This window comes from Epinephelus moara, chromosome 16 (assembly GCF_006386435.1).
Source record: "Epinephelus moara isolate mb chromosome 16, YSFRI_EMoa_1.0, whole genome shotgun sequence".
In the NCBI taxonomy this organism is placed as follows: Eukaryota; Metazoa; Chordata; class Actinopteri; order Perciformes; family Serranidae; genus Epinephelus; species Epinephelus moara.
This window is the reverse complement of record NC_065521.1, coordinates 18,360,155-18,504,333: the sequence shown is the minus strand read 5'-3', so window position 1 is coordinate 18,504,333 and position 144,179 is coordinate 18,360,155. Positions and strand designations below refer to the sequence as shown.

General features: G+C 40.4%; 5 protein-coding genes across 7 annotated transcripts; 1 reads left to right on the top strand and 4 right to left on the bottom strand.

Annotated features, from left to right (window-relative positions):
- Positions 1-43,430: 43,430 nt before the first annotated feature.
- On the bottom strand, positions 43,431-56,129 carry dalrd3 (DALR anticodon binding domain containing 3). 2 transcript variants are annotated; one of them, XM_050064994.1, is made up of 13 exons: positions 55,798-56,129; positions 50,120-50,427; positions 49,529-49,848; positions 47,811-47,869; positions 47,591-47,692; positions 47,444-47,508; positions 46,992-47,050; positions 46,773-46,855; positions 46,465-46,591; positions 45,887-45,945; positions 45,586-45,702; positions 45,422-45,490; positions 43,431-44,611 (listed from the first exon to the last, which is right to left on the bottom strand). In XM_050064994.1, exons 1-13 carry the CDS (start codon positions 55,897-55,899, stop codon positions 44,492-44,494), a joined length of 1,590 nt encoding a protein of 529 aa, XP_049920951.1. In that variant the 5' UTR covers positions 55,900-56,129; the 3' UTR covers positions 43,431-44,491. The 2 variants fall into 2 exon arrangements, with proteins under 2 accessions (XP_049920951.1, XP_049920950.1); XM_050064993.1 differs by lacking the exon at positions 55,798-56,129 and adding an exon at positions 51,922-53,616.
- On the top strand, positions 52,069-59,809 carry LOC126402756 (uncharacterized). The gene is made up of 4 exons (XM_050064995.1): positions 52,069-52,178; positions 55,154-55,742; positions 57,010-57,054; positions 57,488-59,809. The coding sequence occupies exons 2-4, from the start codon at positions 55,229-55,231 to the stop codon at positions 57,775-57,777; spliced, it is 849 nt and encodes a 282-aa protein (XP_049920952.1). The 5' UTR covers positions 52,069-52,178; positions 55,154-55,228; the 3' UTR covers positions 57,778-59,809.
- Positions 59,810-67,923: 8,114 nt separating this feature from the next.
- On the bottom strand, positions 67,924-82,961 carry impdh2 (IMP (inosine 5'-monophosphate) dehydrogenase 2). The gene is made up of 14 exons (XM_050065513.1): positions 82,468-82,961; positions 80,495-80,543; positions 79,760-79,861; positions 78,875-78,949; positions 78,210-78,416; positions 77,961-78,048; positions 77,640-77,839; positions 77,025-77,115; positions 76,623-76,718; positions 72,275-72,418; positions 71,815-71,959; positions 71,167-71,310; positions 68,535-68,618; positions 67,924-68,323 (listed from the first exon to the last, which is right to left on the bottom strand). The coding sequence occupies exons 1-14, from the start codon at positions 82,563-82,565 to the stop codon at positions 68,302-68,304; spliced, it is 1,545 nt and encodes a 514-aa protein (XP_049921470.1). The 5' UTR covers positions 82,566-82,961; the 3' UTR covers positions 67,924-68,301.
- A 4,109-nt stretch (positions 82,962-87,070) lies between these two features.
- arih2 (ariadne homolog 2 (Drosophila)) lies at positions 87,071-109,233 on the bottom strand. Of its 2 annotated transcripts, none has more exons than XM_050064818.1 (15): positions 109,103-109,233; positions 104,199-104,751; positions 100,688-100,755; positions 100,414-100,486; positions 97,767-97,908; positions 96,554-96,675; positions 95,796-95,905; positions 93,946-94,063; positions 93,675-93,725; positions 93,452-93,473; positions 92,746-92,897; positions 92,059-92,202; positions 91,319-91,387; positions 91,091-91,216; positions 87,071-88,861 (listed from the first exon to the last, which is right to left on the bottom strand). In XM_050064818.1, exons 2-15 carry the CDS (start codon positions 104,463-104,465, stop codon positions 88,790-88,792), a joined length of 1,536 nt encoding a protein of 511 aa, XP_049920775.1. In that variant the 5' UTR covers positions 104,466-104,751; positions 109,103-109,233; the 3' UTR covers positions 87,071-88,789. The 2 variants fall into 2 exon arrangements, with proteins under 2 accessions (XP_049920775.1, XP_049920776.1); XM_050064819.1 differs by having other exon boundaries at positions 104,199-104,731.
- Positions 109,234-111,493: 2,260 nt separating this feature from the next.
- xpc (xeroderma pigmentosum, complementation group C) lies at positions 111,494-124,682 on the bottom strand. Its single transcript, XM_050065659.1, has 14 exons — positions 124,383-124,682; positions 121,253-121,642; positions 121,005-121,101; positions 119,540-119,624; positions 119,259-119,416; positions 118,993-119,113; positions 118,780-118,869; positions 117,460-118,305; positions 117,171-117,331; positions 115,852-115,933; positions 114,605-114,736; positions 114,309-114,478; positions 113,465-113,558; positions 111,494-113,272 (listed from the first exon to the last, which is right to left on the bottom strand). Exons 1-14 carry the CDS (start codon positions 124,492-124,494, stop codon positions 112,949-112,951), a joined length of 2,862 nt encoding a protein of 953 aa, XP_049921616.1. The 5' UTR covers positions 124,495-124,682; the 3' UTR covers positions 111,494-112,948.
- Between the last annotated feature and the right edge of the window lie 19,497 nt (positions 124,683-144,179).

Below are 144,179 nucleotides of genomic sequence, written 5' to 3'. Positions count from 1 at the left end.
TTTGAGCCTAAAGCAGCAGCGTGCATGTGAGTGTGTGATGTGTGTATGTGTGCGCTTGGTCAGTGGGCTGGCCTCCGTGTGCTGAGGGATCAATAACCGGCTGACTCCTCGCGGGAAGTCTCCTCGCTGCCTCGAGCCTCCAGGCAGGGGCCCGCGTGCTTTCTGTCGGTGTGGGTTTCCATGGGAACAGTCTCTGAACGTGTGTGTGCATATGTGTGTGTGTGTGTGTGTGTGTGTGTGTGTGTGTGTGAGGTTGAGGGGGTACACTGAGACTGGTGGATTACTGCTGCTGTGTGTGTGAGAGAAAAAACGAGAGAAGAAAAGGTGAACACAGAGGTTGAGGGAGACGACAAAATAGGAAAGCGAAAAAAGAGGGAACATGAGTACAGAAAATGCATGCACGCGTGCACACACACACAGATGCATGCACATACACAAAGACAGAGACAGATAAACGACATAAAAAAGGACAAGAATACAAAAATGAGAGAGGGTCTTTACAGATAAGGTCCTCTTGTGTCCTCATTGCTTTCCCCCTCCCGCATAACATTCCCCTCTAATTGCCTGCTGCCCTCAGCCTTTTGCCTCTCTGTTGATCCATCCCACAGGGGGAGTGTGTGGAAGGGAGTGTGGATGTGGAGGGGCAGGCCACAGGCTGTCTGTAAACCTGCTCCCCCCTCCTAACACCCCCCCCTCCCCCCCATCAAACCCAGGGAGATCCTGAGCGGCAGGCCAGCAGGTGGCCGTTGGCCTGCTGCTCATCTGTCCGGTTTGAAAGTGATGCAGCATTGATGCATATTCAACACAGGTCGAGGGTGACGAAGGTGGGACAGGGCATGTGTCTGCGTGTGTGTGTGTGTGAGAGAGAGAGGCAGACACATCCTGCCATTCAGACAGTCAGTCAATGACAGAGGAGCCACCCTCCGGGAACCCCCCCTCTCCCCACACACACACACACACACACACACACAGGATGGCATATGGCGGCAGCTGCCCGGCGCGTGTTGAGATTGTGTGATTTTTTTTTTTTTTTTTTAGAAGCAGCGTGGTGCGCGCACAAATAATGAGCCTCGCCTCTCTGCGGGAACGAGCCTCGCACTATGAAAAGATGAAAGAATTATGGGAGAGAAGGAGGTGAAAACCTCCTGTAGAGCTGCTTCTCCTCCTGTGATCCATAACTGTTGATTTAACAGCTGGCTACTCATTTCATCATTAAAGTCTCCGTCCTAAGCTCATCTTCTCTCTCTCTCTGTCTTGTTCACATTCAATTTAAATTTGTTCCCTTTAGGTCATTTAATTCCTATTCAGTCTGAACAGTTTCAGGTGTTTGCCCTGCATGAGGAGATTTAGGCTGCAAAAATCAGAGTCATTACAAAAGGGAATGGCTCTCATCCTTTTCAGATGGCTACATTTTCAAACAAATGTCATGTCCATTAACAAGTTCCTTATACAGCGTAGCCACATCAACATTTAAAAAAAAAAAAATTCAGATTGTTAACAGTGTTGGGGAATGTTACTTTTAAACGGCTGCTTGAGCCTGAAAAATAAATTTTTCACCCGGGAAAAAGTAGTTTGACAAAGTAATCTTGACTCAACATCCACTTACTAGATTTTGTGGTTTTCTACCACATGTCAAGCTTTTCACCAACGCCTGGAGTTTGTTCGAAGTTTGCTACTTAGTCCACTCTGTCCTAAATCAAAACTACCTAAATTACAAATTCTGGTATATTATTTCCATGGCCTGGGGTATTTCAATCAATATTTATGAGCATGAGCTACTCTCTTAAAGCCAGAAACCAAAGAGATAAGTCTCAAACTGATGTCATAGGGTATAAAGCCTGGAGCTGCCCCATAGACCGAATCACAGTGTTCATTTACAATAACTTCCGGGTAGAAAATCCTTGTGTCACATATATTAAAACCAAACGGCACCAACCAGATGTTGCCTCTATTAGTTAGCTTTAAGACACCTAAAAAGGGCCCACCTGAAAAAAATCGATATCAGTTTAAGTGTATGCTATATTTAGAATATTTTCAGCGCTTTTCCATGCCATCAGCCAGCCTTTTCCAATGGGTAGCTGAAGCTGTCATATCAAAGCCACCGAAATCCACTGGCAAAAATTGTCATTTTAAGTAGATGAACACTGAGTTGCTGGTCTACCGCTGCCTCTATTGGTCTGTGTGTGAGGTAAAGCAGAAAATATTCAAATATAGCATACACTTGCACAGATATTGTTTTTAGATGGCCAAAAACCTTTTTTTTTTGGTGCGGCCACAGCAGTGTATTGTTGTTGCTGTGCTGGTAGATTTGGTTTATCAAACATGATAACAAAGCAACACAGTACATAAAACTAGAGCACTCGGACAGCGCAGACCTCCGCCGAGCAGCTCGGATTTCCCACAATTTTATTATTTTATTCATTTCAATTCAACTGATCACCACCAAAATGTTATCATCTGTTCCTTGTCCCATTATCAACCTTTGGAGGAGGTAATAAGCACAGCAGACACGACAGATGGTTGGACCATCATGTTATATCTTTAAACATTACAGTTACAGCTGAAAATGACAAAGGAATCATCAAGTTTACCAGTTTTACTGATTTCCACAATTGTAATCAACTGCCAGTTTTCTACCTGGTAGTTCAGTCTGTAGACAATGAATGAGAGTCTGATTTTGAGGACCTACAGAATTCTTTTCACTTTCATACCTGAAATGACCTCCATTTTATTGTAGTGTTCTCAGTTCTGAAACAGATTAAGTACCCATACATTCAAAAGATTCTCCTGGGTGCTCTTAGCATCATGTAAAACATCTTTCACTATTCAGTCTATGGAGCAGATCCGGACTTTAGACTTGATGACATCACACATTTGAGTTTTAGCACTGTAATTTTTGGATTTAGGAAAGAGTTGTTAATTTTCACTCATATTTTTGGACTGTCTAGACCATAGCATTAAAATGCAGGATTTTTAACTTCTCTTTAACAGTAATAGTGCTCTCCCTAGGCTGCACACACTTTTATAGATTTTCAGTATAATAATGCTCATATTGTTGACATGTTAACACAACCACATGACTTGGTTTTAACAGATAGGACTACTGTTGCTAGGTGACTGATAAAGAACGTAACTCCTCTTGTTCCCTTCTCAAAAATGGCTAAATGTTATTGAGCTTCCTACATTTCATTATCAAGGCCAAGGTACAGAACAAGCCAATAACAATATAAAGTTCATATACAGTCCATGGTTACAACTCAAACTTGGCACAAGTGGGACATTCAGACAGACACGACAACCTTGAAGGTATCACAAGGCTGCACTGACAAGCTCAGTTTAGCTAATTAGCTAACGTTAATGCTAATAAGCTATAGCTTTTCTCTTCTGTTCCCTTATCTCAGTCCCCAAACAACATATCTCCGTGAGTATAACGTAATAATAGTTTAAATACCTGTCATACGTAGCTAGCCATAGACATGTTGCTCGTTGCTTCCGTAGCTTGTCAACAATCCTCGCCGAGCGGTTGTAACCTCGGTAATACGTTTAACCTTATGCCATTTCCATTGATACGTTAGCATCCGCGCTAATCGCTAGCTAGCCAGTTGCTAACTAGCGTAACTGCCAGCTAATGTTAAAAGTAAGCAAATGCATTTGTATCATGTGGCGTTAACGCTAATATTTCGGTTGTATAATGGCTAGTTGTTGTAAGTTAGTTCATGGGCTATGTTAGACTTTTTCAGTGTGCTTTGCGTTTTTTCATTAGCTAGAAGTTTGCAGTACTTTGACTGAGACTACACCTGTGAAACCGCCCACTCCACCCAGCTGCAGCTGACTGATGAAAACAGAGTCCAAAACAAGTTAACAATTCTGTGTAATATCAGTATAAGTAAATACTCAAAAATTTAGTGTCACTTTTATTTATAGTATAGCACGTTTAAAAACAACAGGAGTTGAGCAGGAGTTGCTTTACAGTTGAGGGAGATAGGTTGGGATCTGACTCAACATAAGTTTACATGTTTAAAATGCAGAGGGTGCATAAAGTGAAATAATACATCATGGAATGCAATTAACCAGCATTTACTAGCTAATTTGCCTAATTCCTAGTCATGACACAACTGTATAGGTATCTGTTAACACTAACAAGCAGCAACACAAAATAAGGGCTGACAAAACGGACTGATACGGAAACATGCCTAGTAAGAATATATATTTGCTTTTGCAGCTGACATGCAAAAGTGGAATAAGTCAAAATGGTTTTATTTATTTATTTATTTATTTATTTATTCAACCTATACTTGAAAAAAAAAGCCAAATTTACTGGGGCGGTTCTATTGACAGACCGAAGCCTTAACTCATAATGCAGAGCTGTGTATAACATACATTTAAATGTGTTTGTGTTTACTAAGGTAGGTTTACGGTTGGTTGTAAATGTGCATCTTGCAGTCGCAAAGAATGAATGCAAATATAATATAAATAAAATATTGGATTGGACTCTTGAGTGTATGTGTGGAAACATAAGATTTTATTCTGAATATTGGGCTTATATTTAACAGGTGGTGAGACTGACAACTACAGTGGGATGCTCATGTTGCTCTGTTTCTTCTCGATGTGTAAGTAATGATCTACACTGGAAGTTGATATGCCATACCCAAGCTTGTTGTAATGTTTTGAGTTCTTCTTCCTGCTCATTCCTCATCCAAATTAATTGGATGCAGGTTATATTTGTGCTGCAGCTTTTTATTTTCTATTCCTGTATGTGTGTTGTGCCTTGTGCCTCCTATTGTTTTCTGTGTAGGCGTAGACAAGTGCGATTACATCTTGTGTATACTGTACATCCGCTAATATCACAGCTCAAAATTAACAATATGAGCAAAGCATACAGGATTAAAAAAATGATAATAGGCTTTTCTCCCATTCGCAAACTCTCTGTTTCTGCATTGTTGCTCCATTTAAACCCTTTAGTTTTGTCCCCTCACATTCTCTCTGTGTCTGTTAGATCATTTGACCAGCCCCTTACTCTTTTTTTTTTGTACATTTCCTTTGTTCCCGTGCTCCTATTCTGTCTCTCTATTTCACTCCCTTATTATTACCTCTGGCGTCCAATTGGCCGGCATTGTAGAAGCTACAACCAAAAATGATGTCATTAATTATTTGGGTAGAGATTATGTGATTAAGCTTGTGTGTGTGTGTGTGTGTGTGTGTGTGTGTGTGTGTGTGTGTGTGTGTGTGTGTGTGTGTNGTGTGTGTGTGTGTGTGTGTGTGTGTGTGTATGCGCGCCCTTGTGTGCATGTGAATGCCTTGGTGAGTGTGTATACATGTATTTGTAATGGTGTGCTGTATCTGGTGGCCGCATTATTAGATTCAGATGAGAGCGGTGAGCCTGCATGCATGGGCAATTTGTTCGTTAAATTGTTGACCCACTGCTATTCCGCTGATGCACAGCAAACAAACATGGGAACAACAAACAATCAAACAAACAAATAATGTCCCCCTCTGAATCTCTCCTGCTGCAAAAAGAAAATGAGTAAATAAAATAGATAAAAAGTGAAAATAAATGAAGCTGACATCCAAAAAGATCAAACACTCCCAGCAGAGATCTTTGGGATGAGAGAAGAGCAGGATGTTGAATCACACACACACAAACACACACTTACAGTATTTCCATTGCACACTCTGTTTTATTCAGGTCACAGAGTTTTGTTTATGAAAAGACTGATGAGGAAGAGCAATGAAGGAGGAGCAGCAGTAAAGAAAGTACGGGGAGAGGTGAAATGTTAGAAAAGAGAGAAAGAAAATGAGGTGAAAGACAGATACAGGTGAAGAAATCAACGCAGAGAGAAATTTGGGGTGTGAAGTTCAGCACAGTTGCACATAATAGACCAAATAAACAAATGTGTTTCCGGACACTGTCAGTTAGTGCCAGATTGTGATTCATCATAATGTGTGTCTGTGTGAGGGGAGGGGACTGGGGAGGAGGGCAGAACGGTTTATAGGCCAGCTGTGTGTAGTCTTTTAGTCAGTCAGTGACCTAAATCACTGAATAAAAAGAGAGGGAGAGAATGAGAGCGCGAATGACAAGTGTGTGTGTGAGAGGAGAAAGAGGGGGCTGTAGATACAAGGATGTGGAGGGGACATAAACTAAGAAGGAGTGAGTAAAAGACAGAGAGGAGGAGGGAAAAAAGCACGAGAGACAAAGGTTGAGGAGGAAAAAAGGATGTTGACAGAAGGAAGGAGGGAAGGAAGAGTTGGGAGTGAGCGCAAATAGAGAAGAGTGAGAGCGATGACATGTATTAGGCTGAAATTATGCAGCGCAGACATAAATATCTTGCCTTGTTATTCGTTCTTTGCCTGCTTTACATTTCCAGAGCAAGAGAACTTCCAAACCGCCACGCTGGCTCGCTACACAAACTCACAACCGCTCCCTGCAGCCACAGCTTTCTTTCTCTGTGACTGTTTACTAAACATAGCATCACACCACAACATGCATAATGGAAGAACAAATATCCAAAGCATGCCAAGCTGTAAATCTGACACACAGAGTGGGATAATTAGCTGCATTAGGATAGTGAAGTGCCCGTGACACAAAACGACACATTAAGAATTTATCACCATGTTGCAACTTGCAAATTAAAGAAGAAATTCGTCTTTTTTAATAATTAAGTGGCCAAAATAGTGTTAGGGCTCATTATGCTCAGAGATTTGTACCAGCACACACCATATACTGCTCAGAAAGAGCGAGAGAATCCGTTATCTGTCCCCATGTTGTAAATATTATCATGGTTAAATAATTACATTTGTGATTCAGAGCACATTAAGAGGGATCAGAAACATGGGCAGAATCCATTAGCATCACTTTCAGGCTTCACATCTGCTTGCTGCCCCGCCAGCTTAGGAACACGGCACTGCCGGGGCTTTGGCACCACTGTCCCACACCAATAATTCAGGCACAGCTTGGGAATCTACTCTGGCATTGAAAAAAAAGATGTCAAGTATTTTGTATTGAGTACCTTGGCCACTTTAGGTTTCAAAGGTGTCTGTGAATAGTTTGTAGTTCGTTGCTTCTCGGAGAACAGAGGCTGTGGTCAGCATGGATCCATGTTGGTAACAGTATCAAAAGATATATATCCAAGGAAAGTGGGATTTAACAACATTAGATTTTTTTTATCCTTCTGGTCCCTTTGGTATCTTTGGTTTAAGGGCTCAGTGTGTAGGAGGATTGGCAAGATCATGCAAAAATCCAGTCCTGATTTGTTACATAGCTTGCCCTGAGTGCAACCATTTTTTCCTATGGTGAAGGCATGACCCACCCTACTCTGCCTTACCCCTACTTCTGATTGACTTACCCTGACATTCTTACCCTTACCATTCCCACTCCTCTTGCCTAAAGCTGACCAGCCCAACCAGCAAAGGCAACAAGTAAAGGCCAGTGCGAGGGAAAATAGGGCAAGTCATGCCTTCGCCCTTCTGGAAAAAAAAAATTGGCGCCCGAATAGCTCCTGTGGACCTGTACCGTTGGACACATTTCTACTGTTGCATGGTATATATCATCATGTACCATGATATTTATCATCATATCACCTAATACTGTACAAAAGAAGGTCATAAAGTGAGAAACATGGCTCTTATAGTTCCTAATAATGGTTTAGATGGTTTGTGCTAACACAGTGTTTTCTCTGACGTTGCTCCACAATCTGGGCAGCTGCCAGGTGTGAATGTGTTAAACTGTATAGAAATAACAACGTGCTGCTAAAGAAGGAGAATGCTTGATCAGCAAAACCTTTCCCTGCATATCTAGAGCTCTCAAAAGTTTCCAATTCAAGCCTGATAATCCTTGGCTTTCTTCCAAAGATTTTTTTCTAAAGGGTTTTTCTTGTAGGGGTAATCGTCCAACTCATCCAGCGGTGGTTGGCGATCCCTCAGCTTGACGAGCCTTGTGTTGTGTCATTTCCTTCTTCTATAGTGCAATATGTTCACATATGAGAGGCATTACAGCGTAGAGCTTGTAATGCAGATTCAGGGCTCATGGACATCCACTTTCATAATCCATAACCACTTCTGCTGGGCTTTGCCATATTTCCAGTTGAGTGGTCAGGCAGGGTCTAAATGTTTGGGCATGGTGTTGATGATACAGAGAGCACCAGAGCGAAGACACAGTGAAAAATCTGTATCCTGTTTTCCCTCCAGTTTCTGCTATCGGAGTGGAAAACCTGTTGGAACAGCTTGTGAAGCGTGTAACACGTAAGATCGCATATTATTAAGTCTGCATGGTTTGATTTTTGAATATATAGTCCTGTGGTTCTAGATAAAAATAGTGTTTGAGAGTGTTTAGCAAATTTATGTAATTAAATGGAAATGTATTAATTTAAATCCTGAGCATTCAAAAGACCAACAAAAACTGGTCATGTAATTCAAATGAGACAAAACTGCTGTTTAAAACCTGTCCAGGAGGGCGACAGGTCAAATGATGCAGACTGACCTGATTGGACAAATTTCAATAATTGTTGAGTAAAAAGAGCCAGTGGAGGTCATGACCAGTTTGTGTAATGCGTTGATTGGAATTAGTCCAAAACAGCATGTGAACACAGATGGATTTTTAACCACTCCAACCAAACCAAATTTGAATAATGCTTTTATTGAATGACTTTATTCATATGATTACATAAATGGTAAAAAAAAAAAAAAAAAAAAGTTAGAGTGTTATAATAGAGGGTCTTCAAAATAAATGAAAGCATTAGAAGTTAAATGCTATCAGCTCAGTGGCATCTCCGTATGCAGCAGTGGCCCAACTTGCTTAATAAGCAGATGTTGAGGAAACACTGATTTGGATAACTTGATTGATTAACAATAATTAATAGTAATTATTATTTTAAATAATTAATTATTAATCATTATTTTTAAATTATTTATTATTCTATAAATTATTATATAAATGTTAACATAAATGAAGACAAAATGAACTATTACACTGTTTGTAGTGTGTGTCACTGCACGTGAATGACAATTTAGTTTATTTTTATAACAAAGGAAGCACAGATCAGTGATTTATCTTAAATTACAAATGATGTGCATAGTTTGTAATCTATAATGTGTAACACACACAAAGCTATAGTCTGAACACTCAAGTCAGTTTTATTTGTACAGCCTCTATGATGTTTTAATTTACAGGCCTATAGCCATGGTTACATAATGTGAACGAAAAGGTAAAAAAGTGTTAAAAGAAATACAAAATGAGCTGGTGTGACTGCGGTAGGAGATCAAGCAAGCAAGCATAAGGTTCGAGTTCCACTCCAGTCAGCTTTAAAACTACCCTTTGCTCAAGTTACTGACAACTCAGTGTCTGTGTCTGATAAAAAATGAGAGGGGCAAAATCACAAAGACGACTCAAGGCCACTACAGAACTGGAGAACAAACAGCTGCGAGACAAACATCTCTAGGCAGAGGCCTCTGAGGAAGATGAAAATGGCAACAGGCTAATACTACCGCAGCCAGATGATAAAGACAAACATCAGGAACTGTATCAAGGAACTCAAAGTCAAACTCTTCTGCACCTTCTGAAACAACAAAATAAGCTTTCCCAAAAACTGTCTGACTTAGAGAGTAGGTCTAGGAGAAACAATTAAAGGACTGACGGTATACCAGAGGGCACAGGGGGCACTTCCATGATTGAGTGTGTAAACCTGCAGATTCAAAGAGCTCACAGAGCCCTGTCAACAAAGTCTGGACTGGACCCAATACTCCGCCATGATCTATTGTTGTGAACTTTCTACAATATGAAAAGAAATACTAAATGCAGCAATGGAGGTATTATCCAATATTAGAATTTATTAAATCCAGTGCTACAGTTTCCCAGTGGTCCTAGAAGTTACCTTCAGATTGGGTGATTTTTAGTGCATCTGCAGAAGAAGAAGAAGAAGCAGAAAAAGGGGATGCAGGTTGAGGCAGTAGGTAAATATGTCATGCCTCTGACTTAACTGAAGTTTTTTTGTTTTTACCCTCACTCTGATCCTTCCATAATTTTATCCGTTTCTTAATTATACTGTAGTTTCAGTTGTAATTGTCAGTGTTCTATATGCTGAGTGATTTGGTAAATCCAATATGAGATGTCCAACAATACCGTAAGAAAGAGGGGGAGAGTGTTTGGAAGGCACGTGACATTTTCCATGAAACCCTTTCCAATCTACAACACTGTGAGTATGTGGCAGGCATCACATCCCACCAAGCCAGTGGGACATACAGGACCCCAGATTGGTTGTAAATTAGTTACACATGGTTACAGAGACAGACCTCCATGTTGGACCGAGCCCCAACACTCGACGAGGAAATCTTTACTGCAATTATGCTGATGACAGTGATGCAGTTTGATATTCTGGACAGCTCTGCATATATAAGGAACATCTTAAAAGGCATAATGGCTGTTATACAACAGCAGATCTACCTAACAATGCATGTGCACATACATTCCTTTTAGAAGAGATACGGTTCATGTATCTGGATTTAATAAAAGAACATATGATAGGAGTTTAAAAAAACAGCAGTGGGGACACTTTCTTTGTGTTGAGAATGAAAGCTGCTCTATAAATAAACCTGCTTTGGTTCCCCTGATTAATATTGGTACTGTATGTCCCCTGTGTTAAGATCTGGTTTCTTGTATGTTTTTTGTTTTGTATTTTATACTCCTTTTCCTCCCTTTACAACAAAGAATACCAAAGACATGATATTTGTTCTGTTTGTTTTTCATTTTATTTCTGCACACATAGTCCCACAAAGATAAGGAAAGTGATGTACAGAGTGTTTTGTTTATACCTGTTATATTAGGTGCAGGTCACAGCAAATCTCCTCCCTCTCCCTCTATTTCTCCTGCACACCGCTTTTGGATCCATGCATCATTTCCCTCTGGATTTCATTCAACATTGCTTCACATCCCTCCTACTGCAGCACACACAGTGATAGGAAAGAGAGACACTAAGCAAATCAGGCAACCAAACTAGTAATCAACCTCTAAACCAAATCTGTAATCTGACTCTAAGTACCACTCATCACTGGATCCCGTTCAGTTTCGATCTGTTTCAGTCTGGACTTGAGTCAAGCTGCATTCGTATTCAGATCAGAATAGCTTTGTGTAACTCTGGCTCCAGTTCCTCCATCACCCAGTCTGTCTGTTTGGCATCAGGCGAGTCGATCTGCCGCCAGAGCTCAGATGGAAATCAGACCAAATTGGATCAATATTGAATCCAGGAGGGAGAGCTGTGTCTTATTACAGCATAGTATTGGAAAGTAATGCTCCTGATTACCTGCAATAGGATTACAGTACTGCTCGGAGAAAAGAGGTAACCCCACTTTAACAATAAATTTTATTCACATGGTCAGACAAAAAGCAATAGGTGGTAATCAGACTGTTGTGGATCAGTATTTAATCCAGCTGGATGACTCTGTCTTTTAACTGGACAGCATTAGGAAGTCTCTCATTTTGTGTAATAGGATTACGGGATTAACAGAAATCTGGTTACAAAATATAATATGATACATTTTCTAAAGAAGACTTAAAGTATAGCCACACTAACAGCCCCATGACGCTGTAATACACAGCAGAAAACAAAGTTTTTAGACAGATGAGAAATGAAAAGGCACATCCGCTGATTTTGTTAAATTACCACTCTTGTGGCAAAATAAGTTTGACATAAGGGAGGTACCAGAGGAAAGGTCATGCCACCTACTGTAAAACAAGAGGGTTTATCCTTTGTATGGTGGCCATTTTAGGACATCTGACACTGGTCCCTCCACACAGAGGCAGTAAAATTACTTCACACGCCACAGCTAATAGATTCTTTAATTTAAGACTCTCTGGTTCACCATCTCCTGGTCCATTTATGTGAAGTCATGCATGCATGTTCACTACAGTTAAACTATGCGTGAAAGCTCAGCATAGAGTTACTTGGCCTTCTGTGAGAAATTACAGTGATCACAGCAGTTCCATTTTAATGATTTGACTTTTGTCTGAAAATTCGTTCTAAATGTTGGTTAGACCAGTGCCTGGTTACATAAAACCATTTATGCTAAAGTTGCCTTAAGTTTTCATCTAAGGATGCCTGAAAAAAAAATGAGTTGCATAAAATTACCATAAGGATTTCCCTAGGACGTTGAGGGGGAAAATTGTTTCATCTCTGAGTATTTGCCCTTAGCTACTTAAGTATTCCCATATGTGTTTGCTTAGTAACCACTTCCCTCAGAAAATTTTGCCAGTCTCTTAAAAGTTAACTAATCTGTTTATGAGTCATAAGAAATTGTAAATCATCTTTTAGAAGGAGTGGATGTTTACCGTAAGCTAGCTCAGCTCTTGAATTTCATGGCTTTTGACTTGTAGATCTGAATGACCTGTACCCAGCTGTTTGTAAATTAGATTTTAAGTTTTTTAATTGCTGACAGGTGTAGACGCTAACTTCAAACACCAGATACACATTGGGGACTGTAATGTTAATGGTTGGCAAGCTGTCGAGGTCTGTAAGGACCAATATCATGAGCTTCAATTTTGTAATATTCCCCTTCTTTGCCTTTATGAAGAGCTTCTCTTTATGTGGGGATTTGTGTTTTGTGTATACAGCACATTTTCTGTGACTTCTTGCCACATTGCTAGTGAGTATTTGTTATGGCTAAGTAAAATTGACTTTGGATCATGTGCTTACTTTTCCATATTCTTTGAAGAGAATGATATTCTCATATTCTGTCCAGTTTGTCTTTATTTTTCTTTTGTAATCTATTTGTTGTCCATTTTGGAGAAGCTAGCTAACACTGCAACACTGTTGTCAACTAAAGTTAAAGGATGATGATGTGAATGAAGCGTAGCCATGGTAACTGACGTATTTTGCATAAGGGACAAACTTAAGTTTAAAACATTTGCCCACTTCCAGCCAGGTCTGTGTCACTCCTGTCTGGGGAATGTTTGCAGATAAACAGTGTTAAGGTCCTTCCTGTGCTGCCAGCTCAAGGAACTCCCAGGTTACAGGAGCTTGCAGCACAGGGGGCACCTTTTTTTGCAGATGAACAGTGTTAGGAGCTATACACATGCCATTATTCTTGCGCCCTGAAATTCACTGTTTTCAATGTAGACGCGCAGCAGGCACGCTCAAATGCCAAAGTGACGCTGTTACGGCACGCACACGTTCCCGAGCGTGTATTTTTCAGGGTGAGACGGGTTCATTTTTGGAACGCAGAATCACGCACTGCATGACATGTGACGAGGAACAACCAGTCACAACCAAAAGATATCTTTCCCTTCTTCCATAAATATCAGTCTGTGAAAAATATGGAAAAATTTATCATTTTGGTGCAAGGCTGCCATAGTTTACATCTGTCACACCAACGATATCCCCACACTCTTATAAACAGCACCTGGAAGAAGATCAGTTCTGCACTTTGATACAGTGCTTTTTAAAGCAACACAATGGAGTTTTTGAGCCCTCAAAATATATATCCAGGATCCTTGTGATGGTACATCAACTCACAATAGGTTGGACGACACCTCCGTCATCGCTTGAGAGCGACTGTTTCGCTTGCACTGGCACTATGCAGTTTCGGGGTTCGGGTAGGACCCCAGACACAAACAGGACTACAAAATTTGGCTGCTTTACGGCATATGTCACATCCCCCTCCTCTCTTTAGAGTAGCGTAGCCGAACCGAGGTGAACAAAGTTAGACGTGGTTGTCATGGCTGAATCGACAAAGAAAAGGAAGAAGATGAAGGTGTTGTCCGACAAAGAAAAGAAAACGGGAGAGCGATAAAACAAGAGCTCGAACAAGGATTGATAGTGGCCCGGCTTTCACATGCTGGCGAGAGCTGAAAGAGGAGAAAGGATGCCCGACCGATGGTGACCTGGCGCTGTTACTACTGTCACCCTCTACTGAGGAGACTCACTGTCTGCAGGTTGGCTGCCTCAGGTACATGTTCAGATAAAGTGTTAGTCTACATACAGACAGTTTTCATCTTATTTTGCTTTTAACACTTTGCTGTAAGCACCGTGAGCGTGATGTGCTTGTTTCGACCGCGATCGTAAATCATAATAGTGGTGAATGAGAGACTGCAGACAGAGCAGATTGAAATATGGCTTTCTACATGCTGATCACATGTATTGATAAAGTATTGGCTTGGCTGGCAGAGGTTTTATCTCACTTACTTACAGTAACAAGCGTAGTTGTCGTCAGCTAGAGTAATATTGAAGTTATATTCCCTTAATCTGCACCGCCGCCTCTCTGCTGTTGTCTGACTTCACTCTGTTGAGTTTGTGTGTGTGTGTGTGTGTGTGTGTGTGTGTGTGTGTGTGTGTGTGTGTGTGTGTGTGTGTGCTCGCACCGTGAGGAGTAGGTCAGCCCTGACATGCAGAGAGCAACTCATTTCTGAGTTTCGAAAATGAATAAATAAATAAAGCAATTGGCCTAATCATGTATGTACAAAATGCTATAAGGCTACATTACCTGTTCTGAAGACATGATGATCGCGCATTACACGGCAAGCTGCAGGAAGTTCACCGGTATCATTGGCTTGTCAACAAGTGCACACGCAGAAAGATTTTTGCGACAGTTTTAACAGACAATACTGTTTTTCGTCTGTAGGGGGACCCCGTGAGGTTAAAAAGTGCAATCCTCCATTGTGTTGCTTTAAGATTTTTAAGCAGCCTCAGATGCAAGCTCTTGACAGCTGGCTCAAAAAAGGCACAAAAGTAGCGTCCAGCACCTAAACTCGCGTTTTCCAGGTGATTAAAGATGCGGCATGTGTACGGCCCCTAAATGTGCTCTTTAATACCTTTCACCTGCACACACTTCACCCTGCAGTGACACAGACCTGGTTGAAAATCAGCAAAGTATTTCTTTAAGTTCTAAATGTAAATTTTTCCCTTATACAAAATATTTCCCTAAACTTTTAGGTTCATTTAGGAGCGTGTTTAGACTAAGGTTTTCACAGTAGTTGCTATCATCATGCAGCATATGCAACCTCAGACTTGGTTCAACATTATACAAGTGTACTTTGTCAACCTTGGCTGTACATAGCTCCAGCTATATTGATGCAGTAGCGGTATGCAGCAGTATTTCACTTTCCTCCTGCCTGTGTGCAGTAAAAAGTTAGACTTGAGTGAAAGAGACATCTGTAGAGGCTGCTTCAAATAAAAATCTTGCTGTACTGGGTATTGCGTCACTTCAAATACAGTGTGATTTGTGACGTTCGGAAGTTTCATTGCTCCTATCACTTTTATTTTAATCCCATGTGTCCAGAAACAGAAGGCAAGCTGTTCAGCTGTTCTGACACAAACACAAAATGTAAAAGATCTGATGTTTAAGTTTTTGTGTTACTGATCTGATACGGCTGACAGTTGTCTCGGGCCCAGAGGAAGTGAGTGGGAAGTGTCTTTTACACAGCAGCCAATGACAGGCTGCCATTCAACAAAGTGCTAATAACCCTCTATTAGTCCCACCTGTGCTTTTCTGCTATGGTTAAAACCCAAACTATTGTAAGTGTCAACCTAATATACCTATTATAGTAGACAATTTACATATGTGTTTCAGTCATTCTGCTGACAGTCTAATTGAAGCCAACACCAGCGTACTTTCCATGGGAGGAAATCAACCCTATAGGGATATAGAAGGAATAGACTTATCTTTTAACAGAATCACTGAATCAGTGAACATGGCAAGGCCTTGAGACGTGCATTAGAGCAGAACTGAAGAGAGTACTCAGCAGAACAGAGGGAACATCTCATCTTGTATTCTTTATAGGTTTCTCTAGACTGCAAGGCATCCCAGTGCATTTACATTTCCACATTTACATTTTAGCCCCATTACACCACACAGCCACTTATCATAAGTGCATCAGCAGGAGTTTAGGGAGGATCCAAAGATTATGGCGTTATCTTAAAACCCTTTCAGACAGATGATTGAGGCTCGGATGCAGAAATGAGCTCCCCCTGAAAATATGGATGGGAACTGGCCTCATTTATTCTGCATGCACCACCTTTTATCACATAAAACGTGAGAGTAAAAAGATGCTAACCGCCTCTGATATAGAGCAATAGGAACTCACTTTGCTTGTGACCTTTGTGCAAGAATGAAACTTCCACCTCTGCAGTTCACTGTTCTGTCCGTCTGCTGGTCAGTGGGCCAGAATGGAGTGCTCATGGTCATCAGCCCACTGAGATGTCCACCACTGTTGACTGCCGTGCAGCTGGTTAATCAGCAGCTGGGGCAGTCAGTGAAAGAGCACTGTCTGACCGACTGGTCAGTTTGCAGATCACAGATTTCACTTATTGATTGCTGTTGCTCTTTAACTGATTGAGATTAGCCCCTCCTTTTCTTTCTTTCCTGACAACAAGCTGGAAATCAAGCAAAGCGAATTTCAAGTTTTTATCAGACACATGCTCACTTTGCATTCCCAGAACATTGTTTAATCTGATTCACAGTGGTGTTAAAGAGTTTGACTAGTCTCTTGTTTTTATCTTTCTTCAGGTTTTTGCTTTTGGATTAGAATCTGACTAGTTATTTTCCTCTCACACAGGCACATAACATGTACATGTTGGGCATCAACTGCAGTCTTTGCCTTGTGTTTCAGAAAGGTGATTTGAGGCAGTGTGTGGAGGCGCAGTGCATTTGATCATTTGACCTTTGTTGCTGCTAGGTCTTTGAGATTGGTTTGGTGTGTCAGGACAGCAATAACAATGTGAATAACGGGTACAGAAATCAATAAAGGACAGCTCTCTGCAAACAAAAAAACAAAAGAAAACTGACTGAAGTAGATCCTGGAGAAGCATACCAGCTACTAGGTGTTTACAATTAGCAGTGCTGTTATTGCATTACATTTGTCAGTAACGTAGTAATGCAGTGCCTGACTGTTCTAAATTCACACTCACATTACAGTCACTAATCAAACAATTATGTTGTTACATAGCAGCGGAATCACCAGAGGCCCCATGATGCAATATTACCACGATACTTAAGTCACAATACAGTATTATTGCGATTTTAAACATGTTGCGCTATGCTGAGTACTGCGATAAAATAGGTTGTGATATACTGCTATTTATTACCTTATTTGAACTGCAAATTATGTCCCCAAAGGAAAAATAAATGGCATCTGTTTTATCTAATAAGATTTCAGTTTGTTCATCTCACTTCAGTCATTTTATTATTCTTGTAGACTACCAAAAATTTAATTTGTATTTGCAATGTTAAAAATTTAAATGATAAAAAATCGATACTTGACATCCGTGTAACGATACGGTATTGCCACCTAAAAATATTGCGATGCTATGCTGCGTTATATCAGTTCTTCAACTGTCTCCATAATGGGTGGATAGAAAAAGTAACATCAAACGTGCTGACAACAGCGATGGCGTCCATTGTGCCAGTGGAGAGACTCTTCAGCCTGGGCAGACTGTGCTGACTCAGAGGAGGAACAAGTGGTCTGACAAATGATTTGAGAGACACTTCCTCATGAGGTATAACCGCTGCTTCAGTGGTAAACATGTCAAAAAAGTTGGACTATTCTGCTTTAAAGCTGTGGTTTGGTGAGCGGGTGACTCAGGTGAGCTTGTTTGGCAGTTCATATGCCATTTACAGTAAATATGTTTCCTTCCTTTTAAGCCTGCCATCTGTTGCGGGTTAACACAAAAGTAATGTAATGAGTAGAGTAAAAACCTACTTTCTGCATGTAGTGATTAAGTAAAATAATTCAGTGCTCTTTTTAAAATGAATGAGTAATGTCTAATACATTACTTTTTGATGAAGAAATTAGTGACAAACCATCACAGATACCTTCACAAATATTTTAGGAGTGAAATGATCAAGTATTATATGTTTTTTTTTTTTTACTTTTTCTGAAATCATACAGATCAAACTGAACACCGAAATGACTAATACTGTGGGTTCTATATGGGCCGCATACATGTAGCCAGCTGTCAGCTGTCCTATAAATAACTGCAGAAACTAGGTGGATGTACAGAATCTGTGTGAGTCGTCCTCCTACAGTAAAGAGGTGTGTGACTCAGTGTTTGTTATGAGCAGATGAATATGTGCTTACAGTTGGATTCACACTGAACTTCTCTGTCCTAAGGTGTAAATGAATGTGTATGAACTGTGGCAGGTGTAATCACCCCCCTGCACTCCAGTGCTGAAGAGGAAATTATGTCCCGGTTAAATATTCAACAAAAGGAGATGGGCTGTAATAGTGGCTAATATAAGGAAGGGAATTAAGTGCGTGTGTGTGTGTGTGTGTGTGTGTGTGTGTGTGTGTGTGTGTGTGTGTGTGTGTGTGTGGCCTTAAGACAGGAAGAGAAAATAGGCCACAATTTTATTTTGTGTAATTGATATCAGTGTCTATTAGTGCTGAAACATTTTTGTTGATTAACTGATTTGTCCACTTTCAGAAAATGAATCACTATTTTAATAATAAATTGTCATTTTGAATCATTTATAAAGAAGAAATGAACAGTTGCTTGTTCCCTCTTTTCAGTGGAGGATTTACTGATTAAATGGTAAACGGACTGCACTTTCTAGTCTTACAACCACTCAGAGCTTTTAAGCTAGTCCCATTCACCCATTCATACACACACAGGTGGCTGAGGCTACCATAAAAAGCGACACCTTGTTTGGCAAACACTCACACATCAATGGAACAGCCACCAGGATCAATTTTGGGTTCAGTATCTTGCCCAAGGACATTTCAACATGCAGACTGGAGGAGCTGGGGATCAAACCTCTGATGATCCTGAACAGTGGACAACCTGCTCTACCTCTGAGTCACAGCCATGTGTGTTAATCGATTAATCACCAACTTATTTGATAATCAGTTAATCGGTTTGAGTTATTTAAATCAAAATTCTCTGATTTTAGCTTCTTTTACTTCTCTATGACTCAATATACTTGAGCTGTGGACAAAACAGGACATTTGAGGACATCATCTGGGGCTTTGGGAAACAATGATCAACATTTTTCACCATTTTCTGACATTTCTTACAAACAACTAATTGATTAATAGACAATGAAAAGAACCAATTTTTGCAGCCTTTTTTTATATAATTTCTGGGTTTTGACAAACAGTTTGAAGATTAGGGCAGCATGATATCAGGAAAATGTGCATTGAGATAACATTAGATATTGCAGTAAGAATTTAAGATAAATAAATAGATATGAAAGTGTATTCAGTTCTGTCTTTCTGCTGCTTTCAGTATACTGCTAAAATACAACAAAAGGAAAATCTGGAAAAGAAAGGGAGCTATGTGAGATCGCTGTAGATTGACTACAGTTCAGCCAGAGTTCTCTCCAAGCTGGTCACAAAACTCAAAGAACTGGGATTAAACACCTCACTGTGCATGTGGATCTTCAACAGGCAGACCCTAGGTGGTGAAAGTGGGCAGAAATACCTTTTGCACCCTCATCCTTAACACTGGAGCACCTCAGGGCTATGTTCTGAGTCCTCTGCTGTACTTCTTGTACACACACTGTTTAGCCACTTAAGACTCCAACTCCATCATCAGGTTTGCTGACGACACAGCTGTGGTGAGCCTGATCACAGATAACAATGAAAAAGGTCTACCTGAAAGAAGAAGAGGATCTGACCTGCTGGTATCAGGACAACAGTTTACTACTGAATGTCCGCAAAACTGCGCTGCATACTGACTCAGTGGTGATGAAAACAAGGCAGAGATTGTTTTACTTGAGACACCTGAGGAAATTCTGGGTATCAAATACTGATGATAATGTCACTGCCTGGTACAGAAACAGCACCGAACAGGACCGTAAGGCCCTGCAAAGAGTGATTTGTCCAGTTGAACACACTGCTCCACTCTGCATAAAGGATGTTTATAAAAGACGCTGCAGTCCAGGACAATCATTAAAGATCCCAGCCATGCAGATAACTGCCTTTTCGCCCTGCTGAGATTGGGAAGAAGGTGTCGGATACATCAGGCAGCACTAAGAGGCTCAGGAGGAGCTTCTACCCTCAGGCCACAAGGATACTTAATGATGACCTTGCCTAATCGTTAATGTTAACATTTACTTATTACTACTACTGCAAATTGATGGAACTGACAACTATTACATTTTTACTGAAATCGTATTTTATGATCTCATGTAACAAATAAATTGATTGATTTAAATGGCTTGTTGAATTTTAAAAAATGAAAGGAAATTATTTCAGACATTCTCTCATGAAACAAATTGAACTGAACACAAGAAAAAGAAAAAAAAAAAAAGAAGTGATAATATTTGCAAAAGCCGTTATCTGCCGATGATTTACTCAGAAAATCCCTGAGGGCAATATTGCAGTCTTTTACAACGTATTTATCATGCCGGTTGACACCCCAATGAAAACCGATATATTGTGCAGCCCTATTGAAGATGTCGCCTTGAACTTGGGAACTGAGCAGGCATTAGAGAGAGCAAGTGTGTGAGAGCAGACGGGACTTATTCAAGTCAAGTTCAAGAGGAACTTGACAGTCAAATTGTCAGACAACATTTGGCAAGGCCTTGTCTCCACCCCGCTGACAGAAGGTTGGCCACCGCTGTTCCTAAGTGATGCAACTGAGACTAATCAGACGTGCTTGATATTTGCATTTTGTCACTCTGGCCAATTGTATTTCAGCATTGTCTCTCACAAGTACATGTTGCATGCTGCTACCTGCTGTTGCTGAGTTATCTCTGCCACAGTGTTTATTTTAGTAATGGACCAAATTAAGAGAGTTTCTGATTAGTTTTGCTTTCTTGCTCACTTTGTCTTTCTCTTTTCTAAACAAAATTCCCACCTGTCATTTTAACTATCACACATGTGACTTACTGTATGTATCAGGTGACGGGGGAAATAATGAGACACATGCATGAGCCAAAATAGTTTTGAACAAAACCAATAAACTTAATTTTAAGGTGTGCTGCCCGATGCTCGTCAGGTATTACTTGAAATGGGATGTGGCTTCATCTTCATCATCTGTTGCACTGGGTAAAGTGTGTGTGTGTGTGTGTGTGTGTGTGTGTGTGTGTGTGTGTGTGTGTGCATGCTTGCGTGCGTGCGTGCGTGTCTGTGTCTGTGTGTCTGTGTGTGTGTAAACTTGGTTAGAGCTGTACTGTATCCCACAGTTCAAGGCCAGTTTTAGACGCCTTCCCTTCACACACACTCACACACACATGAGCCCGTACTGTGGAGAGCTTTCAGCTCGATGGGGGTTCATTACACACTCACACGCACCCCTCGACTCCCTGCTGCTCCTTCCCAATCACTAATGCTGGATATGCACTTTGATAGGATTGTGTGTGTGTGTGTGTGTGTGTATGAGATGGCAAAAGAGAAAATGAGTGCATTAGCATATGTGCGTGGCAGCTTGCATGTTTAAAGTGATTGTGTGTGTGTGTGTGTGTGTGTGTGTGTGTGTGTGTGTGTGTGCTGGCAGGGGGCTGGAATGTGCATTTTTAGAGATACAGCGTAATAACAGGACTTGAATAGACAGCTTGATGATGGGTTGGGACACTGACAGACTCTGCAGTATCCCAGTGAACTCAAGCAAAATTAGGCTAAATGCAGTTTTATAGCTTAGGGGGACTTGCACTTTAAGGTTAAACGCTATTTCAAAGTCAATACAGGAAGTCATATCAATGCAAAAGCAGTGAAATGGAAAAAAAACGTTGTATATTCGATAGACATTTTACTACTGTCTCAAACTATACCTCCAACTGCCTTGCCTGCTTTAACTCAGATGTTGATTTCAGTCTTCCCTGAATGCTTTTAACTTTAATGTTTCGATATGCACAACTTCACCAGAGAGCCGCTTGGTGTAGAAAAAACAGGTCTGTGGTTGTATTCAAGTTTCTGCATCCGTATGTGTGAAAAAAAGATCAATTGAAATAAACAAGCAAAAACATTTATAATATAGCTGCTGTCCAGGCTGCAAAACACTGAAGTACAGGCTGTATGTTTCTTTCACTTGGATTAATCTGCTTCCTGCTCTGACTAAACAGAAATGGAAAAGGAGTTTTTGAAGGCTTGTACAATTTTCCAGCCTGAGTTACACAGGAAGAGACAGTGTCTTACTGTGGGAACTAGTCATTAAATCACATCTTACATGAAGCTACCCACCACAGACTGTATTAGCACAGGTAGTAGAGATGTGCACAACGTCTGTGTCAGCCTCTGTGTGTGTGCTGTGAATTTCATTTGAATAATATTTGGGCTGTGTATCTGTTCTCCTTCCATAGTAAAAATGAGATCTAAATAATATAAAATAAGTACTCACTATACTTTGATATGCTGCATATTTCATCAAAATGCCTCACAGCAAGCTATACTTCATATTTGAGCACAGAGGTTCATTCTTGGCCTTGGGGATACAAACTTGGTAAATATTCTAGATGCAAGGTCCACTTACTTGATATGTCTTGGCAACAGACTAGCAGGGTTTCAGCATTCTCTGATGACAGCTCATACTGGGTGTAGATGTTGTGTCCTGAGGACCTTCACAGCTAGAGCAAGTTTTGTGACCCTGAGGTTCACAGAGTGAAACCAAACACAACAATAACAGCTGTCAATTCAATTTCGAGAACACAGTTTTTATTTTAGCACTGAAAAATGTATCTCTTCGCAGAGAAAGTTCACCCTAAAATCAAAAATACATATTTTCCTCTTACCTGTAGTGCTATTTATCAATCCAGATTGTTTTGGTGAGAGTTGCAGAGTGTTGGAGATATCGACCCTCTAAGATGGCATTGGGCTTGTGGTGCTCAAAGCGTCAAAACATACATTCAAAAACCTAACAGCAATGTCTCTTTCCAAAAATCATGACCTGGTTACTAAGATAATCCACAGACCTTGTTGTGAGCAGTTTTATGTAGGAACAATTTTCTTTCTACCGAACTATTTTCACCAACCGTATCACTGCGCAGAAGGTAGTGTACATCTACTCATGGACAGCAGGCTTATCCTAGGGATGTGGCAAGTTGTAAACATTAATGGCGTCCTCCTTGGTTGAGCTGTAACATTAGCTAGCTCAGTGGTGGTAAGTGAGCTTGCAGCAGATGCACACTCCCTTCCTCACACTGATACAGTAACTGAGTGTAGTTCAGCAGCAATAAATAAATTCCTACATGAAATTGCTCACAATAAGGCCTGTGTATTACCTTTTTTTGGCACTTTGAGCACCACAAGCTGAGTGCCATCTAGTTCCATGAAATTAAGAGAAGGCAGACATCTTTACGGTCAATGTCTCCAGCACTTAGCAACTCACACCAAAACAATCTTGAGGGATAGGCCTATATAGCACTATAGGTAAGAGGAAAATATGTATGTTGGATTTGGGGTAAACTGTCCCTTTAAGAAAAGTATAGAAAAAAAATCACATGGTACATAATTGCAGTAAGCATGCATAAATGGGGAGGTGGGTACACTTGTGTGTCTACACCAGTGTCCTAATGATGCTGACATTTCTTTCTCTCTGGCTGTAACAGAACAAAAGCTCCTCACACATCTTATAACGTCAATAGATTACATAAATCCTCTATAATCCAACAGCAGAAATAAGGAAAGCTCACTGGGAGAATGGGGAAGCAGGTTGACCCTGTGACACTCTGCCATGATAAAGGTCAAAGGTTCAATCTCCACAACACTGATTGTTGTGTTCGTCAGCTGCCAAAGTGTCTTCCAGCAGAACACTGCATGCCCATACTGCCCACTCATAGTAATTCAATCTCTATCAGAACATCTGCTAAAAAATCCAACTATACATGTTTGTTTTTGTTTGTTAAAAAGAAGGCTGCATCGAACCAGATCCTCATCTGCTGACTTAGGGACCGAGATGGATAATGGACAGTATGTGTGTATGTGTGTGTGCATGTGGCTACACGCACACTTGGGGGTACGCATATGTGTGTTTCCCTAAGTACACACTGACATACTGAAAGAGGCCCGGATACAGAGAAGAGATATAGAGGCTGAGAGAGGCATTAAGCAGAGATGGAGAGGAAAAGGGGGGAGAGAGAGAGAGGGAGAGAGACGGCAGGGAGACTGGGTCATAGACAGACTGGGTCTGGGTGACAGCTGTTGCATCGAGAGTTTATCAGATTAAATCTGACCATCTCCGCTGTGGGAGGGAGGGACCCAGTTAACTGATGCCCCAAAGACACACACACACACACACACACAAACACACAGACACACACACCTCAGTGGACACAGACTTTATACTTGGAGTTGCTTTGGCCAAATTGTAAGAAAAAAAAGACAACATCAGAAATAGAATAAATGACAAACTTGAAGTTGCAAAAGACAACAATATTCCCTCCCAGTGACTGAATACAGTATTCACTAACCGCCCTTGTCATTAGAGGATAGTTTGGTGTCACCTCCACCCTCCTAGATGAGATCTGTGTACAGCAACACATTACGTGATACAGTATCCGGATATGTCACTTCCATTCAGGGCCATAGTCGGCAGCGTTGAGATGACAATCACCCACATTTTTGTAAATGATAAAGTCTGTTTTCCCTTCTGTCACTGATTGATAAAAAGGAAAACTTTTCAATAATTTCTAAGCCAATTAGTCACGACATGTTACCTTAAATTCTTGAAGAAACTTTGGTTTCCCTACATAACTTTAGTATTAGTGTCTGACTTTGAAGAGAACATAGATAAGTTTCACTTTCAGTTCAATTTGAAATAACTTAAGTGATTTTAGTATGAGGTTTTGGTGAAAATATACGTGTTTGGGAAATACTAAGCCTACGACTGGATTAATGAGACTTGGATTATACTGCATGAGTTGATTAAGAGTTTGTAAATGGATGTTTTGATATAGTTTTGCTGTTGTTAAGCTGATCCCAAATTGATCAGTAAATCAATGTTTGCCGTTTTAGGTAGAGACTAGGGCATTAACGACTTTGATTTTTTTCAGGTCGACTTATCTGTCAATAAAGTCGAAGCTGAGTCGACAAGTCATTTGATGACGTCATCACATTGACACGGTGGAGGAAAGTGAAGTATCTCCACACATGTGATGTGTGTCTGTCAAAGCCTGAACATACTCGGGCGGAACATACGTGGAACGGACTCTGCGGAGGTCCGCGCGGACTCAAAGCGGACGTCCGCCAGCCCTGTGCGCGCAAAGCTCAGATTTTACGACTGCGCGGACTCCGCTCCGCGCACCGGTGACTGCTCGGCATGTATTTTTCACATCGTGGGGATTTTTCACGGATCATTTTTACAGGAAACTGCAACGCGGAAGTGCGCTCGACTATGAAAGCCCGAATGACTGGAGTCTGCTCCGCTTACAGTACGCCCGAGTATGTTCACTAAGTCAAGGATAAAGTATCAGTGTAAGCCAATCAGAGGCAGCGATTGCATTCCGTACACAAGCACACACAGAGAGAGAGGGGGAAAAAACACACGACTTGTCGACTCCTCCCGGGGGTGTCGACTTGTGCCACTGACGTCGACACGTCATCAAATCGACTTTTCTGTTAATGCCCTAGTAGAGGCATACAAGAAAAACTAAGTTTTCTTTAAGAATTCAAGGCAACATGACATGAATAACTGATATACAAATGGCCATTTTGTGGATAAAGTATTCCTTTAATGCAATAATGATTCCCCCAATACCCCTGTAGTATGAAATTTTTTGGATTATCTTATATCAACATTCAGTAATGGGCGGCACGGTGATGTGGTGGTTAGCACTGTCGCCTCACAGCAAGAGGGTTGCCGGTTCGATCCCGGGTGTGGGAGCCCTTCTGTGCGGAGTTTGCATGTTCTCCCCGTGTCAGCGCGGGCACTCCGGCTTCCTCCCACAGTCCAAAGACATGCAGATTGGGGACTAGGTTAATTGATAACTCTAAATTGTCCGTAGGTGTGAATGTGAGCATGAGTCGTTGTCTGTCTCTATGTGTCAGCCCTGCGATAGTCTGGCGACCTGTCCAGGGTGTACCATGCCTCTCGCCCGATGTCAGCTGGGATAGGCTCCAGCCCCCCTGCGACCCTCGAGAGGATGACGCTAGTTAGAAGCTAGAAGTTAGAAGATGAGTGAATGAATGAACATTCAGTAATGGCCGCAAGGAGTTACTGCAGGGTCTGAAAAAAAGCTAATATGAAATTGCCATAAACCTGTATTCTTTCTAGCGTCCAGTTGGATGCGACTCCACTGGTTGCAAAAAGAAGTCTGATTACATAGAAGTCCATGAGAAAATGAGCCTATTTTTCATTCGATGTATTACATCAGTAAGCATTTTTCCAAATGAGTTTATGGTCTCACTTGCTGGTTTCAACAGTATGATGTTCATTTTGTAATTTATGGTTCCATTTAGAGTAAAATTGAAGTTGCTACAATGGTGATGTCCTTGGAATGTCAGTCAGATCCAGTCCTACTCCACAGCTCCACCCTTTCGTCCAAAAATGGTCACCTCTGGCTCCAAAACACCAAGATGGCGATGACCGAAATGCCAAACTTAATGCCTCAAAATGGCAGTCCACAAACCAATGGGTGACATCACAGCGGCTACATCCACTTCTTTTGTACAGTCTATGATTGATGCAATTTTTAGGCCCAAATTTCAGTGGATTTAAAACAGCTATTCACTGATATGTTCCTTATTGGCTCTGATGGCTGACACAGGAGCAAATCTTTATCTCGCCAAACATTTCCTCAAGAGGATGGCAGCTATGGATGAAATCAGACAGGTTATAATCTGGCCGTCTCCCAAAACCCAGTTAACAGCTGCGGAGAGCAGCTGCCTTATAAACATCAGCAGTAAAAAGCCTGACGTATTTATTGTCTTTTGTAAAATTGAAAGGTGATCAGTCTCATTCAGATTTAAATTTCATAACTATATTCAGGAATGTTGCAGATGATTGAGAACTATGTCGGCGCTGTCCATTACTCAAGATACATCCTGTCCCTGTGGCTACATTGAATTTGGGTCAATATTCTGTCACTGTGGGTGTAGAAATTGGTTTTGTGATGGATTTCTTCCTGTATGATTGTCAGTGCAAAGTGGCGTCTATAGATCCCTCCCTCTCGGGTTCTTAGGATCAGATCTTTTACTCAACTCCATTGTAGCTGCAGGAGTAATATTTACTTATTTCTAACAACATTATGTTGTATAAATCAACCAAGCTACAGAAAAGACACAGGATTTTTTTTACATGGATTTTTTTCTGTTAACCCTCATTTACCCTATAATGAATGGATGGCAGGCTATTCTTTTGCCTTTTGATGTCTATGAAAGAACAAAAAATTGCAGTATAATTTCTCCCAAGGGCACAGCATCACTGCCTCTCCTCCACCCAACCCCCACCTCCACCACGAGCCATAGCCTTGGGCAAGCAACCGCAGTTCACAGCAATTAGGTATACCCAGAATCCTAATTTATACAATTTAATTTAATTCAATTCTCAATTTATTCAATTATTGTATAACACAGGCCTTGCTTCTACTACCCACCCTCCCCTCTTCCATCCCTGTCGTGAACAAACCCCCACCAATCTCCTGTCCGTCACTTACACTGCTGCTGCACTTGACAGGCGCATTTGCAACTGTTTTGGAAATTAATTGAAGGGGCACGGTTCACAAAATACTCCACATGTTGAATCCAGCAGAATGCTGAGTCTCTGCTGTTGAGAGATTATTCCACGCTAGCAGCCACAGTGATATCGGCAGCTTGCCTTGAGTCTTGCTCTCATCCTTGTACTAAATCAATTAAAGTGCAGCGCTGTTTCCGCTGAATCTTCCACATGTGCTTGTTCACAGAAATGTTCTAAATGGCTGTCAGAAGATGGTGGAGGTATGTGTGTCATGCAGCCTTGTCCAGTACATCAGTGCGCCAAACAAATCTCCATTAGAACTCTTAATTACATGCAGATTAAAGGGAAACTACACCTTTAAAACATTAACACTGCTTTTGTAGTTCGGATTTATTAGGTGGCATATTCTGACCATACCTAAAGGAGCATCATTGGCTACGTTCAGACTGCAGGCAAATCAGATTTGTTTCTCAAATCAGATCTGTAAGACACTGTCATTTGCAAGTTAGCCAGATTGGATTTTATGTGTCATCACCAACAAACCAACCTGTATAGGCTGCAACGTAGGCATGATAACTATGTCGCTACGCTGCTGATGCGGCTTTCCAATGCGAAATTATGAGAGCTGGAGGGCCATCATAGACGCTGTCATGTCACGGAACTCCTCAGTCTCACCAGACAAACTCCTCCTTGTGCCCTGTAGCAGCATGGATTCTGCTCAGCACTTTCGTCACTCCGGATCTGACGTCATCTTTGCTCGTTGTGTTGTGAGTTAAGCAAAAGACACTTTGAAATCCAGTTTGAGCAGCTAGAGCGTAAGAACTAAGATGTATTTGTAGAAATCCAATTGGAACCACATATCAAACCTTAAAATCGAGTTTAGAGTTTGTGGATTTTGTTTTTGTTTTGGTTTGTTTTTGCTGTCCAGACTAGGGCTGACATGATGACAGATTTTATCTCCATGATTATTGTGGCCAAAAGAGTCCACTACAACAATATTAATGCATAGAATATACATAGATATATTGACTGTTTGGCGGCAGGGTGGTGTAGTGGTTAGCACTGTCGCCTCACAGCAAGAGGGTTCCTGGTCCAGTTCCAGGAGGGAGTCCTTCTGTTCTCCTCATGTCATGGGTTTTCTCAAGGTACTCCGGCTTCCTCCCACAGTCCAAAGACACGCAGGTTAACTGGTGACTCTACATTGGCCGTAGGTGTGAATGGTTGTCTGTCTCTATGTGTCAGCCCTGCGATAGTCTGTCCAGGATGTATCCCGCCTCTCGCCCAGTGTCAGCTGAGATAGGCTCCAACACCCCCACGACCCCCAAGAGGATAAGCAGTTTACAAAGATAGATGGCTGTTGAATTTTTTGGGAGGAAAACAATGATGCTATCAGTCAAATTCACTTTTAACTGTTTATTGTGCGTTTTGTCTCTCTTTGTTAAATGAAATTGCACATGGGAAGGTGTACACAATTGTACAAAAAGAGGAATTACATTGATTGGATCACAAAAAGACAAACAGACGGCATTGAAGGAGATAGATAAAGTAAGAAAGGAAAGAAACTGAAATTATTTAAGAGAGTCTAAAATCAATCTGGATACAGTCTGGATATGCCAAAAAATGATAGGGCTGGCAGTCTGAACAAGGTCATAGAGGTCATCTCAAAAACATGTTTGGCTTATTGTTACTTCACTTGGATGTTTGAGCTTCACTGTGCAGAATGATGTATGTGTAGAGTTGGTCCTAGAAGGCTGTTTTTGTATTCATCTGCTGATGGGGAAAAGTTTCTCTGAGCTCATCTTAAATCTCAGTTGTAACCTGAAACCTTCAGGGCACATTCACTGAGAACAGACTTTTCTGTGGAGTAGAAGACATCTTGTGTCCAGCAGTAACACTTTGAAATGAGAAAATTTGCATTCATAGATTCAGGATTTTTAAATGAGGGAGAAGGAGTGGATGTAATGTTAATCATTTTTAGCAAGATGATTTAACTTTTGTGGGGAAAACCATATCAGACACAAATTAGTATTCAAAGCAGAATATTTTTCAATCATATAATAACAATATGGCACCGAATGTGTATTCATCTGTGGCTGGAAATCATTTTAACCCCAGTTAACATGGCTCAAGATGTTAATCAGGAGTATTACAAGTCATAGGCTACATTTATTATTTAAAGTGGTCTGGTCCAATCAGCAGTTGTTCACCACCTGCCTGACTGCTCCAGCCTTTACAGCATCCTCCTCTCTCTCTCTCTCTCTGAGTTTTCCTGCTGAGTCAATAAGGAGCTCTTTGGCTCATGGAGGATGAAAACCGCTCAAAAAAGAGCTTCTTAGCTTCCACCCTGCCAAGATATGAGCAGCGTGCGGTCTTGAGTAGTGTGTTAAATCTGTTGACATGAATGTGTCAGAGGCCTAGATGAAGCGGACGTCACACCTGGCAGCAGCACCGCTCCTCGCATGGAGAGAGGAGATAAATACACTGCCTGTTGATTGAGATCGGAGGATATGAATTTTTCACAGCCCACCGTACTGTATTGTCATCATTTCTTTTATCTTGTGCTTGTGTGTCTGTGGTTCACAAACACACACAATAACACATATACATACCCATGTAGGCAGGAAAACACGGTCACACTTTCTGGATTACCTGCCACACACAGCTCTGCTGAAAAGACACACAGTTTTTCCCTCACAGATGTCGTTTACACATAGTTTCTGTTAAGGCTGAACAGTATGCAAAAACATATATATATATATATTGCTATTATTTTAACACATGTTGCAATATGAGTTACAATTTTAGTCAGAATAGTAATTTTTGCATTTCATTTTCATTGAAAAAAATATAAAGATTATGATTAGGTGATCTTTGCCGGGGTCCGTTCAAAAGCAAGCATGTTCCCCTATGTCTGGAAAATGGGGCATCACTAGCACCACAATGCATAATCTATGATGTTATGTTGTATCACATTTTACCTTAATTAAAAAATTTCAGCTCCTGTGATGGCCATATTGTGATTTAGATAATATTTGGATTAATTGTTCAGCCATTGTATCTGTATCAGTATAACTTCTCTGATTAAGTAGGTAAGCACAGCACAAATGCCTTTACAGTATATGCATAAGACATATTTCAAAATCAGTCTTTGGGTGTATTATAAATTCCTTTTTTGTGAGTGTCTGGCCACACATGCTTGTTAGCTAATGATAGCTAATTGCTCCCACTCTGCACTGCGCTAATGCACCAGTTACTGCTGATATTGGGACAGCATTGTTGTGGAGGTGCAGTGCCAGCCATTTGGTTCCCACAGTGTTAAAAACATTAGCTCTGTTGTTTTGTTGTTAGCACTGTTTGACTTGTTACCATAGACTGTATATAAAGATGGATGACGCATCTCCACTTATTCCCAGTGTACAAAAATGAAGCCAAATTTCTGCGTCTGTACAGTAGCAATCTCTGCGATATGGAGTTCCCACCCATACAGCTGTCCGACCAATCATGAGTAGCACCACTGATCACAAGCATGCTGACTGACAAACACAGCTGTCAATCATGACGTTGAACCCCTTTTTATAGTAGTAGTTTATTTTGGTTTATTTTATACATGATATGATATATGATTGGTGTTTTAATAATTGAAGGACATGAGAAGAAGTAGGTGATATAACAAGCAGTGACAAACCAAAGCAAGTTCAGCTGACTATAAAGATGTAGGCTGAAGCTTCAGCTTGTTGTTCCTACTTTCTTTCTTTTTACATTAAGAGTTATACAATGCAAATGAAAGAAACAAGCATAAGAAAATACATTGTATATGTCCTAAAGTCCCAAACAAATGTTCATAAACACACACTGGTGTTCATAACTCGCATCAAATAACTAATTAAAACCAGACTCATCCAAAAAAAATGAACACTTGAACATACTGCGTGATAAAAACTACCTTAAATAACAGAAACCATCTTTGGGAAAATTTTATTTGCCCTGTACTTTGATCTCCCATGTTTGGCCCATGTCCCATCTGCTAATATGGAGGAGGCAGAGTTTATGACCTGTGGCGCAGCCAGCCACCAGGGGGCGACTGAGATGTTTTGGCTTCACGTTTTGGGAGCTGTTATGCCTAAATCAGACTATGAATCACAGGTATACTTTGAATGTCTCCTTTTAAAATGATTAAAACTCATGTCCTCAGCGTAAACTTACCATGATTTAAATTATTAAGGAGAGTCCAGTGTTTCAATTTTGAGGAACATGGAACATATAATTGAAAGAAAAAATAAAAATTGATTCGCAGTGTTAGAAAATACCGCTGAAACCAGTCTTACCCTCTTTTACGACTCTATTAGTCATTAACCAGCACCTGTCATCATTATTTTTTTATTTTCATTTCTTAGTAGCAAGTCACTTCTACCAGCTCGTACCTTCTTCTCTCTTTCTCCAACATCTTCCCTGTATATTTGCTCCTCTGTTCAGTGAAGCTTTCCCTCCATCTCTCCATTCTCTCCTCTCGTCTCTCTGTCTTGCTGAACAATTTCATAGTGCTTCTCTTCCTTCCTTTCCCCCATCTCTTTCCACTCTTTTTTTAATCTCTTTTCTGGTCTTCCACCCAGTTACACTTCGTCTCATGCTCTCTCACCCTCTCCTCGTTTTATCTGCTTCTTTCCTGCTAACTCTTCTTTCCCACTCTGTCTTGCACACTTTCTTTCCTCATTTCAATGTTTCCTCTCCATTTCGTGCTGTTATTTAATTCCTCGCTGCTGTCGCCCTCAGTCCATTTCCACCTCATGCGTGTACTCCTTCCTACCTTCTGTTATCCCCCTTTCTCTCACTCCATCAAGCCTTCTCTCCCTCCCTCTTTATTCTCAGGGGCGTCCCTGACCCCATTCATTCATCTCTCTTCAAGACAGTGGATCCACTCAGCGATTACTCTACATGCTCCGCTCTTTCTAACATCCCATCCCTGTGTTTATCAACCACTTTCACATCCACCCCCTGCTTCCCTCCTGTTTTATCCTCTCTCCCTTTCTCTCGCTCTTCTCCCTCTTTTGTCTCGCTCCAACCTATTGCCTGAGGGGAGTGATTGACAACCAAGCGGGGGTCTTGTAAAGGGGAGTCTCTGATTGGTGGTGAGGGAGATGAAAAGGATAAAGCCTCCCGGACCTGCCCTGACTGTACTGCAAAAAAAGATTCCTTGTAATTTATCTTGTGCTCAGTCTGAAGGTGCATTCACATCAAGCGTGTTCAAACTCTGTGAAATCAGCAGTGCTTACTACTGTAGTTTGCTGTGTTTCTACAGCTGAAAATAATGGCATTCAAAAGTAAAATGGCAAAAAGGTAAAGTTATTAACATGAAAGTGGTATTGCTATTTACACAAAAATAGTACAGAAGTAGATGACCCAAAGAGGTCGACAGAAATGCGTGGACAAATCAGGGAAGCCATTCAAAAGTGCACAACAAGATTGAAATGACTTACAAACTGAAAGAATTTCCCAATTACATCGTATCGCATAAAACAGCTTCCCCACTTTTTTAAGTTTTCGGTTGTCCATCTGTCCGTCCGTCTCATTCTCATGAGCACAGTATCTCAAGAAAGCCTTTACAGATTTGCTTCAAATTTGGCACAAATGTCCACTTTGACTCAATGATGAACTGATTAGATTTTAGGGGTCAAATGTCAAGGTCACTGTGACCTTGTGTCCATCTCATTCTCGAGAATGTGATATCTTGAAAAGATGGAGAGAGATTCCCTGAGGGAATTTCCTCAAATTTGGCACAAAAGTCCACTTGTATTCAAGAAGGAACTGATTAGACTTTGATGGTCAAGGTCACTGTGACCTCAGAAAACATGATTTTGACCATAACTCAAGAATTTATGGGCTATTTATGATAAAATTTCACACAAATGTCTAATATTATACAATGATGAACTGATGACGTTCTATTTCCAAAAGGTCAAAGGTCAACTTCATTGTGACATTATAATGTTCTGCAGAAACACTTTTCTGGACATTACCATCTCATAACTCAGGGACAAAGTTATGAGGATGCTCAGATGCTACATTGGTGACACTAATCTTGGTTGCCCATCTTCCAACTCTGCTGATTGTGTAGATCTAATGCACTGTCCGGTTGAAGTTGTGTGTACAACATTCACATTTTAGAATTTGTAGCTTCTTTGCAGCAACATTCATGTTTGAAGCACTGTCTGACATCCTTTTATAACTTAATTTTTTTTTTTTTTTTTTTAAATAACAGGGACAGTACATATTAATTTACTTGCATGTAAATATGTAGGATTGTAGCCATTGGCTAATTTCCATCCTTTGTCCTTGGGCAGGTTGATGTTAATGTACAGTCAATAAAACAGAGATACAATAGCAATAAAAGGTGAAAAATACAATGACATTAAGACAGACAATAAACCATGTCACTCATAACAGACCAGAATAAAGTGACCATAGGAATTTGGATTATCAAGTATTAATTATAATAATTAAGTAGTATCAATTAATCCACCATTCAATATTCTGTGAAAAAAACAGCTAAAGACTGCTGTTGAAGGCTTTATTATAAATGGCAAACCAATGATATAGCTTTTTTCCAGTTTTCTGACCACAAGACACCTGAATGTGAACATGTCATAAAGAAAATAAATGATATATAATATATAAATGCGACACCATAATTATTTTGATAACCATGTTTTCATAATTGTTGGAAGACATAATCGTAATTGAAGATAAAATTCGATTCATCACCCAGCCCTAGTGTCAGTTATTTTGGTGTATTCCCAACATAGAGAAAACTACAACCGTGGCTGTTAGAAAAGTCGTCCATACTCTTTGAAGACAGCTGTGATGTGGTTAATTAGTACTGATGACATAACAAATGATAGGAAACAACCCTAAAACCAAAGTGTTTGTGGGACTGAAGAGACAGATGTTGACATCTGGCAGAAAGCAGTTTGGAAAGCTGAGAACAACAAAATGAGCTCAGGATCTGATCCACTGATGCTCATATTCAGCTACTTCTTCATGTGTCCTTAAAATCTTAAATTCCTCACCAAAGTTTTTACCAAACTTGTAAAATGATGATAATTTTAACTGTTTTGACAAAAAAAAAGGAGTGAGACAGTATGTTCATATATGTATATGTATGTTAATGATCTTAATTCCTTATAACATGTACTTACACTGCATTTAAAACATCATCTGACCACACTGACAGGAAGAAAATGATGAAAGAATACAGCTGATTCAATGACTACTGTACATCACCTTCTACAGAGGGCTTTTTTTTTGCAGTGTGTCTGGCTGGCTGGGTTCAGGACTTGGGTGTCAGCTGATTGAAAAACCTGTCCAAGCATCGCCATCATGTGGTGAACCTGTTGTACTGCGGTGAGATTACATCATTGCTCTGCATGCCGTCTAGTCAGTTGTGTTTCAGCTGTGTGTAATGTCCCGAGTTGCAGTATTGTAGGAGATTTCAAACCCAGAGACGACACACACAAGAACAGAGCGCACATGCCAATATAAGGCATGCATGTACATAATACACCCAAAGATAGATTTTAGAACATATATTATGCATACAAAGGCATTTATGCTGTGCTTAAATACTTTATTTGTAAAAAAGATAAAAGCAACAGCACTGAGAAAATTTGCAGTGCAGCCATGTTTGTTAATGCAAAATTCAAACTGAAAAAAACCTCTGAGCGAATACAACTCGTGTAAATATGCAGAGACACTGAGCGAAATCTCCGGAAACAGCTGCGCCGATGCTCTTGTTAAGCACACAACAGACCCAGGAGCAGATGATTCCCCAAATGAGAAAATCTAACAGTGACCTCTTTATCACCTGACTCATGCATCTGCACCGACACACACGTACAGACACACAGACACAGACACAGACACAGACACACACACAGACACACACACACACACACACACACACACACACACACACACTAACAGAGCACCCCTGAACATAGTTCCTTCTAGTCTAGTGCTTTAAAGTAGAAACAGACAACCTTTTAACTTTTCCCCCAATCATCTCCAAGTGGTATTATTGTTGGCGCCACAGTTTCTACTGCGAATAGTAACTTAAAAGAACTAATATTGAATCCCGGTGGTACCTGGGGATAGTTACCAATAGCTTCCGGGGAAAACAAGCATTATCCTCTTCCTGTTTTGGTTGCATAATAGTTGATGCACTTCCTCTGTGCATTTTCGCTGTGGATTGTACCTAGTTGAATTGCTCGCTTGCGCTTCAGCTCATTAGCTTTGTCTTGTCTTTGTCTTTTGTCTTTGTCTAGCTACTGTCATTTTCTAGTGTGAGATCAGCACTGCACATGTGCAACTCTAAACACAGATAAGAAGGAAGCGAGATTGGTCATTCCTTAGCTACTTCCTTCATCCTGATTGGGCAAGTGAGTTGTTAGATTTACTCGCCTGACATGACATTTCACTTGCCCTGTGCAGTTGGGCAGTCCTTATTGTTCAGCCCTGCGACTATCAAGGACACAAGAGTCTGACTGATGACCTCCTGACTAATGAAAGATAGAATTGTTGATTTGGAGAATGAACCTTAATGTTACTTTTTTAAAATCTAGTATGCACATTTTAAACCCATTTTAAAGCCAACACAATCTTATTTTGTCCATCTTTGTAAAGCATTTTGTAGATGCGTCATGTAAGAGAAAGGAATATTAGGTGAATGTCAAAATGCATGTAAATTTAAAAGTAATACGTGTATGTGTGTGTGTGTGTGTGTGTATGTGTGTGTGTGTGTCTGAATTTATGAACTACGTTGTCTATAACAGGGACAGATACAGCTGACTGCAGCTCATTACTGCAGGTCAGGACAGGTTGTTGGAAGAAGGAAACACATCATTAAACTGCTCTGTGGGCTCCCCACATTTATTGGCCGTCATTTAGGGCTGTAAATGCCAGGAGTTTACCAGCTTTTTCAGATCAGAGCAGTTATTTCATTATTTCAACAACAACAGTTGACTTGTTATCCTGTTTCAATGCATATTTTTCTAATCTTAGATCTTGTGCTATGTGTGCTGTGTTGACAGGGAGATGTATTGTGACTGCACAGACCTGCACCGTCTCTCACTCTTCTGACTTTCCTGGAAGAAACGCTGGAAGAAGAAGCTGACAGTGAGAACAGGTGGAGGGTATGTATATGTGCCTGGGCAAACACCATAAATCAAGTGAATAAGTTTCCCTCCTTTTCAAAGACACAAAGTTGTGTCTGCACACATACTGATAACAGGACGACACCAAATATTAACATGCAGAAAGTTACAAAGTACTGTAATGCAATTTTAGGGACAGGAACTCTAATTTAGTATTTAACTGAGTATGTGAGTAAACAAATAAGGCAATTTAGGTAATTAATGCTGAGGTCTAAGTTTGTAAAAAATGTGCCTATGATTTTGCACTAACATAACTGTTACTTTACAAACTTTACCACTAACAACATCATTATCTATCAGGCTCATTCATAGCCATTTTAGGAAAGACACCACTACAGCGTAATTATCCTCAACATTAATTATTTAAAGTTGCTTGTAATGATTGTTTTAATGGATAATCAAAATTTTAATTCCTCCATTGTTAAGTTGAGCTAATTGGGAATCAGCCGTCCAGCAGGATTACTGTAGACATGAACCAATAATTCTCAGTTACCATCTTTTTTTCCATGAAAATTTAGAGGTGTCAGTAATTAGCCGCATGGTCTTCTATCTAGGCTACATGTTAATTTCTCCTACTGACCTGAACCATGATGAAACTCTCCACTAATGCTGTTAAGGTAATCAACTGATTTGCCTGTGCTGCTCAGTTAATTAAAGCAGAACCAATTATTCCGGTTATTACTTTATAATACAACTATGGTGATTATAAACGTGTGCCTCCAGCTCTTTGTTTCAGTCTAACACCATGCAAATAAGCTAAAATGTTATCAACAAAATCAACCAGTGGGTGTAATCTGTAATCATTTATTGATCTCACATGTGTAAGCAGCTTATGCTGAAAAGGGTTGTGGGTAAGACGCACAGCTGTGTCATATAGGATTAGACAGATATATTGATTTGCAGATATATGACTGATATTAATTATCTTGCTTTAAAGGAATACTTCACCCACAAACTGACCGTTTTGCGTTGAGTCCAAAAAAGGCAAAAATTCTGAATGAGTTGAAGTAAACAGGGTCTGCGTTGCAAACTCTCACACAACTTGTGCAGTATAATCCAAGTCTCATTTATCTAGTCGTATGTTTAGCACTTCCCAAACGCTTGCATTTTCACTGAAACCTTACTATATAAAACACTCGCCTTCGAGTAGCACGCCCTGAGCGTGAATGATCATGCACATGCGTATGAGCTCAGCTTGATGAGAGATCAATTACATGTGTGTGCCTAGGTGCACTTCTCAGCTGTGCATGTGACAGTTTGTACTGACTGTTTTAAATAATAATGTTTTAGCTAAATTGCATGTGTTTGAGAAGTACTGAGCATACGACTGGATAAATGAGACTTGAATTATACTGCATGAGTTTCATGACAGTTTGTAAACTGATGTTTTGATATGCAGTAGTTTTGCTGTTGTTAAATGTGGTCCCCAATTACTTCAGTTCATGAAGAATGTTTGCCTTTTTTGGATTCTTTGTTCACCGTGGAGGCATATGGTCAAAACAAAATTTTCATCCCAAATTCAACAAAACATGCTGTGATTTACTGGTGTACAGATGGTCATTTGTATTTTTTGAAGGAGCTGCTACAAACAATCATTTTATTTCTCTGGGTTTTAATATCTGAGGGACACTGACGAGAATAACATTTTTTGGGACACACACATTCAGAAAATATTAAGTGATGTCAAAGATATGTATACTGACTATCAGCAGTGACCTCAAGAAACTGAACTTTATGGGTTCAGTTCTAGTGTGTGCATAGAGATGGGGACTTGAGTCGCAAATATGATGACTTGAGACTTGCTTGACTAACGTTGACTCGACTTGACTTTGACTTTGTATTCATGACTTGAGACTTGACTTTGACTTGAGACAGATGACTTGAAAGGACTTGGCTTTAATTCAATATGAAAAGCATGCTAAGCACCTCTGGACGTCACTTCTGTTTATGTTCAACGATGTTATCAAACACAACGGAGCTAGCTCGCCCCTTCCCCCCTCGTCCTCCGTGACTCTGTCATGAACGAGCGATAGCTGCTAGTCACCCTGGATTTACACACCTGTTCGAGGGATAGTGCACCCAACATGAAAATTCACCCATTATCTACTCACCCTCATGCCGATGGAGGATCAGGTAAAGTTTTAGAGTCCTCACAACACTTGCGGAGATCCAAGGGGAGAGGAGGTAGCAACACAACTCCACCTAATGGAGGCTTATGGCGCCCCAGATTCAAACGTCCAAAAACACATAATTGAAACCACAAAATATCTCCATACTGCTTGGTCCGTAGTGATCCAAGTGTCCTGAAGCCCCGACATAAAAAGTTGTTTGGAAAAACGTCATTTGAACTCTGTTTTTAGCCTCATTGTAGCCTGTAGCTCTAACTGCCTCTCTGGGCACCGCGTTCACGTGTGTGCACTTGTGCGAGACATGGGCACCGCCTTCATGTGTGTGTGCTTGCTTTCGCTGGTCTCGCGCTGGCTGGTTGGTGCAGCCTGGACCCAAATGTTTGTGTTGCCATTTGAGGAGCCTGGGCTGCCTACAGAGACTGGACTTTTTCACAGCATATTCAGAGGACATGTAGCTAGCGGATCGTGAGGAGATGTTTGCTGTATGTGACATATGACTTGACTTGTGACTTGTTTGACCAGAGCAATGACTCCGCTTGACTTGCTTGACTTATAGCAGGGACTTGACTTGACTTGCTTGATTCTCACCACAACTAACTTGGGACTTGCTTGGGACTTGAAGGTAAAGACTTGAGACTTGCTTGTGACTTGCACATGTGTGACTTTCCCCCATGTCTGGTGCATATGTATAATTTGTCCCACATATAATGGGCACAGAACATTAGCTGGGAGCAGTGTCTTTGTTTCGTTCTCACTGACTGAACGCAGAGAGAAAAATAAGGGAACAAGCTGGAGGAAAGAAAATATTGGGAAATCAGGAAGACAGAAAAAGAACATAAAAACAAACCTAATAGGTAGAAGGACTTACATAAGGTAGAAAACTGAGAGAGGAAAGAAAACACTCAGTACGGATGGCTTCATAAATACAGTATAGATTGTGTTTCATAATCTGCATATGTATGTCATTGCATCTAAAATCTGTAGGGACTTCCAATTTGAATGCAGCAGAACCAACTGTTTAGATACTGGTTTACTTAAGGAGGAAAGAAGAGTTGCATTACAATATGCGTAATATACAGCACACAGGTCAATGTAATCACAGTAGAGATACAGGAGGAGATAGAGGAAAAAAAGCAGCAAGGAGATTCAGCATACATGTACATTTATAAAGCCGTCAGAGGGCCTCATTTATAAAATATCAAAACTTCCTCTCACTTTATCCGCGTACACTGCAGCATAACCATTTCATTAGAGCAAATTAAATCACCACAGTCCACAGGATTCATGGAAAAAAAATCAGCCTGCAATAAATCCGAGCAGAAATGTGAAGTAGCCCACTGAATTCGAAACTAAACTCTGATTTTCAAGAAGCAAATGTTTGGCTTTTAATCAGCCATTAATCAGCGCCTTCCTTTTATAAATGAGGTCCAAAAGAGGGAGGTGATTATCATCAGAAGGAAAAGAAGTAGTTTGCAAGTTAGGTATCCAAGCAAGAGGAAGGGAAGGAAACAGAAAGAAGGGGCAAAGACAAATAGCACGTCACATTAACAGGGTCAAATCTGCGGTGATGGATCACTATGAACAGCATGTACTGTATATCCATACAGTGTGGGGGTTATTGTTGGATCTGTGCGGCCTAAGGGCATTATGCTGCTGTGGAGCATGAGGCAGGTTATCTATAGAATAACAGTATCAGTATGTACATCTTTCAGAGACAAACACACAGCAGGAGAATCTGTCATGGTTATTTGAATTCTGCAGACAGGAAAGACACAGAAACTGTAGGTGGACAGATGTGTGTAGGAGAGAGTTTGACAGTGTTACATTCAGATAGACGAATATACATGTAAGACTCAGAGGCATATGTTGAAATTTTTTAGGGAAGGAAGGGAATGTCATGTGAAGTTGAGCGTGAATGTTGCCAGCTTGTGCAAGGTTGTTACGCTGATTTTTGTTAGGTTTTATTATCAGAATTTAAAGGAATACTTCACCACCCACATGACTATGTGTATATCAGTTACTCATCCCCTTGTTATGTTGATTTTATGAAGAAAACTTTTTGCTAGCACCCCTCGACGGTGAACAAAGAATCACAAAATGGAGAAAAGTTCTGGATAAAACAGCTGAACTACATCAAAACACTCACACAGCTCCTGCAGTATAAGCCAAGTCTTTTTTATCTAGTCGTATTCTCAGTACTTCACATTCATTTTTGCGAACACCTTACTATCTAAAACAATTCAACAAATCCACTTGTTTTTTGATTCTTCGTTCACTGTGGAAGAATGCGAGACACACAAAGTTTTCAACACAGGGTGTGTAATTGATTTACAAATTATCATTTTGTGGTTGAAGTTTTCCTTTAATTTTGTTTTTTTTTACTATCGAAAACAGAAAAGAAGGAGAAAGGAGAAAAGAAACTGATGACATTGGTCACAAGGCCATGTTGGATGATTAATCAGTTCTTTCTTTAAAAGCATTATTTTCTCCAATTTTTAAAAGCATTTGTGTCATCTTGTAGCTACTGGGTTGTCAAATGAAACCTTTTTATGTTAAGATTTTCATCATTTCTATGAAGGAAATGGAAAGTACTTGAACCTCCAAAACCAGTGGCACTAAAATTAGGCCAGGCAAACTTAAAGGGATAGTGCACCCAAAAATGAAAATTCAGCCATTATCTACTAACCCATATGCCGAGGGAGGCTCAGGTGAAGTTTTAGAGTCCTCACAACACTTGTGGAGATCCAAAGGGAGAGGAGGTAGCAACACAACTCCAGCTAATGGAGGCTTATGGCGCCCCAGATTCAAACGTCCAAAAACACATAATTGAAACCACAAAATATCTCCATGCTGCTCGTCCGTAGTGATCCAAGTGTCCTGAAGCCCCGACATAAAAAGTTGTTTGGAAAAACGTCATTTGAACTCTGTTTTTAGCCTTGGGCGAGACCGTGAGACATGGGCTAGCTCCGTTGTGTTTGATAACATTGTTGAACGTAAACAGAAGTGACGCCCAGAGGTGCTTAGCGTGCCTTTCATATTGAATTAAAGCCAAGTCCTTTCAAGTCATCTGTCTCAAGTCAAAATCAAGTCTCAAGTCATGAATACAAAGTCAAAGTCAAGTCGAGTCTTTTATCAACATTAGTCAAGCAAGTCTCAAGTCATCATATTTGCGACTCGAGTCTTACTTGAGTCAAGTCATGTGACTGAGTCAAGTCATGTGACTCGAGTCCCCCATCTCTGACCGTATGTCAGATTGACATGAAACTCGACACACATGGTCAGGTGAAGGGGTTCTACAAAAGTGCAAGTGTTGTGAGGACTCTAAAACTTCTCCTGAGCCTCCCTCGGCATATGGGTGAGCAGATAATGGCTGAGTTTTCATTTTTGGGTGCACTATCCCTTTAAGCTGTGAATGTGAGTATATAATACAGTGCAGGATAAGAGGATATCAGGGCTCTCAGCAGAGAGATGGGAGTTGGGGTGGCAAAGAGGGGGAGAAAAGAACGGGAGATGGGAGAGGAAGGCCAGAGATGTTGAGGCCTGAGGGATGAAAACATTGCAGTGGGAGAAACACGCCACATCTATCTATCTATCTATCTATCTATCTATCTATCTATCTATCTATCTATCTATCTATATTACAGCTGTTTGCAGATACAGTGAGACAGTGAACAGTATAAGGTAGGACAAGAATCTGCATCTCTCCTGCTTTAATACTGTGGTAATTACTGTACAGCTGTAGTTAACAAGACAGTCACTGTAAATTAATCAGCATATTGTAAACAAAGTCTGTAAAAAAAAAAAAATCCATAGACTTTCAGGGACAAGCAACATTTGCAGGGGGTCAAACAACGTTTCATGCAGTGAAAAGTGAGTAAGATATTTGATACTTGTGTACATTAGCTGTTCTGTTTTAACATGAGATCTTCACTTAAAAAAAGAAAAACACCAACTTACAAAATAATGTGCAGCATAAAGTCAAAACAAGCTATGGCACGTTTGAACAGACAGTAGGTAACTGAAATGGCAACACATTTCACATTTCAAGGATCGATTTTAGGTCATTACCAAAATTTATAAATAACATTTTTGGCATAAAACTCTGCACATATATTATTCTTCATGCCATTTCATGCATTTCCTAACATTATGGCACGATGCCCTAAATGCTGCTTATGTTCTGTTTTTGTCAATAACTTATGAACACCGGTTATATCTGGTACATGTGGTCTGATACTGAACATCTGTGATTTGTCAAGCAGGATAAGTGTGATTGGAGGGCTCTGAATAATCATATGATCACAGCAATTAAGACTCATATGCAGAATATATATTCTGTACAGATCTCTTTTTTTAACTAACAATAAATATTTGTGTGGCATTGATAAATACAAGGTGGCTAACATACATGATGGGGGCTTACAACAGCTGAACAAGGCTTGTTAAAAGTTTTTTCTTCAGGCAGTGACTAAGACACACGTGTTTCAAAGAGGAGACAGTTAGTGACTATGTGTGTGTGTGTGTGTGTGTGTGTGTGTGTGTGTGTGTGGGGGGGGGTCACTACNGGGGGTGGGGGGGGGGGGTCACTACAGTTTAGATGGGTGTCTTAACAACTAGTGGGATTTTGGCACCAAATCGGAGAAACGTTTGTGGTCACAGGGCACATAAATGTCCTGTATGGTCACATGATTAGAGCAGAATTTAAAAATTCAAAGTAGGGCTCCAACAGGAAAAAGCATCTCATCTTTGCTAACTGAAACACTGTAGATTTGGCCTATTTGGCTGTTGAAATTCAGATGCCTGGTATACTTATAAAAGGGAAAAATTTAGATTTAGCAACAAATTCAAACTTAAAGAAACAGTTTGACATCTTGGGAATAATTTGCTTATTTGCTTTCTTACAGAGAGTGGAGGATAAGATTGATACCACTTTCTCGTATGTACAGTAAATATGAGCAGCTGAAACTCAAAAGCACCATGACAACATGATGTCAGTGTTCTTTAATTGGCTTGTTTAATACGTACAAAGACCAAAGTGTAAAACAACACAATGTTTTAAGGGATCATGTGTCAGACATTTCTCGACTGGGACCATTATCTTACTGCTGTCTCCAGGCAACTAACCCCACTCACAAAATAGTCCGACACGTAATGATTTTTACACTCTTTGCAGTAGCTACATATTTACTGTAAAGACGTCAGAGAGGACTAAAACTTCTCCTGTAACTGTCAGTAACAGGCAAATAAGCTTACTTCCTGAAACATCAAACTATTTCTTCAACTAACAAACAGCTCAACATTTCCAGGAAAATCTACCCGACCAGATCGAGCTGAGCTCAGTATGCAGAGTTTAGGGTTTACTGACGTCGCATTACGTTATTTATGTGTGATGACGTCCTTTGACTATTTTAACAATTACAGTAAGGCCAGCTACACTGACAGTGGGCACAGACTGTGCTGTAACATTGCCACAAACAGGGAAAGGTGACTGTGTGTTGTAGTTGAATACATTGTCATTACTAAACGTGAAGCTACAATTGAACAACATCGGTGAGAGTGTGTTTCTGTGAGATTGATGGGACAATAGGGCCGACAGTGATCACAGGATGAGTGAATTATTTCGAGGCTATAGTTGCCTGATGGGGGGAAGGTTAAGTATGTCCAGAGCGCTGTGGTAAAGCTCTCTCAACGCTCTCAACAGATGCAGACGACAAAACATCTGGTTGAAGAGATGAGGCAGCGGCTCCTGGAGAGAAAGACAGAAAGAGAAAGAGCAAATGTTAAGGGGGAACTGAAGTCAGGAGAAAAAGAAGAAAGTTGATGTCGGCACAAAAGGGAGCTTTAATGAGAAAGACATAGTAAAAACATAAATATTGCTAACCTAATACTGAACTGTTTTTTGTGAGATATATTTCCTTTTTTCTTCTACTGAGGTTTTTGAATGAAGCTTTGAAAGGCTATCATGATATTTTTTGACGTCATCTGCTGAGAAAAAACTAAAATCTTCTGACAAAATCCTCAATTTGAATAAAGTGATTTCTTGATTAAACTAATTTATTTATTTAGTTTTAGTCAGTTTTATTTTTTTATTTTTAATAAATCAAGTAGACTGCTGCTCAGCTGAGTTTAAAAAAACTTTTTTACACAATTGAGGAAGTTTTATCGACTTTTAGCTTTTCTAATGATATTCAAATGCATGTTAAAATATGTTCATGGAAACACAGCTAAAGAGGGGAAGAGAAGGTGGAAGTTCTACACACAGTATAATACTTATAATATTAGTCTGGACTAATCTTTATCTGAACTATTCAGTACAGCCCTACACAGTATTCACATTCTGCCAGTAACAAGAAGTCACCAGGGCAATGAGCTATTTTACTAATCTCCATATGAGGTACAACAGGAAGGGAACACACACACAAAGACTCTCTGTAGGAGTCAACATCTTTTGTGCTAGTTCCTTTTCATTAAACAAATGAATACATTTACACATACAAGCAAAGGACCTACTTTATTTATGAGCATATATGAATATATACAGTAAATAGATGCTCACCCCCAGCACATGGACTCTGTTGTAGTACGAGCTGAAGTCTTTACTGAGAGACACGAGAAATTTACAGATCTGAGGAACACAAACACGTACATGAGTTAGATAAACATCTCAACAGCTGAATTTAGTATCTTTGATTAGTAATCAGTTAATCTTGATCCCCTGACCTGTTCAGTCTTAATATTGACTCTGGCTCCTCCCCCTTCACAATCTAATGCCTGTCCTGATTGGTCCAGCAGCTCGGAGAACGGGATGAGGTAATTGAACAGGAGGAGCCACTCGCCCTGTCAGTCAAAACACAGGGACAACACGATAGGATTAACACTGAAATGTTCCTGTGAGGACTTATGAAGTAGATGTTTTTTTTTAAGGTTTTTTTACTGGAAAGAAAGGAAAATAAAAACAAAGGACAATTAAAGAAATAAAATTAGTGACAACAGAATAGCACATAAGAGAATAACATGGTACCTCTTCTTTCAGAGCAGAGAAGTCGAGCTGGGAGCCTTCAGGGATTTCTGGGTACAGACCTGCAGGTAAACAGTCAGAAAAAAAAACTATATGAACAATACTATACAATCCTACTCATACTCATTTGAGACATTAGTGTTATTTCATGAACCTCTAAGACCACTGCTGAAAAGACACCACTGACTTTTTTCCTGTATTTTACACTGTTTATCAACAGAAAATCTTTCATCGTCACTTGTTTACACTGATTATAGAGTTCAGCTTCATCACATTCAGTTGTCTGTATTGACTTTTTAAATTGTGCTTAATGTGACACTTTTACACGAGAGCAATTAAATCAGGCTGTGAGTTTTCAGAGCGTATCATCAAACAACTGCTGAACTTTTATGACTCCTGCATTTGCTGTCCCAGCGTCTTTTAAATTGAGTTATAGATTTTCTTTTATTAAGTTTGTCTTTGTCTTCCATTCTGAGGTTAAGGGAATACTGCCAGGCCGCAGCGGTCTGAGTTATTGGTTGTTTGTAGTATTGTTGATCGGAGAAATGAAACATGAGTCTCTCGCAGAGCACAGCTCTCACCCTTCTCCACTCCTCTCTCGTAGCTGTCGAACAGAGTGTGCAGCCTGGCACAGTTATACATCACAAACACTCCTCCTCTGGGCCCTTTGGTGGACACGCCCCCTTCCCTCTGGACGTCCAGTGTCACCTAAACAGACAGCTGTCAGTCATTCTGACTCGACTAATTACATCAAAGAGCACACTGTCATCAGTTTTTGCGACAAGTTTATCAAGTCATATACAGGCGATATTAAGTAAGCAATGTGGGACACATCCACACATAGCACATCACACTCAAGTACCAACACACAGCTGTAATGATGACTCACCGGACTGGTGTGGACCGTTGACAGCAGCTCAAATCTTACAGTGGCAGAGGTCATGACCCTGATGATGTCATCCCACGTCTGACCTACAAGAGGACAAGGAAGAGGAGGCTGTATTTCACTCCAATTAACTCACCTTATCTATTTTTCATGCTAATTAGTATCATTAAGGTCAAGTAAGAGCATATAATTTGTAATGAGCGTGCACATAAATACACACACCTTCTACTTGATCTCCATACTTCATCTCTGAGGCCTCCTTCATCTGACCTCTTCTCAGCCTGGAGGAGAGGAGGAAGGAAGAAACAATAGGAGCCTCATTTACACAGACAGCTGGGCTAAAAATATACAGTGATAACACAGTGATGAAGAAAAGCCCCATCAACGCCCACAAGTGTTCTTTTGATTTAGTTTAATTAGAGCTGCAAATTTACAGTGCAAACAAGATCCTAGTGAGAGTGTCTTTCATGATAATAAACATCTGTCTGGTGGAGAGCTGGGCAGGGCGAGTGGAGGTGGAGAAGAGAAGGGGAAGGGAGGAGAGACTGGAGATGACAGAGAACAGAGGACAGATAGAGAACCTAAAGACAAGGACAGAAATGTTGAGAACAGACAAGACAGGACAAGAGAAGGGAAGAGACACAACAGGAGACACAGAAAGTGATGTGTCTTACTGCAGATACTGTGCAGCGGTGAGGTGAGAGCCAGGAGTCTTCACGGGCCCACACACCAGATGTCTCTGCAGACACACAGAGCAGAGCAGGTAAATATAGGAACATAATGCAATACATGATTGTGTGAGTGTTTGTGTGCGTGGTTACCTGTGTGTGTGTCACTCCACTGGCTCTCCACAGCACTGCTATCTGCTGCTGGCGGAACTCATCCTGACAGGAAGTCACATGTAACGCTGTTGCCATGGCTACCTATGAAAGAGACAGCAAGGATATACGAATCAATGGTCTGTTTGTCTGTAATTTTTCATGAGAAAAACGGAAATCATCAGTGTGTGTATGACTGCTGCATAGCGTGTGTGTGTCTTACTGTGCAGTCAGCAGTGGCTAGGTCCAGTTGTGCCAGGTGGGAAACACTGTCTCTGTGTACTGAAACAGATACGGCAACAATGTCTTACCAATACATATACAGAACCAACTATATGTTGTTACCAGCTGCGACAATGCCACAAAAGTTGGCATTGTTTTTACCTTGTGAGTCTGTTAGTGTCATTAGGGCAAAATGTTGTCCTGCTTCTGGTGTCTATTGTTGCAGGAACTACCAGAGAAGTCATTTTGAGTCTGTGAATGTCTGTGGACAGATTTTGTCACTGCAGTAATGTTGCTGTGCAAGATGCTGTCGCGAAACATCACAGGTGTGTCGTTGAGATCAAAATGAAGGCTGAAGATGGTTGTAGTCTGAGCAAGGGGGCTGGAAGTAGGGGGTAGGAAGTACGGAAGGGGCCATTTGCCCTTCTAGTTTATGCCCATGGCCAACATTTGCCTTAAGATGCAGATTGCTGTATCACAGATGGAGTGATCCTTTCACGGGATGGTCTCTAGTCATATTAATCCCTTCTCTTAAAGGTGTGGTGAAACATGCAATATTGCCAATGTATATAAGGAACAGTTCAGCATTTTAGGATCTACACTTGTTGACTTTTGGCCTGAGGTTTTACCACTAGTAGCGCTATGGAGCAGTTTTACATTGGTCACACACACGAGGCATGAAGACACAGATGTTCCACTGATCAATGGGTGGGGGTAATACTCTGAGATACACAGCAACGCACCAACAAAGCAAAATAAGACTGGGTCCACTCTATTTCAGAGCACAGGTGCAGCACCTAACACTTAGGCAAGGTCCGGTAAAACTTTAAATGGAGTGTAATACGTCAGCCAGTGGCAGCAACCACGTAATCGTCAGCTGACAAAATGAACAACAATGTCAGCATACAGGCCAAAAGCCATGGCAGCTTTTATAGTTGACAGATAATTGCCTGCATGGACAATAATGCTCACAGTTTGAGTTAATGTAAGACCAAATTACTTATCACTTCTCTGTTTTATCAATCTCCCTTGCATTTGTACAGGCCATTCAGCCATGGTGACATAAACACTGCTCTTGCTGCTGAAATTTAGCAGCAGATCTGGTGTATCTGCTTGCTATGATAACTGTCAAATGATGTGAAGACACTGCTCGCTAGTTAACATGGATATAAACAATGCAGGGTTCACACTTTTAAGAAAAATCGCCTTTACGAATGTCTTATGAGGAAGGAAATGCTTGACACCTTTTGGTTAATTACACTGAATGTTAACATCACTTTTGTATATTTACAAGGAAACTCCCCTATGCACCTTTGAGCCAGGAGACAGTTAGCTTAGCTTAGCATAAAGACTGGAAGCAGGGGCAAACAGCTCGCCTGGCTTTGCCCAAAAGTTTTAAAAAAATCTGCCTATGAGCACTTTAAAGCTTATTAATTAATACAGTGAATCTTGTTTGTTCAATCCGTATACAAATAGAAAAGAAAAAAGAGGGTTTACAGGGTGTTCAGTGCTGTAACTCTTTCTTGATCAGTGACTTCCTAGAGAGTCTTTTCTGGTTGCCTGGCAACCTCACGGCAACCTCACTGGCCTGGCCTAGAAACAATTACAGCACTTAACTCTCTGTAAAACCATTTTTTCTGTATTTCTTTGACTAACCAGTAAACTGTTTCTGTAAAGACGTGTTGCTGTTGTGTTTCTCAAAACTCCTTGAGGCCTCACCTGTGCAGGTACCAAGGCTGGGGTCGTATCCCAGCAGCCCCTCCTCCTGGAACACTCGTTTCAGGTTGACCCTGAGCGCTCCCTCGTTTTCCCCCTCCTCTGCCTTCCTCCCTCCTCCTCCTCCTCCTCCGCTTGTTCTCCTGCCTCTTTCCATTTCGCTCTCTCTGTACGGGGAGTTCTCCAGCGCCTCCTGAATCTTCTCCTCCCGCTCCTCGTTGGTCCAGTTAGCTGGAGCTGTCGGCCAGTCAATGCCAAGAGCTCGGAGGAAGGTGATGATGTCGCTGTCTTCGGGAAGTGTGGGGCAATAGGACACTGTGAATCTGAGACAAGTAAGGAGATTGGTACTGATCACAGCAGCAGTTTTAATCTATGGCTACAATTAATTATTTTTGTAAGCAACATATCTGCCAATTACTTTTTGAATTCACTGCTTGCTCATTTAGTCTTTGATTAATATTTTAGGCAAGTGATTCTGACTCACTGTTATAAAGAGGTGAAATATAAAGCACAGAAACTGGTTCTTTAGGATGAGGATAAGTTATGAAGGAGATGTGCATGTTTTGGAAATTCAGCATTAACCCACAGACTCACCCTTGTCTTCTCAACAGCGCTCCCATGTGATCAGCCAACAGCACAGTCCTCAGCTGGCCCAGAGTCAGTGTATCAGGAGTGGGTGTGTTGGGTTTAGGGTGCAGTGCCGGGCAGTTGAGCACCACACAGCCTTGCCTCTGACTCGAGGGCTTCAGGTACTCTGTGGCTCCATCTGCCAGGACAGCCTTGAAGGCTGCAGCTCGGTCCACCCTCACCCTCAACCCCTCACCCATGACTTCCCCACCAGCCACAGGGAGAACCCCACTGCCACAGAGGGACAGCACTCTGGACATCACTGCTGGAGGGACCTAGGTGGACAAAGACAGTGATTACATTACAGTCTCATATACATGCACGCCACAACAAAAGTACATGTGAGTATGGCAAGTAGCAGCAAGGTGATATTGTAGGATATCTCATTTTAAAAAACAATATAGTGAAATTGGCATTTTGAGATTATTTTCTACTAGTATGTCATTTAATATTCAATACTACTCAATACTCAAATCGCAATATGGCCAGGTGCAATATCCAAATTGAACGAGCTACATGTGTCACAACATATCAATATAAATGGAGCATTGTGGTGTCACGGAGATGCCCCACCCTACAAATCATTTTCCAGAAATAAGGGAACATGCTTGAACATGCTGTTAGTGAAAATGAAATGCAAAAATTACCATTCCTACTTAAAATTGTGACTCGTATCACAATCACAATATCTGCCAAAATAATCACAATGTTTCTTTTTTTTTTGCATATGGTGCAGCCCCTGTTTTTATTAGCTCTTACTTAAATAAATATATATCTATATCTATCTATATATATATATGTATATATCTATGTGTGTGTGTGTGTGTGTGTGTGTGTGAAAAACTTTTCCACATGCATTTAGGCTTCTAATCTTACAAAACTGCATATCACAGTCAGTGGGAAAATATCAGATGTTACTATCTGCTTCAAAAACCCACATCAGTGCATCTATAAAACCATCATACGTGCTTATCATGGAGTATACAACATGCAAAAATATGAGCATCCTCTACACTGATGCATGCACACGCCCACAGGCGCAACGTGCCAGAGGCGTGGGTTCAAACATGCATTTGTCAAAATACAGTACACTCGGGCACAATCTAGATAACGTCATGTTTTCTGTGTGAGAGGCTGCCGTAAACAGGCTATAGGGGAAGCCTTGTTTCAGTTGCAGCACAGATAGCTTCGCGTTGCAGCTGTGCGCGTCTGTCTGACCCATCTGCAAGTCATGGGTTAATAATTAGTGCCGCAGGCTGTTAATGTCTGGTCGATCGTGATGGGGCAAAGTCAGCGGCCACTGATAAATTCAGGGGGTCTAGCTAGCTCGGATTCACTCAGATGTGTGAAATTATTTGTGGGTTTCACTCAGCGTTCCCCTTGTTTATCAGACAGCTGTGAGGGTCAGCTGAGCGTTATAAAGGAGATAGTTCCGGTCCCAGTTCTTATTGGCCGAGTCACGTTCCAAACCGTTGAAACACCTTCCGTCCATTTAAATATTACTGCGCCTAACTAAATCACTCGCACCACAGCAGCAAACACCTTTAGTAACTGTCGGGGAACTATATTGCTGAGTGGAAGGATAAAATAGGAGAGTAAGAAGTGAACGTGTTAACCAGCTGTGTTTAATGAGACAGTACAGCCTGTCTTTACAAATGGCTTTTCGGTGCCTCCAGCGTTAACAGAAACGATAAGACAGAAAATGCGACGAAATAAGCAACAAACCCGTTAAAATACCGTCAAACCCAACAGGTATCAGTCAAACCAACCTGTCCATCCGCATACAGCGTGTTGAGCATCGTGGTCGGCGATAAGAAGTCCCTGTTACGCAGGTTTTTAGCGCTGCTCTCCTTGAACCAAAGCTTCTCCGGCTCTGGGAAGATCCTGTCGCCGTTTTCCCGCCTGGAATCGTGGACATTTTCACGCTTCCCCCGCAGTGCGGAGCTCAGCGCCCGGACGGTCGGGGTGATCCGGAGGGGCGAAGACTCCTCGATGTGCTCCATCACCAGCACCACAACACAAACAGGTGAGCTTGCTACCAGGCTAATACATCCACACCCTGTTCATATCTTCTGCTCGAACACTGTCTTCACTAGTCGGTGCTGATGCAGACTAAGCTAAGCTTCAACACTGCCGAGTTACATGCCAGTGTCCGGCTGTACGGTTAATCACTGATCGATGTCAGATATTGGCTGTAAGGGAGGACTGCATTGGCTGTTTTTTTTTCCTATGCGGAACCAGTGAAGTGCAGTCTGTGTTTCTTCCGAGGTGAATTTCCGTGTTGGACCAGTGGAAGTTGCCTTGTAGCGACATCCAGTTTGTGGCAGAGTAACTGCAGCTTTAACTGCACTGTATGGGCAAAAGTACGTGGACATAAACTCGAGACCTGCTGTCTCTGTATTGACTTTGAGGCAGTAGTATTTGATGATTTTAAACATTCATGTTGACAACCTGTAGGGCAGCGACGCTACAGAACTGTGTTGTACTCTGAATAACTATAGTCTTAACATTTCTATGGTTGCGGTGACTGATGTTGCTCTTTCTGATCATTCCTGTGTTTCCACTGAGATGACTATCGCTGAAAACACCAGTGAATTATTCATTCAGCCTTTCTCTTCCACCCTTCCCCCACTTGGGTTTTTCAGTCTATGATTTTTGTCAATAATTCCAGTCCTAAAATTACAAATATTATTGATGCCATTGTGTGGTCTCAGGTAAGAAAACACCCACCATTGAGAAATGACATGCACATAAAAAAGTGTTAAAAAACTGAATGCAATGCAATTAGCAAAAAATAGGTTCGTTATGACATAATTAAGAAAGACTTAGCATTTGTCCCAGTCATTCTTCTCTGACATTATTGCCAAAAACAATGAAAATCCATATGTCATATTTGCTACTGTTAACAGGATGACAACCCCCCTCTGTTTCAGTAGCCCCTGCACTGTTATCCACTAAATAATACATCAAATTTGCCTCCCTTTTTACTGGCACAATTCAGAAAATAAGACAAACTGTCATGTCCTCCATATCAGGTATCAGCCTCACTGAAATGGGAGAAAAATCCCTGAATAGTGGAGGCTGTTATAGTAGCATATTGATACCCATTGCTTTGGAATATGAGATATTCGGCATATGGATGTGTAATGTCTCATACTTATGGCCATGTGATGTATGGTACACATATGTAAATTGTGAGCCATGCTATACGTAGTATCACTACGTACCTTCCACTTCAAATAGTTAAAGCTGTTTGAATAGCTGTTTATATGGCTGAAACCAGAGTTATTGAACAGAAAGAATGTAACATTTAGTTTTTTAGTTTAGTTTTTTTTCCACCCATGGTAATAAACTGAATATGTTTAGTTGAAACAGGGCTCCCCGTGCATGTTCCAAAAGCATGCAGCCGAATCACGTGCCTCTCAGCTCAAGGACAGAAACCTTCCAAGGGAGAACAAAGGACTGGAGCACACTGATCAATTTACAGCCTTTGATAGAGTCCTTTTACTCTAAAAACACTGTGGTGCTGAAACGTTCGTCTGTTTGCACTGTTAAAGGCTGCAAATTGATCTGTGTGCTCCAGTCCTGTCTACTCCCTCAGTAAACTGAATGCATATGGGCTTTGGAGTGTTTGCACAAAACATGCATGTGTAAATATGTCAACATGGGCTTAAGAAAACTGTTAAGTCCACATTCTGTCAAAAATGTATTTTGGTTATTGTAACTTCCTGTGAATGTTTGAGCTTCACTGTGCAGAGCAGGCATGTGCAGAGTTTGGCACTTACAAAGCTGTTTTTAAATTAAAATGCTGAAGGGGAAAGTATCTCTATGTTCACCTTTAATCTCAGTGTGAGAATTACTCTGTTATATCACAACTAGTGTGGGAGCCAATCAAGTCCAATTTACATCTCACACAAGTGTCGAGTGAAGAAAAAATAAAAAAATCTCCAGGTCACACACACTGAATGGACTTTTAATCAAAGTATCCAGCAGTTAATTTGTATGAACTTAAAATTGTTCATTATTCTGTAATGCGTGGTAAATGCTTTAATACCAAAATAACTACTTGTAATAATTAATATGGCAAAACCTTTAAATGTACTGTATTATCATGTTAAAGATTTACTTTAAAAGAACACCAGTGTTAACAAGAACAGAATATTATCATGGATTAATTGACATACTTTTTTTTTAAGCTACTGAGTGAGTGATCTCCAATAAACTATCTTTGAGTACGCCTAGTTTTGAATATGTTTATGTTAGAAGAATGAGTCAATATTCCTATGAAAATATGTAATGTTGAATCGTTCTTAGTAAAGTTAAAAAATATATATCACAAATAAATACTCAAAATATTTAAAATTACCAATTTCTCATAGCCAAAGAAGTACAGTTTGAAATTCTTAATACATATTGTGCAGCAGCAGAAACGCAAAGAATTGAACATATTTTTTTAGTCATTTTACACTCCAATTTTGGCAAAATATTTATGTGGGGCTTAGTACTAAAATAAAAAATATCACACCATTTGACACATACCAAATTCTAATTTAGATAACCTCCCCAAAGAAATATCTGATCAATATCAGTCATAGTTATAGGTAAATATCACATTCATTCAGGTAATGGACAAATCAGAAACCCTCATTAACTTGGTTCATACATTAAATAAGTCTTTTTTTTTTCTTTAAAATATTAACATACACAAATGACAAAAAGTCTATCAAGCTATGTCACAATTTCTGGTAATTTGACCAAGATGGAAGGATTGTTTATTGTCACCTTGTACAAGTATTATTCTTTATATTTACTTTTTATATATGATTTTTTAAATTATTTATTGTAACTGTAGTCTTGCCGTTTTGAATCGGTTGATATTGTTGGAAGAATGCGAGATTATATTTTCCTACCAGCAACTGTATTGCACTGTTTACTTGTTCAAAATAAAGTTTTAAAAAATAGGCTTAAAAAAATCTTAATGCACGTCTTCTTCCGGCGCAGAAATGTGACGTAAAGGGCGCAAATATACAAGGGAGGTGTTTGTACTAAGTTGAGACGCTTGAGCAAAAAGAGACGATGCACAACTGGCAGGAGAACGAGATCAAAGAACTGCTGACGATCCGGGGCTCGGAGGCGATCCGTAACCAGATCACGGGCACGGTGAAGGACTCAGTAGTTTACAACCGGGTGACCAAACTGCTGGCGGAGCGGGGGGTGTACAGGTCACACATGCAGGTGATCAGCAAACTGAAGGCGCTCAAGAAGCAGTACAGCAAGTACCACCAGCAGAAGATCCGCAGCGGCAGCGACCGCGTCGACTGGCCCTTTTATGACCTGTGCCACCGGGTGTTCGGGTACGTACCCGTGGTGAGCCCGGTGAAACGGCACAGGAGTCCCACACCTCCACGTGCGACCACACCGCCGCCTCCGCTGCCGCCGCCGGTCATCAGCGACGAGCATCATGAGGTTGTAGTCGGGCTGTGGGACGATGTGGATGACAAGGAGCTTGACAAGCACCTGGGTCCAGTGGAGCCAGACGACGAGGAGGAGCAGTACAGCCCGTCGGACCAGCTACAAGCCATCAACGCCAGTAAGCATATATGTGTTTCTATTATTACTTTGTAAAGAACAAATACCTGATTTACCTGCAGTGTACTAGTGTCCTGACATCCCAGACAACAACAAGGTCCGGGATTGGATCCCTTAGGAATGAGAGGAGAGGGATTGGTGCAAAAAGAGGGAGGCATGTCAAATGTTTTTTCAGCACAGGGGAGGGACTTGGGTTTTTAATTTTGGCTTAGGGGAGGAGCATACAACTTTAAATGGCTGTGTTTTGTAAAAATTTTAATACCAAATGTTTTTAAGAAAGCATGGCAGGTATTTTTTTTTTTTTAAACAATTGCCTAAAGTACACAATTTATCAAAGTCTGAAACTGTAAAAACAGAAATCATTATTGGATTTTCAAATTTCCGACAGTCCTTGAACACGTCAGAAAACATAACCAAATCTGAGTTTAAACTATTTATATTTCATCAAAATCACTTTATTCTCATTTAAAATTTGGCTGAAAATAAATCCAAACCAGCCTGCATGCACAACAAGAGTGGAGAAACCGAGGCGTTTTTTCAACTCCAGGATTTCATCTTCAACTGAGTGTCAACCCCCCCCCCCCCCCCCAAAAAAAACCCATCCTCCTCCTCTGATAAAGAACAGTGTCTTATTAAACCCATTTGAAGTAACAAAAGTTATATGTAACTAAGTACATATCAAATACTGACATTCAAAGAGCTAAATAGTTTTACAAGGTTATTTAGTGATAGTGACATGTTTGGCATTTACATAGATTTTTGTGAAAGAGATTTGTCAAGACAGTGAGATTATTGAACCCAGGTGTAACATCCCCACCAGAGGTCTAGGGGGAGGGGGGAGTAACACGGTGAAATGACACAACACTGTCAAAGCCTTCTGGCCCACTGGCACTACTCCTCCATTCATTTATATCCTCGCTGATGAGGACTGATGGGGATCAGCTGCACGCTTAAGAAAAAGAGGGGAAAACGCAAAACAAAGGGCAGGCCCAAAACACACAGGCACGTAACAAAGTAGTCAAACCAGCTGTCAAAACTGCAAATGCTTCCATATTTTGTTGCAATAGTGTGCAGTTAGTGTTAAATGTGTTTAGCAGATTTAATCATAAAACAATTTGCCATTAGCTATTTGTCATCCTAAGGTAAAAATTGAAGTGGCTGCTTTTACCTGGTTTTAATTACAGTGCTGTCAGTGGTCAAGCAGACAGACAGCAGCACGTTAGCCCACTCATATATTTAACTTACTGTCTCCATTCTTGCTGTTACAGACCATCAAAGTGAGCGTCCTTGGAGCAGACCCAGAGACCAGTCAGGTGGGTGAATATGAAAATACTGTTACTGATGTCACATCGTAACATTTCTGTCACAACTTGGAAAAATGTATTTATGTTTGAATTACATTTTTACAGCCCTTAACCCTCTTGTTGCTGCTCAAAACTGCAAGCATGCAAACGTATCTAATATGGGTTTAAATACATATTACATATTGTGCACATATTATACCCATGTTCTAATCTAATGACAGTGAAGGTGATGTTATTGCTGATGTTTGTCTCAACTCCAACACATTGGATTTGAAAGAAAAAAATGACAAACGTTTTATGTAAACAGCCTCACAGCTAAAAGTCAGAACTTAAACCTCATAGTCATTATTTTATTTTAAGTCTAGTGTGTTGAAGCACAGAGACGGAACAATAAAAATCTGTCGCCTCTCTGTAACTGACTGGCTCTCTTTTTGTTTCCTAGAGTACACAGTTCCACCAAAGAGAAAGAAAAGGACAGTGATGGACCAAGTCTCTTCGTTAGTGTCAGCAACAGTCACCCAGCTCAGAGAGATGGACGCTTCCATGCAGGCGCAGGAGGACGCCCGGCTACAGAGGCTGATGGACCACGAGAGGGAAATGCAGAACAGTTTAATGAGCCAGCTGGTGGCCATGCATGAAAGGATCAGCCGAGAAAACCACGAGAGACACGTTGAACTCGTGGACAGGATACTTTCTAGGTTCCCTTCACCATCAGCACCCTCAGGTCACTGACTGACACTTTCTGTGTGAGTGAAGACAGCATACACCGGGGTTATTTAGGTGTAGTCTCTCTCCTCCACCAGCTGACTTGTGCCTAAGCCCACATTACTTTAATTTTTCAACAATGTAAGGAAAACTGAGATCATCTTGCCTTTTACTTGGACTCTGCTAACCTGTATCTGATCCAAGTCTAAAAAACACAGGACACTGCAGGCCTTCATGCTCTGCTCTGATTCACTGCTCATATGACTTTGTTTATATCTTCTTAGTCAACCCTGGAGAAACACCATTGTAAACTGGCAATGGTGCCAAAAACACTGTGCAAAGGCACAATAAAAAAACACAAAATTGAAAGGAACATTGAAGCTGCATCATTATAATGCACCGCACCACTGTCATTAAACTTGTAAAAATAAGTTGCTAAAGGAATACTTCACCCACAAAATGATTATTTGTTTATCAATTACTCACCATGTTACATTGAACGCTTTAAGAAAACTTCTTGCATGCCTCCACAATGAACAAAGGATCCAGAAAGAGAGAAAAGTCTTGGAAGAATTGGAGCAAATGTGTTGTAAATAGTCAGGTTTGGAAAGCACCAAGCATACGATTTGATAAGTGAGACTTGGATTATACTGCATGAGTTGTGTGAGAGTTTGTAATCGGTTGTGCCGATATAGTTTTGCAGTTGTTAAACGTGGCCCCATTTTACTCCAATTCATCAAAAATGTTCTCAGTTTTTGGATTCTTTGTTCACTAAAGGCATGCCAGAATACAGTTTAATTCAGATTCAGCCCAACATGGGGTGAGTAGTTTTGATGTACATAATCATTGTGTGGGTGAATTATTCCTTTAAATGCATTTCATATTGCAATATTGCCACACAATATACAAAACCTTTGTAACCATAAACTCCAAACAATGAATTCCATTGACATTGGCTAGCTAGACTTTGAATTGGTGGATTCTTTTACCGTATATGTATAATCATGTAGAGCTGATCATTTAAAGACATAATTACATTTCTGACTCTGTTGACTCAAAACATGCTTGAAAATCTCTGAACGTGTGAATCAGAATATCAGATGTGTCATCTGAGTTTGGAGAATTAACACTTGCAGTGTGAACTTTGCCTTCAGTTTCCATGAAAGACGACGAATGACCACAAAATGTGTTGTGGTGTCTGACATGGATCTATGTACTGTATCTCGCATTTGCTTTAATTGGGGATCATTATGCTGTTACAGCTATTCTAATGTGTGACTTCAGTAAATGATAGGTTACTGGTAACATTGTTGAAATTTGGTATTTAGAGAAAGTGTAGCTGTGTCAAACACTGATGTAAATGTCATGTTTCAGTCGTGTCTCCCAGCAGGAGAGGAAACCAGAGTTAAGCTATAATGATGCACACCACTAACGCTGTAGTAGAAGAGAAGCCGGTCCTCAGTGGTTCATCTGTTTGTAGCGCAGTCATAAATATGTGTGGTGGTGGGTAATGTTAGAAAAATAAACACAGTAACTGACAGTTTAGGATTTTGAGATTTATCAGAAATATCTATTGAGAAATACGGGCAGAAAAAAGTACATTGCACAAACTGAGAATCCAAAATGATTGTAAGCACTCAAGTTTCTGCTCTGGGTGTCATTCTTGTCTGACACGAAATTCCCGGTTGCGTTTACTGTTGTCAGCAATCCGGGAGAAAACGTGTCATTGAAGAAAAGCACCGTCACCGTGTATCAGCAATCTAAACATCAGTCAGCAGCACACCCCAGTGAATCCTGTTCAGAATGGAAACACAGCATTAAACATACTGGTGTTAGTTTCACTTTCCCTCTTTATTTGAGAGAAACAAAACTGTCGTCCCACCTTGACTCAACCATATGACTCAGAAGAGTATAAGCTCAATTGGCTTTGTTATTTGTTTGTGGCTCAGTCAGCTGGGATGTGTATTTTTATTGTAGATACTTTTATACTGTTCTATACTGTTACAAGTGTTTTAAATTTGTTTTTGCTTTTAAAGAACAATAAAGTTTTCAACTGAAATGATGTGAATCTGTGTTCAAACAGAGGCCGACTCAAGAAATGCTGAGTAATACGATGACTGAATGTGACGCTGTAGTATCTTCTTGTTGATGGAGAAGCGCTCAACGTCCACCCGTCTGCTCAGGATGTCCTGTGCATTGTGGGATGGAAACGGACCCCATAACCAGCTGGAGCTCAGAATCACAGCTGCATTATGGGTTCCGTTACAATCCCACCCACAAAAACGAGCTTCAGGTCCGGCCTCGGCTCTGCTCAGGTTGAGATGGCTAAAAGAGAAAAAGAAGATTGTTAACAGGGATAACAGGCACATTTACATCTCATAAGTCGGACTAATCAACCAAAGGTTTATGGGTTGATCTGCAAGTCCTGAAAGATTTTGAAACCATCTCACAATCAGTTCTGTTAGTCGCAGCTTGCAGCATGCATTTGAACCATTCAGATAATCACTGGTACAAAGTTGTGTCCTACCTGGTGTTTTGCTCATGTAGAAAACGCAACTTCAGACTTATTTTGAAACTGAACACTCAGTCAAAATGTTGTAATGATGGTCCACGAAGGGACAGTTCACTAGAGGTACATATAAACCTCATTTTTTGGGAGTAGAGTGATGCTTTCTATCCAATTTTATACAGCAGCAAAAACTCCTAAACATCCTGCAATTGTTTCCGGCTACTCACCATAAACCATAGTTAAAATAAATTCATAAATAAATGCTCCTCTCCTCCTACATTTTAATGTAAGCTTTGTTTCCAAGGCAAGCAGCAGAAAGTTCAGTTGAATGATTCAAACACATCAGCTTCTTCTGGCTCGCATTGTTCTGTCCTCTGGTTATTCAGTGCTGACAAAACCTCAATTTAAACAAACAATAATGAATCACAGTCTAACTAAACCACGGCTCTGTTAGCTGAGGTTTAATTACATTTGAAGTGAATGGAAAATATTTCTCCTTGGCTTATATGTATTTAATGTGTATGTGTAATGTATGTATATACACAAGAAACATTAGCTTATAATCTGAGCAGTATATATACATAATGCTCAGCTAATAAGCTAATCTTTCATGTGTTCCTTAAGTCTAGTTCATAAACTATTTATGCAACGTTTTAGCTGTTTAATCTTCATTTTTACTCTGCTTTCAAACAGCTGCAGAAACAACCATAGTGATATCCAAGTAAACTTGGTTGTGGTGTAACATAAAACAAGAAAACCATTGAAACTCATCCATCCGCTTGACTGTAACTTAGTGCTTTTAAAACTCACTCTTGAGTTTATCAACAAAATCACAATGTAAGCAGAGCGAAACACTTTCTGAACGGCCTACAGCTGCTTCTTTACAATGGCTTACAGGAAGAAAAGATGCTATAATTAAAGTTGAAACAGTGTTGTAAAAGTATTAAAGAAATTACTGTATATAATGGCAAATAATTTGTTCTAAATTTAAGCACATTAACAAAAAATATGGGCATCTGCAGTATAAATCCTTTTAAGTTTCTAATTAATTATTAAGAGACTAATTTTGTATTTGCTGTAAAAATGTAGGCAAAATTAGATACTTAACCTTACAGATTTTTGGCCTAGAGTTATTAAAGTGTGTTCTGTGTTTTAAGTAAACCATAAATACAGCCGCTGTAAATATGATTTCGATGCTTACTGGTCCGACCGTATTTGAAACGTTTGTATTTAAACATTTAATTTTTGAGTAGAGATTAGATTAGTATTCAGAAATACTGGCCCATTTTAAGCATTGAAAAGTCCGACACTGGTCTTGTTAAAATGGAAAATTGAAACTTGTTCTACTTTAACACTCTGCAAGATGCAAGAAAAAAAAATCATGGAGAAAATTTGAGAAAACTTAATTTTTTAAGATTTTGACGATTTCCTCAACTGAGACGTGTCACCTTTTGAGATACCGACACTAAACTTTATCAAGTTTCCTCCAAGACTGTTTGTTAAATATTGTTGCAGGGAATGATGCCTATCTCTTACAGTATCAAATATATAAATAGCTCTTTGTCTTTTTGTAATGGCGTACCGGCTTGAAAAACCAGTTGTGTATCATCTCTTGAGCAACAGAGAGAAAAAGGAGAGCAAGCGAGAAGGGACACGAGAGGTCAGACTGACGAGGAAGAGCTGATTGAAAGATAAAGGGAAGGAGAGAGCTGAAAAAAAATAAGGAAGACATTGTAGGACTTTCCCCGTGGAGCTTAAAAAAAAAAAAAAAAAAAGCTTTTAGACTCTGATTTTAAAGCTGCATTCATTTCTCATGTCCTCAAAAGCCTTAGAAACCCTGAAAATGAGAACTAAACCTTGAAAGAAAAGAGGCAGTTGGTGGAGAAAAAAAGAGGACTCAGTTAAACTTTCAGTTTGTCACCTGTACTTCAACCACTGATAAGAAAGCTTGAAGGCTTTGTCCAACAAAGAGTCAAATGACAGGACAAACACAAGCAGTTTTACAAGCAGTAAAACAAGAATTTATGAGAAGAATATGAGGACAAAGTTTAAGAAGTCAAATGAGGAGAGAGGGAGAGGTGGAATGAGGACTTGGCACCTAAAGCCAACAGAGTGAAAGCAAAGTGAAAGCAGAGAAAGACAGGCCGGTACAAATCAGTCACATGATTATACAGCTTGAAGAGTAGTGTCGAAAAGTTCTGCAGCTCACCAGTGTCTCAGAGCAGTGTGTTCTCCTCTGCTGTCCCGTCTGCCAACAGCTCCGAGACCCAAACTTCCTCTTTAAATACTCGAGAGATAGATTTCACTTTCACTTCTCCTGATCAGACAAACTCCTCCTTTCCTTACTTTATCCACTCCCTCCCCCGTCCCCTCTCCCTGCTGGAGAGACACAACTACTATCATGTCTTTTCTTTTTTTCCTAAATGCTCATTTTTGTTAGGTGGTTTACACCTTTACAGTTTTAATGTTATATTTTGCAGGGATTGACAATTTTTATCAATGCTTGAGTGATAAAAACTTAAATTTGGCAACAAATCTGTGTAACAAATGGTTTATTTATTTATTTATTTATTTATTAAAAGGATCCCCATTAGCTGCCACCTAAGTGACGAGCTAGTCTTCCTGGGGTCCAAAACAGATAAAACAATAACATATATAACATTATGAAACCCAAAAATACATAATGGATCATGGGAATGGCCATCATATACCTCCATCTTAATGTTCTGAGCTGTATCTCAATTAAATCTTCAGGCCTCCAGCTTTCATATGAACTACGCCACTTCTATGTGACATATTCTGTTGACCTGCTATATCCCCCTAAAGATCACCTGTCCTCCCTAAAAAACATGACAAAAATGGGCCTTTGTTAGGGAGAGGTGGTGTGGAAGAGTTTAAGCAGTCGGTTTTTAAGTCACGTTAGATTTCATTTCTTGTCTTGAAATGCTTCCGGATTTTTTTATGAAATGTTTACTGATTATGTTTAATTTGGATTCCAAGTTTCAGAGATTTCATATATTATGAGTTACTCAAACATTTGTATGTTATTGTTTTAATATCTAAAGGACAGACAAGTGAAGTAAAATCAGTGCATTATGTGAGTTAGTCCCTGTTTGTATAAATGTATTTGTTTGTTTTAGACAGTGTTTACAGTGTGTGCTACTTCACTGATTTATTCAGGTCTTTTTTAGCCTTTTTCCACTGCCCTAGTTAACATCAAGATTTAAATCTATTGACATGTTTTAAAGGGCCGGTTTATCCACACGTCAAATGAAGTGGTATCTAGCCATGCAGAGGGTTTTGGTTTTTCCTTTAAATTTTATTTAATTCAACAGCAGTGTGTCTTTTCAGAGACAAACCCTCCTGTGAAGAGTTTTCACTGGAAATACTTTTATATTTACTCTATGAAAAGAGTTGACTGTGTTCAGTGAATCATCGAGATTATCAAGGCCGTTTTTGTGGAAAGAGATGGTGTTAAATTTTTCTACATGTCATTTTTCACAGCTGTGAAGCACCACAGACTGAAGTCACGAGGCAGTGTCTCAAAGCATGGACAAAAACACCCAAATCTGTCTGCACGGCTGGATACCACCAGAGGCAAGTGAGAAAATGTTTTATTGTAATCTGGATAAACCAGCCTGTACACTTTTTTATTTGCTATGCTTGTAGTTTGCCCTGTTTTTCATTTTTTGCCCCAAATTCCCACCACACAATTGAGAGAATGCCGTAGTTATCTCCAGAAAATCAGGTTCTTGTATTCACGTAGTTATGATTTAATTAGTGTATATTGTTTTTAAGTCTCGCACGTAAGCCTGTGGTTACTTTATTTTCCAGGATTGTCCTGAAAAGTACTTTTTGTCTACCCAAAATTTTTACTATGTACAGGCAATCTCATCTTTAGATGCTTTTTTAAAATTTCCTTGCTATTTTTAATTGTTCAGTACAGTTAAAGTAAAGTGTACCTTTATATGTTGCATACAAAAAACAACATTATCCACAAAAATCCATTTTAAAAATGTACGAGTATTCTCATCACATTATACTTTAAGCATAAAAATTTACTTTTTAAATTTTGTTATGGATGCATAAATGCATTTGGTATTGTTAGAGCTGGCAAAGTTGAAGCTAATTCCTACTACTTTACATACTGCTGAGTAGTTTAACTTATAATATTTAATCACTTATTAGTTTATATTTTGTTTTAATATAGATCTGCAAAGTAATTTAAGATTTTATGCCAATGTAGTGAGCTTAAGAAGTACAATATTCCCCTCTGAAATGTAGTGGAGCAGAAGTCTAAAATAGCAATAAATGAAATGACTTGAGTAAGGTAGAAATACCTCAAAATCTTATTTATTTTCTCCCACTCATTATAGAAGTAGTACTGACATTCATACTAGTCATGATCATAGTGACAGCAGTAAGAGTAGGGGTATTGGAGCTGATTTGCATGTCAAAATTTATCATATTGGGTATAAAAAGAACTAAATGTGGAGTAGAAGTGAGTTTTTGGCTCATTAGAACCTGCTTAACATTGAAATATATTAATTCAGGGGTGCTGGTGGCTTAGTGGTAGAGCAGGCGCCCCATGTACAAGGCTGTTGCCGCAGGGGCCCGGGTACAACCCCAGCCTGTGGCTTTTTGCTGCATGTCACTCCCTCTCTCTCTCCCCCTTCACACATGTTTGTCCTATCCATTAAAGGCTAAAAAGCCCCAAAAAAATCTTAAAATTTAAAAAAAAAAAAATTAATTCAAATGATACTGAAAGAAGTTATTTGCGACCTAGACATTTTAAATAAACTTACCTAGGTAAACGTATAATTTGTAGTAACAGAATTCTATGAATCATTGTTTTGTTTCACATGTAAAACCCTGATCTTTCCGTTGTCCTAATCGAAGCCTGTAAACTGACTCCCTGTGTGTGTTTTTGATTAGGGTGTGACATGATGGATGATGTGAGACAGGTGTGACCAGCGGAGTGTGACGGAGGAGTCCCATCAGTCCGTCTGGGTTTCAGCCTGGAAAGTCCGGTAGATTTGGCGCAGCACCTGATCCTCCCTGGAGACCTGCAGCAGGCAGGAGGAAGGTTAGGTAGGTGGAGAGGAGGTGGCTGCTTGTTCTCTGATGGAGGAAACCCTTTGTCCTTGAATGTCCTTCAGTAATCAGCAGTTTAGCAGAAATGCAGCATCGTTATCTGATTGCATAGACTGGCAACAAACTGAGCTTCTCTATGGTGAAAATTGAAATAAATGCCATGTTGCAGGCTTGTAGTCATGATACGAGTATAAATGTAGTTTCTGTGTTAACCTTAAGTTTGTAAGGAAACTCCTTTTTTAACATCTCACCACAGTTTTGTTGTTCCAGACACAAACTGTTTACAATCGCTTGCCTTGCATGAAATGCTTTGAATATTTACACACAATTTGATGACAGTTTATTTTACAGGACTCGTAGTTTCCCATTGTTAGTAATTTCTGGTACAACCAAGACAATCTGTTAGTCAGTGTGCAGAAGGTCAGCTGAACATGTAAATGCAAAAATGTAAACTTTGTCTACAGTCAGGCATATAAGTTTGGAATAATTAAGGTAGAATTTAATTTGTTTTTTCATTTTTCATGTCATTTATCAAATGTTTCAAAATATTTCCCCAATAATTAGCAGTGGTGAAATGTAACTTAGTACATTTACTCATCTATATAAGTACACTTTTAACATACTTGTACTTTGAGTATTTCTGTTTTTCTTAATATTTCAACTTTACTATATTTCAGAGGGAAATATTGTATTTTTTACAGTTATAGTTACTACACTTTAAGGGTCATTTCATGCCAACGCATCCAGCGTTAAGAGCTTTTCCTATTTTTTTGTTATAGATTTTCTTAAAAAAAACAACAAAAAAAAAACTTCAATTAAACTGATGACACTTTGCAAAGTCATATAGCTCTACTTCAGCTTTGGCCCTTGGAGCTATATTTCATAGTTTTTGACTGTATCCAAAGCCTTGCCGATTGCTTATTTTTCATTGGATTTGTTTGAAATTTGTACTGAACATCCAAAAACCCCAGAGGAAAATTTGCAAAATGGATTCATGTAAATAGTTTTTGCTGACTGTTTTACAGTAATCAAATAAGAAAAAAAAATCACCCACGGAATCTTTAATTTAAAAAGATTAAGATTTCTACTAGTTTCCTTGCAACCAAATTTTGATTTGTTGTTGTAAGTTAAGTAATAGTAAAGGTTCTTTGTTCAAGTAAAAAAAGTTTTATTTGATGACTGTAAAACATTCAGCAACAACTAAATGATTATGTTACAATTTGACCTTACAGGTCCTTCAATGTTCAGGACAAATTTCCACCCAATTCAATGAATAATGAGCACTAGGTGAGGCTTAGAATACATTTGTAGAAATTAAGGAATTGGCTCAGACCAAACTTAACAAATTCATGACTAAAAATATATTTTGAGTAGCGCTATAGGTAAAAATGTATATAAGTTCCCTCATAATTTTGTTTTCAATAAAATCCATGACATGAACTTGGAGGTTCTCAGTGAGTTGATATGAAATAAAACATGTTATGCTGATGTAAGTGATGCAGCGCTGTACTATTAAACTACCCGGTAGTATCTCAAATGCTTCCACAATGATGAACTACAACATTAAAATGCTCTAACATATATTAATAAATAATAATACAGACTGACGTAAAGCTTTAAAATGAGATATTCTGTATGAGTACTTTTACTTGTTATACTTTAAGTACATTTTGCTTTTTTACTGAAGTAATATTTTGAATTCAGGACTTTCACCTGTAATGGAGTATTTTTAGGCTCCCATATTTCTACTTATGTTTAAGTAAAGCATCTCACTTCTTCCACCACTGATAATTGTACCAAAATGTAGCTTTCCCCCCAGGGAAACTAGAAAATTATGGGGCCAAAAAATAAACAAATTTACTTGGAAGCATGTCTTTATAGTATTTTTAAGTTTTACCCAATTCTGTCTTTAGTTGTTTTATTGTTTGTTTTGTATACTTATTGGTTTACAACTTAAGCCAGTGCTACATTTTTAGGTCTTTACTAAAAAGTAAAATTTGATAATGTTTAATTGTCAGATTAAATAGATGGCAGTCACATCTCCTTACAAACTGCAAATTAATTAACAAGCTCTTCTCCCCTGGTTTCCTTCATCAGATGAACAGAAACTAGATCTCTTGGTTGTCGGTGACCGTTGGTGATTAGAGACAAGCTGCAGCACGTCCTCTACGCTTCTTCCTCTGAAGAAACCCTGAGAAGCCAGCGATTGATTCAGATGATAACTACTCTGCATTATCATCAACCCTGTAGAATTTTTATCTGTAATAGTAAATCCTATTTAAATGTGCTAGATATGAACACAAATCTTTTAAAATATTCTTCTCTACGGGGCATCAGTGGCTTAGTGGATAGAGCAGGCGCCGCATGTACAAGGCTGTTGCTACAGTGGCCCGGGTTTGAGTCCAGCCTGTGGCCCTTTGCTGCATGTCATCCCCTCTCTCTCTCCCCCCCTTTCACACTTGCCTGTCCTGTCAATTAAAGGCAAAATGCCTAGAAAAATACCTTTAAAAAATATATATATATATATTCTGCTCTATTCCAAATGACCCAAACAGACAACAGCAGCTTGTGGAAAAACACGAGTTTTATTACTGGACAACTTTGTTGCCTTAAAATGGACACACCAGACATTTAATTTGAATCACAACATGAAAGGCATTGGAGGAGTCAATCACACGTGCACTGATTGATAAATGCTCAGTTCCCCTCCTTCACACAGAAAGACAAAGACAATGCATAGATGACACTGGCAGGAAGACTGATGGATCCTTGGAAGAATACAGTGTGTGTGAGAGCTCATCTTTAAAGACTAGTTTCTATGAGAACTTCAGCAGGTGTTTGTGTTGAGTATGGATGTAAGAGGGTCCGGCAAGTAGTGTTTTTGCATATTGTGTCTGTTGGAAAGAATCTTCATCTGCAGGCTCAACGGCAAAACGGCTGGCTTCTTCTCAAAACAGACGTTTCTCATAACTGTGGGAGAAAGAAGAGCTGGTCAGTGAGGGAAAACATCGCACATCTACCCATGATGCTCCCTGAGGTTTCCTGCCAAGACAGACTGGAGGCACTAATCAGGACGTTTAACTAAAAGTTTGTACAGTGATGTGAAACTAAAACTTTTTAAGATGATAGAATATGAAACTGAACAAAACAAAGTTCTATCTGCATAGCTTTGTGTGTGTACCTGTGCAGGCTGTGGACTCCACCCTCCATCTGAGCTGATGTTGTTCTCCTTTCAAATTTCAGATCCCCAGAGTACATCATGGCTCTGCCAGGAGGAAAGAAGAGCAACACACAGCCACAGGGGTAAGAATATAGTGTGACAAACACTGAGCAAGTACCAAGGCTAAAGAGGGGTCCCAAATCCAAACTACGTGCTAATTCTGTTCAGCATGTATTTCATACTAATTGTCAGAGTATACTGTTTAGCTGTTAGTATACAAAAACATTGTTGTTTAGTTAATCTTTAATAAACTGTAGGGGAAGCACTCAGTCAGGATGTGTACATGAAATGATAAGACTTCCAGTATGGTAACTGGTATTATATCCACATTACTATGACTTTCTTATGGCATACTATGATTTCCTTTATCCTGTTATTAGTAACAACTATACTTAAAAAATACTGTGGCACACTATACAGTGACCTTTTCTGCTACATCATTTGACACTTTTAAGGCATACTCTTTTATATTACACTTAATGACAGTTTTGGCATACTGTACTATTAGTTTTAAATGACATGTATTGTTATGGTGCGTTCCAGGCAGGCTTTTGAACTCAGTTCAAGTCACGACTTCAAGTCATGAGTTACGACTTTGTAGCATTCCAGGAAAGTTACGGCAAACTGCCAGTTACTTCCTGTTTAACGTTGAACATGGCGAACCGTTTGTTTGTGCTGTTTCCCGATTATTTCTATCGCCAAAGGTGCCTGCTCCTTGCTCATTTGAGTGAAACGGAGGAGGAGAAACAGCGCATAAGGTCACACATGCTACTATACTTTTTATTTTACGTTATCTGTGTGTTTGGAAACGTATTTTATATTGATTATTCTTGCACTGGAAACCAGCTGTTAGAGCGGCTGCCAATAATGCGTTAAGATTAGGGCTATTTTATGTCTATTTCTCACCATGTATCACCTGCATCAACACCGCATTACCATAAGGTAATTGGTTTAGAGGGCTGTGTGACGTCAGAAAGCATAACTGGGAGTACATCAATCTGGTATGAGTTCACGGGTGGGAAGTTACGGGTTTGACTGCCGTTCAGTGCACTTTCACGGGTTACAGGTTGTGAAAACACGAGTTACGGGTTGCCTGGAACGCACCATTACATACTACACTATGACTTTCATGACACTGCCATGTTTTATGACATTTTCTGTATTTTTTAAAATACTTTTTGCCATACTATAATGATAATGTGTACAGCTGTTGACCTTCTGACATTTTTATGGCATGCTATCCTATATTTTTTGTGACATACTATACTGTAACTTCTTTTACTATCTTCATGACATACTGCACTGTGAATTTATGACTACACTATACTGTGACTTTTGACACTCTATGGCATGCTATTACCTTTTTGACACTTTGATGGCATACTATACTATGACCTAATGCCATTTTTTTATGACACTTTCCATTATATACTCTTATTTTTGTACAACATTTTTATGATATTTTAATGGCATACTACTACTACTACTATTCCATGGTATACTATACTATGAATTTGTTATGAGATTATTATTGACAACTACACTAGAACATTTTTGTGGCACATTATGCTGCAAACTTGTCTGCTACAGTTTTTTTTGACACTTTTAAGGCATACTCTAACTTTTTTGTATTACACTTAATATGACATGGCATACTGTACTAAACTATTACGTTTTTTTAATGACATACTGTAGATTTTTAAAATTATTTTTTGACATACTGCATAATGACTTATGACATTTTGTAACATACAATATGACTTGACAGTCTTTATGGCATGTTACTATTTTATGGCATACTATACTATGACTTATGACAAACCATACAATAACAATGACAATAATGGACACTTTTGACATACTATTACTTTTGTATGATATTTTAATGGCATACTCTATAATCACTTTTTTCATAATATTTCTTATGACACTTGGGGCATATTATACTGTAACCTGTGGCATTTTTATGACACTCTATTGTGAATTTTTAATGTAATTTATTTTGACACTGTTTCATGACATTTTTTGTGGCATACTATGACTTCCGTCATCACATTATTCATGACAACTATACTATAAATTTTTTGTGGCACACAGCATACTATAACTCATTTTGTATTACATTTGTCAAGATTTTTGGCATACTGTACTATACTATTACTGTTTTTAATGACATTTATCATAACTTTATTAGTGGCATACTGTACTATGACTTTTGACTTTTTTTTGACATACTATATTTTTTAATAGCATACTGACGTGACTTTCTTTTATTAAATTAATTTTTAATGACATACCTTAGTTTGACTTTTTTTTTTAAACACAGGTTTCTCAAAGTTTAATGACTGAGTGCCATTTCAGGGGCAGTGTATGTTTGAGGGCTACATGGGAAAAGTGCACACAAACAAAATATCTTTTCCATCTCACTTCCACAATCAACTGCAGAACTGTCCACTCTCTCTGATTTGGAAGTCTTGCATCACAGAGAAAAATCCCCTTACGTTTTACTACTCTGTGCACACACATTTCTGTCCCATGAGGGTTCAGTAAGAGGCAGTTTTATATCATCAGCTGTCTGCCTGCGTGTTTTTACCTGAGCTGTGTGAGGCTTTTGGCTCCGATGTCCTGACAGGAGTGCTGAATGCCAGCCAGCAGGTAGGGAATAAACTTGTGGATGGAGCCTTTGTCCTGCACCGCTCCAGAAACACCTTGAGCAACTTTAATCTTGTCGCTCTCACTGTGAAGGGGAGAGGAGGCAGAAAAAGTGAGTGATATGAAGGTGTAAGTGGTGCACTCTCATGAGGTTTCCCGTCTCTCACATTTAAAGTACAACCTGTGTACTGCCACCTTGTGACACAAGAGCTTTTGAGTGTGCTGTGATATTTACTTTCAAATCAAAATAAAGATTTAACATAAGTATCACTGGGTAAAATGTCTGTCCCTCTGTCTTCCAGCAGGCTTGTCATTGTTCATTACAAGAAAGTAATGTCTTCCGCTCTGAAAACCACTGAAAATCACGAGGAAGAAGTGTTGTCTTTGGGAAAAACGTTTGTGGTGAGACGAGGTTATACTATGTGGAAGGGAACCGCGTGCTTTCATGTTTTCCTCTTTTGGGGTAAGAGTAGACCATTGCTTTATTATGGTCTAAGCTGCACATACACAATCTAGACTGTTACCCAACTATAAACTCTGATCAGCTTGAACAATGCAGACCATGAGCCCAGTTTTAGGTTTTCTGTACCTGAAGTATCTGCTCTGAGAGCCCAGGTTTTTGTCCATGGCATCCAGGGAGCCCATGCCGCGGTATTTTTTCAACCTGATGCCATCAGAGAAGAAATATTCACCAGGAGCTTCACTGGTAGCAGCCAGCAGAGAGCCCATCATCACTGGGCACAGAGAGGGAGAGGTTGGTAAGCTGAGGTTCAGTTAGAAGACTGGAAATCAATGTTGACTATTAAAAGCTAAAATATAGTTAAGTGGGGAAAAGGCTTTTGCTCATTTTCCCATCTTAAATCATTTCACACGGAGGGCAGTAAACAACATAATCTGAAAATCTACTGTTCAAATTATAATCCTCTGTGTAACATGGATTAGTAAAAACATGACAGATGACCACTGTAGAAAAAAAACAGCAAATTCTTATTAACGATGTCCTCTAAATATGTCAGTTGTAAACTCTTGCACTCTGACTCGTTCCCTACCTGTGGATGCTCCCAGTGCCAAGGCTTTGGCAATGTGTCCGACAGTCTGGATGCCGCCATCAGCAATGACTGGCACGCCAAAACGCCTGGCGTACTCTGATACTTTGTAGACAGCTGTGGCCTGGGGTCTGCCGCACGCCAGCACTGTGGGGGGAAGAAGAGAGATGGAGGAGGATTAAATGATGTGAGAAAATGTGTACAGCTGTTGAATTTAGACATCTTAAAAACATGTTTCTGGTCTCATGACTGCGGGCTAGTCCTGTACTACATACTGACCCCTTGATCTACCACAGAACACATAACCGAAGTTTGCAAACTGCTAACTCAGCTCACCACAGAAAGCTTTACAGAGTCACATGGGAAATTAGTCAAATTTTTACCAGACAGTTATTATTTCATGTCACCATTTTATATTTACAGGAACATCGCTGCAACATAAATACAGATGAGCTTTGTAACCATGTATCAGCTGGCTCATAATCTGAGAATCAAAAACTTCTCAATTAAGCTCAGAGACTTTAACTGAGTTTTGACAGGCATGCTTAGTGGAAACTCCCAGTGATGTTAAAAAAAAATCTCACACACTGTGAATGAGCAGACAGACTGGGAACGTGTCTCTTTCTATTGTCATGTTAGTCAAAGACAAGTTAGAATGAGGAAGTTAAACTTGTCACATCAGCAGACAAATCCCACACACACCGCACTGACATACTCAACCCATCTCATAATATATCCTGTCTCTTTTCAACTGAAGACCACTCATCAACTTTAATTATATCTCTAACATGTCAACCACTATTAGTAAGTAAGAGACACTAATGTTCAAATTTACAACACGCCACTAAAGAGAAACATCCCAATTCCTTTTTTTAACCAGGAGGATTGTTTTACTTCCTGTGAACTCAGGGCTGCACGGTACTTACCAAACTACTTGTCCCAATTATCTTGCTATGTATTAATGGCCATGATCTTAAACAGGAAACATTGCAAAGGCCTCTTTGTACAAGATATCAGCATTTTTTAAAGTTGTAATCACCCTTAGGTGCTGATGGTTGTGAGGTTTATTACGGTTTATATTTTTTTGTACTGTTCACACAATAGCCAGGCAAACTCAGCAATGTAAATCCACACTCAGACAATAACAATGAACACTACTATATAGCGAGGTATTACAGAATGCAAATACTTTGAATGGCTACTGCTATGAAAATGCCAACTATAAATACAATCAAAAATGTTAAGGTTGATTTCATGAAAGGAAAGAACTGTAACTTACAGCACTACAGCAGCTGAAGGGTCTTGGTCAGTCATCCTGGCTTCTAAATTCTAATTAAAACACTGCTGTTGAGGTGAAACAGCTGCTACATCTTCTTTCATTAGGTATGTGTCATGATATACAGTCAGTGTATGTGATTATTATCTGTGCAGCCCCACATGTTCAAACCAAGAGATATAACCCTGTTTTTACCAACCTGTACATCTCATTTCAGACAACGTGACAGAGGTAAAATACAAAGACACACACGACACAGAAATAGAAACACCTCATCTTTTCACAGCCTCGATGCTGATGCGTCTTCTCATACAGCCATGCTACAGTTCAAAAGAATGTCACTTTGGGTGCAACAATCCCAGATGACAGCCGTGGCAAACTCTGAATATACTATGTTGACGATTAGAAAGTGAGTCACTGAAATAAGTATACACACAAACAGCTGAACAAAGACACATTCATCAAGGCAGCTTTATCCTTGATCGTGACAATTTATCATGAAACAGAGGTGCCAGCTGAAATTTAACCTGCCTGCTCCCACCCACCTCAGCAGGTTCACCACCTCTGCTCATCAGGGACACCCAGTGGCTGCCAGCGACACTAAAAAGCCACTCGTTGCAATGCCATGTGTTAGAAATGAGTGTTAGAAATCGATGTGAGCTGTGGTCTACAACTGACACAATGATGGGAGGGCCAATATAACACAATCCTGTCACAGAAGCAGCACACATAAGGTCTGGCCTTAGGGGATAGTTTGGACCTTTTCAAGTGGGGTTGTATGAGGTACTTATCAGGAGTCAGTGCATTACACACAGTAGATGTCAGTCGTGCCCCTCGTTTGGAGAAGCAGGCTGGAGTGCGACAAGAGAGCTAAGCAATGTACTGCTGTGGAGGGATCGGTAATAAAATGTATTTTAGCCACCTAAAAATAAATAAAGAAAATAAGATAAAACCAGTATCAGTCTAAGTGTACGCTATATTTAGAATATTTTTACTTCTTTACCTTTCCATAAGACAGTGATTTCCGACGAGGAAGCCTCTCTTCAAAGCCAGACTCCACTCAGACAAAGTGATTTTACTTCACTGAGGACAGGAGCTGCTGGTCTACCACTGCCTCAGTTAGTTACTTTGTGTTATTGTATGACTTTGGTGAATCCGAACTAACACTTTTAAACCCCAAAGTCACACTACAACACAAAATAACTGACTGAGCCAGCAGTAAACCAGCAGTTCCTGTGTTAAATGAGACGAAGTAACTGTTTTTGTCAATGGAGTCTGGTGGCTTTGACAGGAGCATAGGGAACTGAAGCCGTTAGCGGCGTCCCCATCGGAACAAGCTGTCTGAAGGAAAGAAACGGTGAAAATATCAATATAGCACACTTAAACTGTTATAGATTTTTTTTAAGGTGGCTAAAATGTTTTGCTGCTTCCCTTGTCCACAGCATTACATTGCTGAGCTTCAGTATTGGTACTCCTGCCTGCTTCTCCAAACTGGAGGCATGTTGACAGACTTCCACTGTATGTAATACACTGACTATGGATAAGTACCTCATACAAACCCCACTTAAAAAATCCAAACTGTGCCTATAAACCAGCTACCACCTGACCAATTGTATCCACAAGCAACCCAAGGACACAAATGGATGGTGTCTCATTCTGATGACATCGTTAAGACCAGAGACTGAAAGGTCAGTGAAGTGAGCGGAGGAAGAGCAACATTCACTCAGGACAGATTAGTGAGGACACAGCAATGAGCAAAAACCCCAAAACCTCAAACACCCAAGGCCAGCTCTCAAAACAACAACTACCTCTACTACTTTCACTGATGCAAAGCTGTTAACCAATCAGTGCAGCAGGCTGTGAGGGGGGGCAGGCACACTGTGATAGTGAAGCCAATAGGAGCCCAGTGCAGGCCGAAAGGAAACTTACTGGAGTATCCTGTAACAGTGGTTGGGGTTTTGGGGCTGTGGAGCCTTATTGCTGGTGGTACACTGGGGGGAGCTGGACAAGGACACACACAGTCACACAAACACACACCACAGAAACACCAGGGTAGGAGGCAGCAGAGAGAATTAAAGAGGGACAGAGCAGAGCAAGAAGAGAAGGAGGCAGGTAGGAAGACAAGAAGATGAAGATGACAGACAAAAGTGGAAAAAACCATAAGCAAAAGAAAATGAACAAGAACAAATAGTGCTAATGATTTTAGAGGAGTCTTGGGACAAGATGTGAAGACAAGACAGAGACAACAAGAAGCACAAACAGAACTACACAAGACAAATCACAGCTAAATGTATCTCCATGACAACTTGAAATTTAAAATCCAAACTTTGTTGTAACAATCCAAACTGCACAATTTAACAAACTACTTTCCAGATGGTCACACAACACTGAACACTAAACCCCGACCAATCATAGGTGATGTTTCCTTAATAATCTGCATGACTTGCAAAGGAGATCAGGTAGGAAGCACCAGAGACAGCCTCTTGGGATCAGAAATGTCAACACCTGAAGTACAGAGCATGTCAAAGACTATAAGAAAGACAAGAAAATAATTGTGGCATGCTTGTTTTCCCATCTGTGACTCCCGAGGAGTCTTAGACTCACAATCAGTTGTAAAGTCAATTCAATTTAGTCTATAAAGCCCAATATCACAGATCACAATTTGCCTCAGGGGAATTTACTCTGTCATGGACCCTCACAGCTGATAAGGAAAAACCTCAGGACGTGTAACAGATGTGTGTACAGAGTAGACCAACATCATGAAATTACAATAGACAATCCATACGACAAAATGATACATAGAATGTGCCACTAGCAAGCTGATATCATGTTGTTATCAAGCACACCGGCCGGACATGTATTATCCTGCTTTCTATTGCCAAACCAAAGTCAATCAAATTCTTCAACAAAAACACAAACTGCACATAAACTACACACTAAGATTTTCCTTCCCCCCTTTGATTGGCAGATTCAGTAACCACATTAGAGGCTCCTGAATGGCTGATGGCTGCTTTGTGGATGGGAGTAGTCAGCTAGGTTGTTGGTGTTTGTTGAGTTCTCATGTCAGTCACTCACCTTCCTGTGTGATGCAGATGGAGCCGCTGCCCATCCCCACTCTCAGCCCGTCCACTCCTGCATCTATCAGGTTCTTGGCCTGAGCTGCAGTCACCACTGGAGCAAAGAGGGGGAGACAGAGAGGCCGTTAGAGTTGGACAATGTTCTCTCAATGTATGCATCTTTAACTGTGAGCAGTAGGTAAGCTGTTAATTTTAGATAAGAGATTTTTAGATTCATCAATACACAGCCCAGTTAGGCTACTGATATTTCAGAGACACACTGGTTTTGAACTGCGCATGGGAGGAAGAAACATTTAAGAGTCTGTCCATTCTTGATTAATAACTCTGTCACGTGTAATTACATGTATAAATGAGATAATTGAAAATACATTTTCATGCTAGTAAAGAAAAGCTTATTTACCATTGCCTCCGATGACCTGTAGGCTTGGATACTTTTCTTTGATATATTTGATCATGTTGACTTGGAAGATTGAGTTGCCCTGAGACGAGTCCTGGAGGTAAGAAAGGAAAACATGACATTGTTATTTACAGAGCATCATTACCGCAAGTTTGTACACTTAACCGCTTTTAGACAACCTAAAACCTCAAATGTAGAGAATCCAGAACAAAGTAACTGCACTTTGACTTTGCTTCCACAGTTAAGAGATCAAGGTTTTCATCTCATGTGGATCTTCATCAAAAAGCCTCTAGCTAACACACTCAAAGTAAGTTCATAGATTTTGATATCTTGTCTTGCACCACAGTGAGTGTGCACACCACTGGTGCCAAGCTAAAGTAAACCCAGTTAACCCATTACAAATCTGTGAGAGAGCTGACTTTCAGTCTGTTCTCCACCAGCAGTCCCAGTCCCTCAGTAGTAAAGCTCCCTAATCTGCACCACAAAGTCAGACATTGATCCCAGCAGGAAAGTGCAAACCAGTTTGAGCCCAGTCTCCTCACTCAGACTTAATCCACCCTGGTTTACATGGGAAACAGAGGTCTCCACCTCTAAAACCTGCACTAAAGTCCTCCTTACCAGTACAATTACATCCACCCCACTCTGCACCAGCAGGTCCAGACGGTACTTGTCGTCGTTGTGGGTGCCGATGGCAGCGCCACACAGCAGCTGTTTGCGCGAGTCTTTGGAGGCCAGAGGGAAGTCTCTGTTCTTCTTCAAGTCTGTGCGGGCGATGATGGACACCAGGTTGCCCTCTTCATTTACTATGGGCAGCTTTCCTGCAGCGGGAATCCGAGAGGTTAAACATGTGCAGACATTCACACCTGGTCTGTTTTTTAACTGAAATGAAAACATAAAAATCAAGCGAGTCATGAATAATAAATTTAAAATCCTCTTCACCTTTCTTACTCCTCTGGAGAATTTCATTGGCTTCTTTAAGTGTCACTCCAGCAGGTGCGACCACTAGATCCTCTCGCTTCGTCATCACCTGTCAAGACGGCAACACGCACAGAACATGAAAAAGAAAGCCTATGGCCTATTAATATGTATCATATAATCTCGATTCATCAGTTCCCAAAACTTTTGCGCCCAACCCCACAGTGCTTTTGGTTTCTGATGGCTAGTGACTTGTGTCTAAGCTCCACCCACCTCGCTCAGTGGCAGGTTGTGGTCCTCCTCCTTCAGGAAGTCAATGTCTCTGGACGAGATAATGCCCACCAGCTTGCCGCCCATTTTGCCGTTGTCTGTGATGGGGATTCCACAGAAGCCGTGGCGAGCCTTGGCCTGGAAGACGTCCCGAACACGCTCGTTGGGGCTCATCACCACAGGGTCTGTGATGAAGCCCTGCTCATAACGCTGGAGGGAGGAGGGAAATGACGGGTGAGGAAGAATAAGGAGCAGCAGGAGAGGGATGGTGCAGAACAAAAAGAAATATAAACAGGAAGTGGATTTAAGGGTGAGTATGGGAAAGAAAGGGAGGGTAACAGCAGGGGAAAGGGTTTAACGGATTCGATAGGGAGGGTTGGATGAACAAATGTGAGCGTTTCACTGCCTACACTCTAGAAGACAGGAGCAATGGAGGGAAGGAAATAGCATGCTTTTACATCTCTCGAACTGAGAGCAGTAAATAAAAACAGAGAAAGACAGAGAGAAGCTGACGTGAGATGACAAAAGATACGCATAAAAACAATGATGGAAAAGAAAATGATCATGTGACAGAAAAAACTTCAATGATCAGATAAACAAAATGAAAGAAAGAGGGTTGAAGAAGTGTAAAGAGAAAGTAAAAAAATACAGATGGTCATCATCACTACCTTGACTTTGCGAACTTCATTAGCCTGGAACTCTGGGGTGCAGTTGTGGTGGATGAAGCCGATGCCACCTGTTAGCTGGGAGGAAACAATACATCAGGTGAGTGTGGGCATCACAGTGTGCTAATGAATGAATTTAAACTATCTAATGATACAGAGAAAAACATGTGTTTATGTTGTGGATGTATTGGCAAGAAACTGGCAAAACTCCTAAATAAAGGTTAAATAGAATAAATAAAAAGGCGAAATATAAGGGCTATTTAATCTAATTTAAAGAACTTAAACTGTCAGTGCTAGCTGTGTGCCCCTGATAACTGCCTGCTTCATAAGTTTGTGTTTACACTAGCAACATGTTGGGTGCATTCGGAAGTAGTCACTCAAAGTGCCAAAGTACACTCTGGCACAAAGTGGAGCATTCATACATTTGGAGTGCTATTGGAAGGTACCGTTTGGTTATCTAGAGCACCACACTTTTGGAATAGTAGAGCGTTCCCTGGGCACTCAGTCTGGGGAGACGGCACAGCAGAGCGCCAAGTGGAATGAGCGGGGGATTAACTTAACTGTGTGTTAAGTCATGAAGAAAGAAAAAGCTCTTTTTCTTCAAACATCAGCGCTCTCATTTTAGTGTAGAGTGTCAGATTAGATTTACAAACACACCCCTTGTTACACTGGAGTGGAAGAGTCAAATGGATTACAACATGGAAGAATCCGGCAGTCGAGGGTTTAGACACAACATAAAATGAACCCCTGCCATCAATCTTTGCATGTAAACTTAAAGTAAAAATCCAAAGTGTTTTTGAGAATCAATGTACCATCACAAAACATAATGTCATGATACATAAGTGTATCAATATTTTTTTACGTCTGTAGTTTATGTGTCATACTTACTGCCATAGCGATGGCCATGTTGGCCTCTGAGACAGTGTCCATAGGAGAGGAGACGAAGGGTGTTTTCATGGTGATTTGTTTGGTGAGCGCTGAGGTCAGGTCCTGGACAAAAAACATCAGGAGGATATTGAGAACATTAAAAATTGCTCCTCAATAACGTTACCATTATGAAAATTGTTACAGCACATAAATTAAAGTCAACCACCTCAAAGAATTGAAATCTTTTATGATGTTTCCTTTGAAATACGAAGTTATCCATGTAACAGGCAGAAGACATTTTAGCATGTCACATTAGAAGAAGCACAAGTGTAAATAATACAATAAAATGATGGCCGAATTCTATGTAGTTGCTTTGGCTTTGACATTGGTTTTGGTCCTGATGAAGTATTCTCACTGTTTATCGCTTGTGTAGTTGCTCTACTGTTACACTACATACTAGAATTTATTATCCCATAAATGTCAGCTACACTTACACAGTGCTGCTTTAAAAATGAGAATGCCAGGATCAACTATTAATCCTGGGAGGCCATAATTTACTGCTCTGGCTTATGGAAGCATTGTGAGCTGAATTTAGGGAATATCTGTGACGGGAGGCACACATCCGATAATCCTCCCTCTTGCCTCATCTGCTCCCGTCCCCACCATCATCCCACATTCAGATTAGGTTAACACCACAACAGCAGCGTTAATCAGATTTCATGTGTTGGTAAATATTTGTCCATCATCACGACTTACCACTTGGTCTGCTGTGAAGTCAATGTAGCCTGGGAGAATCAGGAAGTCACTGAAGAGGAGACAAGTGAGATGAGGTTAGAGCAATTCCATCCTAACAGCTTTAAACCTGCCTCAGCCAGTCAAACATGAAGACATGAAAGATTTAATTCATAATCTGGAAGTTCACTTTCCAAAACTAAAACCTTAAGTAACTCTAATCCATTACTGATTGATCTTCACTGTACAGTTAGGAGATCTAAGGTTTTTAAATAATGTGATGAGTAAACATGCGCCTGACAAAACACATGTGATGCAACACATATTTTCTAGTTCAGAAATAGAAGAAATGTGGCTTAAACTACTCCACACACCACACAACATGAAAAGGTGTCATGTTACAGGTATTGGTGTGAAATGTTTCTGGAGAAAGAACTTCTTAAATGCAAGGCATGTCGACCCATGTGGCGTATGAGTGGCAGTGACGCCCATGTGACTATGACACCAAAAAGACAGGCAGCGTGTTCAAGCATGTGGCAAGAGTAACTGTCAGCCATTTAACCATTACTTCTTTAATACACTGCCAATAGCATTCACACCAATCAATTAAATCAGGGGTTCAGTGGGTCAGAGGGTCATCAGTACACATGTGCTTTGATACTATTGTTACTGCATCTTTGCTTTGCAAGAGCAATGAGTAACCTGCTTACCTCTCATTTCATAGCATTTGAATACTTTTTGGATATTGGTTAGACTAAATGCATACATTTTAAGCCATTATGTGAAAGGGTTGCAAGTAATGATTATTTTTATTGTCAATAAATCTCAAATATTTCTCATTTATCCATGAATTGCTTCAAAATCTGGCAAGTCAAGACATCAGTTTGTACAACAGATAAATATGTAAATATATCGCTGACATAGATATAATATGAGATTTTGGACAAGAAAAAGTGCCTGTATCTAGTCAGTGCACGCCACTACTGTTTATGCTTTGTTGTGAAGGACTACAGAGTAGATGCTTTCACTATGGCCAAAGGGCCACACAGTCCAGCATGACAACACAGGACTGCGTAAGCCAGGACCTAAATTTGGGACCAGTGTGTATACAGAAGGAATGCGTGCCTCTTTCATTTCCAAGAGGCTGTTATCCAGAATGCACAAGTGTTTTCATGTTTTTAAAACATGTATCTTACTTAACAGCAATCCTTTAGAGCTGGTAGTGTGTAATAAAGGTGGAAACAATGACCTGTCTACAGGGACAGTTTAAAGCAGTCATAAACTTCATTGATGGCCAAAATACAAATGTATTTGTGTGCTGCCTGCTGTGATATAAGCTCAGGAGCACTACTTGTACATACTATGTCCATATAATCAAACTACAGTGAATTTCCCATGCAGCTTTAGTTTTCTGTTGATAAGCTGCCAAATAAAAGCTCATGTTCCATGTTATTAATGTAAGATAATCAAATTTAAGACAGCTATGAGCTCTGGTGACTTTCAGTGTAAATGAGTGATTACTGTGGACGTTCAAAGAGACACTCCACTACCTAAAATTCAGTTAACTTATCTCGAGGAGCACTAACTTGCCCAACCTGTATAAACAGTTACACAATGTCATCTGTGTCTCTGGCAGGTTTATCTTGTCTTCCAGTCATAAAAAAAAATAATACGGGTTGCATTGTGGGAAATGCTCCGTTAATAAGCATCCACTGTTTTTGGAGCTTGACTCATATAGGGGACTGTAAGAAGTATATGTTTATTTTAGCAAATAATTAATTCACTAACTTGCCCAACCTGTGACTGGCTGTCCCCAAAAGATGGCTGACTTTGGCAGCACCTGCTCCATTTCAGAAACATTATGCCTCAGTAAGTTAAGGGGCTAGTTGACTGTTAGCACACAGAGCTAGCATTACATGACAGCAGTACAGGTTGGTGGAGAGTGTAGTCGTGCCTGGCCTGGTTAGCCCGGGGCAGAGGAGTGGGAGTGTCTTTACTTGTATGTGAGCCCGTCTCCTCCGTTGAACAGCTGCTGTCCAGACAGCCCATCCTCGGGGACGTAACCGGTCTGCCCGCTGATCAGGTAGTCCGCCATGACGTCCGAATAAACCCTCACCAGTCCTTCAGTGTACTAGCGATAATAAATTAACTTAGTAACAAGCTGCTAATGCAACGAGTGGGTGTACACACACACACACACACACACACACCACACACACAGGCCCGGGAACACAGACCGAGAACTTTCTTCGTTCACCCCGTGTGTTGGCGCTCCTTCACGGTCAGCTCGCGCTCCGACCGTTGTCCTGCTCCGCGCGCCGGAAACAGTAATGTCGCCTGACTGACTGTTAATGATTAGACACTAAACAGAAAGCGTCGGTATGAAAGCTTGTGTGTCTTTTCTTGGGCCTCTCTGTCAGCCAGGACCAAGCGTTCATGTTCTTTCAACCGTTCCCTCAGACACGTTTGTTATTCCCGTCTGACAACGTTTCCGATACTGACGTCACATCCGGCCGACCCGCCCCCCTCACCTTTGATGATTTTATTTGATCATTTACAGAAAATAACTGCTATCATTATGTTTATGGAAAGTGAATTGTAATTTTACAGTCGTCTCTTAAGAGGAGTCAACTCAGTGGAACATACAGAACTCAATGTCCCTGCATGCTTTGCGTCATAGCAGCCTAATTAGATCTATTACTCAAGTTAATACAGCTTACTGTTCCTGTAGTAACATAATGATAATGATAATGATAATGATACTACTACTACTATAATAATAATAATAACAACAATAATAATAATTACTATTATTATTGTTATTATTATCATTATAAAGTGCTTTACAATAAAAACAATTAAAGCTAGTATAAAATAGTATAAAAAGTAAAAATAAATAGCATCCATTAAGAAATAACTAAATGATAAAAGTGAGTTTTAAGTTGAGATTTCAAAGAAGTTACTGAGTAATTTTGTCAGTGATCTTGACAGGAAGAAAGTTTGGTCCTTGCCAAAAAGTTTATTCTAAAAATTCAGGGAAAAGAAATTTCATTTAAATTGATCCTATAGATTTTATTCAATGAAACATTTCTTTAAAAAAGTTGAAACATAAAACAGTGTAAATTGCATTTTTTTTTTTTTTTTTTTATCACATCCTGATATTTTGGTCTTATAATTTTACAAATGTGCTGTAGAAAGGTATTGCTAAATTTTTTACTTGACAACATTCTCTCAGATTTTTGTATTTACTACAGAAATATCATATGTGGGTGATATGATTACTGTGACAAAGATATTAATGCAATTTTCTTAATAATCTTATTTTACTTCTTGCCAAATTTTACATCACAAATGTAAATTTACAAATATAAAACCTTAAAACCTGTATTTATTAAGGAAATAGAACAATACTTGAGTCAATGATTTTTTCTGCACCGTCTTTAAAATCTTTAACTGAACTTTTTGTCACAAGTCCTTTGCATTTTTATTTCTACTTTAATTAATGTTAGATTTGTTTTGCTTTCATTGTCTTCCTGTGTTGTTACTGTTTTTAGCTTTGTTTTTATCAAAACTTCATTTGTATGTTCCTCTGTTCATGTTCCGTTTCTGCTCAAATTGTATGTTAAAAGTTTGAAATAAAGATTTTGGAGGGGAAAAAAACTCAAGTTAAAGTAGCAATACCAAAGTGCAAAAACAGGTAACAAGTAAAAGACCTGCATTCAAAATTGTATATACTTAGACAAGTATTAGCATCAAAAGTATACATTTAATATTTCAAAATATATTACATCAAAAGTAAAGTCACTCATAATGCAGAATGGCTAATTTTAGAATACAGTATATTATATTATATTATATTATATTATATTATATTATGGTTTAAAATTATTAACGTTTTACTGTAGCTGGTAAAGGATAAGAAAATTTTAACTACTTTATGTACTATTGAGTAGTTTATTCTAATATAATACATCATAATTTATTAGCTGATTGTATTTAAATGTAATTAATAGTCTGAATCTGCAGAGTAACTAAAGCTTTTAAATCAATGTAGTGGAATAGAAAGAACAATATTTCCCACTGAAATGTCGTGGAGTAGAAGTACAAAGAAGCATAAAATGGGATTACTCATGTGAAGTACAAGTACTCAAAGTTGTGCTTCAGTACAGTACTTCAATGTATGTACTTAATTACTTCCCACCACTGTTAAAAATAAACAAGTGTATCATAGATCCCTCTGCTGTGTTATCAACATAAATAATAACTGACCTAATGAGATAATTTAAATAGCTGTGGCCAAACATGTATTGCATCTAAAAATAATAGCAGCTAAAAATACATTGTATCTCCAAAAACTATATCAGACTGTATTCTGGGCTGTCTTTGGAAAGAGGTTGGTGGATTTCAGGTCAGAAATGCAAAATGTGCCCCCCTCTATCTAAACAAATCGTATTTGACAGTGGCTCCCAAACTACAGCCCGTGGATCTGTTTTTCTAATAGGAAGTGCCTCCCTGTCCTGCTTTGGAGTAAACACTTGAGGGTGCAGTGCTCCTCACACTCCATGTTACTGTGTCAAGGTGAAACTGGGTCACACGCATAAGGCCTGGCACAGCGGTGGCTGATTTAATACCACCTTGGCACGCAGTTACACATAACTATATTAGGCTGCAGCAGACACCCTTGGCCCTGCGAGATTCAGTGGGTGCCAATCTGAGAATGTCAGAGGTGGCCTGAGTTTCTGCAGCATGTGTCAACTCCACAGTGACTGTAGAGAAAAATAATCATTATAATGAATATGTAGACTGACTTTACCCTGCTGAGTGGTACACTGAGTACTTATGTTAGACAGCTGGGGCTTCATTACAGCAAATATCCTGACTGCTTGTCCTGTCTTAACTGCAATTTCAAAGATAAGCAATCCCTTAACGTATGGCTGTCTCATTTCTTCAGTGGGCACTCGTCCCATGATGCCTGTATCTATGTTTAGAATCTACATGACATACTGTATGTATGTTTGATCAGACTGTACCAGTGACTCATTTACATGGACAAACCACACAGCTATCATGGACAAAAAAAGGCGAGTGTTCAGTTTTAGCTATGAGGAGTCGGAGGCACTAATCTTATCAGTGAAGTAGGGGAAACTCCACCTTTTCAGGAAGTTTTTCTCTCAGTGATTTGAATGAATTATTAATTTGAATGATCATGTATTGAAATTTAAAGCACCATCACGTGGTTTCAGTATCCGTTAAATCATTATATTTTCATGGTTTTCCCCATCTGCACTGTCACTTCCATACAGACCTATTAACAGAGTTGCTGCAATTTTTTTGGCAGTTTTGCATTTATTTTGAATTTAGAAGTCTTTGCCATCTTAACTCAATATTCCTCACTTGGGAAAATCTTTAAGTTAGGGACAGTTCTGTAACACCAAAAATTCCAAATGTCATCCTAAACTGACATAAAATAGGGTTTCGGACTATTTAGGAAGATTCTATAATGAGACCTTAACTCAGGAGCTGATTAGAGGGCGTCAACATTGTTAAATTTCATGACTTGGTTAAGTCCCAGCTGGTCAACTCTATATGGCAGCTTTGGTCCTACAAGGGTCAGGGCTGATTTAAAACAGCAGAGGGCATGTTGAGCCATCTGTAACCCATGAAAGGCCTTTATTTTATATATTTGGAAAGAAATGTCAATATTAACACCAGCAACAAACATGTTCTCTATCACAATATAGTCATAGCATTTAGTTTATGACTAAAAAGGCATGTTTAAGTGTGCAGTACCACTTTAGTAATCATAATAAATTCTTCCTAATCAAAATATAGTAAGAGTGTACCCTCATACCAACATTATGCTACAGTAATGATTTAGGGGGTTAAACATTAAATCAGTTAAATGAAGTTCATTATGACCAATGACTCTGCCACTGTCTACAAAAACAAGGTGGTATTTATACATCTCGGCTGCTTTTCTTTAATCTCCAAAAGTAGGTCTCCAGGTGGTTTTGCTGTTGGAAAATGTTCCTAAAATTCTGGAGCTGAAACTCTTCATGTGTCATATGAACCTCCTGTTAAGGTACACACGATGCAGGATTTTCCTAGAAGAAACGCTGAACCATCACTTATGACCCACTATAAGTGTGTGGAGATGTATTTTTCTGCAGAGACTCTGCCTGTTTTTCCTTATCTTTCTTATTTTCTGTGTTCAGGATGTTTACGGGCATGTATCCCCCTAGCGCTCAGGTGAGGTCAGGCTTGACAAACCAGTAGCAACCAGATGCCAGAGCGTAAGCGGCAGGTATCCAAGAGACACACCGCTGACAAAATGCAAATACAGATGAGGGTGAATCAGGGGTTGGTTTTTACTTTCACTTTCACTGGAGAGCATGTTTAAAAACTGACAACTCTGCATAGTATACCTTTTAGAGAATACGAAATATTGCCCTGCAGGAAACGTTAACTCCTCATATTCTATACTTCATTTTTGGAAGATATCCCTGTATATGAACTTGACTCTCACAAAGTGAAATTAAGTTCAAAGACTTCAACCTTGTTTGTGCATGTGCGTGTAGAATAAACACACGAGAGACGGGCTCCGGTTTTAAAAACTCTCTCAGTAACTCTATTTCTGTATTAATGTACAACCGTTGAAAATTACAACAATTTTTTTTTTTTGTATTTTTGTATTTTTTCCCCATTTTTTTTTTAAACGATCTATCTATCAACAGCCATTTTCCAGAAGAAAAGTGAACAATGTGAGCAGGAAGAAAAGAGAAAATAAAGAGCAAAATAAAGTGAAGGGATGAATGTAAAGAAAGCGCAGAGAGCACGAGATGGAGGGGAAGGAGACAACTTAACTGTTAATGTTTAGTTTCTGCAGCGGAGTGTTTGAGCGTGAGTGTGTCAATGTGTGCATGGTATGTGCATGCAAATGCTATGTGGATGTCGCTGGGTGCTGTAGTGTGTGGAAATGGCCGCGATTACACTTGCTGCTTCAAAACAACTTCACCTGATCAGCAGAGGTACAAATATTTTTATGGAAATCTGGCTCACACTGGTTTGGATCTACACTAACTGAACACAATCACGCAACATCAGTGTGAGAATGTAAAGATACACAAGTGGGTTATTCAGTGGTTTCACTTCGACTATAATGACTAGCAACTATCTGCTGGCAGTAGTGACTGCAGTGGGTCAGGTTGGCTACTAAAATAAAGAGTCGAGGTGTGTTTATTGTGAAACTGGCAACAAAATCTAAAAAAGCTGTCATTTAAACACACATTCATCTTATTCTTTAGTACTTTGTTTACACGAACATGCATCATACGTAGGAAAATACTGTATTTTGTTTATTTCAAGGGGTATGTGGGACTGTGATGTCACCATTTCTCCACAGTAAACACACCATATACATGTTTATGGCAGAAAAATACATAGAAAAAAGCACCTTCACAATAAAAGGGCTCCCTAATCTGCTATTGAGAGTACTTGATGAGCCTGTCGAGTTGCACCCGTCCTGACTGATATTAAAGTTTGTTCAAAACAAAGCCAGCAAAGTGACATGTTTCCTCTAGAAGTAACACACTCCACTCACTGACATTAAACCTTTCTTATCTACACGTCAATCAACCTTTTGCAGCTTGGAAGAAGCAACTACGAATCAACTTTTCCTGTGTTCAGGCTGATCCGGTGAGTACTACAGGTACAATTGCCAGCAAGTGTCATTATAGTCAATGTGAAACCACTGAAATCCACAATCAGCACAGTCTCCTTAAAGAAAATGTTTTCAATCTCCCACATCTTCCTTGTCTGCTGAACAAAAGCTTCTCCATCATTTGACCTTTTCTCTTAAATGATAATTCCAGCATCACAGAAATAACTTTTCAAAACAACAGCTCCTTTTAACAGGATGTTGCTTTTAGCTGCTCGTGTCAGTGTCTCAACGCTCACAGTGGAATAAAAGCGCACCCACTGTTTTCAGACACATGACAAGACCTCAGAATTTGACCTGATCAGATCTAAACAGCTGCGTCAAGTGTAACCACAGTGAATGTGATGCTCTGAGCCAAAACATGTAAATGAGGTGAGGATGAGAGGAGGAAGGGGAGATACAATCGTGCCATTCTGTGACCCTGCAGCATTATGGGAGTGAGAGGAGGGGAGAGACAGAAAGAAAGAAGCGATGAGCGAGCGTCAAAAGGAGGGGTCAGTATGACTGCACTGAGGGGTGGTCATGGAAGGAAGCAAAGGTGGGAGGCAAGGAGGAAGGAAGGAAGGAGGGAGATGCTGGTGCTTTGCAGTCGCGATGGAGCTTCAGGTGTCGTGGAAATCCTTCAGCAGCGTGCGTCGCCTCTGCTCAGCAATGTGCATCTGATTCTCCAGATCCTGTAAAAACAAACAAACAATACACAGGAAGTCATTAGTGTTAAAGACACTTCCAAAAGAAAATGTGGACAAAGTGAAAAGTCAACTGTAATCCCTCGCCCCTGCATCGTTCAGAGCCACGCAGACAGCAGCGCTTACAGCTAGGTGCTGATCTCAGCACGCTAACATGCTCACAATCGGCCTCATTTACTAATATGAGTGCAGAAACATTCTTACTCTGCCCATAAAATTTGTGCACATGCAAAATGATTGTTGGTTTCATGACACATGTGCACCGGATGATTTTGATCTCACCACCGTGCCTATGTTGATGACTCAGTATCATTCTAAATTGAGAGGCGCGTGGCTGCTATCTGCAGTCAGCATGTTGCCATGCCCCCATTTCTCTATATAAGGAAATACATACACCCAGAGGTGTATCATGGAGAAAGCACTGAAGTTGAAGCGGTCTGACACACCAGTGTCAGACACACCAGTGTCAGACCGCTATGAGCGTCAGTGAAGTTCTCCACATTTCTCTTTTATATACCCTGCATGCATGTTAATGGGCGACCAGTTGACTAGTTGCCTACAAATGAACATATGCACAAATTCTATAAAATAAAAACTGGCACACTCCTTCATAGTACAATTTTCAAATTAAAAATTGATGAGGATGAAAGGGTGTCAATTTCATAGTTATTTACTACATTTGACCAATGCATTAGAAAATAAACAGTTGTAAATATTATCTGTTAGAGCCTTTTTAAATAATTACTGTTTAATACGTTGCATTTAGGTTTATGGTGTGTGTTTGCATTTTCTATGACAGCCAGGCCTTTAACATCTGTGCGTATGAACGGTCTGAGGCAGCTCTGATTTCGTTCCCTGAGAAGGAAAATATTAATGAATTCCAGATTTCCACTAAAACGTTCGTACCCACAGTGTAAGCACAGAGTTGTGTGTACACACTGTCTGTGAATGTGGCCCAATGACAATGTTAAAATAATGATTTTTTTTTTTGATTTTTTTTTAAGATAATTTTTTTTGGGGCTTTTGCCTTTAATGTATAGGACAGAGTGAAATGGGATATGAGGGAGGGCGGGGGGGGGGGGGGGTGACACGCAGCAAATGGTTGCAAGCCGGAGTCGAACCTGCGACCGCTGCAGCGAGGCATCGCCTCTGTACATGGGGCGCCGGCACTATCCACTACGCTACCGACGCCCCTAAAATACTGATGTTTAGCTGGTAATAGACTAATTGTGTTCACAATCTTAGTTTAGTGTGTTAGCTTGCTAATATGTGCTAATTAGCACTAAACACAAAGTACAGCTAAGGCTGATGGGAACGTCAGTTTTGCAGGTGTTAATTCGTAATCCAAAGTATTGGACAAACTAGAAAAGTGCACTCAGTAGAGCAGAGATCTCCACCAAGCAGCCTCTGGAGCTGATCCTGGCCCCTCTAGACAATACACGTGGCACAGCTTCAACTGATGGAATTGTCACATACAGTAAAGATGGTGATAAAGATAACAGGAGGTTTTTTTTGCCATTGTGTATTGTGCTTAACTCTAGTGGATCATAATATATCAAAAATGAAATTAATCTGCAAATGTTCTGGTTCAAATGTGACCAAACTTTTCTATGGATGTTAGTTTTTGAGCCATAAAAAGGCGAAAATGTGGCCTGCAACAGACGGTAAGGCTTCTTGTTTTTAGCAGATCAGATTGCGAGAAAATGCCTTCTGCTCTATGCTTCTACGGTATGGCTCTGTTGATGATGTGCCACCTTTACTGGCTAAATAAAGAAAACTTTGAAGATTTTTAACCAGCTTTGTATCATAAAAAGTGTAGGTAGGATATGTAAATGATGTACAGTAACATTCCCTCCATCCTGCCAACGCTCCTCCTTATTTGCTAGCAAAAATCTATCAGATGACACTCAACTCTAGTGCTGCTCTACAGACTGTATTTCCTTATGTTTGTATGCCTGCTGCCACCACAGACACAAAGAGTAAAGAAGCAAATCATTTTGGGCCAGCAGGTCCAGTAGTTTGCAAGATTAGCTGCGGACAGACAGATAAACTAACACATGCACACACACGACTAACGCCTGATCCCCTCCTGAATTAAACCTGACGAGATAATTAACTGTTTGACCTGACAATGGTGCTACATGAAGAGTCAGAGCTTCACCACAGAACTAACAAATTATTATCAAATATCATAACAATCCATTCAACAGCTCTTACCCCTCTGTCACTGGCGCTGAGCTCCCCCTCACCTCCCACGACTCCCCTCTCGTAGGTGTCGGCCCGCTCTACCTTCCACGACAGGTTTTCTATTTCTGCTTCCAGCTGGGCCTGCTGGTACTCAAACTGCAGAGGACAGACAAAAAGAGACAGTTAACACCCTCAATATAGTTACATATTATTTTACAATGTGTGCTCTGCAATAATGGACAGCGTGGAGTTTCTCACCAGTTTCTTGCGTGGGCCGGACTCCATGTAATAGGCATAAGGGTACGTGTACTGCAGTGTGTAACGACACTGGAAACAAAAAGACGAGACACAAAGTTTGGAAAATGTTCACTTAAAGTTAGACTGTGTTAAAATAAAGAAAGGCACCTTAGACAATTACTGACATGTCCTTCCATTGATTTTACTTCATCACTGCTACAGATCTACTAAAGTCTAAATGTAATATACAAAACCTCAGAGGAATGTGTCACATTTTAAGTCATGACGTGCATATGACAGAACAGCCTTTTGAAATTATCCAATCAGGAAAGAGAAAGTGAATCAGGTCACTTGTCCTTTTTTTCCAGAACAGTTTGCAACATGACAGAGGCGTGACAACACTGATAAACAAAGGTTTTCATATCAGTGATCCAAATTTCTTGATTAAGTGCTGATGAATGAGTAACATTTGTAACACTCTCTTATGAGTGTGAGCTGCATGTCTGCACACTGCTTTGCGCACTCTGTGTTAGCAGCTAAAAGTTAGCCATCAGGCTCACTGCTCTCTGTCTTTATACTCTGAAATATTAACTAACTTGTCAGGTAACTTCAACACTGTCTTTATAATTCAATTATATGCACAGTTTCATGAATAAATCCAAAACAAAAACTCCATCTCCTACTCTCATTCTGCTTTTACCCTCTTCCTCACATTATATAATCTAGAACACACACACAGTGGCAGTTCAGTGTGTGAGTACCTTAGCCAGTAGCTTTGCAGCGTTATGCAGGTACTGCCAGTCGATCCAGGTTCCCAGGTTGTTCATCACTCTCTCCTGGATCTTCTCCTGGATCCTCTGGTATGTCTGAGCCTCCAACTGCAGAGACTTGTTGTGATTCTCCCACTGGTGGGGTAAACATTTAAATAAATAAATGAACAATAAAAAAGAATGAAATACTGAACAAATATTTCTCCTGCAGGTCTAGAGCTATGCTTGATTTAAACTTGTCTGTTTAATAAAATGTTCTCCTTACATGCCTCGGACAGTGTGTTGTGATACTACTGTGCCCAGAATGGCCGGACACAAATGTCACTAACATTTTTTTACACAAACAGTGCAGGACAAAATCTGTTATGTGTTAATCTCCCTCAAGTCTGAAAAATGAAATAATCTTTCATCTGGTTTAAGTTTTTTTGTAAAGCAGGGTTTTAAAACTTAGAATTCCACCCACAGATTTCCCCACCAGTCTCAGCATTTGGGTAAAAACAACAACAAAAGCAAAACTGTACAGGTAGAAAAGGTGTTTGTTTTTGTCTGAGGAAATGAACACATCTGCAACGTTTTTTACCCTCTATTCTTATCCAGGAAAGTGTTTTATGAAGCATTTTGCTCTTAATTAAGATTTGTTTTTCGAGCAAGATATACATGAGAATCTAAAAACCTCACCCTCTCAAAGTAGAAGAGGTATTTCTTGAGGGCCTCTCTGGCCTGAGCCTGCTGGCTCTGGTTGACTATATCAGGGTTTTCTTTGTAGCGGCTGCACTCGTAGTATTCACTGCCGTGAGTCTTCCAGTCACCAAGACACATCCAGCAGAAGTCTTTCAGGAGACAAAAAACACACATTTATGGACCCCCCACTACATATACATGCATTATACAGTATGTAGAGAAAGTGAAACATGTAGGGTGAGCTCAGTTAGTCAGTCTACAGCCAGTCTAAACTGTCTGATATTGGCTGTGGTTAGCATATTTTTCCTTTTCACCAGACAACCAACCACCATTCAGTTGACTAATAAGGAAGAAGCTGGTAAATGGGGCACATTGGTTTAACAGTGATCACAAAATGAAAAGCATCTCATTGACTGAGAATTTTAGGCTTTTTGAATATATATTTGGGTACTTAACTATGTTAAGAATATTGGTCATTAACATTAGCCAATAGCTACAATAAAAAAATATACCAACTTTTTTCGAACCCTGTGTCTACTGTCACTTAGAATTTCTTAAAAACTTAGTCCAACTCGTCTCATAATTATAGCTACTCTCTATGGATGCATTGTGCCACTAGGTGGATGCAAAGGGCCTCTCAGAAAAGTGAGTTCATGCTTTACTGGATCATACTGAAGGTGTGAAATTTAGACAAGATACTTACCGTGTTTGCACTTGGAGCATTGCTGAAATAAACACAGGCACAGGAGGAAATGAAATTAGTGAACCAAAAACCAGACACAACAACCCCCACCAGCATAAGTTATGTTTTGAGAGACTTAAACAAGTGTCAATCTATTAAAGACGAGGACTTCAGCTCTCGGGTCGGATTATATTTTTAGCATTTCCTGTGTTCTGGGAAAGGGTGATGTTCATCTATGACTCACCATGTGATTGCACCCTCCATTTTTCTCAATGCAGATATTGCACTTAGGACACTAGAGGAGAAAAACACATACAAACATGATCAAACTGGGGCAGTACAGATAAAATGTAATGGGAATCTTTATGTCTTCAAACACTGTCTCCATCCTGATTATCTGCGTTCATGTGTACAAAACTACAGTGTGTGTGGAAATATGTTGACACACCAGTGCTTGTGTATGTGCATGGCTGTATGAACGAGGGTGTGTGTGTTCACGTATAGATCCATCATACATCTTTAGTGTGTGCACTGATGTAGTTGGCCGTCTCCGAATCATCTGCACATTTGGTCAGCCATTTCCGGATCGTTGCACAGTCTGTAGGTGCGTGGTACATCTGACGGCATTTAAAACTACAACAGAGGAACAGAGACAGAAAATACAGCCATAAGGACAAATTCTGAAATCATATAATATGTTTAGTTTATTTGTTTCACACACACACAAAAAATAAATCAAAAGAGATAATAAACATAAAGCACATTGAGGGTGTGGTAGCAACCTGTAATGGTTTATTTAAAAACCACACACCAAGGACATATAAAAGGTAAAACGTAAACATGGAAGATGACCAGTACATTTTAAATATTACAGTTAAAGAAATTCACATAAAATAAGTGTAGAAGTATACTTAAAAAAGGGATAATATACAGAGAAATAGGAAACAGTGCAATATTTACAGTATGAACAATACCACAATGGTTACAACAAAGGTCATTTATAGAGCTTAAATAAATATGGGAACTTTGTGTGCAAGAGTCGTTTAATTTCTTTAAACACGCTATCAGCTGTGTGGCCATTTGTAAACCAACCTGACTCTTCATTCAACTTTTATTAATTTGTTCTGATCTTAAGCTTGGATAGTATCTTCCTCTTACTGGCTCTTTGTCCAACATGTAACTTATTTTTGGACTGGATCAGAAGGACATTACAACCTGACAGTATGATTTTCAATACTGTCAAAATACAGATGCTGTTCTTTCTATTAAACTCATATGGAGATGCTGTATCGAGGATGTATTATATGTTGTATATAGCACGCGCCACCAGAGGTCAGTCTCTACTAGCAGAACAGGCAGCTGAGCTGGGAAATATGATGACTGCTAGTGGTTGGGATGACTTTACAGGACTGTAAACAATTAGCCAGCTACGGCACAGTGAGACTGTGTGGAAAAACAGCATATTTTCACATTTAACTCTGAGAATTAAAGGTTTATTTGGACCAAAACAGAGTTGATGATTGTTGGAACAGTGGAGAGACTAACCAAGATGGTTTTGGTGTGTTTTATTTTGTTTCTGCCAAGTTTGAGTGAAGTGTATTTTATGATAAGTTTAAGGTCTAGTGTGTAGGAGTTAGTAGTATCCAGTGGTGAGCTTGCAGATTCCAACGAAATGAAACTTTTTCAGGGTGCCAAGTCTGTAGGAAAACTACCAGGGCCATCACGAAAATGCAAATGGTCGTATCCAGAGTCAGTGTTTGATTTGTCTGTTCTGGGCTACTGTAGAACAACATGGCAGAGTCCGTGGAAGAGGACCCTTTCAGTATGTAGATATAAAGGGCTCATTTTAAGGTAATGACAACACAACAATTCTTGGTTTCAGGTGATTATACACTAATAAAAACGTAGTTATGGATATTATATTCCATTTCTGCCTCAATCCTACACATTGGACCTTTAACAAGGTGATTAAGCTAGTCTCAATTTAGTGAAAGAGAAAAACATAAATTCAGAAGTTATACAGCTGTTTTCTTCTGTGTAATATGGAAAATAGGTGTAAGAATATTAACTTTCTTGACACTGTGTGAGCTCCTTTGGTTTATTTAATGGACTAAAAAAGTTAAGAGAGCGTGGGGAACACAGCTTAGGGGGGCAGGCTTGCACACAAATACCTTCATATATCATTTACCCTGGAAAATGTCAGGAAGGCATGACGGTATAAAAAAAATAGATGCCAGCCAAACCTAACTGTAACTGCTGTATACCATAGTCAAGCATCAGTAAAACTGGTAATACTGTAGTTTTTGTGAAATTCTTAAAGTTAAAGATGAATTCAGTGTGCTCTTTTTGTGTGTGGGCATCCTACCAGAAGACTTCACTGCAGCGGCTACACTGCACCCTGCGCGCCCGGGGCTCCTGCACCTTGATGACAATGGGACAGTCTGCACCTGGACACAACTGCAACTGGAAGTGACTCTGTGGGATGATGAGAGAGAGACGAAGGTTAAGTAAAATAAAGTATGCCATAAAATTAATTGATGCATCATGATAATGATCATTATAATTGTCAATCCCTGAATGCTGGTTGCTAAAAGTTGCTTTGGATCAAGTTTTTGCAGTGAAGAGGGTTTTTAAATGGTCAATTCAACCCTATCTGTGGATTATCCAGAGTACCAGGGGCACTAATTCTAAAAAGAGGTGTGTTTAAATTAAATTTTCCCCATATTATTAGGACCACAATCGAGTTCCATTCATATCAATTTTAGGCAGAAATCTCAAACAAAACCTGGGTAAAAAAACAAAATGTTTTCCCTCGAACTTTGGGTGAATGATTCTCCAAGATAGCACAAATGTCTAATTTGAGACATCATCATGTTCTTGAATAGATGTGGATGGAAAACCAGCTGGTGAGGCAGACACTCGAGTGATAAAGCAGCGAGGACTATTCAGATTTCATGCTGTGTGAAAGAGATTCCAAAATTCACTTGTTGGGGGAAAAAACACACACACACACACACACACACAGGGGCTTACTGAGTTTTTCTTTCCTTCTCACTCCCTTTTCACATGCCTCTGATTTCTGGCTGTACATTCAGCATCTGAGCAAACAGATTCAGCACACACCTCAACGTAGTCTCTGAAGAGGTAGCGTCTGTATTTGTCCTTCAGCTCCTCTCCGGGCAGCAGCGGCAGGACAAAGTCTTCTGGCATCTGAAGGGAACAGTCCTGAGCCATACACGAGATACCTGAACGCGCGCGCACACACACACACACACACACACAAACCCTTTACTAAGATTCACGGACAGGGTATAGTGAGAGCAGCAATGTGTACACAAACTGCCCTACAATGGCTGCAACTGTTGTTTGTGGGGGTTTTTTTTTACCAATAAACGACATCCATCATTTTCACTTGTTTACTCCAGTGGTGTTTGATTTAGGCGGGCTGGTTTCTAGTGTTACAGTGACCCAGAAACTGGATCAGGGTCGTCTTTCATCACTGACGTGTCCTTCATACAGTTGATGGAAGAACACTTACCAGGCTCAGAAGCACTTGGTTACGTGGACCGACATTATCAGAGAGCCTCGTAGAAAGTAGCACAGGGACGCACGAATACGCTTGCACACATACAAAGGCACTTGTGTTCCCACACACTCAAAACTAGAGGACAGGGAGTCTGGATAACTGTATGCACTTTACCACACACATACAGTATACTGTACAAACTGATCTGTGTACACACCCACACTTCCATCTGCTCTCCTGCTGACATAAGCACACTTTCAAATAAACAAACACACACACACACACACACACACACACACACTAATAATCATATGTAGGAGGATGCCTGCCAGGTACATTTTACACCAGATGGGAGTCATCAAAACCTCATTTTACACCTCCCTTATCTTCAAAGTCAGAAGTCACTCTTGGATTTTACACACACAAACACGTACACAACTATGGACGACCTGGGCACAAACATCCAGCCGGAATCTATGGTGTTTTTCTGTCATTAAAAAACAGTATCATTAAGCGACTGATAAAGCTTGCCTCGTTAAACTAAATACCAGACTGCAAACCCTGGTGGTCTGTCAGGAAAGCATGGGCTGAAATAAAACTTCCGTAAGGATCAGAGGCTGAAACTCTGAACTCTGAACACCAGCACATAAATACAAGAACAGACATACAGATACATGAACAGACACTTGGGAACTCACAGCAAACAAAGTGTGACTCACCCACTCTAATACCAGCTTTGATGACTACACAGACACACAAACACACACACAGACACAGACACAGACACAGACACACACACACTCTGCTCACCCACTCCCATGCCATCTTTGACCAGGACAGTGCAGTGCTGCTCCCAGCATGCTTTGCAGAAGGAGTGCTGGCAGGGCAGGGCCAGCAGGGATTCTCTCCGTACGACCTGTAGACACACACCACACTGGAGGGACTGAGGGGCCTGGAACACATAAACACAAGAGTCATGAATACACCATCAAACAGAAACTACAAGCTAGTACAAGAGCTTCTTACAACAACAACAACAACAACAACAACAAAAAAATCAACTAGCTAAACCACAGATTTGTCTGATAAAACATATCAAGCAACTGATCTGAGTTTCACTGTTGTCATAAGTAGTAACTAGTGCAGCGAGTATTCAGATTAATCTACCTTTTTGATAAATCAATTGATTGCTTAGGTTGTAAAAAATAACATAATGCTATATTCCCATCTCATGTTACTGCAGTGATGCCTTAAAATTACAACTTTTTGTCTGTCTACACTGAAATTCTTCAGCTCTGTTGATAAACTGAGAACAGCAGCAAATCTTTAAGGGTAAGTTTACTATTTTTCCAACTTAGACCCGGTTTTCCTTTGTTTTTGTGTCTAAAGCCCAGTTCAGACCAAAGATTTACGATGAGACGAAACTGTTTTAAACGTTGCAACAGTGTAAACTGGCCAGTCTGAGCTCGACTCAAGCCGTCTGATGGTGTCACCTGCAACTCAGCTGGTCAAATCACCAGCGGCTGGTCAAAGAATGTAAAGCATGTCACCTTTTTCAACATCCAATACAGTCAATCTGAATCTGTTTTCTGTTTTTCGCCGCTTCATCACCACTACGAATGCAGCTGTAGCCAGTATCTCACCATCACTATGCTCATTCATATTTTAAGAAGCCACAAATTATATTCAGCCACAAAATCAGCCTGAAAAGCTGCAAATCAGAACAGAAGTACAGAGAGTTGTTGCATAGAGATGATACACCATCTCATCTAGTCGCACTGGCGTGAACCGGCAGATTTTTAGAATGTTGCCGAATGGCGCGTTGCAAGTAGATGTCTGTTTCAACTCTTGTTGCTAATCTTTGGTCCAAACTGGGTATTAATGACTGATGGGAACAACAACTTTTGAAATTGGTCCAGTATCAAGCAACACCTCTTCAGACACAGCAGTGAAACAGGCTATAATGTAATGTTCAGGGATGTTCACATGTCAATTTATGTCCACTAAAAGTTCTTGTTCTTGTCACTGACAGGCTCATATTGTTATCATCAGTGTCTGCCAACAGTATGGAAAGATGTCACTACAGATAAGACCTATTTGTCACACCAGCCGTCTTGGTCTTTCCACTGTTCCATCACTTTGATTTGGTTAAAATAAACCCTTACTTCACTCAGTTAGATGTGAAAATATGCTGGCTCTGTACAGGCTGAAGTTACTGTCTATTTGAAGCCTGGTCTGTCTGATGTTTCTGATAAAACAAAAAGGACCTTACTCCTTAATAAAAAGGTCTATCTCTGTAAGGATCCTTTACATGTTGCCAGACACTGATAATAACAATCTGAGCCTGTCAGGGGCAAAACAAACACTTTTAGTGGATGTAAATTGATGTTTTGCAGCTGCTAGCTGCAGCAGCCTGGCTTACTACTGGACCAATTTCAAAGGTTTTGGTTCCTGTTAGTGACTTATAAAACATGGGAAATCAAAATCCAAGTTCCCCTTTAAATGGCTATTTTTCTGTCAATCACCTAATTACTTGACTGGTTTTTTTCCCCACTACTAGTGGATTATCTGATGCATCGCAACCAGATAGAAATTTGTCCTTAAAGTTACTTTGCTCTGAATGTGGGATTCCAGGCTCAAACCACCTATGTACCCACAGTGAACAATGTTGTCAAGGTTTTTATTTATTTATTATGACTTTCACACAGTGTTTATTAAAGCATGTATAAGGCCTAAAAGGTTTTTACTCAAAGTAGTGTTCACACAAAGGAAGGACGAATGCCAAAAGAACCAGCCTAGTGACAAATAAACTGTTTTATAGTAATTCTTAAGCCTGATTTATGGTCCTGCGTTAAATCAACGACGTGCCGACGTCGTTGCCATGACGCCGTCGTGAACCCTTCGAACTTCTCCGTCACTCCATTTCGTCGTGGTGCAATTCACCGCCAGAGCGGTAGGGGGCTGCGTTCCTTTCCTGAATGGTTATCGTCGTCTCTAGTTGATTCTTTGTTTAGCTTCCGGCTTTTCCGGTCACAGTGAACAATGCCGACAGAGAGAGAGAGAATCTTGCTGGAGTTGGAGTTGTTGGATGTCGAAGAAATTATGTTAATACTGCAACATCTACATCGCAAAAGAAGATGTTTAAAGATGGCGGGGATGGCGCAATCTGGAAATACGGAACCGGAAATGCGTTGCTACCAAGCAAACCAATCACAGCCCTCTCGGTCTGCGCTGGGTCTGCGTCGCCTCGACATGTATTTACATTTTTTGGGAGGTGCACGTCAGGCTACACCGGGGGCTACGGCGAGCCTCCTGCGTAGCCACGTACCCTACGACGTAGGTACGTCGTTGATTTAATGCAGGACCATAAATCAGGCTTTAGTACGCTCACAAGATGTGAATGACATATTAAATCTGAATAAAAAGGTATGAACGAAGCATGTGGCCTGTTACTCACAGTGACTGATCTGCAGGTGCCGCTGGGCTGGACCAGAGCGTCCGCTAACAGCAGAGACGAGTTGGACTTATATCTGTGGGGAACATGGACAGAACCAGGGTCATACAAGGACGATAGACATAAAATATAAAACTGCAAGAGAATGAGACAGTAATGAAAAAAATGGGGGGAAAAAGGCAGACAGAGAGCCTAAATTAAAGAAAGAGAGACGGTTGATGACAAATAAGGACTGCAAGAGAAAAAGACAGGAGCAGGGAAGCAGCAGGAGACATACCTGTCCAATATCTGTGAAACCTGCCAGTGAAGATGCACCAGGATCAGTTTTGCTACCGCAGGTAAAACCTGAGGGAAAAAACAGAGAGGAGACAGATCGCTTAAATTTTGCTTCAGTGACACATGAGTGACTCGGCTGTCTTGAAAGTCAGCTAATCTGAAATGATACACAGCTCTCATATCCCCAGTTTGCCTGTTCGTAGTGAATAATATGCTGACTCTACTTCCTTCATGAGAGGGAAATGCTTCACGACTCTGAACCTGCTGTAAACACTGAAAGCACAAGGTTCCTGTTCACTACAGAAGAAACTTGTCAACAATACAATCATGACAAAATGTATCAGTGATAATTGATATAGCTGAGTAAAATGTTTGTTTGTTAAATCCAGCTTCTAATGTGTACACATTTGATTTGCTTTGGTTTTGTACTGTTGTAAACTGAATACCTTCTGCTTTATTGATCTCTGGCAAGACATTATAAGCTATTTCAAGACATCACTTTTTGTGATATTACTATATAGACTACAAGATTCTGCAATCAATGAAACACACAAAAGGTAGCTTTGTCTATAGGCTAGTACAAACTGTACAACACAAAAAGCTGCGCTGACTCCATTAACACCTCTCTGTCTTGATAAATTATCAGCCAGAGGAACTGAAATGTAGTTCAGGCACTAATGTCCCTGCTGATGACTTGATATATTCTGTCACAGCACAGTCAGTATTAGACAATGCAAGACGATAACTCTATAAAGATGATATCACCTAGCACTAAAGGCCAGACATCTAAGGCTCATATTAGTCAACAATTCAATGACTAGGAAGTTCTCCCTTTTTTTTACCTACAGCCATCAAGAAACACACAGCTGCTCCTCTGGGAGCTGCTCAGTCCTGCTAACCTCAGACTGTAGTTGTGCTGTGCAGCTCCCAGGTGTGATTATGTATAATTGTGTACAAGTGTGAAGTAGGGTGCTCCAGCATGCAGACTCAGCAAAGTTACCCTGAATAGACCTACTCATTGGCCTTTTAACAGCAGACATTTTGGCTTGTCATAGCAGGAAAAGCACAGGTGTTACTGATAACAGTAATGATGGCTCAGCTCTGTTCATGTGTCCCATGACAGTGACAGTGAGTCTGCGTGCACAATAATACAGCACCATGAAACAAGAGCAGCTACATGGAATTCAGCCACCATTAATTTTAATATTTACACCTGTGCTTTTCCTTCTGTGATAAGTCAAAATGTCCTCTGTGGAAGGGGCCTATTGTGAGGCATGAAAGGCCATGTTCAACATGATATAACCTCACCGTTAGTCAGCCTCCTTCTGTCTTGCTGTAAAAATGCATCAATATTAATGTGTGCACTCAGAACAATGTAAACTGTCTGACAGAGATTACAATTTGCCTGTTGTGAGGCTGGGATTTTTAAATAGAAACATAACCTCAACTAACAAAGTGCAGCTATGAACTAAATAGTTTGATGAAGTGTTATTTTTGGTTTTAGACTTGCAAATCCAACAAATGCATTAGCAACTCAGGTAGTAACTATCAGGACTCCGTACATCTCCATAAGTAGTCTGGTTTTACTTTGGAAACTCACTTGACAACCAACACTAAACGCTGGGACATCCTTTTTTAAGATACTTAATTTATTGTACAACCTAGCAACAGTCTTGCTTACACACCGACTGAAAGACACTGAACACCACTGTCTGAAAAATGACCAACATATGACTAAACCTGAAAACTTTCCCTCTTGCTTTATTGTTTCATCTGTGCTCAAGTGTCATTTGCGTTTTGGAAATACACTCAAATCAAAATGTCTTAAAGGTGTCATTCTACTGTCGACTAGATGTAAGCTTTCCCACAACAACAGCATATGCCCTCACAAACCCAATTGAGTAAAATATGTACACAAAATATAAATGTTATTAAGTCAACATCTGTCACCTTCAAATTCTTCTGCGATCACTTATTCAAATTCTAATTTTGCAAGCCTGAAAGAGTAATTTAATTAAAGGTCTCAGTGCAGAAATTACTATTTTATTACCATTCGTGAGCTTTAATGAAATCACTATTTAATGCTTGTGCAATCCTCTTATGACAGAAGCACAAAAATATGTCAATTAGAACAAGTGAAATGTGCATTTATTTCTAATCATGAACAGTATGAGCATAGTTTAACCTGCTGGGACCAATCCAGGCTTCCTGCACATTTCAAATTTCCATAATTTTCCAGACTTCTCCATAGAGTTTTCGCAGTTAACATGCCAATTACATTCAGACTATGTATGCTATTATGTTGTCAAATAACTGCCAGAAGATTGAAGCCTGGTACTGTACTATTAGCACAAAACCCAGACAAGCTCATCCCCTAAAATACTAAACAATTAATATTATTGTTCCCTACATATTTTTAGTCTCTTTAATAAATAAGAACTAAAAATGAGTTGAAAAAAGTAAGCATCGTTTTCATAGTGTCTCTGCAGCCTTGTTTATTCACCGTGTCCATGGAAACAACAATGAATGCAGTCATAAAGGTATGTTTTCCTATGCAGAGAAGGTTCTGTCTGTTTACTGTTCTGATAAATATATCACTGCACAACTCATAAATGTTCAGCCAAGCTTAATATTTGGTTATGGTGGCTTGGTTGAGATGGTATGTACACTGTATATACAATTCAAAGATACTGCTGCATTTTCTTTCAAGCTAATTTGGTTGCGTCTATCTGCATTTGGTTCAGTTATAAGGCACTTGGGGCTGTTTTGCAGGCTGTGATGTACAGGCTCGGGGTTGCTCTGCGTAGGAGTGTGCGTTCAGTCACATGCCATACTTCGTTTCTTTCTTTTGACGCCATCAGGCCTGCTCTGGCCTGCACTCTTTCACATGGTGGTAAACATTTTGGCGGCACTGGCTGACTGCTAAAAACGCCATGAAAAACACTCTGCTAGTATGATGGATTTATTTTTAGAAATTCTCAATTTTGTATTTAAGACAACAAAATAGGGCAGTAGTCTGAAAACATAATTGTCTTATCATATTCTTTTGTATTTTCCGTGCTTATCAAGATGTGGAAATTACTAAGATCATATTCCATACTTTTTCACACTGCATAAGAACCCTGCCAATCAGCGTAACCAGACTCTGTCCGTTCCACTTTGCATGATTTTCTGAGGGAAAAATTACATCAGCATGGCTCTTATTACTGTTTTGTGCAATACACCGCCAAAAGCCTTATTTTGTTTTGTGAACTGCTGGTCATATAAAGTGTACGGTGACCTGTAAGGCCAAAGTTTGAAAGCCAGGTCTGTCTGAAAGGTTACAAACAAAATATGACGGTGACCTTTACCAATCTATCCGACTTTACAGACACATCTTATTAGCACACTGTTCTTGCCAAGAACTACTCTCAGATCCTGTTTTTGCAAATTCCGCGATGAAAACATTTAATTTCATTCTCACGATTATGACAAAGGAGTATCACACAACCCAGCCACAGACACAAGCTCACCTTCAGCGCAGCAGCCACAGTGTTAACCTCCTCTGTCAGCACCCTCTGACTCTCTTTGTACGTCAGACAGGTGAACAGGTACTCCTCTGGGTCGAAGGAGTCAGCGCCCTGTTGCTCCACGTCGCTGGCCACGCCCTCATAGTAGCCTGCGATGTCGCCCTGATCCTCCTCTTCTCCTCCATCATCCTCATCTTCCTCTTCTTCAGAGTTCACCCCGAAGTCTTCCTCGTTGCTGTCCGACGCCTGGCTGTTCATGTCCACAGACATCCAGTCGATTGAATCAACCACCCGGACAGGTAGACGGTCCGCCTACCTGTCGGATCCAAGCGGTCCAATTGGCTAAAATGGCTCGTTTGAAGCTCCACCACCCTGTTTCTCCCTGCGGCCCCTTTCCACCTACTCGTGTCACTGCTCAGAGACACACTGCCTTCCTGTCTGTCTGAGGCGCGTGCTCAGCGCTCTCAGCAGCAGCGGAAGAAGCAGAAGAAGTCACACTCCCCGTCACTCATTTGGAAATCTGGTTACAGGGTGATCTGAGGAGGAAAAAAACAGACTGAAGAGGAGGAAAGGAAGGAATAAATACGAAAACAAGGAACAGAGAGAGAGAGGAAGAGGAATAATGAACGTAAAAGAGGGGAGAAAAAGAAAAAACATACATACTGTCAGTGATCAAAGTTGCTGAATATTCTTAATTTTTTTATAAATTGCATGTAACTGGGTTATGTCTTAAGGGACTGATAAAATGTTCTCTGCCCTTTCTTTGCTAAATTTATTTTCTATATCCAAACTTGCAACACATTGGTAATCTAAATGGTTAGTTTGTCACCTGAAAAAAAAATGTAATAAAGTGACACAACAGCTCGTGGCCTGGCTCAAAATCTCCACCTGAAATAAAAGATAATGTCCGCACACCAGAAGCTGCTCCTTGAAAATTTATTCACATGTTACGTTTCGGGCTCCTGCCCTTCATCAGACAAGTCAAAATCTCCACCTCCCACCTAGCAAATTCTTGCTAATGTAGCATACATCTGGGCATTTCTTGCATGCACAAAATCCATATACTATGCAGCTGGAACACACTACATACTCAGTTTGATGTCATACTTAATATGAATAGTACGTGAATATGCGATTCCAAAAACAGTGTCTGTCTGTCATTTTGTTTTCCCAGTAACCAATCACCTCCACAATTGTCTGAGAACCTAAGAGAGTGCACTGTCGAGTGTAAACTCTTGAAATCTAACGGGCACATTTATTAGTGTAGCGTATATAGAGGTGACCACCGAGTGGTTGTTACACCACTGAGTGGCATGCTGGATACAGCTCGCTCTCCATTGCTCATAGCACATTAAAGAACAGATAAAGGAAGACAGACAAGGGATATGACATTGTAGCAAACACTTTGACTCTTGGAATTAACACTTTTTTCTCGGGAATAACCGGATCCCAAATAACTAGCTGTCAGCAAATGTGATTGATACACGAACGCAGCTAGGGCACGCAACTATGTCCGGGACCATGGACTTTAAAGATGGGTGACATGACAGCTCCCCTGAAATGGAGCCAAAACATCTCAATTGCCCCCTGGTGGCTGGTTGCAGATTGCATCCAGCAGATGGAAAATGGGCCAAACGGAAAAAATCAAGTACAGGTCAAACGTATTTTTCCCGAAGATGATTTCTGTCAGTTTGGGTAGCTGTTTTACAATTATGTATCGATAAATGTTCATTTTTCTATTACATTCGGTTTTAACTAGTTATTTGGTGCTGTAAAAAGGGGGTGTTATGTCATGATTGACAGCTGTGTGTGTTGATCAGTGTACTTGCTACTGAGTCAGGCCAATGGCACTGATATGGGCGGATGTATGGGCTGGAACGATGCCATCGGCGGCAGCGTCCGTATCTGGGATATTCTGGCTTCATTTTTGTACAGTGGAAGAAGTGCAGATGTGTCGCCCATCTTTATACACAGTCTATGCTCCGGACCCAAAGAAGTGCAGCGTCAAGTGTGAAGTTGTTTGGATGACCAATTCTCAAGACAGCCGCAAACAGCAACAGCTGAGGCCGAGCTATTGGCCTGTTCAGGACAGGCATGTTTTGAAGGGGCACTGCGCTAGTATCGTACATTATTAATCTATTAAAATCCCATCTCTATGCAATTAACAGTCTTGAATGCTAGGAATACTGTAGACTGTGTCCGACTCTACTAAACACATTTGGGAGAACTCTTTGGGAGACGCCTTAATAAAACACTTTGACTGAAAGGTAGTTGAGTAACTGGTGAATTTTTATATTAATTTGTCCACGTGGCATATAGATGAAAATGTTAATGACTAAAAAAAAAAAAACAGAAGCTGGGTGGCAATCAAGTATGTGCTAGTGTTGACTCTGGATTATACAAAAAGCTACAAACACATTAGGTAGTGACTTGAGTCCAGAATGTCCCTTATTTTCCACAAGTAATATGTCTACTGATGGTAGAAACCACCAGTGGAGGGTGTCAACATTTGTTTCCTGTTCTGCCCACAAATTACACACCCTTTCAGGAAAAAATAAATCAACCACGCAATAGATTCTGTAGTAGTTTTGCAATAGATATTATGCAAATCCTGTCACAAATTTTTAATGTATCTCTTCTTAAACATAATTTCTTTGCATAACATATTCTGCTGCAGGGCTACACAAGCTGCCAGACAGCTGTTGCTAAACTTTTGGCTGGGCCTGCTTCACCTGCCTTTTCTACTTAGCAGCTGACCTTTTATCACAGATTATGTCATATAAAATTCAGCTTTATTGGCCAAGTATTTGTACACATGTAAGGAATTTGATTATGGTTTTAAGTTACTCTTGTTGTACTTTGATGCAGTTCCAAGCACAGTTTATAGAAAGACAGAAATAGATGTACAAAGTTGGAATGTACTGCAATGAAAATGGCTCCTAAATTTTGTTTACTTGCTAGACATTGGGGCCTATTGACAAACTCTTAATCGTCTTTGCAGGCTAGAATACAAGCCGGCCATGATCTAAAGACCATGGGATGTGACTGGATTAGGTCCAAGGTCCCTCCCAGCATGCACAGTCGATCACATCACAGCTACACCAACCCTTTTCACCATTTGACTCGCCACTCTTCTATGCTATGAAAATTTAAAATCCTCCTCCCTACTTCCTACCAAATGATGCACTTTTTCTGTAGTTATCGCTTTCAGAATGAGAATCCAATTTCTGTGACTACTTCTGCTCCCCCGTGTCTGCTTCTAGCTTCAGACTGAACTTCACAAAGATAGGATTTTAAAATCAGCTCTTGCTCATATATTCTGTAATTTTGGATCTAACTTCACTGTAGATCTGATACACCTGTGTGGGATGCAAGGCATGGGTTAAAGCTTAAAACATGATTTGGAGGATTAGCTGAACATGCTTTAGCCTTGGGGGTGAGGAAAACAAACTGTAACCGTAGTAAACTTGGTGACAAAGAGGAAAGTAAGATTGGACACGTAACAGAACAGGAGAGCCTGCCTTAGCAAAAACCAAAACAACTGCAAGCACACAACAGCAAAGCCATAATGCATGACCGGACTCATAAAATAAATGTCGGCATGGGGTAGGCAAACACACCTGGACATGTCCTTAGTTTACAAATGTAATCACTTTGGGGGTTGTTTTATTGATCCCCAAAATGTGAGAAGGGATTTTTTTTCAGCACACATACACACTTCAAAAAGACTTGAGAATGTCAAATTAAAATGACCACGGCACTTAACATCATCCTCACAACTAGACCTGGGATGTTACATACCTAAAGCAGATTGTGTGGTATTTAGTATCTTGCTTTACCTTTGACAGAGCAATCAAATTCATCTGAAAGTAAAGCTGCATTGTGGAAAGTAGATTCCTAGCATTGCTGTGCAACACTAGGTGTCATGCAAAACTGCATGCCCTTGTTAGATCCATTTTATCACCACTGTTTTTTCTGAATGCGGATGGGTACATTGTGTTTCCTCATTACCAAAACGTGTCTTCGCACCATGCAACATGGGTTAAAGAATCCAATAACTTTGAACGTCAAAAACACAGAGGATGATACAAACTTTGACAAAACACTGGCCCTAAGGAGGCTTAATACGACATGAGATTTGTATCCACCGTGGTCGACAGACACCGGCTCAAACCCGTTTGCTGGCACCGGGGATCAAATGTGACTTCGCAAATATCCACCTGGATAAAAAACAAGGTTAGACGGGGAAAGCCAGCCAGCCAGCCAGCCGGCCCCGGTGCCAGCCCAGCGACAGACGAATGCTCGCATTCCGCCCGGTCCAGGCTAAAAATAGGCAGCCAACTGGGTGACACACATCTTGCTAGGCTAATGTATCACAGCGACTCAGCACAGGTTTGACAACACGTCTTGGGGGATGGGACGTAAGAGCTTGTGAAAGAGATTAAGCAACGTAAAAAACGTCTTGGTTGTAGCTGGACATCGACTTTACGGCCCGACTTCAGTCTAGAAATAAAATAACGGCAGTGAAGTCCATGCACAGAGCGACTAGCCAATTTACCGTTAGCTACATTAGCTTCGTGGCTAGCGTGCTAGCAGTTATATCCAGTAACGAAGTAACGGCATGCCAAACCCACGAGTTTAACGAATTAAATTACTGGGTGCTTTTAGAGCAGACTAGCAAATGCCTTTAAGAAAAAGTTAATTTTGTACTCAAAGGAGAATTTACAACATAAAAGCTGGCACGGTTAGCCACCCTCTTATCGTTGTCTCCCGCTGTGCCGCCGCCTCTCACACACTCTAGTCCGCGGATTGAGATGTAAACAAGGCCCTCTGGAGTTCGGGAGGAAACAGACACATTTATAAAACTGCTGCGTTAATTCCCGCTGGTTAAAGTCTGTGTGATTTACCTCTCAGGGAAGCGTCGGCTGTGCCCGCGTTGACAACCAACAGTGGTTTTTGTGTGGGGAAATCCACAGAGCGATTTACACTGTTCGCCTGGCTGGTAGGCGGAAGATAGACGGTTACAGAGGTACTTATCAATGACGTCACTTCCGCGTTTCTCATGCCAGCCTCCTCTCTCTTATAGGACATGAAGCAGTTTGACTCAGTGCATTACCGCTGTCCATTAATACTTTATCACTTACAAGGATGGAGCAACATCTTTTAACTTCTTACAAACAGACATCCATATACTGCACGAGTTTCAGGGGTTATTTTCAGAGGTGGGACCAAGTCATTGTTTTGCAAGTAACAAGTCATAAGTCTTCGCACCCAGGTCTCCAGTCAAGAGTGACAAGTGACAAGTCAAGTCCAACCTCTTAAACTTTGAATACTGAGTCCTAAACAAGTCATAATGCACTTTTCACCAAATGTAATGTCATTTTGACGACATAGTAATAATACATTTACAAATATCATGAATACTTCTTAAAATTTGTATGTGCTGAAACACGTTTGTAGGGGAACAAGTGTGATTGAGCCCTTTTATAAAAAGAAGTGCTGACATTGCTCTTACATATAATATAGCACCATTAACCCATACTACTATAAAATTACTATGATGTTAAAATTGGCCTCAAGTTAGTGTTCTTTATGAAACTTAAAATCTCAAACAAAGCCAGAAGTTGTTGCGTCTCCATCTGCAAATTTTAAGCCCCTTGTCTTGCTTACTGCAATTGTTTTTTTTAATGAACACCAATAGTTTTTGTACAGACACAAAATTATCTTTGATATCATTTTTTCCGAGTGCTACTCAGCAACATGACATTGGTTCTTCATATTTTTCTCTTGCAACTTCAGTGTATTCTGTCAGGGAATGAAGTGTCCACTTGCTGGGAATGAATAGCGTTAATGTTGGTTGTTCAGGACATAAAAGGAAACTAATTGATTCATGGCGCACTTTTTAAATAACATACTTTTAATCTCTGGGCTTGGAGGAAGATATCGGCTATTTTCAAGTCAAAAGGCTCAAGTCCAAGTGAAGTCACGAGTCACTGGTGTTAAAGCACAAGTCGAGTTGTAAGTCTTATTTGATTTTGTGAAGTCTGAAGTCATCAAATTTGTGACTCAAGTCTGACTTGAGTCCAAATCATGTGACTCAAGTTCCCACCTTTGGTTATTTTAATGTGAAGTAAACCTTACAACCAGAATTTAGCTTGAATTAGTTGCAGGTTAGGTAGTTAGTTCCCAGTGTACCAGTCCCAGTGTGCACACATCTACATCACAAAAACCAGAAAGAAAAGTGTTTGCAAACCCTCTGTTTCGTCATGCAACCCACACCCTATTGTCTTTCATCATTGCATGAGGGTTGCAAAAAAATCCCTTCAGCATACACATTTGTTTTGCTGTCTGTGCTTTGGAGATTTTAAGCTCTGTGATATAGTAGTTATTTGTTAAAGTACAGCAGTTGCAGAGTAGTTTAGCCAGGAGCAGGTGGTCTGTGGCACAGTTGAACCATGAGGTGTGTTCAGGGCTCTCTGGTAACATCACAGTCACATCACCATGATGTAATTAAATATCAATACACAAATCATCCTAATTAATCAAATTAAACTGACTACATTACTATGTTTGATATTCAAACCCTATCATAGCACCATCATTCCACATATCGGTGATGTATATGTACATTTATTCTAATGTATAGCAACGTGCCTTTCTCATACACTGTTACATTATTACCTCACATTTGGGTTAGTGTAAATCATAGCAATTTAATTCTGATAGCAACGTTAACAGTGTTATACTTATTTTGAAGTTTAGACATTGTCATATTAAAAACTGCACAGGTCTAAACTGCTCCTGTTACTTCCTTTGCCTATATGTGGCACAGTTTGGACTGAAACTGCAGGTACTACAGCTCTGCAAATGGATGGAAACATTACTCTCAAGTGTTTTAGATCTGAAGGTATAGGACCGGTGGCTTTATAAACAATGCATTACCCTCTGTGCTCCTCAGCAGCGCCTGAGAGAAGCACAGGGTCAGGCCCTTGGGGTTATTGCATTGGTAATTGGTCTTAGATTGCTGAGGACGACGATACATCAGAATCCAGTGCAGCGGACGTTTGGTGTTTACGCACACAAGATGTCATTCACAACAGTTCAGTCATTACAGACGCAAATTTACACACTCATTTCACCACAAAATATTCATTAGCTCACACTGGGATTTTCATGACACACTGAGGAATTGTGCAAATTTCTTGAAAGATATTCAAACTTTTAAACATAATCATTGTGAGGTTAAACCATGTTTTAAAAACTGTATAATAAATGTAACAAAAGCAAAGACAGATGACAAAATATATTTTATAAAAAGACTACAGCATTCAATTTGGTGGTTTTGCTTTTTACTGTTATTTCAACATTTCTTAGAAAAATACTTTTTTATACAAAAACGGTTTATTATTTGAAATACATCCATGATCTGAGGTGTACAAACACATTTAGAGACACAAGGTGTGAAACAGTGAGCAAAGTGTGAAAGAGCTGAGCAAGAGGCTGAATGTGAGGGCTGATACAGAATACAGCAGAAACAAGTGAACTTTTGGGGATGCAGCAGCCTAACAAGGAAACAGACAAAAAGAGGAAGTACAGTATTTGTGAGAATGAAGATAGAGAGCATGTGAGCAAAGAAATCATTTAACAACTTCTTAATTACTGTGATTTTCATGCTTAATCCTCAAAAAAAGAGTCACTGCTCCATATGTGCTTCTGCCTATCTGTGTCAGAACATTTACATCAACTCAAAAGTGCACAGTAGCAGAGTTTCACGGCTGTTTGTGCTCACTCCTGAAAACGTGACAACTGGGAGATACAAGGGTTTTCACTTAACAGCAACAGTACAAGTTCCTGTTTTCATTGTGTCAGGTTACATAGTGTACAGTCCAGCCAGCGACAATGGCTGTGGTCCAGTTCGTCACATGGTGGCAGGGTTGGGGAAACACGCTTGTATGGACTAAGATGAAGTGAAACAGTAGCCGGTAGTGGTGCCACTACAAGCCAGAGAAAATATAATTATTGGCCTGTATTGTTTGTAGTGTTGTTGGTACATGGACTATTGTGTTTACTTGACACACAAGCCATCAATTCAAGTTGGCAAAAGCTGTAAATGCAGTTTTGTGTGCTGAACTGAGAGGGAAATCATGCCCAGCAGGCTCAAACCAGCACTGTGCTGATTGAGTTTTGGAGCAGACCCACTGAATACTTGGAAGAGAGCTGAGTGTACCACAGCAGTGCATCGTTACACACTGGTATAATAAGGACACTCCCCTGTTTTCACATTCATGTTGAGTTGTCGCCAAGGGAACCTGATAACAATTTTCGGCACGCGTGTCAGCTTGCTGGATTTGATATTCACCACCTTGTGCATTTTTTCCCTCTGGCATGTACTGCATTTATACTGAGCTCTCATATAAAAAGCTAACATTACAGTGCATGAGCTAATGGGAGTGTGCACAGTGATGGTGGAGACAGCAGGTTTAATGCATGTATTATCACCGCTGGGAGAAACAGATCGATCTGCAGATCTGTTTACTACTAAACATTCCTCTCCTTCCTCTTCTTGACCAGACTTGCAAAAATTGATTCCAAATTTTTTTCTCCTGTGGCACACTTTATGCTGCTTTCAAGGTATGCGAACAGCTGCCAAATTATATTATTATTAATCAGGAGTCAGTCAGTCAAATTCTTTTTGAGAGCAGAGTGTAATCAATCTTACTTTAACTTAACTTGGGGGTTTTGGATCTCCTGCATCACACTTTCTCAAAAGGGAACATATGTTTCTCTTGTCCTCTCTTTTCACGTTTTGTCGTCGTCTTCTTCTTCAGTCCACTGATGCGCCCTCCATCCTCCTCTGCTTGTCTGTTCTGGGGCCAGGACATGGCCAAAGTCTCAGCTGCCGTCTTATCTGAAGAACTTTCGCCCTCAACCATCTCCTCATCTGATGAAAACCCGCCGGTCTCCTCTCCATGAGCGAGTCCATGGTTCTTCTTTCCATAACGCTGCTTAAGTCTTTCTTTGATCAGGAGCCCCTTCACCAGCAGAGTCCAGTTGGAGAGCGCTTTCTTTTCTTTTTTCTAGGAAGTGTAACAGAAGAAAAGATGATGTGTTTGGGTGCTGAACAGGTTTTAAATGACTGGTTTTACATTAACTTGACAGTGAGCTGGTTCTTAATAACTAAATGTGTCACCTTAACTGCAAATCATCACAACTGCATGCCCATAGAAAGTTATTAGCTTCTACACAGTCAGTCAGTCTTAAACACACACCTCTCTCTCCCTCTGTTTCTGGAGCTCTTGTTCTTCCACCCAGGCTGCTCTGAGAATTTCCTCATGCTCCTCACACACAATGTAACCATCAGTCCTGAAACACACACACATAAAATATTGATTTTGTCCTTGACATTTAACACATTTTCATAAAAACTACATTTATTTCATATAATTTAATGTGACAAATAAATGTATTGAATTTAGGCCTTTGTTCTCTATTAACACCCTATGAGCAGATTTCACAATGTGCAGACTATGGGCTGTTGACTGATTTCATTTTGTTACTTGACTGATCTTATTTTAAATATTCAAATCATACTTTCCAAACGTTTACAATGGTGTAATTTTACCTGAGAGAACAAAGAGAAAGAATGAAAAAGTAGAAACTTTACTGAGCATGCAACAAGAGCAAAAAAATAATGAATGTGATGGAACTGTGCAGCGATTTTTACAAGATGTGTGAATCAAAACACACTAACGACATCAACAACTTGCTCGTTGAGAACAATACAGCTTAGAAAGCAACTGATCTAAGCTAAGAATGTGAGAGTTAATTAAACACTTGACATAAACATTTTGGCAATGATCATGATTCAGGTGTTTTCTTAGGATGTTTAATATGAAATAATGTTGTAAATAATATTCTGTGTTCTTAGAAAAATACCCTACATTAGAAAGAAGCAACTGTTAAAATCACTGGCAATAAAAAAAAAAAATCAGATTCAATACAGTGCTTTTCTTGAACCCTGAGACTATGATGGGACTGAAATCACTGACATCCTCCTGTACTGATCACATCCCCCTTCTTCCTTGTGTTTTATGATGTTATATGTTATCTTACACAGCATGCGAGTATCCTCCATGGAAGTCAAACCCTGTGACCGCAGGGGCGGCGTCCAGGCTCAGCTTCCTGGCCACGCGGTTAAGGTTGGACAGCCTGAGGTGAACACAGCCCACCGGTAACATACAGGGCTTAAACAGGTAGACGTTACCATAGTCGTTTCGGGGAACCTGAAGAGAACAGGCACAATAGATTTGTAAATAACACTGCACACATTTGACTGAACATTGTCTTTAGAAATGAATGGTTGTGTATTTAATATATGTGTATATATGACAACATTTGACAACGGTTACCTTCCCATCCACAGCTATGGGCGGCTGATACTCTTCAGTCTGCCACTCTCCAAACAGAGCCAGGTCTTTCTCATCCTTCTGCTCAGATGCCATCCTCGCTTTACGGGAACGGTTTGAGAAGCCCTTCACCATCTGAGAGAGAGTGAGACAGTGACATGGTTACATACACTGCCTTATTACCTACTCAGTTCAATCATACAGCGACCAAACAAAGCAATTAGAGTCCTACCAAAGATTTAATGAGTCACCACAGACAGGTTAGTCTACCAAAAGTCAACTAAAGGCACAAAACCATGTCTCCATCAGTGTACATAAAAATGTATGTAAACAGATGATTATCTATGTTTTTTGCTTCTGCTGTTCACATTAGCATTGTGTCTGACCAGTTTGCACTGGCTGAAATATAAAAATGCAGACTCACTCATTTATGGCTCTCACTGCCAACAACCTTGTCACTACCATTATTTTATTGATCCAATGAAGACAAACTTAGATTTACCCTAACGGCATCATTGCTCCCAAAAGTATTCAACACATGTGCACGTATACAGCTCCGAGTTTGGCTGGAAATTATGTTGAAATAAATTTTCACAGTCACTGAAAAGAAAACAGTTTTGCAAAGTCGCAAATTTAACTTTGGTAATTGTGTTTAGGATGCATTTATTCATAAACAAGTCATGTATTCCAGTTTGAGATACAGAGGCAATACTACCTGTGCACTGCTATAAAGTACATCTCAGTGAAATCTGCATAAATCTGCACTAACTACTGTCTATGCTGCAGAAAAACAAGAATGCTTCCACTCAAAACTGAATAATATGCTACACAGCGAGGTAAAACTTTGCTCTTTTGAACCGTCAATGCATTTTTTGGCGACAAAACACATGGGTGACTGCATGTAATTTTCACAGTTTAACTAGACCTCATCCACTTTAATGTTAGGAGGGAATATATCGTGAAAGAATGATGGTTAACTCTGTTAAAACCGTGTGTTTAATGGTTGTTTAAACATCAGTGCAGTGTTGATTTACATTTAAATGAATAAATCGAGACCAAAGTTTCATTCTGCCCCTCATTCCTTTTTTCTCTTATTTGGTAACATCAGTCATGGATCGTGCAAACAAAGACCGCTGGACTTTTTTGCGTGAGTGGGATTAAGTTTGAGAGGAACTGAAATAACACAGAAACTGAAAGAAGGGAAGTGATGGATAGATGAGAAAATAAAGAAAAGAAACAAATATATTCACCTTATACGGCTCCTCTCCTATTCTGACAGTCCGTGCCTCTTTCAGCCAGGTGTCTCTGGAGTGCAGGGTGTGCACACAATCCCTACAGAGAAGGACAATGTAAACAAAATAAGAATAATGAGAAATTGTTTGTTTTTTAGACTAAAATTCACCTGAAGAATTTGACGTTTGATAAGCCCAATGCAGACTCAATGTTTTTTGCTTGTATTTGTAAGTAAGTATTAACAGTGCCTAACAAACAGTCAACAGCAGTCCTTATTTACTATTAGCACATCACTATTAACATGTCAACACCACAGCTTCAAGCACACGACATATTAACCAATCAAATAGCACCACCGGGTGGACACTGATGCTCACAGCCACCATTAATTCAGACATGCAGGCCATCATTAGCAGTGTCCCAACTTAGGTAATCGTCCAATGCACTGTGACCTGGACAACATCACCTGAGGATGTACAGGTGCAACAGCAACAATTAGTGTTGTTATTTACATGATATGACACATGATATAATGCTGCCATCATGCAGCATGCATTTGTCTTTGGAGAATGGGCTTTGGCTATAGCTTATGTGTTATGTCTTTTTTTTTGAGTCTGGTAAGTTAACGTTTGGGAGAGGCTACTCGTTTCATATGTAGGTTGGCAATGAGCAAGTTGCCAACGTAGCAAGTTGCTTGTTTTGTCTTTTTGGTCCTTTCTCTGTAAAGCATTGCACCTGTGAAAGTGCATATTCATTTACACATAGGCTATTAAGTCTTTAAAAGGCTGATTTTAATTTGTTCATTGAAAGAAAAAGGAATACCCCAAAAGATATACCGCAGCTGTGACACATTGCTTACTGTTGCCATGGTGGGTGTTTTTTTGGCACCTCCTGTTCAGAATACATAATGAAGGTGTGTCCTTCAGACTGAAACTGTAATTCTCCCACAATGAGAGGGTCTAACTTCACGGACACCTAAACTCAAGCTGCACTCAGGTGCTTCTTCTGGACTCCTAAAGTAAAATATTTTCAAGTTCATGACCGGGACTATGGTGTATATACTGGTTGTAAACTGGGACATAGTTTACAGTGCGATTAATGACGTTGCAGTTTAACGGCCTTTTTCTTTCCAGTTAAAGTAGTAGCTTACCCACTGACAGATGACCACGTGTGTGCAAATACCCAGCAAATAAACAGCAGTCATAAAATTTACAGACCGTACAGGACTTGCGTGAACACCCCGTTAAACAACTGATGTCTCATGAGCTCCTGGGGCCTGTAGAGTAACATCTGCTGTCCCTTAATTCAAACCAAGTAAGACTGTTTCACCACTGACCTGGAGTACACCGCCTCTCCCCTGCAGTATCCCAGTATAGTGGCTGTCTGAGGGTAGATGGCTTCATATTTAAGCAGGTGTCTCTTTAAGGCGTACAGTGGGTGGTTCTTATACTCTGTTATTGAGATCGGCAAGGGTTTGCTCAGCAGCTTCTTCTGGAGCTGGATGGCCAACACACAAAGAAGATGGGTGGTATCAATAAATATAAAAGAGTGTTAAATCAGATGTACGTGCATAGAGTAAATCACTGGATCTGTCTGGTCTGAATGTCTGTGTGTCTCTGTCTCACCTCCTTGTCCTCCCTTCTGTCCCTCTCATCCTCGGGCCCCAGTAACGGCTCAAGCGTTTCCTCCCACCAATCCTCGTCCACCCGCCTCTTCCTGGTCGATGTCAACCAGGTGGGGTCGTACTTTCTCCCCAGGTCCTTCACAAAGCTGTCACCATCCACTGACACCACGTACGTCACTGGAGCTGTTGCATTCTTGGAGCAGAGATGAGGCATCCCAACACCGTGCTCCACATCTACGCAAACCCAGGATGAAGTTTTCTCCAGATACACCTCCAACCACTCGTCCGCCCCAGGCCCCTCCTTCTTTTTCCCACCCCGCTTTGTTGTGTTACTTGTTGTTACTTCTTCCTCATCATCTTCCTCTTGCTCTTCGCCCTCCTCGTCTTTCAACTGTTTCTTCCCTCCACCGCTCCTCCTCTTCGAAGCTGCAGTGTTCTTGCTCGTCCCTTTCCCCTTCTTCCCCTTGGTGGATTTAGCCCCTCCCTCTGAATCCTCACTGTCCTCCTCGCTTGTCGCCTGAAACTCCTCATCACTAAGCCCCTCCTCCTCCTGTTCCCCTTCGCTGTTACTTTCTTCCTTGTAGCTGACTTTTGAGGCGATGCTGCGACGTTTAGAGTTCTTCGGTCTCTGTCCTCCTGATGTCAAAGCCTTTTCCTCCTCCTCATCCTCCTCCTTTATCTCTTTCTTCTTTGCTTTCTTTCCTCCTCGGTCGCCCTTTACCTTCCCCTCTCCAGCTGGTCTTTTGGTGCCAGAGGAGACCTTCGGCTTAGAGGAGGTGGTCTTTGAGGTTTCTTGGCTTGTACTGCTCTTTTTCGGGGCACCAGGAGATGTTTTAGCCCCTTTACCCTGAATAAAGGACAAATATAGTTAGATTTTGTGTATAGGAACATAAAGTATCTAAAAACTGATTACCAGGTAATTCAGTGTAATCACTCTAATGAACAGACACATGCAGAGGCAAAACTATGTTTAAAGGAATACTTTACCCACAAAATACCCATTTTTATATCAATCAGTCACGTCATTTCGACTTGAATTCATGGATAACACTTGCAAACCTCTGGTGACCAAAGAATCCAAAAATTTCAAATATTGTTGATTAATTTAAGTAAATGGGGACCGTGCGTAGTAGAGTAACACACCAGTCAGTTAATCAGGTGGTGTCACCTATGAATTTCAGCTGTTGACCACCATACTGATACCTTGAGCACAGAGGCTGAGAACAGAATTCTCTCTACATTAAAATGAAGTCACTGACTGAGAGCGGCTGCTGCAATTACGTCAGTTTCCTCTAAAGTGCTCAATAACAGATCGACGTACCTTGGCTGATGGGGGTTTGAGAGGAATCGGCTGCAAAGAAAGAACCAATCTGCAAAAGAGCATCAGAGACCTCAGGACCAACAGGAACAGCTACAGGAAACACAAAACACACAGGAACATGATTATTTATCCAGTCTGTTGTGTCTTTGTTTGTTCACTCAGAGGCTGAATTTTACTTCAATAACTAGACTAGTCTTGTGCCAAAATACCAACATGAGTCATCTCCTGGTGGTTTCTAGCCGACAGACTGGCGAGCCGTCTCTCCAGCAGAGCCCGGGGATCCGGACGCTCCTCACAGGGAAGACTGGGGTTGAGGGTGAACGTTGCTTTAAACCTGAGAAGGAAGTGAGAGGAAGAGGAGAAAATGGAAATAGAAGAGACAATGGTGATTACACAAAGGTAACAGATAAGGTGATGGTGATGACTGTGGACTCTAGCTTCAGGTACCAAAATACATTTCATATTTCACAAGCACACACCATTTGAGCAGTCCAGAGAGGTAGTTTTGGTCAATGCGTTCCTTGGCGACCATGCCGTAGTGGGAGGGCAGCAGCGAAAGAGTGATGGCCAGCAGGTCGGGTTCACTGCACAGACGGCTGCGGAACATCCCACTGGCTATCAGGCACATCAGGTGGACCTGAGAGACCAATCACAGGTTTGCAATGACCAAAATCCCACTGTGGTGGCTTCAAATCAGACATAGGATTAGCAAACAGTGATAAGAAGAATATAATGAAGAAGAGAATATGTGTATTTTCACCTTATGTGTATCTATCAGTACATCCTTCTTGTATCGGTTCATCATCCGCCTCAGATACGTCTCAAACTCTGCCTGCCTCTTTTTTCTGGCCAGTGAGAAATTATGAAAATATTATAGTAAAACAGAAACATGTTTCTCCATAGTGTACACTCACACAATTCTAAAATAATTCTGTATATACAAAGTTGCACCCTTCCGCAATTGGAAACGCATAGTGTACGACTGTAATCAGACTTGAAAATTTGCAATGGTTTTCTTAAATATTCCATGAAGATGGTGGGTCTGCAGGTTTGAAATAGACAAAATTAGGACTTAAAGGAGCAGTGTAGGACTTAGTGGCATCTAACTCAATACCACTCCCCTCCCCACTCCCTCTCTGAGTGTGTAGAAGAGCCTACAGTGGACGTCAGGTGCATTCACACAACCAAATTCAAGCTGCCACTTCATCATAAAAATGTGACAGGCCCTCTCTAGAGCCGGTGTTTGGTTTGTCCGTTCTGGGCTACTGTAGAAACACTGCAGTGCAACATGGCGGACTTTGTGTAAGAAGCTCTGCTCCCAGTGTACAGGGTTCCCACATGTTTTCATGGACAACATTTTTTAACTTTACCATGATTTTTCTTGTCCTGTGTGCTCAGAGTTTTACCAAAGTTAGCTGGAAAACATAGAGGGAGAGACGGGACATGGGGAGAAAAATGAAGAAACGCACGTGATGGTAAACAAAATGTCACACATCGACGCATATTAGAGCTACATAATGTCAACAGCTTCAGAAAATAAAATTCAATTCAATTCAATTCAATTAAATTTTATTCATAAATCCCAATATCACAAATCACAATTTGCCTCAGAGGGCTTTACAACATACAACATCCCTCTGTCCTTGGACCCTCACAGTGGATAAGGAAAAACTTTTTTGGATAAGGAAGCTTTTCCAGGCCTAGCAACTGTAATTGTGAAATTCCTCCACCTTTCCAGGTTTTCCATGACCATGGGAACCCTGAATGTACATATAAAGGGCTCACTCTAAGCCAATAAATACAGGAATCTTAGTTTCAGTTGAATCAACACTGATGAAAAAGTAACTAAGAATATTTTTCTGCCAACAGAGCCCTTTAAATTCTACAAATTGGAACTTTAGCGAAGTACGAAAAGAATCAGTTTCACGTGGAGTAAGCCCACAAGCAGCACTCTCAAGAATGCAAAAACCAGTCACAGAAAAGAAAACATTCTTCAGGCACTCTAAGGCAGAACTCGAAGAAAAGGAATCTTAGGAGCCCTTAGGAGACTGAATAAAGGCTTAAAAATACTCATTCTACCTGAAGAATGTTTCCTTTGCAAGACTCAAGATGTTTTCTAATGTATTTAAAATGAGGTGGATTTTACTGAACCTAAAACAGATCACAGCTCAATAACGACACTGTATCTAACCTTTTAATACATGACGACACAAATGTCCACGTACCTTTTCCTGACCTCTGGAGTCTCGATCTCGATCTCAACTGGCTGAGAGGGCAGGACGGGTTCTGGTGGTTCAACTGGACCCAGCGGCTCAGAAAGCTCTGATCGACACAACACACTCAAATCATTTTGTCACTTCCGTCTCCCACTTTGATCCCAACATGCTGTAACACTTGTGACAAAATATTTTCCAACTTGCTCACATTTGCTCACACACAAGCCAACACTGTTTTCTGCTAATCCCTCACTCACCTTCCACTTCCTCCCAGTCATCCTCGTCGTCCTCACTGTCCTCCTCCTCCTCCCCTTCTTCCTTCTTTGTTTGCTTGGCTTTCACCATAACCACACGTGCTGGTGATGTCACCATATCAAAGTCATCTTCACTGCCCTCCTCCTCCTCTACTTCCTTCTCTGTTTTCTTGGCGTTCAACATAACCACGCGTGCTGGTGATGTCACCATGTCAAAGTCATCTTCACTGTCCTCCTCCGTCACTGGCGACTGGAAGTACTTACTGGTTTTGACAGCGGTGGTAGGTGTGGATGGGGTGGAAGAGACGTTCCCTGCTGCTCGTTTCGTGGAGGAACGTGGTTTGGGTTTGACCTTCCTCTTGACGTTCTCCTCTTCCTCCATGATGCCATTACCTGGAAGGACAGACAGACAGAAATATGTTTCAAGCTAAGTGGGTTGAGTGATGATGAACACTGAGGAGGTCTTCTTCTTCTCACTCTTTGTAATGCCTAACAGAAGTACGATCACTCTAAATAAACAAGATCACCATCAGAGACTATCACGCCTCTGTCAGCCTCCACACTGCTTTATATATATTGCGAGCCACAGGATATTATTTCAAAGGAAATTTGTTAAACAAAAAGTGAAGTGGTGCTGTGTTTATCTCATTGGAGCCACAGGAAAAGATTGTTTTCTGCAAGATTAAACGCTAAATATGTGTAAACAGCACAGTGGTGGTGGTGGAGGATGTGGTCCTCCTCACAGCAGGAAGCAGAGAGGCTTCTGGGAATTATAGTCGCAGTCGATAAATCACAATTTGTCATAAAACATGAAAGACATAGAAAGGCATCAAACACACACTTCCAATCATCTCAAACAGTCTCATTTGTTTATGATAAATAAGGCTTGACATCAATAATAACTAACCACAAAGAAACATTCAAGATAACAAAATTATGTGTATGCATGCAGAAGGTATGCATATACTGTATATGGTGCATGCTTTACACGTACACACACACACACACACATTGAGGAAAGAAATGGTCGCCTGGTTCCACACTTACAAAAACATGTTGCATGTTTTGATGAAGTGGAGCACAGATGTGTATCTGGGCCAGCAGATCCACTCGAGTAACCATCCATGTCACCCGTGCATGCACCTGCACTCTGGGTGCTCATTAAGTGTCTTTTTTTTTTTTTTTTTTTTTTTTTTGGGTGGCGTCAATAATAAAACAACCATGTGTGTGAACACAAATCAAATAATATTCAAAATGTATGTATTTTTAACCACTGAAGACCCTGTCATTATGAGAGCACTTACAAGGACAGACACAACATATTGAGGCCTAAATAGGATGAATTCCCTCCAAATAAACTGAACCGCCCTCAAAGGCTGGGCAGTAATTCAGTATCGGCTGTCAACTTTCAGTGAAATCATACTGCGATGAAATATGTGTTATGTATGTTGTCATTTCACAAAATGTTCTTGTCCCAAATCCCACTGAATAACTGTTTCCAAAAAAATGTAATTAAAGGGGAACTACTCCCATTTTTTTTTTTATTCATAGATGTTTTTCCTACGATCTATGACAGTTTAAAAAAAATAGGTAGGAATGGTGGAAGATATTTTAGATGACACTGAGAGCACCCAGTTGAACGTTCTGAATATATGGGTACATTTCCTGTTTGAGAACTAAGAACACTACAATAGAATAAAGCTCATTTAAAAACAAGCATTCTATTGGTCCACGAAATCAGGCTCCCACTCATCGTCTATGGAGAAGCTCCAGACTTTATACCCTATGACATCACAGGTTTGAGACTTCTCTGGTTTCTGGCTTTGAGAGAGAGTAGCTCATGTCCACAAATATTGACTGAACTTTCCTAGGCCACCAAAATAATATATTGGAATTTTTTATCTAAGTGGTGTTCTCCTTTAAAACCAACAAAATTAGATACTAGAGGGGTTTTTCCACATGCATGAAGGGTTCTGTCCGATGTATGATTTTGTTTATTGTGCAATCATGTTTTCATCATCTTCATTTTAACTTTTAAAGACACAGAGACAATGTTACACGCCTTCATCTCTTCACGCTTGGATCACTGCAGCAGAGTCTTTTCTTGCCTGAATCAAAAATCTATTGATCGACTCCAGACTGAACAGAATGCCGCTGCCAGGCTTTTAACCAAAACCAAGATACGTGATCATATCACTCCAGTTTTAGACTCTCTACACTGGCTCCCAGTATGTTTTAGAATAGATTTTAAGACTTTATTTTTAAGGATCTTTATGGTCTCTCTCCCAGCTATCTCCGACCTCTTAGTGCCGTGCATGCAAAGGCGTGCTTTATGGTCCCAGGGCAGAGGTCTTTTGTCTGTTCCTGAGGCCTGGCTGAAAACTAAACGGGACAGAGGAGTGTTTGCTGTCAGGGCCTCGAGGCTCTGGAACAATCTGCCCGAGGAAATCAGGTCGATGGAGTCAATGATCTGTTTTAAGTCCCTTCTTAAAACTTTTTTTTAGAGAGCCTTTCCTGATTTTACTTGAGGTTTAAGCTCATTTAAACTGTCCTTTACTTCCTCAGTTTTTATATTCCAACGTGTTTATCAGTTCCTTTAAAAGTTGTTATTTTCATGTCTTGTCTTGTGATTGTTGACAAGTTAAGCATTTCATAACTCTGTTTAAAGATTATTATTATCACAAACTGTTTTATGTTTTTCTCACATTTTACTGCATGTATTTCTCACGCCATTCTATATATTAGAAAAGTATCTAAGTTTAGTACTGCTGTCACTCATTGATCTGTATCACTGAACTTACATCATTAACAATAATTTCATGTATGCATTTTAATTCTAGTATGCAATAACAATCAGATATAATTCATAACCTTATAACCATATAAAACAGGATGCTATCAGCAGGATACATGAGTATACACCTCAAATATGAACTTTATTTGTTGTTACAGATGTTGTTAGACTGTTAGAATGAGCAAATCACACTAGATAAACACTGGTCAGCAACCTAGATGTGGTTTTCCCATTCATTTCTGGATGCAAACGTCACACATCCTAGCAGCAAACAGGCAGGATGTAAATATATCTGTATACATCAGATGGTAGTTATGCATCAGTCCTAACTTTTCATACCTGCATCTTTCTTCTTCGCTCTCGCTTTTGCTCCGTTGCTCTTTGCCTTCAGCACCTGCTTCAGTTTCTTTGTATCGGCCTCTGTCTCTGCACTCTCTCTCCGCTTTGCCATCCTCTCTTTCTGTCTTTTCTCACACTTTTCTGAGTAAAAATCACTCTCTCCTTAAATTTTAGATGTTTTCGGGAAAAACTAGACGGGCGGAAGTCCCTCAGTTCTCCACATGGTGTTGGTTCAGGGCAGGGAAACAGTAGTTATCCAACATTTCACTCTGCAGCTTTCATAACACAAGAAGCTGAACTCCGGTTGCATTTGGAGGCAGGACGCTGACGTCACGTCCGCTTCTTCTTCTTCGCCGCTAATTTTGTACCTGAAACCAAGCGGCCCAACTCACCTTCTTCTCGTTAGTTTTCCTTACATTTTCAGGCTGAAACCAACATTTATTCACACCTCTGCTGCTATGTTAACTGAAGGGCAGCTTTATATATAAATTGTGTATTCTTTAAGCGATGTAATACCACATTATGGACACTGAGGGGCGATGTTGTGCTGCAGGCTATAAGAGGTTTAACTACAACAAGTCACAGGTGAGATGTTCATGAGAGGCCATTGTCATTGTTCCAGCTCCTCATTCTCCTGATAATTAAGTGTCATCTTGAGCTCTGACAGTTTTTTTGCAGTGACATATTAATAACTACATTCATGGGGTTTCATAAAAGAGACACTCATCGTGCCAGGTGGCAACAATAGGGTCTGTTTATTTTTAGATTTGAGGCACTTAGCCAGAGGCAAACATAATGAGTTCATGTAGAATAAATCCAGCCTGTAGAGCCACAATATTAGAGACAGCTGGCCCGAGAGAGACAAACCAGACTTTCAAAAGATGTGTTATGTACGATGTAATATAAACTTTGCATAAAACAATGCAAAACTACCAGTAAAGTTATGTACCAAGCTCGAGGTCAGAGTCACAGCACCATGACGGGTTTATTCTAACTAAGGTGTCAGAATATAATCTATGAGGACTTCAGTACCAATGGTGGACTGTAACTATGTACATTTACTAGTATTGTATAATTTTGAGGTACTTGTGAGCAAACTGCTTGAGTATTTCCATTTTATGCTACTTTATACTCTTATTCCTCTAATTTTCAGAGGCACATATTATATATTTACTCCACTACATTTATTTTAAAGCTTTAGTATTAAAGGAAAATATAAATCAACTAATAAATTATGATATACTATTAGAGTTTAAACTACCCACAAGTATTTAAAATAGCTCCACATTTGCTACAACAGTAAAGTGATGAACACATAAATATATCAATAACTATAATTCAATAATATATACATTATTCTGAAATGAGCCATTCTGTATAATGAGTACTTTTACTTTTTGTTGGCCTACTTTAACTTCATTTTAATGCAAATATTTTGTACTTCACATAAGAGAAATTCTGAATGTAGGTCTTTTACTTGTAACACAGTATTTTTTCTGGGTAGTGTTGCTACTTAGGATCTTAGCACTTCTTCTTCTACCACTTTTCAGCACTGACATGATCTTCTAATTTCTAAATCTTTGATTTGTGTCATTTTCCCTTGTAATATGAATGCTGACTTTGTTTGTTTGTTGTCAGTGTTCTGAGAAGATTGTGCTGAAATAAAGCAATTCACAGACGACTGACAAAAGAAGATTCCCTGTGGATTCTTGTGCACATTATTTAGTATGTTGGTGAATGGCTTCTGCATTGTACACAGACACACGACACCATGACCCACTCTAGATAACTATTAAGCAAAATCACCAGGCTTAGTAGCCACTTCTAAAAATAAGTAGCCACAGGCAGAGGAGTCACATTAAGTTTACACCTGTACAATGTCAGGTCATTTGAAGCAGAAGCAGATGTGACGGGTTTATCTTTCTATCTATTTCTGTCCTATTTTAATTATACATAAATGTGTGGTATAAGTGCAATGTTTCACATATGGGTAAACAACATCCTGTTTTGTTTTCATGTTTTCCTGAAAAATGTCTCCTCTGACACTGTGACAAGCATATAAATACATTTTATTGCTATGGCGACAAGCCTGTTCACTGATGTGATTCTGCTCTGTTATGTCGGTATTATATTGTATTATCATATTGTTTTATTTTTGTATGGAACCAGAGCATCACAATGTGTCAGGCTCACCTTAATAACAAAAAGAGTCACATCTCATTTGCGTTTGTTTCCTCACAACTGTCAGGACGACCCCTGACTCACTCATTCACTGGCTCCAGACAGGAGAATGTGGCTACAGTCGTCTCTGTGTGCCAGCCATATCCTGAGAGTTTCACTGCCTTCCACCCAGTGCATGCTGGGATACTCTCCTGATCCCACTGGGACCATGAATAAGAATTAAGTGGCTAAAAGTCCATGACTGAATGAATTCTTTATCTTGTTATTCTGCGATGAGTCTGCTACGAGTTCTGCCTCTTCATTCGGAATCAGTTCGGTTCATTTCAGTTCAATTTAATTTTCATTCTGCTCTGTTGTGATCCGTATCGATCGTGTTGGGACTCTGCAGCAGATGTGTGTGTTTCACTTCAGAGAGCCGTCTGTCAGCTGATACAGTCAGACAGCTTCAGACTGACTCGCTGCAGTAGAGGGCCCTATGGGATCATTTCTGTCCTGAGTGTTTGTAAAGCATGCAACATACATATGCATACCTACTGCATGCATACGCATAAATGAATGCATGTTTATGTGTGCTGTGCATGCGCCTCCATATTTCCGTGTGACAGGCTTTCACTTCACGGTCTCCTGGATGTGTGCATGCATTTATTGCCTTCTGTGAGCATGTAGGCTCTTGAGAGTGTGCTTATGTACGTGTGTGTGTGTGTGTGTGTGTGTGTGTGTGTGTGTGTGTGTGTGGTAACAGGGCTTGAGTCCATTGTGCTGTACTCCCAGCGCGGTGCATGGCTTCCATCCCTATATGAACCATCAGTACAGTCAGATAGGAATAAAAAGCCATACAGCGCACTGGGCATTTGGAAGACTGGATTTTGAGAGCAAGGACACACACACACACACACACACACACAAACACACATGCACGCACGCACAGAGTCAGATGATAGATGGAAAACATTCAAATAAAACCCCTGCAAACCTGGATAACAGCAGGCAAAGGACACTGACACAGAGAGAAAGGACAGAGAGCTGAAAGAAGACGACACTGGTTCCTGTATACTGGGTATACTGGGAACACCGTATCATACTGGACCACAGAGTGATCAAAAGACTGATCATGAGACAGACTGTGTGTGAGTCAGCGGGAGAACGTGTGAAGCCTCATCAAGGTTACCACCCAGTGTTGAGGTGTGGCAACAGGTGTGACATCCATTTTTTATCCCCTCAGCGTTGTCTCCAAGGCAGCTGGAGTGTGCAGCTCTTGGCTCGTGAGTATCAGACAGGACTACCCTGGTATTTGATGTACAAGAATTTGTCCTAAGAACTTGAAGACTCGTGATTTGTTAACCTTCACACACACACATGTTTTTGATGATGTAGCCACAGACAATACCTTTTAGGATAGCACAGATGTGTCCTTTTTGATTCCTATATATGCAGTCATTATATTCATTATACTCTATCTTATTGTCCCAAACACAGGTACATCACTTCCCCATCCTTCAGCTTTCCCAAGGGCACAAATAACACACTTTGTTAGCGCAGTAGAACACGTGTTGCAATCTCTAATCCACATACCTGTTCCCCTCATGGATGTTAAACCTTGAAAAGAATGCAAGAAACAGAAACACCAATCCAGGTACCTACACACTAACAGGGGAAAACAGCCATATTCAAACATTTTTACAAAGAGTGTCCAAAAATCCATTCATATATGTTCATCTGAAATACATTTTGAGACACAGTTTCCTCCTTGGCACCATATATCCGTAAGTATTAGAAATACAGTAAAAATCTACAAATTGATTTTGTTCATTTTGAAATATGATGCACTCGGCACATACTCTAAACTTTATGTCATGTTTTGTTAATAAAATTGATTCAAATATGATTTTCTTCTTGTGAATTAGAATCAAAGTCTTTTAATGTCTTGACACAGCCGTGACTTTTCTTTTCCTGCGAAAAGATCACATCTGCGCCACAAAGATTTAAAATCAAATAAGGCATTTGTATCAGTGTAGATCCAACTATTCAAATCATCCACTCTGTAGGAGGAGGGGTCAACTCTTCCACCAATGAGCTCTGTGGCACCTGTTGTCCTCTTGGATAGGAACCACATGCTGTTAACTCAACCAGATTAACTCTTTTCTTTGTTAAATCAAACTAATTACAAAACCAATTTTAATTAAGAAAAACCCTTGTGAGATAAAGCGATGATTTCTCATATTTCACAGAATAACCAACTTGTTTTCCTTTAATCAAGAGTCACATGTTTGCAGTGGACAACCTCCTCATTCTGCTTCCTGAAATAATCTTGAAATCATGAAACATAAGTAGATTTTAAGACTGATTAGAAACTCAGTAAGAGGGACAGCAGTTTAGGTTATGTTTTGTGCTACATATTTGTGAAATATATAGGTTAAAATAATCCCTCTCCTGTGCCTGAAATATATCCTGTTGTGTCCTGTATTCATCCTGGGCCTCATAAGCTCCAGGACTGACTTAGAAAAGGATTGAGTACTTGGCAAGTGACTGCATTAAAACAAGAATAAACCCCTCAACAAAATCCCTACAAGTCTAGAGTAGGTATATTATTGTTGTTTTCTACAGAAATAAAGCCTGAGAAACCATTCCTGTCGCGCCTTAAGAGGCTTCACAACTTCAAGGAGCGGATATGAAATAAATCCAATTACCGAGCTGTCAATCAAGACGCTAATTAGTACGACTCCGGCAGACTAAGTGGCATCAAAGCTGGAAACTCAAAATAGAGGCGACGAGAGAGAGACAAGAGAAAAAAAATCACACAAAACGGGCAAATTTCGTGGCTGAAAACACAACTACCGCAAATAAACCTCACGCTTCCTCACACAACCTCTAGACGGGCTGCTGCTATTTCTGGATCGCCACAGACGAGCAACAGCAGCTATAAAAAAAAAAATATGAAGAAGAAGAAGAAGAAGAAGCGAGCATCCATGCATCCGAGGCGGGACACCACGGGTCCTTCCTCCTCTGCACCCCTCTCTGCTCCCTGCTCCGCCGGTTGATCCGAGCAAACAGGGTCCGGCTTCAAACAGGTGGGCTCCAGGCTTCAGTGCTGATCGCTTCTGCACGAGGCCTGAACAATTGTCCAGAATAGTAGTTTGTCCCCCTGCTCAGTCCTCTTGTCCAAAGAGAGAAGGGGGTCGGTGGTGATGCTGCCGCTGCCACCGGTGGATATGTGGAGTTTGATCGCCCCTTTACGCATCTGTGCGTATTTCCATTCAGCGGCAGAGGCAAACAGACAGAGCGAGGGAGAGAGAGTGAGAGGAGGGAGGGAGGTGTGGTGGAAAAGGAGGGGAGGAGGTGGAGGAAGAGGAGGGGGGTGAGGTAACAAAAGCCCCTGAGTGAGGAGGAGCCAACGAAAAAGAGGGATGAGAGAAAAGGGAGAGGNGTGTATGTGTGTGTGGGTGTGTGTGTGTGTGTGTAGACAGACAGAGGGTGTGAGGGAGGGGAGGCTTATGTCGCCTCAGTGACGCGCAGTGTTAATAAAAGCCGGGCAGAGGGGCTGAATAAGGCTCTTTTCTGTCTCATTCAAATACCGCCAGAAAGCACTTTCATTCTGCTGATAAAGTAGAGAGAGAGAGAGAGAGAGAGAGTGTGTACGGTGGCACGGTGGAGCGAGGGAATGTGTGACTGTGTGTGTGTATGTGTGTGTGTGTGTCCATCTGCATCTCCATGTGTTTGCCCTCGCTCTCTCTCCCCCTGTCTCTTTCACTGGCATTTACACTGCGAGCAGCCAGACAAACAGACGGCTGGGTGTGCAGCCTGACCGACTGGCCGATAAACATCAGCCCCAAAGTCAGACAAGAAAGTGGAGGTAGTAGAGAAAAGACAAGCCAAAGCGTGTCATAAAAGGTAAAAGATGAGGGGAGAGACAGGTGGACAAGTCAGGGAGGAGAAAGGGGGAGACAGAGCTGTAAAAAGATGGAGAATAACAGTCACTGGCATCCTCTTTTTCAGGGAGAGAGGAGGGCAAACAAAGGGGATGCCGGCCAGAATGCCTACAGACAAGACAGAGACGCACAGAGAGACAGGAGATGAGGAGGAAAACAAAATGAGGTGAATAGGACAAGAAAAAGAGAGAATGAGAGAGAGAATTTGGGCGAAACACTTCACAGGGATTAAGTGGAAATACTTGCTCTCGATCTCCCCTTCTTCCTCCACCTCCTCCTCCTCTTCTTCCTCCTCCTCCTCCTCCTGTTCTCAGGGGCTCGGCTGGAGTTGCATTCCAACGCGTCGCTCTCAATCCCCGTTACTCCCGGCAACACAGTTCCTTGATCTGGTCCCACGTCATGCCGGGCAGAGGAGGAGGAGGAGGAGGTGGAGGAGGGAGGGAGGGAGGCAGGAGGAGGAGGTGAAGGTGGGAGCCTCGGGGGGGAAGAGTGGAAGACAGGATTGATGGTAAAATGGTTGAGAAGCAAGAGGGGGGGTGTGAGAGGGAGGTTAGAGAGGGAGAGAAGACGAGGAGAGGAAGGGAAGGGTATAGAGGACAGTGGAAGCAGAGGAAGGAAACACTAGGGGAGAGGTGAGAGGAGGCGAAGGAGGTGGCGAGAGGGGAGGATGGAGGGGTGAGAAAAAGAAGGAGCAATTATGTGTGGGAGGAAGAAGTAGTAGGAGGCGGAGGAGAGGCAAAAGACAGACAGAAAATGAAGTATCGGAGGAGCGTTGAAGTCATAACACCCCCAACTGCTTCCCCCAAGTCCTCAGTCAAGATTATAATAAAATTAAAAAGTAAAATCACTGTTAAGGATCATTTGCTTCTCTCGAGGCCATTAAAGTCAGATGGGTTTGTTCTGAACTGCCTGCTTTAATAAAGTTCAATAAACTAGAGTTAAATAGAGTGAAAGAGAGAGATGGATATGATAATAAAGACTGGGAGGTGACACAGCACACATGGCTGAGGTCGCATTCGGAAAGTTGTGGCATTTGTTTTAAAATGCTTGCAATACCAGACAGGTGGGACGTCGGCCAATGAAACACCAAACAGAATGTTTCAATGATTCAAGGCAGGTCACAGTAGATCTTCCTTGGCACAGAATAAAATACATCCATCATCTGATGTTCATGACAACGTGGGTGAAATCAGTTTTTTAAACAGTTGACTATTGATGAATTCAAAGAGTTAGTCATGTATTTAATCAAGCACCATAATTCCATAATCTTTATCTGACTGACTTTGAATCACTTTTTAAGATGACGTGGTGAACTTGTCAGTAATGAATCTAAGGGCCGTTTCACACCTATGTCACTTGGTGTGGACTTTCAGACTATTCTGTTTGATCCGAACCAAAATTACAGGTGTGAAACCTCTTAACAGCCGAACATCGTTCTGACAAAGAGACATGGTCTTGGTCTGGATCAAACTGAACCATGGTTTTGGTGTGAAAACATTTTTTGGCTGGCTCAGACTTTCAGATCAATTAAGGGAAGTATTTGCTGGTTATCATCAAGTGATTAGAGTAGCGTAGCGCCTCAGTGTGTAGTGTGTGAGTGTGGTTTAGCTATAGAGAGAGTGATGGTGGCTGCGCTCAATACAGACTGGTGTTAGTGATCGGAGCAGAGGAGTTAGCAGAGGAGTTAGCAGAGGAGTTGTCAAGTGGTGGTAAATGTAGAGTGTAGGTTTCAGTTTGTCCATGAAAAACCCATCAAAACAAAATGAGTCACAGCAGCACATTTAGATTTAGATTTAGATTTATTTATTTTTCAGGAAAACTCACATTGATCAACATTTCTGTAAATGTGCCACAGTTGCCCAGCTCGCTAATTTTCAACTGCAGTCCTTTGGCAGGATGCTTTGAAACCAATAAAAGGATAAAAAATCAGGGGACAATTCACAGGACAAAGACAGCTAGAGACATAAAGACATCATTAACTATGGGGAGAGGAGACGACTTTATTATGTGTCAGTTGGAAAAAGTCACAAAAATTGCGGCACTTTCCAACTGATTTCCAACAGAATGATAGAGAGGGGAAACATCTGGACAGGTGAGCCCATCTACAAACCAATCAGAATTAAGTACAGGGAGACGCAGCTCATAAGATGATAACGACAGGACATAGGTATGCCATGGAAAGTTCTTTAGGACACTTGCATAATTGCAATTTGAAACCAAAACTAACTGCTTCAGATGTATCGTATAATGTAACAAAAATGCAAAGCTTGGTTCAGACTTTGTTTTTTTTTTAGCTTTGGTTTTGGTCTTCACTAACTCCAGAGGGAAATATCTGGCTCTTCAGCTGTTAAATACTCCACTTTGCCATTAATTAAGTTTGCATGTCTGCTATTTGGTGGGTTTTTTAGTATTTTCAGTGCAACTACGCTTATAAGAGCAGCTAGACTGAACAAAAACAACAAAATTGTGGGCCTGAAACCAAAACAATGAGCTGAGAGACACAAAACCGCTCCGTAGAACTGAGGGGTAGAGCGGAATTTGGGGATAATTCTCTGTGGGTTCATCACATAAATGTAGTCATATGATCATTTGTTAATATAAGAATATTCATTACAACTGTTTTAACAAATGGCTGATACAAAAGCAGTGTTGGGAGGGTTACTGTTGAAATGTAATAGGTTACAGATTACTAGTTACCCTCTTCAAAATGTAAATGGTAAAGTAAGTATCTTAAATTACTTCATCAAGTTCATGCAACGTATTACATTTGATCACTTTTTAATTTCCTAGAAAATGCTTTAAAGCAGTAAATAAAGCTATAAGATCCCCAAAACATAAATCCAAACCAGGCAGTGTAAACCTCAGGTGTTCCTGTCTGGCATCTGACTACTTGGCTTAGTATGGTTGGCTGGTCGTAGGCATGACAGACTCAGGTTGCTCAGAGCAATGCTCATTGATTTGATTTGTATACAAGAGGCGGTGCATTTTTTACACAAAAGAATAATCAAAAATAGCACTTAAATTTGAGTGCGTGCTGCCAAATGAATAAAGCCTGTAAGCCATCCTATAAGTTATGGTGTTGCACTCAAATTTGTCCCAAAGGCTTTCCTGTGTTGTCCTGAAATATGCCAAATGAAGGCATTCCTGCACGGTGAAAAGTGTCAGCTTGAATGAATGTTACATTCAACTGTAAACCTTTTACTATAAAGAATATATTCTGTTGTAATAACCAAAATTTGGATTAGTAACTATAATTTAATTGCATATTTTTCTCAGTAGCTGTAATAAATGCTGTTCCATGTACTTACTTGCAAAGCCCAAAACAACAAGGAGGAGGTGGCCAACTTTGCTCCTGAGGGTCAACAGTCTGCAGCTTTTCATTCCAACTAAAACACACCAGCGCTCCTTGAAGTAGAGGGGAAGAACTAAGCAGTGAAATCACCTGCAGAGGTGGTCAGCTGGATGAAAACCTGTAGACTGAAGACTCTTAAAAAGCCACAAAAATGACAGAGGCTGAGCTCTTAGGCCAATAAGATGACACACAAATGGACAGTACTCTGGCAGCTTTACTGTCCAATCCAAACAAGACCCTGAGAGCATCTTAAGTGAACTGTGTAGGGAAAGGGACAGAGTTTGCTCAGAGACATGTAAAACAATAGACAGTTTGCAACAAAACAGAAACAGCTATATGTTAAAAAGCCTTGAGGATGAAATCAACTGATCGGGTCGTCGAGCTGGACTCACAACAGTAACAGTTCTTGGCTCTCGAGTGTGTACAAACAGAAACAGGATGTTTCCACAAAGTAAACACGAGGCTGTGTCAGACTGTCCATGCCTGATGAGATACTGTATACATAAATACAAACATCCACCTTAATGACTAATTAAGTGTGGACTAGATACAGCATTCATGGGCGCTGTGTGCTTCTGGTGAGGATGGTAATGTGGTGAACCATCTATGAGGTACTGCAAGTACAGCAAACAGGATTATTACAAATGGTATGTATTGATCAATGTGTGAGAAGAGAGGGGGAGATGAGAATGGATTATATGAGAGGAGGTTAAAGGTCAGTTCATCTGGGTTTTGAAGGCCAGTACTGATACTGATATTTTCCACTGACCTTAGTTTATATTGCAAATGCTGCAAAAAAAGACAAGTATTCAGGTTTTGTTATGATTTATTTCTTTTCAGAGCTGACAAGCCTTTAAAACTGAATTTAGACCATCACATGACACTAAAACAACCTTGAAAACAAGATTTCAAAAATAATAATAGTGTACAATAATAGCTCCTTAAGGTACAGTGGCTGACATAAGATGTTTAATAAACCTATGGTATAACTGCCACATGGTGGTAAAGGAGACTGTGTCGAACAGAGGAAGGAAAAAGAAGATAAGTGGAAGGAGAGAGAGAGAAAAAACAGGAGAGTAAATCCTTGGAAAAAGATGAGGAGTTTTTAAAAAGAGGGGAAGCAGGTGTGTGATGAGAGGATCAGATGAAAGTTTCCTCATGTTGACGACAGCCACTCCAATCCAAATGTCAAATGATGTTACTACCCAGATCTGATTTCATACCTCATACACACCCACTGGTTTGTTCGTCTTTAGGACCCAGTGAGGACATAATGCATTGCTTAGCCCTTAACCGTAACTTAAAGGGGACCTACTAGGCTTTTCCTCATTTTCTGTCAAATACATAATGTTACAAACGTTAGATGTTCATATTAAACATGGCCACAGTTTCAAATAATGAGGTAAATGTATGTAAAAGTAATCCCTGTGAGCAAAAACTTCAGGCGTCGGACTGTTCTGAATATAGTGTTTCCACTCTGCTGACGTCAGCTCGTGACAGATTTCTTTATATGATCATCTGCTCCAGGCACACCACTGCAAGGTTTACACTACATACACTGCTACATGTAGCTACATGCTAACATCAGGAAAATCTAATCTTGGTTGCTGATGCTGTAAATTTCTCCCCGATTTCAGATCATATTCTTCCTGGAACAAGTCCAGTTGTCAAGGTTTTGGCTTAGTTATTGGTGATTTATCACAGTAGAAATTGCCACTGCTCCATTATGGTCTTTTCCCCAGCTGCAATAGGCACAGAGATGCTCAGAGCGCAGCTGTGGAAGATGTGGCTTTGCATTTCAGATAGAGGGTACGTTTTATAGAAACCCAAAAGTACAAGTATGAACCTGAAAGTAAGTATAATAAGTCCCCTCAAACTTCACAACTACAGTACTGATGTTGTGTTCAACCACCAAATACCAAGGCTATTTCCCAATTAAATCTAGAATAACTTCCAACGTTTACAGCATTGAATTGCTAAATAAATTGAATGTATGTACAACACATTCTCACTAGCATCTTGTCAAATACCAATGCTCGATCAGTGGCTCGTCACATCAAAATATGATGTTCTAGGTACCCGTCCTGCATTAGTTTTGGATGTTCAGGGCCAGCGTGTCAATTTATTCTCTTTAAATGCATCATCTATTTTCAAAAAAACCTTCCATTTTCACAGGACATACAGTTTCTGCTTGCATATATAAAAAAGATGAGTGTTTCAGACAGAGGGTGACTACGGGTGTTCCAGCACAGACAGTATGAGGGAAAACATTAAAGCATGTAAACATGCTCTATAGAAACCCAAAAATACAAGTATGAACCTGAAAGTGAGCATAATAGGTTCCCCTTTAAACCCTCACAACTACAGTACTGATGTGTTCAACCACCAAATACCAAAGCTATTCCCAAATTAAATATAGAATGACTTCTGACACGTTCAGCACTGAATTGCTAAACAAACTGTAACAGATTTGACTTAAAATATTGGAGATGCTCTGCAGTTTCTCAGTTGCTGTTACAAGCAGAAATATGTAGGCATACAACAACAATCCACACCACTGAAAAGCTGCAGACAGGTCCCATTTCTTTCACATCTTAACAGTCACTTTACAGCATTAATGGACACCTTGGAGTGCTTCTTGCCGCGACTCATCACAACAAATAGCTAAGTTGCCCTTCACACATCAAGTGCAAATAGGAAATCGTGGCAGAGATTAGATATCCGTCACTGTAACAGTCCATCCTGATTATTCATAGTATCAAACAGACATAGGTGATGATAGCAGTGGCTGTTTTGCTGCTCTTATCAACAGCCGATCACAGTAATACTGTTGAATTTAAGACCTGGGGTAAGGTAGGTGTTTCTGTATGTCTTCTGAAGATTTTTTATGTGTAAGGAAGCAACATCAGCAGCTTGTTTGGATTAAACAGGAAGAAGTGGTAAGTTAGTGTGAACAAAACAAACACTGATGAACAGAGAAAGAAAAGAAAGCAGAAACAAAGAAACGTCAAGGAAGAAGTCAAAAGTTGATCAGAAAACATCACAAAAATGTCAGCCTTAAACCAAAGTAGACAGTAAAACATGAGTCTGCCGCCATGCTTGGGCACAGTGGTGCTGTCAGCGAAATGCATCAGCATGCTCACAGTGACAATGCTAACATGTTGTTGACAATGTTTTCTTACAGTTTAGTTTGGCATGTTAACATGCTAACATTTGCTAACAGCATTAAACACAAAGTGTAGCCGAGGTTGATGGGAATGTCATTAGCTTTGCAGAGATCTGGTCATAAATCAATCTAACTAACCTTAACGACATATTTTAACCCAAACCATGATCTTTCCCAGAATCTAATCAAGTGGTTTTTATGCCTAAACTGAACCAAACCAAACCATAACCATCAAAGTGTTACACCAAAACACAGATTTATTTGCCAACAGTGATTTGTAACAGATAAATGATATCCTGCTGACAGTGGCAAATACTTAGGATTATGTGCGTCATTCTAGAGGACATGGAAAACAATGTATTTTCTATGTTTAATTTGAAGGACATATTGTCTGGGAACCATGAATGTCTACACAACACATTCTCACTCGCAACTGGTCAAACACTGCTTGGTCAGTGGCCTGTCACGTCAAAATATGGCACGCTAGGTGCACCTCCTGCATCAATTTTGGATGTTCAGGGACGGCATATCAATTCATTCTCGTGACAGGCATCATCTCCTTTCAAAATAAACTTCTTTTTTCACAGGACATAAACAGTTTCTGCTTGCGTATAAAAAAAATAAAAGTAAATCACAATAAACTGAGAACGTTGGTAAAAAACATGTGGCTTAGTATAGAAAAAAAACGTTTGGCTTCATATAAACAGGCTCACGTTTTTGACTAAATTAATGTAACTCACGTGACATACGTCATACCAACACATTCTCACTCCGACCTTGTCACATATCGATATTTGGTCATGGATTTTCCACGTCCAGCTGGGACACGCAAGGTACCCTGGTTGCGTTGGTTGTTGACGTTCTGGGACACTGTGTCAAGTTATGTCTGTTACATGCATTGTCTCCTTTCAAAATACACTTCTGTTTTCACAGGAAATTTAATGTTCACATACAGTCTCTTTCAAAATAAACGCACTACATCGGTACAACACCCCAAACTGACATTTCTTTCCTTAAACAACAAATGTTTAGGCAAAAAAAACACGTGGATAGGTTTAGGAAAAAAGAACAAGGTTTGGCTTTATAATCTGATGTGACATGAACACAGCTCTCCCAGGTGAAAGTCAGTGTGTTGGACCCTTGCACAACCCCACCCGCCTGCCCCACTCAGACTTTCACCACCTTAGTTTCATTCTTGTCCGGTAGTGTTTCCCCCCGCCGCCGCCGAGCGTCATTAAACTATAATGGTGCCTGGTTGCGTATCATGCCAACGTTAAAGGACGGCTTTTTTTGTTGGTGTCTGATGCCACAAGTCACTGCCCAAGCACTAGATTTTGAGGACTTCGGAGTGAGACCGGGTTGGTCATACGTTAGCGTAGTATGCTACACATAATAGCACAGTACGTTGTGACAGAAGGCTCCTGGGTGAAAGACCAAAGTTAGTTCGACCCATCCACCTTCCCTCCTGCTCACCCTCTGCAGACTTTTTCACTCTCTATTAGGGTTGTCACGATACTAAAATTTCAAACTCGATATCGATACCCAGGAAAATATTCAATACTCGATACCGTTTTCGATACAGCAGCAAAAAATTAAGAGGCATGTTATTTTTTAAATAACGATCAGAACAGTAACATCAATGATAAATAAATAAATAACAACCAGAAACAAGATCTGTCCATACAAATGTATTTATCTACAGCCCTGTTTATTTTCTGTGCTTCTGGTGAATTGGCACCATATTTTCGTTGCTGATCAAATAGAGTTGGTAGTTTAGGCTCAGGATGCTCCTGTTTCTACCTCACTATGTGATCAGAGAACCAGGGGTTACGGGAGAAACCAAACGTTTTTTCAGCTTCAATCTGTGACTTTACAGTTAACATAACTTTTCAGACACACATAATTGTGTTGTCCTGTTAAACTAACATTGTCTATTAATGTTACAGACGGGCATGACTGATAAAGTTTTCTGCTTAGCTCCCACATTAACGTTAGAAGTTATATTTTAGTTTGATGCTGGCGACACCAGCTGCTCAGCGGCTAGTGAGGGGAGGGGCTGTACCTGCCATCTGCAGCGTGCTGTGTTCACTTCACTAAATATTTCCAAAGAGCGCTTTTTCCTTTATCATTTTTGACCAAAACTGGCTGCTCTGATCCTCTTGCAGCCGCGCTGGCCATATTACAGCAACAGAAATGTGTGCATGCATGCACAGCGACGACAACAAGCCGGGTTGCAGCGAGGGCTCTGTGCCTGCCAGACGCTGCCTGCACAGTGCATGTCCGTCGGTCCCGTCGCATGCACCTGACAGGCGCTGAGGTGGCGTGCACTGTTAGTATCGATACTTTTGTAAATTAGTATTGTATCCGGATACAGCGTTTGAGTATCGATACTTTTGACAACCCTACTCTCTATACTACGGTAGTTGCCTGGAGCGTCAACAGATGCTGCTGCCTGGGGCGTCTCATACCACTGCTAAAGGGTACCTCTGTACATCAAAGTCTGACACCGACAGGCCACTGACCAAGCGTATTTGACGAGTTGGAAATTTGACCAAGTTGGTCTGAACAAAACTTTGTGGCAATCCATCACGTAGATGTTGAGATATTTCATAGCAAGGGCGAAAACTTTGACTTTCTGGTACCACCAGAGGAAAAGTCAGGGGATCACCAAAGTTATTACGCCTAATCCTCTGGGGACCATAAATGTCTGTACCAAATTTCATGGCAATCCATCTCATAGTTGTTGAGATATTTCAGCCTGGACCAAAGTGGTAGACTGACACCGCCGTCCCCAGGAGCCAAGCCGATAAAATGGCAAATAAAAAGGATCTTGTGGGTTGGCACACTTAATCCAACCTGATGGATCAAATGTGTACAGTATAAAGCATGGCTCTTTGTTTTTCTCATTGTCTTCCATTATTCTCTTTTGAGTTTATAAACGCATTTGACTCTCAATGTGACTTATTAGTTGGCACACATGCATTGGCAACTGTCGTCAAAAGGCCATAATGTGCAGAGAGCTGCTCTGCACTGTGAATATGGATGTGATGCATCAGGCTGCGGTGAAGCATAACTGAGATTTTACAGCTGTAATCAAACATGTAGTAGTCAGTCTGGAAATGATGGGAATTTTAATTTCTCAGCATCTGCAAAGAAAAATACTCCCACATCTCAGCAGAGTTAGATGAAACACGATGTACTGTAAGATTTTTCTCTTCAAGTAATCTTACAAAGTGATCCTCAGAGAGAGCGCAGGAGGTCAGTTCACCGCATTAGAAATATATATTTTAATAAAAGCGTCTGTCATCATACAGGTAGTCTCCTACTAAGTGTTTTCATATATTACATCTACTGTAACAATGATCATTAGTGAAAAACCAGAATGATAATGCAAAGAAAAACTCCACTGAAGGGGAAAAAAAAGAAAGTGTGTCTTTTGATCATTGCTTTGGGCGTTTGATCCTCTGTAAAAAAGAAGAGGGAGAATTAGGTTTTCATATTTCCTACGAACTCTGGCTGCCTTCGCCTGACTGTGGTTCGCTCTGTGATTACACACAAAACATTAGTGGGGTAAGAGAAGGTGAGCGAGGAGAAGTCAGAAAAGATTGAAATAGGTGAGAGAAAGAAACACAGCAGAAAATGAATAGTGCGAGGCAGAATTGAACACAACAGAAGAGAATAGACTGCAATAGAAAAATACGAAATATGAATAGGCCCTTGATGATATTCCCACTCTATCTGCCTGTCAGTGGGACTTCATTGATATTCAGGGGAGAGCTCCCCTTCTAGCAGCACATATCAAAAGGCAGTGTTATGATCAATAAATATGCCATGGGAATCAAAGCTTTTTTCTTTGATAGCATTGGTCATTTGCCCAGAAACTGTTTGGAAGTGGGAGCCAGCTTTGAAGGCAGTCTGGTATGAGTCACTGGTTACATTTACAAGAGAGCAGAAAATCAGATTTTTAACCTTTTGTGGGTCAGCTGAGCCGCTGATCCTCTTGACGCTGTCTCGACAACGGTGGAAGATGAGAGGCCGGGGCAGCTCGTCCCCGCTTAGACAGCCTTGAAAAGAACAGTTGTAAAAAATAAAGTTGGGATTGATTGTAAAAAATGTCTATAAACAGCTTGAACTCCTTCGACATTTTGATTGATAATACTGCAGTAATAACAGATTGTGTGGCATTTCTGAGTTAACCTGTGGGTTTAGGACTGATTGAATGTTTGGAGCTGCGTGAAACTGGTGTATATAAAATCTCTGAGGAAAGACTGTGAAAATATTTCCTGGACCAGTGCTGTGTCACGCTCAGGTAAAAACCATAGTTTAGCAAAAAGTAAGTATTTTATAAATCATCAAATGAATAAAGTTTTATCAGGTTCTGTGTGACAATGCAGATGGCTTTGAATATTCCTCTTTGGTAGAGCATTTGAGGAAGACTTGACATTACCATTTAAAAGTTGACTGCCAAATAACACTGATCAGCAATTGCATTCACCAAGTCTCTCATTAAAAAGTCAAACCCAGGAGTCAGGAATATAAAAGTCCATCTGCAGAGGAAACTGTGATACAATTAAAACCTCTCACAAAACTAATAAAAATCAAACATCCCAAAATGTGAATGTACACAAACTGATATTCAAAGTGTGCTGAGATAAATGAGAGCAAATGGCTACCTCCAAAGTAGTTTAACACCTGTGCTTTGGGAATTTTATGTTGTTTTTGATGTAGTTTAAACATGTTTCATAATTAATAGGCTAAAAGACTACAAAAACTACAGGAATGAGCCTCGTCCTGCATCCTGACTGGTTCCCAGGATCGAATTGGCAGTGTTTGGGACTAGTTGACTGCATGTAGTTTAGTTACTAGCATAACCACAATTTGCCATAGTTGGGTACCAGTTAAACTACATTCAGTTCTCTGTGGCTTTTTCAATAGTTAACTACTTTGAGTCATGTAGTTTATGTTGTTTATTACAAACTACATAGGCCTATCCATAATATTCTCATGATATTTATTGCTATACAATATAGCACAATGCCACTGCTCATTAGCCATGGTTGTAATTTAATGACAATCGCCTGCTATTTGCAACCAAGATAACTCTGATTGAATACTATGAATTTTTAAGTTTATAATTTTCGTGACTCCATCCCATCAGCTGCTCCCTATCCTCTCCTTAAAACACATCCCCAGGCTGCTTAGGTGAGGATTGGCCTGCCTTAGTCCTTAGTCCCTAAATCCAACACACATCTACACTTTCACTTTTTCCAGACCCAGATGTTGATCATTTCCTGTGATGTAGTTGAACTAGTTTTTGAAAACAGTTTTACTTTGACAAGCTAAAAAAACGAGCGTAGTTAAGATGTAGTTTAACTCCTTTTCATTGTGAAGTAGCTAGCAGTTTGGTAAACTATAGTTTTAATGTAGTCTCCCCTGCGCTGCCCATGGGATACATGATCCTGCAGGATAATTGCTCTCGGTCGAGCCCAAATCAGTGCTGAAAATGGGCCTGTACTCACCAGTACGCTACCTGCACGTCCATATTTTACTCTTTTGAGTACTGTGACGTTTTATTGCACAAAAGCGCTTCTCACAAGCTGCTGCTAGTTCTCCACCCTTTCCATTCTCTGGGTGAGTCATAACAGCCCTAAGTAAACTGCATTACCCAGGGGCCACTGGGGGCACAATGAAGGTACCACGTGACGCTCAACTGTTTCCTATTTCACATGCTCTTCTCTGTCAGTTGCCAGTCTAAGTAATGTTACATAACAATAATGTTGTCCTGGCTCCAAAAGGGCATCACAAAGAACACGAACAGAGTCAGAAGACGACACAAAAGAGCTTCAAAAGTCAAATTCAACAATACTAAATGCAGGCCGGAAGCAGCAAGCTAACGTTAGGTTAGTGCCACTTCTAGCAGCAAAGAGCCTGTTGATGTGAAGTTAGCATCAGCAAAACCACCTACGATGAGCAGACTGGTTCTTTTTAGTAGGTTCTCTTAAGTGTTGTTCACTCACCACTGGCATACTGACTCCTGGCATGATTTTGATTCACGGACCAGCCCCGCTATTGCAGCTGGTAGTAAATTCTTTTCAGTTGGTCTACTCTGAGTCTGTAAGGGTGACCTCTGCCAATGGGGGAAGCTCATTTGGACTGTATAGAACATTTCTTGAAAGCCAAAAAAAAAGTTTGTGCTGAACAGTGTTGTTTGCAACCCTTGTGATTCATTTTGAGATTACACACCCTTGTCTAACTTAGCTTTTCTATCTTGAATAAATGCACTTTTCCATCAAACAGAGACCATCTCCGTTCATATATCCATTATTTTGTCTGGATCCCTTTGCAATCTTCCACCTTTTCCTCACAGATGAGCTTTCGTCGCACATAAGAAAAATGAAACATCTAAACTGCAATTACTTGTTGGTTTTTTTTAAAAACACACTGCTGAGTCACATTAAGGGCCCGCTGATGTCCATTTCTGACGAGGCGATCAGTCTCAACAGCCGCCCGGCTGCTCATCACACTTCTATTAGCACTGGAGCCAAATGCTGCTGCAATTACTATCACTGTCATGGCAGACACAAGTGGCACAATCCTGGTGATTAGAGTCAGGCTTTGGCATACTCTCATGGAAATGCAGACACACACACACTCACTCACACAATTGGTAGTTGTAACTTGGCTAAGTGGATGCTCCATCGCTGTGCTACACTCAGCCACCTGCTGCCGTCTCCATACCTTCGCTTCAGGCATGAACATAACAGTGCCTGAGACATTAGACATTAGTCATTAATTGAGCTTAATCGTCTCATTGTTTAATTGTCTGAGACCAACCTAATGATTATGCCAAACTCAAGTGCACTAAACACCTGGCTGCAATAAACTTGAAGCCATGAGTTTTTTAAGCTAAGGGTGGGGACTGGAAATGGGTCAAAGGATCTCCTCTGCTGGGTCCAGGTGTGACGAGAGCAGGTAACTTTTAATGAGCCCGGGACAAGGCTGAACTCGAGTCCTCGGTTTAAACTTTATAAACACGTATTCAGAGCTAATAGGAAGCCAGTGTGTTTATTACTATCCTTAAAAAACACTCAAGTTTTATTTCGATATTTCTGCAATGTGAGGTAATTTAAATCTATTTTAGGGTGAATTTATGGTCAAAATTAGATTTAGGA

Coding starts and splice junctions, on each gene's coding strand:
- xpc (XM_050065659.1), bottom strand. CDS start 124,494: ATGGCAAAGCGGAGAGAGAGTGCAGAGACAGAGGCCGATACAAAGAAA. Junction 118,306..118,779: donor TCAAACCCCCATCAGCCAAG/GTACGTCGATCT, acceptor TCCTTTATTCAG/GGTAAAGGGGCTAAAACATC. Junction 117,332..117,459: donor ACAGAAGGGAGGACAAGGAG/GTGAGACAGAGA, acceptor TTGGCCATCCAG/CTCCAGAAGAAGCTGCTGAG.
- dalrd3 (XM_050064993.1), bottom strand. CDS start 52,155: ATGGAGCACATCGAGGAGTCTTCGCCCCTCCGGATCACCCCGACCGTC. Junction 47,051..47,443: donor ACCGCTGCACAGTATCTGCA/GTAAGACACATC, acceptor CCTCTCCTCCAG/GCTGAGAAGAGGTCAGATGA. Junction 45,491..45,585: donor TCAATATTAAGACTGAACAG/GTCAGGGGATCA, acceptor TGTGTTCCTCAG/ATCTGTAAATTTCTCGTGTC.
- impdh2 (XM_050065513.1), bottom strand. CDS start 82,565: ATGGCGGACTACCTGATCAGCGGGCAGACCGGTTACGTCCCCGAGGAT. Junction 77,116..77,639: donor GGGTGGATGTAATTGTACTG/GTAAGGAGGACT, acceptor TCTTACCTCCAG/GACTCGTCTCAGGGCAACTC. Junction 71,311..71,814: donor TCTCAGAGCAGATACTTCAG/GTACAGAAAACC, acceptor TCCCCTTCACAG/TGAGAGCGACAAGATTAAAG.
- arih2 (XM_050064818.1), bottom strand. CDS start 104,465: ATGTCTGTGGACATGAACAGCCAGGCGTCGGACAGCAACGAGGAAGAC. Junction 95,906..96,553: donor TCTTCAGAGACTACGTTGAG/GTGTGTGCTGAA, acceptor ATCATCCCACAG/AGTCACTTCCAGTTGCAGTT. Junction 91,217..91,318: donor CCGGCCCACGCAAGAAACTG/GTGAGAAACTCC, acceptor TGTCCTCTGCAG/TTTGAGTACCAGCAGGCCCA.
- LOC126402756 (XM_050064995.1), top strand. CDS start 55,229: ATGCACAACTGGCAGGAGAACGAGATCAAAGAACTGCTGACGATCCGG. Junction 55,743..57,009: donor GCTACAAGCCATCAACGCCA/GTAAGCATATAT, acceptor TTGCTGTTACAG/ACCATCAAAGTGAGCGTCCT. Junction 57,055..57,487: donor CAGACCCAGAGACCAGTCAG/GTGGGTGAATAT, acceptor TTTGTTTCCTAG/AGTACACAGTTCCACCAAAG.